At 37.0% G+C, this 144,179-nt stretch overlaps 1 protein-coding gene across 1 annotated transcript; it reads left to right on the plus strand.

The window, feature by feature from the left end:
• The first annotated feature begins 46,021 nt into the window (after window positions 1-46,021).
• On the plus strand, window positions 46,022-111,798 carry SDHAF3 (succinate dehydrogenase complex assembly factor 3). Its single transcript, XM_019443396.2, has 2 exons — window positions 46,022-46,315; window positions 109,589-111,798. The coding sequence occupies exons 1-2, from the start codon at window positions 46,142-46,144 to the stop codon at window positions 109,790-109,792; spliced, it is 378 nt and encodes a 125-aa protein (XP_019298941.1). The 5' UTR covers window positions 46,022-46,141; the 3' UTR covers window positions 109,793-111,798.
• The last annotated feature ends 32,381 nt before the right edge of the window (window positions 111,799-144,179 follow it).

The raw sequence follows: 144,179 nt of genomic DNA on the forward strand, positions 1-144,179 counted from the left end.
ACTTAAGTAGAGGCAGTTGGGTGCTTGCAGAAGTGTCAGAAGGGCTAGAGGAAGAGTCTAGGCCGGGCATCCAAGGATGACTCCTGGAGCACCATGGAGGCTGCTACCAAATAGATTTAATTCGCAAACACGTTGGAGCAATCCAGGAAGGATCAGAAGCTTCTGCCATCACTGCTACTGTAGTTGCCTCTCACCCAAAGAATCTGGAGAAAAAAGAAACACTAGAATGTGATTGAGGTTAAAAACAAAACCCCAAATTCATTTTCATACCCGGTAGCTAGCAGAAAGAGCTAAAAGTATGAAAATGCCTTCTCCTTCACTTCTGCCTTCTACATGTAATATAGTGCCTATCATTGCAGTCAGAATTCTAATTGCAAAGAAATCTTGGTGTACATGAAAGCAACTAGAAAGAAGGTAAATGGAGGTTGAGAGAGCCAGTCCATGGTTTTAATACCTGTCCTTGTTCACCTCTCCTATATATATCATATAGGATGTATATATATGTATGTGGCATAACACCAGGGCCTGCCCTCTTCCTTATCCACCAAAATTTACCCATTGTAAGGCTGAGTTCAAATGTCTCCTTCTCTAGGAAATAGCAAGCAGTGTCATTGGTAGATTTTTATACTTCCTAATTATCCTTAACTGACATTGCAGAGATGGTAAACATGTAGTTCACACAGCCATATCCTGCCTCCTTACACTGTCCCACTTGAAGAGTGAGATTAAAACACAAGATTTGCTCAGCTTGGCATTGGCTTCAGAATCCTTCTTACCCCAGTACTCAAGTCAGCCTCAGTAAACTGATAGTGATGCTTCAGATGAAACTTGCATGCTATCTCTGATGTCTATACTGCAGGCAGCTGCACAGCTTTTGATTTCATTAGATTTAATTCTGACGTGATTGTTCCCTAATCTCAAAGTATGATGGTCTGTAGTAAGATACCTGTGGATGTGTTGGGAAAACTAAGTAGTCCCTGAGTCATAGATTTCTGATCCGGAAAGTGCTAAAAAAATTACTCGGTATAGCTCTTTGTTTGTAAGTAGGAAACGAATTATATCTGGGTTTAAAAGTGAGTAAAACTTTTTTTTTTTTTTTTTTTACCGAGGCCCAGAGAAACTAAGTACATTTCTAAGATTATACAGATAAGTTATAGAGTTTTTTTATGATATCGAAACATTATACTTCAAGATGGAATTGTAAATGAATCACACCTCCCAACTTTTATACTTTTAAAATTATTGATAATTCCCATGCATAAGATATAACCTTAGTTACTGAGGCTTTTCCTTTTTTGCATTTTTTTTTCTGCCAGAAAATAATCGCAAATAGCAGAAATAACACGTAGCATAAGATTGGAGGCTACAGAGTTGTGTTGTTGTTGTTGTTTTGCAATTTCTAACCTTGAGAAAAAAATTTGCAAAATAGGTGCAACTTATCTAACTGACCGCCTGTCTTTAAGTGCCCCTATTTTTCTTTCCTTTGGATTTCCAGGTTACCTAAGGTTTCCCATAGGCTTTGCCTGTCTGGGGAATTGCCCTATACTCTAGAGCTTTTTCATTTGCCATCTTTTTCATTGATTGGCACACTAGTTACCTCTATAGTGCTATCAACCTGAAACTGCTACTGACTAAAACTTACTGACTTAGTGACTATACCTTACTTGCCTTACTTGACCCAGGTGAGAAGATTCCTCCAGCGAACTCATAGATTCGCAAGAAATAATACAGTGATTTTAAGCCACTAAATTTTGGGGTGTTTTGTTATGCAGCAGGAGATAACTGATACACCTATAGAAAAAATAATATGCCCTATTGTATCTTTTCTTTTTGTCACTGTATCACAATAACCTTATTGTCTTACTGTTCGGCTCTTTCCTTCTTTAACCATCTTGTAACTGCATGCCTCTTTCTTTACCCTTCAGTCCTGGGGATCAAAATCAGTGGTATTTGACACCAAATAATTCCCTGATTTTATTTTCAGGGATAAAATTCCATTGCCTTGCTGCAACCCTCAGTACTTCTTAGCCCTCCTCAGTCACTGTGGTAGCTGCCACCCTGCAGCTCTTCTGAGAGTAGCTTCCCCAGCTGAGGCCAGGGATGTGGGTTGCTGGGGTGACCTCCTCTGTGTGCTCTGCTCTGTCCCAGTCCCCCTAGTCCTGTCTCTGGAGGGAGTTTTCTTGACAGTGTTTATCTCTGCCCTTAGTTGGAGTGTCTTTTCAATGATCCCAGTGCAACCTGGAGTCATCTGTCCTCCCCATAGCTGCTACTCTAAAGCCTTTGAAAGGAGGCCTACACTTTTAGTCTTTTAGCTTTAATTACCAAGAAAGCTGGAAGGAGAAGGAAAGGCTGGGCACAATGGAATATTTTCAGCTTTAAAAAAGAATGAAATTCTGACACTGGCTACAACATGGATGAACCCTGAAGACATTACACTGAATGAATTAGGCCAGACACAGAAGAACAAAAATTGTGTGATTCCATTTATATGAAGTACCCAGAACAATCAAATGCATAAAGACAGAATGTAGAACAGTGTTTATCAAGGGTCAGGAGAAGAGGGGGATGGAAGGTTATTCTCTGATGGGTATAGAGTTTCAGTATGGCATGGCTCTGGAGATGGATAGTAGTGATGGTCACATAACAATGTGGATGTATGTAATACCACTTAACTCTACACCTGAAAATGCGTAAAATGGTAAAGTTTATGATATGTATACTTTACTAAATAAAAATCCTAAAATGAAAAAACCACACAGTGAGATACCACTTTGTGTGCGCTAAGATGGCTATCCTGCTTTTTCTTTTTTAGTGAAGAAGAAGAAAAAAAAAAGAAGGTCCCTGTGCAACTTTCAAACTGGCCAAAACTTGGCATAGTCTCCAAGCTCTTTCCAGATCCCTTGAGACTTTATTTTCCTTCTGGGCTTGAAAGTCTTACTGTGTTCTGATGCAGTTCCTCAGCCCCAAAGCCATTTTCTTGTTTGGATACTTTCCCGTCTCCTCTCTGTTGAGTCAAACCCCTCCCATCCTAGGGTCCAGGTCAAATCCCATTAGCTGTATGAAATCCTCCCTGACCACTGCTCTGATCTTCCTTGAGCTCCCCTTGACCTTATTGTGTGTACAGTTATTATCCCTTTTCATAAACTGTTTCACATTATTAAAAACATTCTAGTCAGTTCTTGGCATATTCAAATATTCATGTTCACATCAGTGTCTGTTTACCGTGTGCTAGAGTCTCATCCACCTAATCTATACACACCTTTTAAAAAAGGAATAAAATTTTGTATCTCTTCGGTTCTCTTACAATAGCTAAAGTAGAACATTGTGTATATTGTTGCTCAATAATTGTAGGTCAGTCATTTGATTCTGTGTTGTTCCTGCTAACATAATCATGACAGAGCTTTTCTGAGGAAAATGCCTGAATCCAATGTTTCTCAACCTGTTTTTCGTGATTATACCCTACTCTCTCCAGGAGCCTTTACAGACATGTTTTCCTAATCTCCCTCCCCCTGATATTTTAACACCACAGATAAACAGTATGTCCCTTTATGAAATATCTGTGTATCCATACATAAAGAATAAGATCGTTTTCTCCTTCTTGGGGGTGATATCCTACCACTGAGAATGTATGCCTTAGCCCAAGAGGACATGGACTCTTAATGTTCTACAGCAAGGCAGTGTGGGTGGCTAAGCTAGTATTTCAGATTCTTCAAAGCAGAGCATCATGGAGAAGTTCTCCTCCTCCAGTCCCAGAGTTCCTAAACAGCTCAGCTCTTTTTTGCCTATGTGATTATTACCTTGGTGTTTGTTTCCTGCATTTACAGGTGAGGACAGAGACTGAAAATACTTCTTCAAAATGTGCCGATTTCTCTAAATCTCATTGTTGTTCACTTATTAACTTATTAACGCGTTTTCAAGGGAAATGAGCCCTTGACACAAGGAAATATACAAGGTTGCCTCTTCTCTTAAAATGCGTGAGGCCAGTTAGGAAGTTGACAGCCCTGCAGTGCCTTGTGTGAATTAAAGCTAGGGGACCTTCCTTCAGGTCCTGTAGCCCTGGCCAGTGCTCAGCCTTTTCTCAGCTGAGCACCCTTGTCTTTCTGGACGGAGCTAACCGCACACCCTGAAGCAGCAACACCTGAAAGGATAAATGGATGTAAATGCAGAAATTAAAATATATAAATATATTTTAAATGCTCTGAAACAGTTTATGAAATGCCTTGTGTAGCCACAAACTCCTCCTTCTCTCTTACTGACTGTGCAGGGTTTGGGATTGGGAAAGCCAAGCCAAACTCTTGATTTCACATCCCTTCTCTTTGCTTGGATGTGGTGTGCAACTGGCACAGGTCCAGCCCTGGAGTGTGGGAGCATCCGGAGTGAAAGCATTTCCAAAGAGAGCTCCAGACAAGTCACCATGTAGAACACATCTCTCCTGGGACACTTTGCCCAGAGTTTTAATTACATTCCGCCGCTCCCCCCGCCCCTCTGTTCTGGGCTTTCCATCTAAACTATTAAATTTTAATTCAGATTAAAACATTCCATCAATGTCACTACTGATAACAGATTGTTAATTTGCAAAGACATTTTAACATAACCAAACACAAACTTATTTTTCAAGTTACCAGTGATGAAAAAGTTTTTTCTGTTTCTTTAAGCTTAAACCTACTATTTCTGCCAAATGTCTGATTTTCTATTGTTACCACAGTTGACCTCAAATGGAAATAACCAACTATGTTGCAAATGTTATTGCATCATATAAATTAGGAAAAATTTTCATGGCTTCTGGTGGAATAGAGGAATACCAGTAGTTTCCCTTTGGTTGCTTCAAGTGGCCTACAAATGAATTAACATACTCCCCAAAGTATTATTACCATGATTCCTAATGGAAAATATGTAAACTTATTTTTTGGGTAAATATTTTACCTTATAAAATATAGATTCCACAATATACGTTTTCTTTTCCAGATTGATTAAGATTTCTGGATTATTGCTACAGAAAATTTAATGAAGGTAACTGTGAGCTTAATTTGAGGTTTACAGATATCTGATTTATATATACTTCATGATAAACAGAACAATCCTATTTTTCCTTCAGTATCAAAAGATTTTTTTTTTAAAGTTATCCATATTGTTTCAATGCTTCATTTTATTTGAAATGTTTCTTGTATTTTATATCTCAGTTTTTGCCTGCAAAAAGAATATGTGTTAACCAATGTGTGAAAATCTGAATATAGCAACACAAGAACTCATCACAGTTTATAGTGTTTTAAAGAAGTATGTTTCTAGGGTGCTTGGGTGGTTCAGTCGGTTAAGTGTCCAAGTACAGCTCAGGTCATGATCTCGTGGTTTGTGGGTTCGAGCCCTGCATTGGGCTCCATGTTAACAGCTTGGAGCCTGCTTCCAGTTCTGTGTCTCCCTCTCTCTCCGCCCCTCTCCCTCTTGCGCTCTGTCTCTCTCTCTCTCTCTCAAAGATGAATAAACATTAAAAAAAAAAAGAAGTATGTTTCTGTGGGGCATTTAACATAAGGATTGATGTACTTTTTCACATTTTCTTGGTACATAAAGAGAGGTAGTTTTCTTGTTATTCAATTCCGCATTGCATAGATGCTGCCCAAGGAATTTGTCAGCCCGAATCTGTCCTTTGTGGTGAGTTAGATTAAGTGGAAAGAGAAGAAAGTTTTCTTTGGAAGGGGTGGGGGAGGAGAAAGAACATCTTTCTTTGTAAATGCAGCACCCTGGGAAAGCTGGCTGCTTGCACACTGCTGGACCAGCACGTCGTGGGATGTGCTGGGACCTTGAAGGGCCTTGCTACCAGAACGTTCAGAATTCTCTACATTGCCCTGAATCTGGAATGTCTGGTGGGCTGAAATCATCGTGTGAGATGAAGTAGAATGCATTGTAAGATGAGTCTCTTTGATTTTGTTCTCCTGGGGGTCCAGCTGTGGAAGTGACCAAGCAGTTCTCCAGAGATGGAGAGGCCTGGGAGAGAGGGGGCAGATAAAAGGTAATTTTTTCCTACAAGTCATAGAGATTTGACTGCATATGCCTCCAAAAATTCCTGAAAAAGATTCAGGTTTGGAAGCATCAAAAATGTAAAAAAACACAAAACTTTCCAATTAAAAAAAATCTATATTCACTCTCATGAATTTGAAGAACAATTATGCATTTTTGTCTTTAATAACCTTAATCCAACAAAATGACATTTTGTGATAACCCTATCTTCAACCCTTTTATGGAGTAATTATCAGAGATAGAAACAGGAGCTAGAGTCACATGCTTTTGTTTTGCCCAAGAAAATGAGGTGGGAAAAAAGTCCAGATGCTTAACGTGTCAGGCGTATGAAATCTTTGCTTCCACTTTAGTGCATGTCTGGCTTCCCATCACCTTAATTTAAATAGTATTTTGGGGGAGCAAGAAAAAAACCCAAGAATTTGAGTTAAATACAATTCAGTTACCATAGGAAATGGTCATTAAATATTTCAGAAGTCATTTTATGTAGTACCTATTTAGAAAAAGTACATACATAGCTACTTAAAAGCCTTTATTGGGAACACAAAGGATATTGTTATAGGATGCTCTGTTCAGAACATAAGCTATAGCTAAACATCTTGAATAATTAGAATATCTAAAATATCTTCATTGGCTCAGTAATGAGGACTGTGTTTACACATGAGACAGTGCACTTTGAGCTTCCAAATTGTCACTGTATTAAAAACTCCATTATGACACAAGGAACTCTGGGGTTCTGCTGTAGCAATAGACCTCTGACCCATGTAAGTAAGTTGAACACTCCAAGTCAGATATTGGGTGAATAAAATGTTTTAAAATCACTTGAAAAAGAACTAAACCACTAAGTCAATCTGGCCGGTACACTGCTTAAGAAGTAACAGCCGGCCCTACATGCAGCACTGCTGAATGCCCAGTGCTAAAGAAGGGAGCTGTATTAAAAATAAGAATGCAAGAATTGGAGCCAGTTTATTTTAGAAATTATAATACGCTCTCAGACAGGTAGTCAGAATTTGCCTCTTGGGAAGAGATTGGATGTGAAGGAGAGCTAAGTTAGGAAACATTTTGACTGTAAATATTATGGATTTAAAATTTTTTCTCTTGCCTTGAAAACTTAATTTTAAGCCCACTGAATACTGTACTTCTAACCTTGAGGTAGGCTGGCAACAGTGACATCTAGTGGTCATATTGATTCCTCTTCTCTCTCCCTCTCTGTCTCTTCTCTTTATCTCTGTCTCCATCTCATGCGCCCCCACCCCCCAAAAGAAAGTGTTCAGCACTTCAAGTTGAATTCTCTATTAATATCCACACTTAAATGGTCTTTCTGGGTCTCTAAGGTGCTTCAAATACATGTGTTGATGGATTAAGACTGAAATGTTTCACTTTGACTGTTTCTTTGACTTGTATGAAAGTCACCTAGCGTATAGCAAAGGGAGAATAATTGGGCTCAAATATTTAAAAGGACAAGTTTGACAGCCCAAAGCGCTTAATGATGGATAGAACGCTCACAGGTGCTGCATTTGCTTTAGCACTGTCCCGCCCACTTCGTCCCATCCACACAGAAGGCTGCCACCAGACTAATCTTCCCAAATAGTAACTTTCATCAATCCTCAGTTGCCCACCACATTGAATTCATACGTGCCTGCTTGACTTTCAAACGGCCCGTAAAAATAGTCCACTTTAATAGTTTCTCACTGTTCCTCTGCTCATTCCTCCATCCCAGCCAAGTGAGTTTCTTCTCTGTCCTCTGAACCCATCATGGTAATTTCTCCTTTCCTGCCTTTGCTTCTCCTCTTCTCTCTCCCTTTCTTCTTTGCTGCCTATTTTTCAAGGCTCATTGTAAGCCCATCTCTTCCCTGAAGCCATTCTATTCTTTATTCTTAAAAAAAAATCTTTTTTAACGTTTATTTATCCTTGAGACAGAGAGAGAGACAGAGCATGAATGGGGGAGGGTCAGAGAGAGGGAGACACAGAATCTGAAACAGGCTCCGGGCTCTGAGCTGTCAGCACAGAGCCCGACGCGGGGCTCAAACTCACGGACCGTGAGATCATGACCTGAGCCGAAGTCGGCTGCTTAGCCGACTGAGCCACCCAGGCGCCCCTATTCTTTATTCTTTAAATCTATGCTGATCTCTCCATCCTCCAAATTATCATTTTACTTATACTTAGTACCACACAGTGAAGCATTAAACTGCTTTTTGAGTGTTTCATGCTTCTTTGTCTTGTCTCATCTTTTAGCGTTTAAACCACGCAAAAGCAAGGTTTGCCATTTACTCACTGTTTTCTTGTATGTGTTTTTTATATTTTCCTTAGGGTCTTTGGGGGTAGGGAGGAGGGTAGCAAATTATTTGAATGACAGTACAGACGAAAGAACTTAAGCTGATGTTTTGGTACAATCTTAGTTCTTTAATGCTATAAAACATGCAAAGCACATCTTATTTTTTTAATGTTTATTTATGTATTTTTGAAAAAGAGAAGAGAGAGCATGAGGTGGGGGGGGGGCAGAGAGAGAGAGGGAGACAGAGGATCCAAAGCAGGCTTGGTGCCCTCAGCGCAGAGCCCAATGTAGGGCTTGAACTCACAAACTGTAAGACCATGACCTGAGCCTAAGTTGGACACTTAACCAACTGAGACACCCAGGTGCCCCAAAGCGCATCTTCTTCTAAACCATTCCTTATTTTTTTTTCTCACATTTCAGTGGAAGAACTCTGTTTCCTTTTGTCCAATAAGCTCATGGATTATAGTTTTTGGTAACTACTAGTATAACATTAAGCTGTGATGCAAATCAATAAAATAAGCCTTAGATCAACTTGAATTGTTGTGAAAGTTTATTCCCAGGAGATTCTCAAGGCAACATAAACATAGAATAAATTCTTTTGCAAGTATCAGATCCTATACAACAGAGAAAAAAGACTTAGAATACTGTGGAAATCTTTCTCACTGTTTAAAAGCTCTATTTTCCTTTAGGAAGCTCATCTACTCTAAAAATGTTATCTTGTATCTCCAACTCAAGCTCTGTTCACTATTGTTTGACATCTCGCTACTTTTCAAATACCTGTGATATACTATCATGTGGACTATTAAAGAACTTTGAATGTCAAATGAAGATCCCTAGTTTCTATTATTTTTTAAATAAAAGAACATTCCGTACCAGAATCTGGATAAATAATATTTAAGATTCTATTACACATCTACTAAGCATTGGCCAGGTTAATACCATATTGGTTAAGATTCAACTGAAGGATTGAATTCTCTCCTGGGCACCACGTTTTGAAAGAGACAGACAAATTGGAGAGAGTTCAGAGGGGAAGAACAAAAATGATCAAAGGTTTGGAAAATCAGCCCTGTGAGGAAAGGTTAAGAGAATCAGGCCTGTTCTGCCTAGAGAAGAGAGGGCTGAAAAGGGCCATAATAACTCTCCAAAATACATAAAAGGATGTTTTCAGGAGGAAAGGGACCAATTATCCTCATTAGTCAACAAGAACAGGACCAGGAGTAATGGGACTTAAGCTACAGCAAAAGAAGAAAAAAAGATTAAATATTATGGAAACCTTCATTTCAAGGCTGGGCCTAATGCTTTTTCTGAGTTAGGGATAAAGAAATCAGTCCTGCTCTGATAGTAGGGAAATATCAGAAAATTACCAGAGAAAACCTTGACAACTCAATTCTAAGAGAAAAAAAAAGAGGGAATTTTGATATTACATTTCAGATTTACATTAATGTCCACCACACCAGCCCAATGAAGGAATGGTTTTCACCAAACGTCTTACAAAGATGCACAGAAACATAAATACAAAGGAGGAAAGACAATTACCCATTTCTATACCATCTTGGCTCATTCTTTCACAGCATTAACCCAAAAAATAAGTTTTCCCTTAAAACAATAAAACTAAAACTGTCAATGCCCTTTGTTCCTGGGTTAAATATGATAATTGTATTAAGTGACAACAGGACTGATAGACCTTTAGGTACAGATAAGTCCAGCGTGAATGCAATGATGACAGATTGGAAGAAAATATAATATATATGAAAATAATCAAAATTTGTATGTGATTTATTTTTATTGCTTGCTATTTACTCACTATTTTCTTAACCTCCTACTTCACTTAGAAGGTCAGAGTTATCAAACTTGAGTGCTTTATGTGCATTCTATTCTATGCCATTTGCGTCTAGATCCATTTCCTTTCTGCACAATTCTAGTTCTAAACCTCCATTTCTCCATTCCTCCCTTTTCTCAACATGTATGTATTGTTACCCACTATTTGACCAGGAACTAGGTTAGTGCTTTTAGCCAGTTTCACTCAATCACTCTCTCAATTGTTTATTTAACAAATATTTGTTAAATGCCTTCCATATCCTGGGCACTATGATAAACACTCTGGCTACAGCTGAAGACAGGACATAGTTTGTTCCTGCCTTCACGGAGCACACAGTGTTGACACAGACACACACACTGAATGTGTGATGTGTGTTGAGAAGGGAAGTAGAGAGTACTGTGGGGCAAATAGCTGGGGAATCTAAGCTAGTGTAGGGAAAACTGCCTTCCAAAGGAAGTGACATCTGAAATACAAATAAAAGTTAGCAGGTACATGTGGGGGGAGGAGATGAGGCAGATATTCCAGGTAGAGGGAATAACGTGTGCCAAATTTCAGAGAGGAGAATGAGAGAGCAGTTGTGTTTATGAATTTACATGTTTTAGGAAACTACCTTAACAGGCCTTTTTTTAAAAAGCAGGATTTGGGGCACCTGGGTGATTCATTCAGTTAAGTGTCCAACTATTGATTTCAGCTCAGGTCATGATCTCACGGTTTGTAAGTTCAAGCCCCTCATCAGGCTCTGTGCTGACTGTGGATCCTGCTTGGTATTCTCTCCCTCTCCCCCTCTCCCCCTCTCTGTGACCCTCCCCTGCTTGTGTGCTCACTTTCACACACATGCTCTCTCTCTCTCTCTCTCTCTCTCTCTCTCTCTCAAAAATAAACACTTAAAAAAATTTTTAAAGTGGGATTGGACAGGGGTGCCTAGGGGCTCAGTTGGTTAAGTGTGTGACTCTTGATTTCTGCTCAAGTCACGATCTTATGGTTTGGGAGATCAAGCCCTGCCTTGGGCTCTGAGTTGACCATGTGGATCCTGTTTAGGATTCTCTGTCTCCCTCTCTCTCTCTGCCCCTCCCCTTTCCCCAGCCACCCCATGTGTTCTCCCTCTCTCTCAAAATAAATAAATAAACTTAAAAACATAAAATAAAAATAAAAAATGGGATTGGACAGTGTTTCCACACAGCCCCTTACCATTTGTAACACTTGCCCCAGAGACACAGACTTCCACAGGAGAGAGATCTACATCTACAGAAAAAAACCTATTCATAGCTACATGCACCCCATAAGTGTTATCTACTTGTTTTTTTTTTACAAGCTTTTTATTATTATATTACATCGATACATGTAGAAAGATTGCTGTTATGAATTCATCACCTAGTTTCAGTGAGTATCAACATGTCTAATCTGTTTTATCTATGCACCCCAGTCCCCCTACCCCCCACCATGTCATAATTATTTGGAAGTAAATAAGTGGGTTTGTTTTTTTTAATTTGAAATAGTATTTTGTGAGCCTGTTCTGGAGTAGATGTTAAGAGATTATTCTGCATAATATATATTAGAAATATTGAGTTTAGGTTACAGATAAGAACTTGGGAGAGAGGATCTGCCCTCTTAGGCCTGAAAGAGGAAGAAAGTGGAAAAAGATGTATGCATCAAAGAGAAATACTCCAAAATATGGTGGAGTGTGGAGCCCAGGAAGAAAAAACTAACTTTGGGAAATTCTCTGAGGCTGGGTTGGGGAAGAATATTTAAGTTTTATAAAATTCCATTGAATGTTATTTATTATTTGGTGCTGATCTGTAATTTGTTTGATTTTCATCAAATTCTAGTAAAAATGTGAAGGCTCATAGAGTAAGTATGCAAGTAGCAAACAAAAACCTACTCTGGATAATTTAAACAGAAAAGGAAATTAATAAAAGGATATTGATGCCAGAGCTAAAAAGCCATGGCCTCCAAAAGGATGGGAGTTGGAATATATGTAGCAAGGATCAGTGGACAGTTCTCAAGGTCCCTGCCATAGGGTGAACAACTTGAATTTATTTTTGTCTTTGTGATTTGCTCAGGATTCAGATTCCAGCAAGAGAGTTTCAGATTGGGCTAGCTTGGATCACATGCTCATTGTTTTTGGGTTTTTTTTTTTTTTTAACGTTTATTTATTTTTGAGACAGAGAGAGACAGAGCATGAACAGGGGAGGGGCAGAGAGAGAGGGAGACACAGAATCTGAAACAGGCTCCAGGCTCTGAGATGTCAGCACAGAGCCCGACGCGGGGCTTGAACTCACGGACCGCGAGATCGTGACCTGAGCCGAAGTTGGCCGCTTAACCGACTGAGCCACCCAGGTGCCCCCACATGCTCATTGTTTTGATGTAAGTCCTGTCAAGACATATCCAATGGATGAGACTTGGTATCCCAAAGAAGAACAGTTAGTGGCTGCTGAGCTGGCAAAAACCACAGATGTGTGCTTCTCAAAAGCATTTTCTTTTACAAAAATATAAAATGCCACATAAGTAGCATTTCCGTTGTACCGTGCACAGTGATTCTTGAGCTTGAGATTTTGATTAAGATTCATGAACGTGAAGCTATGATCTTTATGGCTTTCCTTTTTAATGCATCAGAACCTAGTTCTAGATTCTAATTAATATGGCCTAGAATGCAGACACCAAAGACAAAGGCACTTCTGTATCAAACAATAGTCTTATATAAATGCAAGTCATATGCCTACCTTGAAAACCAAAATAAACCAACAGTTTTCTAGAGTCACATGCTAAAATCTTTTTTAAAAGATAAATCCCAGTTGTAGTCAAGTTACATATAGGGCTAAAAGAGGAAACAGTCATCTTTTTGGAACTTGGGGTCAGGCTTCAGAAGAAAGGAGGGGAGGGCAGAGGCAGTCTTGATATGAGATCATGTCTTTTTAGATTACGGTAGCGATGATGGAAATGAAGACAAATATGTGGACTCAAGAGATACTTTGGAAGTCGATTTGTATGATTCTACACATAAGTACTTTCAGAAGTGAGAGTCTGAAATGACTGTAATACTACTGCTGTTTGCTTTTCAAGTCCTCTTCCTTGGTAACCACAAAACGTCCCTCGGAAAGTGACATTATTATCATTCCAACTCTACAAATACAAAAAGAAGACCTGCACATGTTTAGTGATTTATCCAAGATGAAAAACGAATCCTGTCACTTTGTTGATTCCCAACTTGTTTTATATCACATTATGGCATATGTGGCATCTCATTTTTCTTAACTATAGGTTTTCAAGGCACTTCCAGGTACCTCGATATCTTCCAAATCAAGATATCTTCTATCTGTCTAAAAGGCCCCATTTTTTAATGTTGTTCATTTTGGAATGGATGACAACTGTGTGTGTGTTTTGAATAAGGAAACGGACAACATATCACAGAAATCAGGACCTTTTCAAAAACCTACTTGGAAATTCTACTCCTTTTATATCTATTTTGTCATATTTTGTTCACTCTGACAGTAGTTAAGATGATGACAATTTCCATGAAGAATGTTTGTTAGGGAAGAAACCAATCATGATTTCTTTTTACCACATCTACTATGTGGAGACTGTACAATTGCAAAAAGACAGATGGCAAAAACCATGTCTGCTCCACTGAAAACATGAGGTTTCTTAGCATTTGTTTAATTAAATACGGCTGCTTCCACAGCTTCTGAACTGATGTTTTGAAGAAATAAACTCTCTAAGAAGAAAAACTTATTCATTTCATTTTATTTGCGCAGTTCATGCCAAGTTTTCCAACCAACTCACTTTGCAGAGCTATAATAATATCCAGGAGAGCTCAGGAGAATATGTGAAAAACGGATTGACTCCAGAGTGTTTAGAGTAGGGATTTGGGGTCAGCTCTGGGTGCTCACTAGTTCATATTTAGCACTTACTGGCTGCATTTACAGTTTGCCTGGTTTCTAGCCATTGGAATGCACACCCAGAAAAATCCAGTTGCTGAGGTTATGATGCTTGTTGGAAGGATTTAGGGATTAGACTGGAGGAAACAGGATTCTGGTTTCTGGCTCTGCTCGTGATTGTCTCTGTGTGACTTCAGACCAGCTCCTCAGCTTCTTTGTGCATCCTGCCTCCCCTGCCCTGCGCCTTCCACTCCCCACCCCCCCAGCAATGAAAGGAGCAGTGAAACATAGAGGTGAAGACACTTCAGGGCCAACATAAGCAAATCTGAACTCATGCTTTATGATACTTGGTCTCTTTGTGATCAAAATGTGAGTGGAAAAGAGTATGATTAAGAAGATCTAGGGCACCTGGTTGGCCTAGTTGGTTAAGTATTTGATTCTTGATATCAGCTCAAGTCATGATCTCACGGTTGGTGAGATCGAGCCCCACATCAGACTCGGCACTGACAGCGTGGAGCTTGCTTGGGAGTCTCTCTCCTCTCTCTCTGCCCCTCCCCCTGCTCTCTCGTGCTCTCTTTCGCTCTCAAAATAAATAAATAAACTTAAAAAAAAAGACCAAATAAGTAAGAAGTAATCTATGTAATAGGGTTCTTTTGTTTACACTTTCAGAGAATCTGTTTTGTTTTTATTTTGACACACAATATTAAAAGTTCAGGTGTACAACACAGTGATTTGACATTATATACCTTGGGAAAAATGGGCACCACAATAAGTCTCGTTACCATCTGTTTCCATACAAAGTTGATACAATGCTAGTGACTACATCCCCATGACTTACTTCTTTTATAACTTAAAGTTTGTACTTCTTGAGCCCTTCACCATTTTGCTCCCTCCCTCAACCCCCCTCCACTCTGGCAACCACCAATCTGTTCTCTGTGTCTATGAGTCTGGATTTTGTTTTGTACTGTTCTTCTAGAGTACACATATAAGTTAAATCATTCGCTTTCTATGTCTTTCTCTGTCAGACTTATTTCATTTAGCATAATACCCCCAAGGTCCATCTATGTTGGTGCAAAAGGCAAGATTTTTTATGGCTGAGTAGTATTCCTTTGTCTATAGTGTCTGTGTGTGTGTGTGTGTGTGTGTGTGTGTGTGTGTATCACATCTTCTTTATACATTCATCCACTGATGGACACTGTGGTTGTTTCTATCTCTTGGGTATTGTAAATAATGCTGTAATGAAAATAGGGTTGCATATATCTTTTCACATTAGTATTTTTGTTTTCTTCAGATAGATACTCAAAAGTGGAGCTACTGGATCCTCTGATAGCTCTGTTATTAATTTTTTGAGGAACTTCCATGCTCTTTCCCAGAGTGGCTGCACCAAAGTACATTCCCACCAACAGTGCAGTAGGGTTCTCTTTTCTTCATATCCTTACCAACATTTGTTATTTCTTGTCATTTTGATAATTGCCATTCTGACAGGTTTAAGGTGATATCTCACTGTGGTTTTGATTTGCATTTTCCTGTTGATGTGTGATGTTGAGCATCCTTTCATATGCCTGTTGGCCACCTGTATGTCTTCTTTGGGAAAATGTCTATTCAGAACCACTGCCCATTTTTTAAATTGGATTGTTTGTTTCCTGGTTATTTAATTGTATGAGTTCTTGAATATTTTTTATATTCCTCTTATAGGATATATGATTTGCCCTCTCTCATTCAGTAGATTGCCTTTTCCTTTTGTTGATGGTTTCATTCATTTTTCAGAAACTTTTAATTTTGGTGTAGTCCCAATAGTTTATTTTTGCTTTTGTTTCCCTTGCCTTTGGAGTCAGGTCCAAAAAAATATCACTAAGACTAATATTAAGGAGCTTATCGCCTATGTTTTCTTCTAGGATTTTTATAGTTTCAGGTCTCACATTTAGGTCTTTAATCAATTTTGAGTTGATTTTTGTGTACAGTATAAGAAACTGGTTTAGTTTTATTTTTTAAAGTTTATTTATTTATTTATTTTTAATTATTATTAATAATTTTTACACCCAACTTGGGTGGGGCTTGACCTCACTAGCCTGAGATCAAGAGTCACGTGATGACTGAGCCAGCCAGGTGCCCTGGTCCAGTTTCATTCTTTTGCGTGTAGCTGTCCAGTGTTCCCAGCACATTTATTGAAGAGACGGTCCTTTCTCTATTGTATATCCTTGTATCCTTTGTTGTAAATTAATGGACCATATACACTTGGGTTTATTTCTGGTCTCTCTATTCTGTCCCATTGATTTATGTGTCTCTTTTTATACCAATACCATACTTTTTTGATTACTATATCTTTGTAGATAGTGTGAAACCGGGGAGTATGATACCATCAGCTTTGTTCTGTCTTTCTCAGAATTATTTTGGCTATTTGGAATCTTTTGTGGTTCCATATAAATTTTAGAATTATTTGTTCTAATTTTATGAAAAATGCCATTGGAATTTTGATAGGGATTGCATTAAATCTGTAGATTACTTTGGGTAGTATGGACATTTTAACAATATTAATTCTTCCAATCCATGAATATATATATTTTTTTAATTTGGGTCTTCAATTTTTTTCATCAATGTCTTACAGTTTTCAGAGTACAGGTCTTTAACCTTCTTGGTTAGTTAACTTTATTCCTAGGTATTTTGTATTCACAGAAGTCTTTCATTGTATACTTCCCTGCATCGTTGAAATTCTAGATTTCAAAATTCATTTCAATCAGCTTCTCATGTTTTGTATCTATCTGAACCTGACAAGCTGAAAATGTATCTCTAAAAAGATATACTTTTCCATTATTATTTTTTACAAAGGTTTTTATTGTTCTATTTCACTCTAGACAGATTTCACTCAGAGGAAAAGATAATAATGACTGATGTGTCAAGGGAAGGTTTGTTTAGATGTGCATTAAGGATACAACTTGATGTTTTCATAATATACTGTGTACAGTAGATCTAGCCCAATTCTTGCTTTTAGCAGATGCCTAGTTCTAAAAGGGAGCATTAGTTTTGTCTGTGGGAAGTTAAGTACTTGATAATTGATTATCTGCAAGTACATTCTGCCTTTTACAAATGATCACTTTGTGATTATTTATTCTTCAATTCACTTTAGCCCAGGAGAATTTACACCCAGTTGAAGCATGGTGATACACTAACACCATATGCCGTGATATGTCTAAAGTTAGGGACTGTGTAGTTTTCCCTGGTCTGACTCAGGGGCTTGTGCTGGGCAGTGGTATCTGTTGCTCCCAGCTCAACTGGGCTGGCTCCATCCCCTGGCGTCGTGGTTGGCACGTGACCTGGGCCTCACAAATGAAAGTCCTACTCTATCCCTTGCCTACAGTGACGGGTTCAGGATCATGTGTCTTATCCTGTCCAGGCCAGTGATAATTTGGGAAAGAGAAGTTATTTTGGCACTGCTATGTTGGTAGGATGTAAACCCAGAGCTATCTGGCCATCGTTGCCATCATAGCTTCTTCATTCTCATAGGAAGACATAAAGACAATTTGCTAAAAAGGTAGTAAAGGTGAGTAGTATTGGTCTTATTAGTAATCAAAGCAATGGAAATTAAAACAACGATTAGGCATGATTTACTTTTTGAATTGGAGGGTGATTCATTGACTAATTAGATGATAAATCAAAGTGTAAGAAGGGATGCTGTAAATGCTAAAGGTTGTAGGGGTAGAAATTTCTGTGATTTTTTTAGAAGCAATTTGAATGTGTATCAATATGAAGCTACTTAATATCTAAAGGTAGGAAAATGGTAAGTAAATTATAGCAGATATACTTGGGGTATTTTAAGGTCAAGTGAATCAAGCAGAGTACAAAATTGTAGGTTCATAGTCTTTTAACACCATCTATAATATAATTATAATTGATTTGTTATATATAATATGTTTTGTCTCTATGATATTTCCCTTTAAAATATGTATATTAACCAATCATTATTGAGCACTTTTAATATCTTTCCCCCTCTGCTCCAAGTACTATTGTATTCTCTCAGCTGGTAAGACCTAGTGAAGTCTCTTAGGCCAAATGCCACTAGCCTCACCTCTTCCACACTGAGTGTATCATGCAGCGGGTGCTATTGATTCTTCTAGGGTTTCTCTTCATATACTTTGTACTTCGTGAATAGTTTTGCCTCAAAACGGTTGACACAATGCATGCAAGTAGTAGTGGAATAACCATTTCCAAGCATCAGATGTTAAAACTCAACATTACTGGAAGTTTGAGGAGTCTTCAAGGAAATGGCAGAGGAAATAAAAAAATAAATAAAGTAAATAAAGAGGATCAGGAGATTAGCGATTGGTGGAAATCCTTCAACTTTCTGAAAACGTATGAACATCACTGCCAATCAGCAAACTTTTTCAGGACAGAATTCCTCTTTTTCTTTGTGGGAAAACAATTCTTTCTTACTACAAAATTTACAACACATAAGAAAAACATAATAAAAACTCTACATAATACATACATAATACTCAACATAATAAAAACTCTTTCTGCCTATGTAATTTGTAAGTCTCAGTGCAAAATAAAAATGTGGAGCCTTTGTTTAAAAGGCAGGGGAAAAATGAATAAAAAGCAAGGGGAAAAGTGCTGTTAAAGGTACACATAAAGCTTTTCCCTTTTTGCTGGGGTCTCTGTCTCGGCCTGATTATCAATGTTTTTTTCTTTGTTATTTAATGTCATTCTAAGTAAAGAAAAATTTGAAATTTCCCATTTATTTTTATATGATGCAATGCCAATTTTAAATGAAAATATCAGAACACAATATAAAAATGAAAGGGAAATGTTCTGCCTCCAGGGATCCAGTAGAGAAATATAAGCCCTAATCAGGCAGGGTGGAAGAAGTAAGAGAGGATCCCCCCACCCCAGGCAGGAGCAGGACATGCTTTTGGGGTGAGTGCAGACCCTCACAACTGTCCAAGGGCATGGGTGCTCATGTGCATGGGCCTGATGGTTACCAACTTCTGCTCCTGCCAATACTGAACCCAGGCAAGGAGCCTCAGCATTGGGGCACCGGGGGAGATCTAGGTAAGTCCACAGTAGATGGCTGATCCCCAAGGTTCTTTAAACCTCAGGGCCAGATATGCTGACAATCTGGATGGGAAAAGGGAAGAGGCATGCCTCTGCCCAGACGCAGCCTCTTGGCTGGCTGCCCAGCAGATGTGTGTGGTGCTTTCAGCCCAGGCTGGGTGCTGACCACCACTCATCCCTTTCCTCTGCTTACACCCATGCTTCTGCCAGCAGTGGAAGATGGAAGCTGTCATGGGGCAAAGGAGAGGGAGAATGGCTTGTGTGCCGTGCCTAGGAGTAGAGAAGCAAGCCACTGAGAGCCCATGCATCCTGTGGGGAGATGGGAGGAGGCGGGATCTCACCAAGCTGAGGCTCCAAGATCCTGGTGCATGCTCCATCGTCCCATTGGACTTCACTCACAAAATTCAAATCCAAACATAACATTATTAAGAATTTCAGGACAGTGACCACAGAGCACAAAACCCCAGTACGGGGCCCTTCTGAGCACCTGGCCCCATGTGACTGCCCTGGTCTCACCTCATAGCCCTATATGAAGGACACACCTAGACTTGCTGTCATCTCCCAGTTTCAGGATATGTGACTCCAGTCTAGGTCACATTTCTTTCTCTGTGTGTGCTTATTGAGCTTAAGATTATGTAACTGAATTCAGTGCTTATTTAAAAAAAAATTACCCAAATAAAACCACTGGACACTAATTAATCCCTTAGTGTGACAAGACTGGTGTGAACCTTACTTATTTTCTTACATGAGGGTTCTGTCTCCCCAGATGATTTGTGAAAACCCTAGAGGGCAGAGACCCTGTCTGCACCTCTTGAATCCCTTTGCCCACCATCATCACCCCCTCATTGCCTAACATGCAACTTGAGTCTTCTATTTATGATGGTGATAACTTGGCGTGTTAAGTTTGCTCTCTCCAAATGAAGTAATTACCTTGTTTAGAAAATAAACACGTGCCTAGTCCTAGGTACTGTTCTATAAGTGTTTGCAAATTCATTAAGAAAGCATATTGAATCATCTGATCTTAAAGCTGGAAGGAAGAAGGCGTTCACCAGTGGGCTTGCACTCCTGGTCTAAAGTCACACAGCTCATTACTGACAAACCTGGGACTAGAAACCACGTCACCAATTTTTCAGTTCAAATGCTTTTTGTAATACATGGTACTCCTGCTAAAATTTTAATTAGCAACATACATTTTTTAAATGTTTGTTTTATTTTTGAGAGAGAGAGAGAGCACAAGTGATCACAAACCATGAAATCATGACTTAAGCCGAAGTCAGAGGCTCAACCCATGGAGCCACCCAGGCGCCCCATAAGCAACATATTTGAATACCGATGGGGTGCCTGGGTGGCTCCATTGGTTAAGCCTCTGATCTTAACCAATGACCGGTTCAGGTCATGATCTCACAGTTCGTGAGTTTGAGCCCCACGTCGGACTCTGTGCTGACACCTCGGAGCCTGGAGCCTGCTTTGGAATCTGGGTCTCCCTCTGTTTCCCTTCCCCTCCCTCACTCATTTTCTCTCTCTCTCTCTCTCTGAAAAATAAATAAACATTAAAAAAATTTGAATACTGGGAGCCCACTGCATTACACACAATGGAGAGATGGCTTGTATCTGACAATAAGAACAAATTGTGAGAATTGTGAGAATAATTCTCATTCTCAACTTGAGAAGAATGATGAGAAAAAAGGAACAGCTTATTCACATGATTTAAAAAATTCTACTGTTTGTATTTTCCTGTTAGGTCTCTATTGCCTCCACGTAGTTTATTTATTCTCTACCACCATCTTTGTGGTGGAGAAATGGAAAATACAAACTCCAGACCAGCTCCCCAATCATTCTGCACTTAGCTCACAGCCTTTCTTCACTGTACACAGCACCAATATTAACCTTAATCTGCTGTTCCTCAAAAGACACATCAGTTGATTTCCTGCAGTTATTCAGTGCATTTAACTCAACACATTTTTGCTGAAAGTCTATGCTGTGTTAGAGAACTGCAGAGGTTATAAAGGTAATTAAATAAACAATAAAACAAACCGATCCTATCTTCAAGGAGCTCAGAAACAAGGAAGGGAGACACCAGTTTTCTTTGCTATTTTGTTTAATCCAAGTCGCTGCTACCTGTTATTATGACTAATCAAAAGTTGAGGTGTATTAGAAAAAACAAACACCAGATGGGGAAGCTGGAGGCCTTGAATCTAGTTCTTACTCAGCTTTTAATTAGCTGTGTGACTTTGGGCAGGTCACTTAATCACACTGGATCTCCATTTTTGTTGTTTCATCTCTAAAATGAGAGGTTTAGATGGGAAATAATTTCAAAGCTCCCTTCGAAGTCTAAAATCCCAATTTATGATTACAATATATTTATGCGAACTAGCAATCACGTAATTTATTCCAGATTATGCCAAAATTAACTTATAATTAACTGATGTTACCCTCACTTTAATTCAGAGTACTGAATAAAACTGAAGTTACAAATTGAAATCAAAATGAAACAAAGCTTTTTAGTGTTGGTGATGTTGGCAAAGAAGGCAGTAGTGAAGGTTTAAATGGCTATATTCTTTTTGTTTAGCTTTTGCCTAATTCAGAGTTGCTGGTGGGAAAGCCCTACTGTGTCTTGTCTTTTTATTTTAAGGTTCAAAGCGTGCGTGCGTACACACACACACACACACACACACACACACACACACACACACACATCTTATTGAAGTGCAAAGGAAGGTGAAAGAAGGTATTTTGGCTCAGGGCTTACAATTCACCTATTCTTTGCGCCAAAGGGGGGTTTCCTCTTTCAGCTGTGGTTAGTCTTGATTTCTGTGTGAAGCATTGGGCAGACTGGTACATACGCATATACAACTTTGCCACAGATCATGCCCAGAAGTCCTGACAGTTAAAAACTGTACATTGGTGGTCCTGACCCTTAAGACCCTAGTTTGACAGGGTGCAGTATAGAACTCACATTCTTGTAAGTGTCCTCAAGGTTGGCTTTTTTTTTTCTTAACATTTCAGCATATCTTTGCTTTCCTTTGATTCTTCTGAGGTTTAAGGGTGGTCACTGGCAGAATTACACAAATAGAGTGTTCACAGCTCAGCAGCCCTTGGATCCACATTTGGAGTTCTACGTGGGTGGCATAGGAATAAATGCCAATAAGAATCCAGGACAGATCTTTTAACAGAAATTAAATCACTCAGGATACAGCTCTGAAAGCTTCCACTAAAAGGCCTGCAACACTTAAAAATTATAACAGTAGAAAAAAAGCCAAATTAAAAATTGCTAATAGTGTGAATTTACTGACCTTTTACAAATATCTCTTTTCATATGTCTACCGATTAGTAGTTTTAATAGTTTTAAAATTAAGAGGCCAGGTAGCCTTTAGAATTGAGTTTAGCTTCACATTAGATTCTTAAAAATTGAAGCTAGCAACAAAATTTCTTTGTGTTTCTACTCTGGCAAAAAAATAGGGTTATGGAAACAGATTGGAAGACGAGGAAAATATCTCCTAAAGTATAGCCTATTTTTCTACGTTTATATCTCCTATAGGATGTCATCAGTTATTCTGATGCAATCAAAATCAATTTCACTGAATTCAATATTAACTAATTATACTTCCAAAATTCTAATAACTGTAATATCAATGATATGTGCTCATCTTTCTTTTTTAAGATTAATGATCTTATTACTATTAATGACTAGCATGCTCAAGATTTTCGCTCAAAAATTACTATGATTGAGCAATTCATATTGCATATATGTAAAAGTATAGACATATTTTTTTTTCCAGAACACAATCTCAATTTTAGCTTTTAGGGTAGCAGCTATTTCAGGTTCTGGTTTTGTTTGTTTAGAGGCGGGACCAATATCTGAATACACAGTGAAATAATTAACTTTCATTATTTTCCTTTAACTATTGAACATTAGAAGTAACCTAGGTTAAGAACTGTCCCTGTAATTCCTTCCTGCCTGGTTGTGGGCCACCCATGCTGAGCAGCCGCAGAGCCTGATTTTTGCATCAGAGCAATATTTTCCTCCAGTAGTCACTATACTGTGCTAGGACTGGCATTAAATAATGGCCTCAGACAAGGCTTTCCTGGGACACAGTTATATGTTCTTCCCTGCCTCATTGCCAGGGCGGTTATTCTCAGGGAAAAGGTATTTCCAAAGAAGATTATGAAAGACTGCTGGCTGCCAAGCGAGGAATTTTGAAAAGAGCTGTGGGGTTGGAAGAAATGATTGTGATTGCATATGTTCCCTGGGATTTCACAGAGAGCAAAGCTTGTAAAAGGAGAAGACTACTGCTTCTACCAACCTGAAAAGCAAAGGGGCCTGCCCCTGTGGAGTTGTAAAATAGAGATATAGGATTGGAAGCAGCATTCCCCTCTACCGTTATGGAAGGGCTAGTGCCTTTATTCTGTAATATAACAACAGTTACCAGAAGGTAACTGACATTTAATTTGAGCCAGTTGACTCTATTGAGTCTGTTAGAGTTGCAGAGGAGGAAAGTCTATCCACCAAATTGTTGCCGATTTCATCCAGCTTTGGCTTCTTATAAGACTTTCATGAAGATGAATGGGCAGGAGGAAATCAAACCCCAGGTAACATTTCTTGAATGCTTTCCTTGGGAGGATTGTTCCTATGGTCTCCTGTTGACCCTTATACTCTTGTAAGAGCCACATAGGCTCTTGGTAGATGTGGAATCTGAAAAACTCAAGTGAATTACTTAGTTATTGTTTATAAGCAAGTGGGAGCAAAGAATAAAGACCAAGACTCTTGAATCCAAACTGTGTGGTCTCTATGCCAAAAATCTCAGGCTGCAAGGGTTCTGGTCAGCAATACTGTTTTTTCCTCACAGCTGCAGAAAAATTGGGTCGTGAGTTCTATACTTTTGGTGACTATTGTAGTTATTGATGCTGTGTAACAAACTATCCCAAAACTAGTGGCTTAAAACACCGACATATTTTATAATAGTCATCTTTTTTATGGGATAGCAATTTAAGAAGGGCTCAGCTGGGTAGTTCTGGCTCAGAATTGCTCATCTGATTGTTGTCAGACAGTAGTTGGAGCTGGAATAGCAGATGGCCAGAACATCTGAAACCTAGCCAGTCATCTCTCTCTTTATATCGTATCTGAGGCCTCTCCCCATGGACTCTCTGTGTAGCTTTAGTTTGGGCTTTCTCACAACATGGCAGCCTCAGAGTAGGACTTCTTAACATGGGATCTCAGGGCTCTAGCACAAGTGCTTCAGCAAACTGGGTGGAATTATATCTGCGATTGAGAGTGAAGAGATAAGCAGCTATGCATATGCAGATATGCAGGCTTCTGTGATTGGAACTCTCCTTCTTGGACCCAAATTTTTTTTTCATTTTTTAAAATTTTTATTTAATTCATTTTTTAAATTTACATCCAAGTTAGTTAGCATATAGTACAACAATGACTTCAGGAGTAGATTCCCTAATGCCCCTTACCCATTTAGCCCATCCCCCCTTCCACAACCCCTCCAGTAACTCTTTGTTTGTTCTCCATATTTGAGTCTCTTATGTTTTTGTCCCCCTCCATGCTTTTATATTATTTTTGCTTTCCTTCCCTTATGTTCATCTGTTTTGTATCTTAAAGTCCTCATATGAGTGAAGTCATATGATATTTGTCTTTCTTCGACTGACTAACTTTGCTTAGCATAATACCCTCTAGTTCCATCCATGTAGTTACAGATGGCAAGATTTCATTCTTCTTGATCTCTGAGTAATACTCCATTGTATGTATGTATATATATATATGTGTATATACATATGTATATATATACCACATCTTCTTTATCCATTCATCCATCGATGGACATTTGGGCTCTTTCCATAATTTGGCTATTGTTGATAGTGCTGCTACAAATTGGACCCCAGTTTTTAAGACATTATGTGTTCCTACAGAATATGCTATATGGTAGAGTTCTTCCTTGAACTACTAGGGCATTAGTGAAAAAATCAAATGTGTGCATTCATGTAGCAAAAAGTGATACTTAAGTCTGTGTTTGGCAAAAGAAAGACAAAATGAGAGAAGGCCAAAATTTGGTGGACTCATCCTATAGAAACCACACTCTAACTCAAATAAAGCAATAGCTGGTGAAGGTGATGCGCCATGTCTATATTATTATGACATCCTTAAATGGCTTTGTATATTGAAATAAATCCAGACAGAAGCATGGAGCCTGTGCATAAGCTTCTGGAAAGTAAAGTATATGGCATAGTCAAGGGACAGAGGTTGATCTTAACAAGCCTTATTTATCTGGAAAATATCCATATTAATTAGGGTAAAGGCTAAGTGATTCTCATAAAGAGATTTGAAAATGCCATGGTTCAAATGAGATAGAATGTTCTATTTCCTTTATATATCAGTCCAGAATTAATTGGCAACTTAGGGTATGTAGGTGGTTCTGTTTCATGAAGCAATTCAGGGACTCAGGGTTCCTTCTCTCTTGTTGTTATGCCATCCTTTAGGTGTTGTTATCTTCAAACTTGGCTCATTAGCTTTATGCTGTGCACTTGAGCCTGGACAAGGGGAAGGAGTGATAAATTAGATAGAAAAGAATTCACACATTACTTTTGTTCACACCCCACCAGGTGGCATTTAGTCCTATGCCTTTGCCTAGACACAAGGAAGACTAGACAATATGATGTCAGCTTGGCAGCCATGTGTTCAGTTAAAATGTGAGCTTTCCGTCTTGAGAAGGGAGTAGTAAGGATAGTAACAGGGGGCAGTGAACAGTCTTTGCCACAAAATTCTCATGGAATTATAGAGCCTGCATGGAACTGCTGGTAGAAAAGATAGTTATGCTGAAGACATTATTCTCTCTTTATTCTCACTTTATTCATCTGAGCCACTGCAACCATATCTAGTTTGAGTACTGCTGGAGAATACTCAGTCTGTAAGAGGGATCTGGCTGAGGGTCCAAAAGGAATGGAGCCAGAGAACTGATCAGCTCCAGATTACAAAGCAAGTTTTTTACTTGTGGCATTTCTATGGAGCCACTTTGTCACTGATAGTGTGGAATAAGAAACCAAGAAACAGATATCTGTGGAGCACCTACTATGTGCAAAGTGTTGTTTTGGGAGCTCTGTTAGATAAAAGGAGTATGAGATGATCCTTGCCTCTACAGAGCACGTCTACTTGGGTAGACACAGTCTTGAAAAGTTGAAGAGCAATGAGATCATAAAATAATGGTTTAATATTTATTTGATTACTCATTGTGTGTTCTATAACCCAAAAGGACCCTATGGCCCATTGAAGATCCATCTAACTTCTCTGTTAGGTACGCTGTCTTATGAAGGCAGGAGACAAGCAAAGCAAAAACAACAACAGTACTGAATTGTAAGGAGCTATAGAGAGAAGATACTCTAAGAGTGTGTGGACTGGGGACTGACAGTCCCACTCACTCCAAACCACCTAGCCCCTTATGTCCACTCATGGCCTAGTGTGTTCTATAGAGAGAAGCACAATGGAGTCCAAGGATAAAGGGCATTCTGGGGGTTAAAGTCCTCTTAGGGAATTTCCTGAAGAAGTAAATGTCATCTTTCATTGGGAATGGATAAAATGGAGAAAAGAAAGGGAGGTTTGGGGATAAAGAGACAAAAATTAAAAAGTGTGAGGCATGTTCTGGAACTATCTAGTTGTGCCAATTGCCTAGAGTGGAAGGTACAGAAACAGATTGGGGAGGAACTGGAGCTGGGATCAGTTTATGAAGGACTTTAAATGCCTAGTCAAGAAATCTTTTTAATGTGCTGTCTTTTGTGGAAAGCAACAGGGTGGGCTTGGCAGCAGATGTTTTTAAATAACACGCTACACCTAGACAGTGAAGGAACATGACTTAGCTACATTAGAATTTAAATGTTAGCTGGAAGTTGCTAATCACAGTGGTTTCTTCTGGAACCTGGGGCAAACACAAAAGTTCCATTTTGGAGATCTATATTTAACTAGCTAAGCATCTTTTACAGACTTTGGTCTTCGGGTGTTTAATCAGTTTTTGTTTATTGTGTTTAATGAGCCTGGTCTCAGACAGCCTCCTTTGGGGCTTCCTAAATATGAGTGTCTTCAGGAGGGAGAGGAGCAGGGGTTCACTGAGGCCTCTCCAGGTTTGCCTGTCCCTCAGAGGAGTATGAAGGCTTCAATAGCATTACTGGTTCTTGGCACACAGCCATGAAAAGATGGACGTGAGACTATATATTTGTGCTTTCATGGCTGAAGGCAGGTACTCCTGTAACATCAGGTGACATCACTGTAAAGATCAAAACAAAGTGATAAAAAAGCTTGCTTGGAGTAATTTTACTCTCACTGACAATAAGGAAATGAAAATAAAGAGAAATTTAGTAGAGGAGCCTGCATTTCTAGCACCCTTCCATAGGACAATGGAGAGCATTTGGTTAGATATTTGTTTGATGAAAACACGTAATGTATGTATGTTAGCACATTCCCAATGCCAAGCACAGTGCCTGGTACCTAGGAGATTTTTAATCAGTTATGTTGAATGATGGAATTAAGTAATCATGTAAAATAGTTGTGGAACAAGTACCAACAAGAAAAATTGTTAATTATGCATCTGCTTGTAGGATAGCCTTTTTGTTTGTTTTGTTTTAAAAGGCTCAGAAATTATGGGGGGAAGGAGAAGTAAAGCACAAAGAAAGTAATGAAAAATCACTTCTCGTTTCACTTTACCAAGATAATCACTTTAACATTTAGGTGTATTTCTTACATTGTTCTTTCTTTGTATGTCTTTGTTCATATATAAAATTTAGTTTATTTAAACCAAGTACATAACCTGGAAAACAGAAGCATAGATTAAAGAATACTATGTGTACTTAGGTCTTTTTCTCTGCTGTTGTAAGACATGAAAAAGATATGCAGATATATACCTATATCTTATATGAGTCATCATTGGTTTTTTTTTTTGTGAAACAAATCTTACTTAACATATCAGCAAATCACTTAAACATTAATTAATATTAAAACAATGATTGAGATCCTTATACCCTTTTTAATTTTATTGTGTTAAATCTTGGCTATCTGATGTGTACAGCTGACCCTTGAACAACATGGGTTTGAACTGTGTGGATCCACTTAAACACAGATTCTTTTTGATGAACACAGTCCAGAACTGTAAACGTGTTTTCTCTTCCTTATGATTTTCTTTAGAACATTTTCTTTTCTCTAGCTTTACTTTACTGTAAGAATACAGATACAATACATATAACATGCAGAATAGGTGTTAACCAACTGTTTATTTTATTGGGATGGTCAACAGTAGGCTACAAGTAGTTAACTTTGTGGGGGGCAAAAGTTATACATGAATTTTTGACTGTGCAGGGGTTTGGCACCCCCACTCCTGTGTTGTTCAAGGGTCAACTGTATTTTACACTTAATTCAGACCTGCCACATTTCAAGCGCTCCAAAGCCATGTGTGTCACCATTAGCTTAATCACACATGTTTGGAGCCTGCTGTATTTAATACACATACTTCATATTATGCATATGTTCCTTTTTGCTCTAGATTTTTAGCAGCATTCAACTGAGGTCTAATTGATATTAAACTAAAAGAAAACAAAATTTAAAAAATAGACCAAAATTTGAAAGGTTTTGAAGTCACTCAGCTGTGTGTGTCCATTAGTCAGAACTTACCTTCTTTGCTGAGCCTTTAACAAAAGGAAAAGAGAAGTTAGAGGCATATTTATGATTGCCCCCATATTGGTTATTTTGCCAAGACATGATTGCAGCCTCTAAAACTGGCTTCTAGAGGAGCCTCCAGTCAAGAGATCTATGGTGAAGATAGCACTTAGGCCAGGGAAATATTTTAATATATTGGTATTATATAATTGGATACTATCCTTGTTTTCCATAAGCCCTGAAAGGCTATCCACATACTTGAAGTTTAATGTTTTGAGTATCCTCTACTGTATCAGTATGCCAGAAAATAATGGGCTTTTCTTAAGTAGAGTAGAAGGGGGCTTCTATGGAAGGCATTTATTGTGCAGTTGGGATGTTTTCCCCTCCTTTTTTCTTCTGCTTTCGTATTTAGCTGCACAGGAGGTACGATTAGGCGCCTGGGAGGGGCAAGGAGAGGCTGGTATGTGCTCTCCCAAACCTTTACCACAAACCCGGCTGCCTAAGCTGAAGCAGCCACACAGAGAGCTAAGGAAACTTTAAAAAGTTAATTAAGGGAAAAAAAGCAAACAAAATAATACTATAGTGGATTTACTGAGTGCTGTAGCCTTGCCAGGGAAACCGCAGAGCCTGCATTTATATGTTTCTTATATAAGACATATCTAATTAAAACAGGAGACGAGACAACAAGCTTTCTTCTAAGTTCATTTAAATACATGTTTATGTTTGTGTTTAAATTCCCTGTGGGTTAATGTAACGCTGATCCAAAGGCATAAAAGCAATTTGATTAGGCAACTGTAGGCCTTCGTGAATACTTTTAGCCTTGAGTACTTAAGACCTAATCCCTCCCATACCCCATACAAAAGCTATCTACTGAGGCTGGGCAAGCCCCAAACCTGAAGATAGTACTTCCCCGTTTGGACTGATTCACCTTCACCTTCATAGTATCCTTTCTCTCCTGCCATGGCCTTATTAATTCAAAGATTATTATACTTGAGCCTTATTTTTGCTCTTCTCTGTTCTTGATTATTTATGCTATCCTTTCAGATGATATTTGACTCTTTTTACATATCATACCACTTATTTTTTTAAGCAATGAAAATACTTTAAATTGGACTTCAATTTGGAAAAATTGTAGATAGTTGCAAGTTATCCAAAATATCCACATATACATATCTGAGTAAGAAGATGCAGTTTGGGGAAGTAAAATGTCATTCTCTATTAGCTGATGATACAGATTATGTGTTAGCACCTCATTTCTTCAAGCGTGGCTCATGGTCCAGCAACATCAACATCACCTGGGAGCTTGTTAGAGCTACAGACTCTCAGGGCCCTCACCAGACCAACTGGATCAGAATCTGCTTCTCAGCAAGATACCCAGATGATTAGTGAGAAGCACCAGTGTAGGATAAATGTTCTTTCTGGACAATTCATTCTTCCCTCAGGCTCATCTTCTTGAGACATTATATAGTTTTCTCCAGTAGGAGGATTTTGGAAAACGTTGTGTGTGCTCAGGTCAGAGTCATCCTTAGGCCATCTTGAGTGGCCTTTTATGGACCCATGAGGAGTCTGTTAAGTAGAGTAAAAATGAAAAATTACTGCATAAGATTTTAAGCCTCCCCTTTAATTATGTCTGAATTTAATTTTTAATGGTGTTGGACTATAATTATTTTAAAAACTGATTTGTTTTACATTTGTGAACACATTTAAATTGGGTACTTTTGAGCAAAATTTTTTCTTTATTTTTAAATTTTTCTTTATTTTTTTAAATTTCTTTTCAAAGATTGTAGTTTTAAGTAATCTCTACACCCAGTGTGGGACTTGAACGTACAGTCCCGAGATCAAGAGTTCTATACTCTACTGACTGAATCAGCCAGGTGCCCTCCCCAAATTTTCTTTAATATCATGCACCTATACATGGCAAAATAAGTTCTCTGTAAAATGTTTCTTCTCTGCTTGAGAAAGTCTGTAATTCCATCATATATCCATAAAAGAAGATTGAACTTATGTTCTTTTTAAAAATTTTGTTAATAATGACCCTATTCGATCTAACTTTGAAATGTGTGTTTCATAACCGGTTGCATATGTTGTGACATTCTTGAGAAAGGCTATAATTCCATGATATATCTATTTTAAAATAATCTCCTCTGCTTAAGAATATTATTGTACTATCCAAAAGGCCAGTTGAGGTCCAATTAAATAAAGCAATAAAACAAATTATGATTTGTTCTACAGTTGAGCCTAATTCTTAGACATCTGTGATATTTGCTATTATATTTTTAAAGAAATCCTGTAAACATTCACTGCCAAAGTCTTATTTTGTGAAGGAAGAACAAATGTTACTTTGCTTAAGCACTCTTAATGAAACCTTGAAAAGAATTTCTAAGAAGTTACTGGTTCAGAATAATGTAGTCTCCAGAATTATCCAGCCCCTACTCTTCATTCTGTAGATAAATGATCCTCCATCATCATGACTATAGAATGGTAGGTAGAGACTAACCACTAATTTTCACCTAATTTGTCATTCTCAGCCAGCATGAATAGTAGCAATTCAAGTGAATTCACAACACAAGTCCAAGACTAAAACGTTCTGTTCCTATCATTGATGCTGAGAGTCTGTCAGATATTGCAGTATTTATCTTGAATCAGTAAACTCAGTGCAGATTTATAAGAGATTATCTCTTCAAGAGCAACCATCCTTGTTTCTCAATGGAAGGTCATTGGGAAATAACCTTGCGTATGGTAGGCGCTCACGTGTAAACTCTGGTTTAAGAATTTAGGTCATCACCTACATTGCATTATCTTATTTCAGTTAATTTAAGTTTTATACATCTAAGATGTTATGTCTAAAGTGGGAAAAGTTAAAAAAGACTTCTTAAAATAAGAAGTGCAGCTTCTATTGGCTATCAATTTACATCACCATCATCAGTGCTAACACTAATCAGCACTTCCTATGCGCTGAGATCCTTTTTACATATTAAATCATTAAAACATGCAAGAGGCTTTGAGGTACAAAATATCACTCTCATCTTTAGAGGAGAAAACTGAGACCCAGAGAGCTTCAACGTTAGTCCAGGATCATGTAATTAACAAATGGCAGAGCAGGAATCTAAGCTAAATATAAACATGATTTAGTCACCTTGAATTTGTGAGGATGAAGAACACATATTGTGAACTTACTCTAATGTGGTGGTTGAGGGAAAAGAAATGACTTCCCTTTTCAGACAATTATTTTTTGCATTTGTTTATATACTTAATTATTTTGCTTTCTGTAGGTTAAAAGCATAATGGCATTATGAAATGGAAATATTTGAATTTATCATTTAGAATTTTCCCCTTCAATTTTAAGAAAATTGTACAATATATAATTGTACATTATAATGTTTAATATAATAAAAAATATATTTTATATTATCATAAAAATACTTTTATACGTATATAATGAGAAAGTAGATTAATAATAGCTCAGCTGCAAGTTTGCCTTTGGTTTCAGTGTGATTTAAAATTTTTTTTAATGTTCAGTGTGATTTAAAATTTTCTTTATTTTTGAGAGAGTGAGAGAGACAGAGTGCAAGCAGGGAAGGGGAAGAGAGAGAGGGAGACACAGAATCCAAAGTAGGCTCCAGGCTTTGAGCTGTCAGCACAGAGCCCGACTCGGGGCTCGAACTCACAAACCGTGAAATCATGACCGGAGCTGAAGTAGGACCCTTAAGTGACTGAGCCACCCAGGTGCCCCTCAGTGTGATTTTTTAATCTACTTTTATATTCTGCAGGCACAGACTTTTACCTTGAAGACAATGGGAAAGGTTTGAAGGCTTTGAAGGAAGGAAATCCAGTTAGATCCAATTGTGTAATCATTTAAATGAGGGTAAGAGTCTAGGCAGGTGGGTCAATAATGTAGGGGGAAAAGTTATTGATTTACAAAAGAAGTCTCAACAAAAATTCCTCAATTACAAGATAGATGAGGAGAGTGAAAGATGTTACGGGTGTCTCTTGAGTCTAGGTAAACTGAAGAATGGTAGAGAAAGAGGTCTTTGGAGAAAAATGTTGAGTTTAGTTTGGGACATAGACTCTAAGGAGATGAAGGGAGATCTAATTTGAACTTAACCCATGGTTAGATAGGAGGGCTGAAGCTATAGAGAGGTCACAGATGTGTGTGATTTGATAAGGTATCCTGGCACTTTTCCAGGTAAGGGTACAGCGAGAGCTTCCAGAGTGGTTACAATGGGCTTGGCCAGGTGGGGGCAGCAGAGCATCACCAATTGCTGGAGACAGCTGGACATAACAAGGGCACTCAAGTAAAGGTGATGTTTGACTGAGCCTTTGGATGTGTTCACATTTGGGGATGGGAAGAAGAACTGCAGGTAGTTAAGGACGCACAGGAAATAGGGCCCTAGAGGTGGGATCACCTGGACGGTACAAATGTATGGCAGTCAAAAGATTTGATTTTGAGAAAGATTTCTAGAAGGTCAAGAGAGAGTAGCTATAAAAACTGAAGGCAAATGACTAGTGACTTTGAAGAAAGTGATCTTAGAAGAGTAATGGAGCCAGGAATAGATTAAAAGGGATTAAGTGGGGGATAGGAATGGAGACAGAGAAATATGTAATTTTTTTCAAGTTTGCCAATGAAGGAAGCAGAGGTAATTTGAGGGTGAGGTAGAATAGATGGGGAGGTTTATTTTCTTCTTCTTCTTCTTTTTTTAATGTGAAGTATTCTTGTAAATGTTTATGAGCTGAATGGGACAATCTCATGAAGAGAATAATTGAAGATGTCAGTGAGAGAAAGAATGAGTGGATAATTATGAAGCCACATCTCAGAAGGATTAGGATATAGTCAAGAATACTGGTGGAAGTCTTGGGTTGGAGGAGAGTAGGAAGGAAGAAGATACAGTTAATGGAGATTTTGTGGATCTTTATTAACAGTGCCAACTTTGTATAAGTAAGCTGTGTTCTTTTTCTTTCTTTTTTTAAGTTTATTTATTTATTTGTTTATTTATAGCACACCTGCACATGTGGCAGCAGGAGAAGGGCAGAGAAAGGGAGAGACAGAATCCCAAGCAGACTCTAAGCTGCCAGCATAGAGCCTGACTCTGGGCTTGAACTCACAAACTCTGAGATCATGACCTGAGCCGAGATCAAGAGTCAGACATTTAACTGACTGAGTCACGGTGCCCCAAGTAAGTTGTGTTCTGAATGTTCATTAGTTGCTTGGAAAACTTACACCATGTCCTGAGAGAAACATTCTGGTATCGTGGATGTGGCAAATGGGAAGGGGGACAATTCTGGAATGAGCTCTTTGGGCAGCCCTGAGGTTATAAATCACCTCCTGCTGTATAATTGTGGATGCAACCTAGAGTTATATCACTCTCCTTTCACTCTTACATCCTCTTCCTCAAAGACAATTTTTGCTTTCATGGTTTAGAATATTGTTAGCTATATAAAGTCTCTATTCCCATGATTGCAGAAACTCCTTAGTATTGAAGTACAGGATATTTAGTAACCAGTTTTTAACAGTGTCTTAATATCTTAGGCACTTTTCCCAGAACTTAAGTGTCTCCAAGTTGGAAATTTAGACCATTGGTTCTTAAGCCTGCCTGCACATTAGAATCAATGGAGGAGGTTTTAAGCAATATCAATGCCTCATCCCACTCTCAGAGATTCTGATTCAGGTGGTTTGGAGTGGGCTTGATTATTAGTATCTTTTTTATACTGGTTTCCCAAGTAATTGTAATATACAGCCAAAGCTGCGAACCATTGACACAGACCAATAGTAAATTCTACTGATACTATTAGCATCTTTTCAGTGCATCCTGTAGCATAGGCTGTCCCTTCAAACTCAACGTGACTAAAGTACAGTGTATTTCCAAAAGTAGTTTTCCCTCCTGACTTTTCTGTCTTTATCAGTTGTATTACCGAAGGGAAATCAGGGATACTCTTTCATTCAGGCAATTGTCCCATTTCCCCCATCTGGTTTGCCCCTAAATCAAGTGTCATTCAGAGTCCCATGACTACTCCTACTCCTACCTCAGGCCATCAACTCCTGGCAATCTCAAGCACAGACTCATGTGTAGACAGTTGAGTTCATCATATTCTTCTGTAAGTGGCACATTGTAGTCATGGGTTCAATACAAGGCCTTTTTTTTTCATCTGAATGAAACTCTTTCTTTCTTTCTTTCTTTCTTTCTTTCTTTCTTTCTTTCTTTCTTTCCCTTCCTTCCTTCCTTTTTTTTCTTTCTTTCTCTCTTTCTCTCTCTCTTTCTTTCTTTCTTTCTTTCTTTCCCTTCCTTCCTTCCTTCCTTTTTTCTTTCTTTCTTTCTTTCTTTCTTTCTTTCTTTCTTTCTTTCTCTTTAGACATTTGCTTATTTTGAGAGAAAGAGAGCAAGCATGCACGAGCAGAGGAAGGACAGAGAGAGAGAGTCCCAAGAAGGCTCCCTGCTATCAGCACAGACCCTGACGCAGGGCTCCATCCCATGAACTGTGAGATCATGACCTGGGCTGAAATGAAGAGTCAGACGCTTAACCAACTGAGCCACCTGGGCACCCCTCATTTATTATTTTAGCAGACTATTTTGCACATGGCTGCCAGCTTTTCCTTTTTTAAGCACTGCTCTCACCATGTCCTCCTGGCTCAAAATTTCTAGTAACTTTTTATTTCTTACCCTCTAAATGGTGAACTGTGGGGGCAGCTGGCTGGCTCAGTTGGTAGAGCACTTGACTCTTGATCTCAGGTTTGGGGTTCAAGCCCCACTTTGGACACTGAGCTTACTTTAAAAAAATGGTGCATGTGTTGTATGCCTTTTAAGGCTATCCATATTCTAATCATTTTATTTTTTTTTTAATTTTTTTAACTTTACTTATTTTTGAAGGAGAGAGAGACAGAGCGTGAGTGGGGGAGGGGCAGAGAGAGAGGGAGACACAGAATCCGAGGCAGGCTCCAGGCTCTGAGCTGTCAGCACAGAGCCCGATGTCGGGCTCCAGGTCACAGCCATGAGATCATGACCTAAGCTGAAGTTGGACGCTCAATCAATGAGCCAGGGGTCCCTCTCTGTATTCTAAATCTATTCAATTGTAGAGTCACTTCTTTGGTCCCAGTTTCACCAATTGTTTAAAATGAGACATTAAGAAATACATATGTATAACTATATATATAATTATAATTATGTATAAAATATATGTATAAAATACAGGTATTATAGGTATATATTAAAACATATGGATATTCTTTAAGCTCCACATGTTTTATTTTTTAAGACAATTTTCTTCTACCATCCAGATAATTCACAATTCTAATCAGCTTGGTTTCTTCACTGTTTTTATGACACAAGTTCAATGCTGCTACTCATGTTGTTTTTCTCTTTCAAAGAGCACTCCATCTTTCCTTAACCCTTCCATATTGTATCTGTCATTCCAGGCCCAGCTTAAATTCCACTCATCTATAATCTCTTCTTAGAAGAGCAACTGAGTATATGCATCATGAAAATGATACATGCAAAATGAAATGCATGTTGTTTCATGTCCTTCCCAGTCCTTCAGTGCCTCTTCTTGATATTTTTTAAATACTCTGTTACGTTCCTTTTCTTTGCTCTAACATTTACATGAGAGAATATTTTGAAACTTCCAAATGGTTGTATTTTTCTCATGTAAACTTTTGTTATGATTTTCTAATTTCATGTGTGGTGTGGTCAGAGAATAAGGTCTGTGAATTTCCTGCTGTTTAAAAAATTCTTTGGAGGAGCGCCTGGGTGGCGCAGTCGGTTAAGCGTCCGACTTCAGCCAGGTCACGATCTCGCGGTCCGTGAGTTTGAGCCCCGCGTCAGGCTCTGGGCTAATGGCTCGGAGCCTGGAGCCTGTTTCCGATTCTGTGTCTCCCTCTCTCTCTGCCCCTCCCCCGTTCATGCTCTGTCTCTCTCTGTCCCAAAAATAAATAAAAAAAAAAAAACGTTGAAAAAAAAAAATTATAAAAAATTCTTTGGAGATTTTCTTTATGATATGATCTAGTTTTTGATCAGTTTTTGTAGAGATTTCATGCAAACTTGAAAATAATATAAACTCTCTTTTCAACTGCTTTTATTATTTATTATTATTTTTTAAAGTTTAGCAGAGCGAGAGAGTGAGTGCACACACAGGGGAGGGGGCAGAAAGACAGAAAGGGAGAGAGAGAATCCCAAGCAGAGTCTGCACTGTCAGTGCAGAGCCTGATGTGGGGCTCTATTCCACAACCACGAGATCAAACCACCTGAGCCAAAATCAAGAGTCAGACGTTCAAATGACCAAGCCACTCAGGTGCCTCTCAACAGCTTTTAAAACAGTAATGTAAAATGTATTTTTTATATAAAAGAGATAGAACTTGTTCAAAATTGGAAAGTACATCAATAATCCCACCAGAAACAACAGCACTGTTAATATTTTAAATATTAATTTCTAGGTTTCCTTTTAGCTAAAAAAATTACTATCTTATCTATATATGTATCTACCCATCAATCTAGTCTCCTGCTTTTGATTCCTAACAACAATTAAGATGTACTTTCTCACACTAAATATCATCATGGGCACTGTTTTTAAAAGCATATTAAACATTCCATTGTGTAAATATATCATAATTTACTTAATCAGTTTCCTGATGTCGGACATTTAGATTTGATTCCGTTTTTTTACAATTATAAATAATGCTTTGTACTTCAAATGTTAAGATAAAGACCAGAAAAACAGTATAGTCATTTGTTCCTGTTAATCCTTAGAAATGTGATAAAAGATATATTTTAAAAAGCTTCGAGGGGAGGGTGGGTGATGGGCATTGAGGAGGGCACCTGTTGGAATGAGCACTGGGTGTTGTATGGAAACCAATTTGACAATAAATTTCATATTTTTTTAAAAAATCTGCAACTGGATTAGAAAAATAAAGGGATGCATGATGTTCTAGAAACTGTGAGGAATCCCTGAGAAAAGGAGAGTAGCTGGAATCTCCTTTAAAAAGAAAATTCAGCCCAAAAGGTATGCAGAAGAGTAGTGCCAGCAACAGATGAGAGTGATTCCACGAACGGCCACTCCTGGGGAGATACAAGGCATGCAGGGAGGGTCCCAGCAGCTAAGAGGGTGATTAGTTAGGATGCTACAGCAGGAACAGCCAGGTGTCTATCTGCAGGTGAGGGCAGTGAGTATGAGAGCTTGGATCACAGAGAGAGGTGAGTGCCCTTCTGTGGCTTGACAAGGACCCGAGGAGAAAGGAATTTCTACAAGTTGAAGACTGCCCACTGAGATACACAAACTGGCATGACAGCCTAGTGGCACATCCTTTCCACGCGCCTACTCCTACCGAAAATAGGTGGGCATTCACTACTTAGTAGCTTATCTGGCTTTTCCCTTGAATAAAGCAGAAGGAATAGAAACACTAATAAGGCACCTGAATATTAAAGTAAATCCCCAGTCAGAATCATCCACATTTGAGGAGAACCAACATCAGGAAAGATAATGAACTTTAACTGAAGGACCTACACCTCAGGAAACAGTTAACAGACAAGCAGAACAGAGCTTTAGAATAAGTAGACTTTTGGATAGGAGTATTCAAGAAGAGAAGAGAGGATAGTGCATCATTAACCAAGAATAGTGAATGGGACAAAAAACTTAATGAATGAGCTGAAGGCAGATGAACACATCGGGAAAGTGAAGAAATTCTAGAACAGAGAACCAGGGGCTATAAATATGGAAAGTAGAGATAAGTAACATTTTGGCATCCATCCAGTATAAATTCCAGAAGGCAATAGTGGAGATAAGAGAGGGGAGGTAAATTTTAAAGAAAAACAATAGTGTAGACTGTCCCAGAGTTAAAAAAAGTCATGTGCCCTCATTTTGAAATGAATCAAAATTAAACCAAAGCAAATCAAGTAAACCCAAACTACCAAAAGCTTATTCCCAGATCCTGAAAGGAACTGAGGAAGAAGAAATGAAGTACAAAAGTGGTGGTGAGGCAAGAAACTAATAAAAATTAATGTTAAATTTAAATATGTATTGATTGTTAAGAAAAAGTACTTTTAAGAGTACTTTTAATTGAACCCACAATTCCAGCTGATAACAACAGAGGACTTTGCAGAAGGTAGCCAGGGAGAGAAATAGAATCATGCCGATGTTCTGATCTTATTTAGAGGAGGACATAGCTACTGATTAACTTTACATATTGTTGGAACAATGTAACATTATGGGTATGGGTTAAAAATGCAAGAGTTATAACCAGAAACACAGATATAGAATGTAAATCTTTCCAGTTAGTAGTTCAATAAAAGGAAACACAGTAGAAATAATCTGGAAATTGTGGTAAGTAGAAAAAAAATATGACAGCAGGGACTAGTTCAAAAAGGACCATTAAACACAATCAATATGAATAGGCTAAACTCATCTACTGAGAGTGGATTATAAACGTAAAATCTAGCTACAAATAATGAAGAGGGAACAAAAGAAAATGACAGATGATGGTTGACAATAAAAAGGTACCTGAAGCAAATGGTAACAAAAGGAAAGCAATTGTAACTATACATTAATATCAGACAAAATAGAATTAAGACAAAAATATTTAAAGGGTCCAGAGGAACTCATTTCTAAAAGGTACAAGAAGATATAACAATCATAAATCTTAGTATGTCAGACATAACTGACTTTAAAACTAACTTTTTTTAAAAGTTTATTTGTTTATTTTGAGAGAGAGCAAGGACAGGGGAGTGGCAGAGAGAGAGAGGGAGAGAGTGAATCCCAAGCAGGCTCTGTGCTGCCAGTGCAGAGTCCAACACGGGGCACGATCCCATGAACCCTGAGATCGTGACCTGAGCCGAAATCAAGAGTTGGACAGTTAATCAACTGAGCCACCCAGGTGCCCCTCAAACTAACTGTTATATGTAATCTAACATTTAAAATATAGAAAGCAAAACCAGATATAACCAGATAGACAAACCAACAAATCCACAATCATACTGGGCAACTCTGATGCTCTGCTTTTTGAAACTGAAAGATAAAGTAGGCAAAAACTTAAAAAATAGAGAATTCAAATAATGTAATTAAGCTTGTTCTGAAATATATTTCACATATACATTTTGTACCTGCAAAATAGAAACAACATATTCTTTTTTCAATTTACTTTTTATTTTTTTATTAAGTTTTTAATTTTACTTCCAGTATAGTTAACATACAGTGTTATATCAGGTTCAGGAGTACAATACAGTGATTCAGCGATTCTGTATATTTCTCAGTGCTCATCATGATAAGTGTACTCTTTAGTTCTCTTCACCTATTTCACTCATCCCACACTCCGCTCCCACTTCTGGTAACCACCCATTTATTCTCTTTAGTTAAGAGTCTGTCTCTTGGTTTGTCTCTCTTTTCTTTTCCTTTGCTCATTTTTTTCCCCTTAAATTCCACATATGAGTGAAATCATATGGTATTTGTCTTTCTCTGATTGTCTTATTTTGCTTTGAATTTTACTCTCCAGGTTCATCTGTTGCAAAGTTTCATTCTTTTTTTTTTTTTAAGTTTATTTATTTATTTTGAGTGAGTGAAAGAGAGAAAGAGAGAGAGAGAGAATTCACTGTCAGTGCAGAACCTGATGCCAGGCTTGAACTCACGAACTGTGAGATCATGACTTGAACAAAACCAAGAGCTGGACATTCAATTGACTGAGCCATCCGGGTGCCCCAAGATTTCATTCTTTTTTAATGGCTAGGTAATATTCCAGTGTGTGTGTGTGTACCACATCTTCTTTATTAATCTATTGATAGACACCGGGGCTGCTTCCATAATTTGGCTCTTATTAAACAAGACTGCAATAAACAGGGCTGTGCATATCCCTTTGAATTAGTGTTTTTGTATTCTTTGGGTGGATACCCAGTAGTGGGACTACTGAATTATAGGGTAGATCGATTTTTAACTTTTTGAGGAACCTCCATACTGTTTTCCACAGTGGCTGCATCAGTTTGCATTCCCACCAACAGTGCATGAGAGTTCTTTATCTCCACATCCTCACCACTTATTATTTCTTGTGAAAACAACATATTGTTTTAAGCATACTCAGAACCTCAAAAAATTGTGTGGAAGGCCCCCAGGAAATTTGAAGAAATTCCTTTTCTCTATAAGTTGATAAATTACAACTGATTCATTGACTATAATGCAGTAAAATTAGACAACAATTATGAAAGAGAGGCAAAAATCAATTTTTACATCAACTAAATAACTTTTGGTAAAGGAGGAAATATGTGTAAGTGATGAACTATTGCATATGAAACTCACAATGTATGGCCAAAGCAGCAATCATTCTTAAGGTTTGCTTTCTATATTAGCATTAGCTTTTAAAAATTTTCATGTGGGGCACCTGGGTGGCTTAGTCGGTTAAGCGTCCGACTTCGGCGGAGGTCATGGTCTCACAGTTTGTGGGTTCAAGCCCTGCATGAGGCTCTGTGCTGGCAGCTCAGAGCCTGGGGCCTGCTTTGGATTCTGTGTTTCCCTCTCTCTCTGCCCCTTCCTTGCTCATGCTCTGTGTCTCTCTCAAAAGTAAATAAACTCAAAAGTTTACTCAAAAGTAAATAAATGTTAAAAAAAATAAAAAGTTTATTATTTTTTTTCTGTGTAAGATATTTTCACTGCTCAAAACGATAGCAAAGTATAAACTTAGGAACATGTCACTTCCATTCCTATCTCTCTGCCTGCTCCTCACCCAAACTCATCCCTGTAGGTAACTTAAAAAAAAAAATCAGTCTTTGGTTTATCTTTTTGCACGATGAGGGAAATATTATATATGTTCTTTTTCCATTCTCTTTTATGCAAAAATCTTGCCTACTGTGTCAGATTGTTTTCCTATTAGCTAAGGTATTGGATTTTGTGTTGAGAAATCCATTGATTTCTTTTTTTATTATTATTTTAAAATCAGAAATGGGTGTTGAATTTGTCAAATATTTTCCAGTTTTTTTCCAGCTTCTGTGGCAATGGTCAGTTTTTTTCTCCTTAGAAAAAATTAGTATCGTTAGTACCTTAAATTATTATACATGACAATTTATCTCAACTTTGGTTGATTTTCCATCCTTATTTATCAATAATTGTAAACCTTTTTTTTTTTTTTTTTTTTTTTAATTTTTTTCAACGTTTTTTATTTATTTTTGGGACAGAGAGAGACAGAGCATGAACGGGGGAGGGGCAGAGAGAGAGGGAGACACAGAATCGGAAACAGGCTCCAGGCTCTGAGCTGTCAGCCCAGAGCCCGACGCGGGGCTCGAACTCACGGACCGCGAGATCGTGACCTGGCTGAAGTCGGACGCTTAACCGACTGCGCCACCCAGGCGCCCCAATAATTGTAAACCTTTAAAACATTCCTTATAGTTAGATCTTTCTCTCCAGGTATAAACACATTTAGTTCCTCTTTGATATTTCTTGTGCAACATATTTCAGAAACTTAGAAATATACCAAATGAAGACTAATATGTTTTCCAAAGTGACTTTCAAAGAATAGACTTTCCATGAATTTATTTGCTTCTCTCATTCCTGAACTGTTATGTTTAAGTTTGAAAGTTTGGCTTTCAAGATGATCTGCTTCGTTACCATTGCATTTCAGTAGTTAGAGATACTCAGCTACCAAGTAAAAATGTTTAAAGAAGTCTTTCCTCTTACATTTTCTCCTCCACGTAGTGATGTTCCTATTAGGGACTCGAAGGTAAAGTAGAAAATGAGAGAACATTTCTGATGTTGTTTGGGGGACTATAGGTAATCACCACTGTTAAATCTAGCTTGTTCGTCTCTCCAGGCCTCTAGGCATATGAAAGTTGTTTGGATCAAAGATATATCTTGTTCCAGGCATTTAACTTTTCATTATTTTTGAAGATTGAAAATTTGGCATTTAGTAGCCATAAATTAAAAACTGAGCCACATGTGCAACCAAATCCAAGCCTGAGGTCGTGTTTCCATACCTAATGGCATAAAGCAGTTTCCAAATCTTTTCTCACCAGCCTCTCCGATTCACCAACCCTTTCTCATTCTGCTGTAGAGGAAAAGGGTTTAACATTATTTGCAAGTAAGAATTATTTTCAACATGTCAAGGTAAAGACTGGGGCACACTACAAAGTAATAATGCAGTATACTCCTCACAGGTGTTTTCTTTCTCCTTCTTTCAGTTAATTTTTTCTTATTCATTGATTTTTCCTTACCTCCTTTGTCCTCACAGTTGTCTGTTTGTCAAAAAACTTCTCTAGCAGCTTCTTCTATCTTTTTTTGTGTAGGAGTTCTGTACAAATTCCACACTGCATACTTCAATTGCTGGGTATACTGTGGTTGTTATAGTCTGTGTACCCTGGAAGGCTTAGGGGATGTGTTCCACATAGAGTTTTGAGGAGTTTCCCCTTTCTCTTAAAAGTCTTTTCAAAGCAATTATTCCAGAATGGATACGTGTCTGCTTCTACCTGCACAAAAAAATTTTGAAGGGAATCCGGGAGAAATCATGATTAGGTCATAGATTTGGAAAGTACTGAAAATTGCCTAACCCAGCATTTGACATGTAAGAAAATCCAGGCACAGAGTGGTTGTGTGACTTGCTTAAAAACACACAGGAAATGGGGCGCCTGGGTGGCTCAGGTCACGATCTCGCGGTCCGTGAGTTTGAGCCCCGTGTCGGGCTCTGTGCTGACAGCCTGGAGCCTGTTTCCAATTCTGTGTCTCCCTCTCTCTGACCCTCCCCCGTTCATGCTCTGTCTCTCTCTGTCTCAAAAATAAATAAACGTTAAAAAAAAATTAAAAAAAAAAAACACACAGGAAAAAGAAACACATGGAGAAAGGATAAAGGAAAGGCCTGCATGTGTTCTGATCTGGATTAGTGACCAGGAATATAACTCAGATCTTACTTTCAATTCATGGCTATTTTGACCACAAGAGGAAAACTGGTCAGCCTAAATTGGAAGGTCAAGGAAACAGAGAAAGTTTTGTCCTCAAAACATACCTCACTGTCCAGCTCTTTGTAGAAAAAAAATAATAATAAAAAAAAGGTCCTCTATCATTATAGATGTTATTGCTTGATTCCTCTTCCCAAGGCCTAACCACTATGTCTTGGCTTCTTTTTCACCCATCATTTGCCATTTCTGAGTATTGATTGCCCAATGTTCTGTGGACCTTTTCCGTTCCCTTTAGGCTGAATTAAATCTTTTATTGTTATTTTTTATTAATTCATTGGCAGAATGTTTTTTCCACACTTTAATAAGAGCTTTGGCTCTGAAAGAAGTATTTATTATACATGTAATTTAGCCCCAAAGGAAACCAGAAAAAAAGCAAACTGGAACAAGAAATTAATTTTCAATTTATAGGGATATTAACAGATGAAGTATGGTTAAAAAAAATTCCTGAAGTAAAATAACCACACTGCCATTCAATCCTTGCCATTAATGTGGTTTGTCATAATACCAAATTAAATCCATTTTTTCAAAATGTTCTGTGCTCTTTTAAACAAATATTTTTTTCTAAATTTTAAGCAGAAGGAAAACGTCCATTCAAGGTAATCAATATTAGAGTACTTACTATTCGTCAGGCACTGTGGTCAGCCCTGAAAAGGATTCTAAAATGAGTAAGTCCTTGCCCTTGTTAGCCTGTGCGTGTCTTCTTTGTCTTTCAAAACGTCTTTGCACAGAAGAAAGTCTGTGAGGGAATCACACAAATTCCTACACTGCCCCTTCATCACTAGGTCATATGAGTCCCTTGACACCCTCAAAATCAGAAAATGCCTGCCCTCATGGAATTTGTATTCTGGGGTATGTGTAGGGGGGAAAAGACAATAAGCGAATAAGCAAAATTTGTGTTTTAGGCCTTTCCTTTATCCTTTCTCCATGTGTTTCTTTTTCCTGTGTGTTTTTTTTTTTTATTTTTTTTTTAAACGTTTATTTATTTTTGAGACAGAGAGAGACAGAGCATGAACGGGGGAGGGTCAGAGAGAGGGAGACACAGAATCGGAAATAGGCTCCAGGCTGTCAGCACAGAGCCCGACACGGGGCTCGAACTCACGGACCGCGAGATCATGACCTGAGCCGAAGTCGGCCGCTCAACCGACTGAGCCACCCAGGCGCCCCATTTCCTGTGTGTTTTTAAGCAAGTCCCACAACCACTCTGTGCCTGGATTTTCTTACAGAGAGGGGGCTTAGGGAGTTCTTGGCATGGTGATGTTGCAATTTCAAATACAGATGCCAGGGAGGGTCTTAGAAGGGGACCTGAAGTAATGAGCTGAGTGAAATGAAGATGTTAGACAAGAAGACATCTATAGGGGAGAGCATTTCTGGCACAGGAAACACCAAGTGCCAAGGCCCTCAGTTAGGCATGTGCCTGGCCTGTTCAAAGATGAACTAGGAGGTAAATGACCAGTATGGCTGGAACTGGCCAACTAGGGAGAGAGCAGTAGGAGAAAATTTAGAGAGCTAAGAAGTGGAGAGACTTTGGGTTTTTCTGGAGTATTTTGTTGAGCAGAGGAGTAACATGATCTAATTTATAGTTTAGGTGGATCATGACCAAAGTTGATAATGGCCAGAAGCAGGAATACAAGAAGCTACCACAATATCAGGAGGTATTGACTGGAGAGAGAGAGACGGTTGTCATGGAGAGTATTGTGAGAAATGGTCGAATTTGGCATACATTTTGTTGGTGGAATTACCAGGATTTGCTGAAGAATCAAAGGTGTGATGGGTCTGAATGAGGCCAAGTTGCTGCCAGCTTTGGAAACCACACTCTCAGTATCATCTTTGCAAAAGGTGGAGATTTTTAAACGTCCTGATTTTATGTTTTCATCTCAGACTATCTATTCAGCATCTCCAGGATCGTGGCCCTGGAAATAATACACTTAAATGTTTTTCTGTGATTTTTCAGCCAATTTGACTGGAGCTAATGAAACCTGCTGGTTTAGGGCTCACTTGAAAGAGGCTACATTCAGGGCACAAATTGCGAGCACATTGCTGTGCAAAGTATGTGGTAGGTGGTCTTGTGAATGTACATATTAATCCTAGTCCCTCTCTGATCCCTCTCGAAGAGAAACACTCAACACTCGAAGACACCTGAAGTGGGTCGATCCAACCAAGGAAGGCTTCCTGGAGGGGCCCGACTTTGAAAAAAGCTTTCCCAGGCCTGTATCCGAGGATAAGAAGACTAGAAAGGAGAGTGTGGCGTGACTGAGGGGTAACAAAAGGCCCACGCCAGAACTCTGGTCGGCTGCCATTCTCCCGGGAACAAATTGGGCTTCAGTAACCGCGCCAAAGGTGTATCTCCACTAAGGCCACGCCTCCTCCAGGCAAGGACCCGCCCATTTCCCCGTCCGCCACTGCGGCTCAGGTTTCCGGAAGGTCCTGATTTTAGAGCGGACCAAACCGGATGAAGGTCGCGCGCCCTCTTCCGCCCGTGTGCCGGTTCACAAAGACCCCTCTTCTAAGTGGGGTGGTACGCGTCGTCCTTTTGCGCAGGCGCGCGGTGTGAGGTCCACGCTCGCCTGTATGCCGGCAGGGCACGTCTCGCGGGTCCGCGCCTTGTATCGGCGCATCTTGCTGCTGCACCGGGGTCTGCCCCCAGACCTTAAAGCCCTTGGTGACCAGTACGTGAAGGACGAGTTTAGGAGGCATAAGACCGTTGGTTCTGACGAGGCCCAGCGTTTCTTGCAGGAATGGGAGGCAAGTGAATGCCACCTTTTCTTTGCCCCAGACCCTCAAAGGTGTCCCGGTTCGTCCCCGTGAGAGACCTCCTGTCCCTGCTGGTTTCCCGCGGGCTCCACGCAGGATCGAACAGCGGCAGCCTGTTGCGTTTGAATTAAACAGCGCAAAGCTGTTCAAACAGTACTTCCCAAAGTTACATCCCCTGCGGGTCTATTTCTGCCACCGGTTCCTGGCAGGAGCAGATCCCGTTACATCAGCGTCTCCAAAACAATTCGTCTTGAGCTCATTCCCATGCCAGGCTCTGGAGGAATGAGGATGGGAGGTTACAAAATTGAATAAATCACCATCAAGCAGCTTGTTGCCTCTCCAGTACCTTGCACGTAGCAAGTGCCTATTAATAAATTAATGGTTTTCTCGTAACGTAGTTTTCAGACTTAGAGGCTTGTTTCCATACTGTTTTCTAAATGTCCGTGCCCTTTCTCGGGTGTTAATAATGTTCTCAGTTGACTGATAATAGATACCGGATACAACTGCAAGCAGTGGAGGAGAAAAATGCTCAGAGTTAAGTCAGGTGAAAGTTGATTTCTCGGGAATTTCAAGTTTCGTTACTTTGTTGCATGCTGTTCTGTACCATTGCATTAAATCTCAGACACGTGCATTGGGGATTAGCCCTTTGACTTCCCATCCCTTTTTTAGAGTGAGGCTATTTAAAATATTTCGTGGGGTTAGGGGCCTAGCATAATTGCCTTAGTTATGATTTGTAAATATCAATAAATGAATGGATTGGGAGTTAGAGCGTCATCTCAGATATTTGAAAGCATGAAACAGTGTTAGTAAAAGAACAGAGGTAAGTGATTCTTTGAAAGCTTAAAAAGTTGATGGCCAAATTGATGTCGGGTTTTTTTTTTAATTATAAAGATTATGGTTTGAGTGAACACAGAAGGTTTTCACTGAATCTCAATTCTTGATTGTAGTGTGCAAGATGGTTATTTAGACAATGGTGAAATTTAGAACTTTTATAAAAATCATGTGTGTTGGAGGTAATTAGACTGCATGGAGCCAGGGAAGTTGAATCTTAAATGCAAATTGCTTTCTTTTAATATGGTAACTTGGTCTTGGAGCCAGAACTGGATTCAGATTCAGGTTCTGGAATTTATTAAATTTCACATCGCTTAATTTTTCCTAGTCTTATTTTCTTATCTGTAAAATAATAACAGTATTTATGCGCCTCTAAATTAATGTCTGTAAAGTTATTTATAAGCACTTTTTAAATTGCTAATTGCAGTGAATCTGTAAGAAATTAGGGTGTTTAAGTGACATTTTTAAAGCTAAGTCAGTTTGTGACAGGACAGAAAGGAGAATCTAGCACTGTGCTGAGAAGATACAAGGGCACTTTGAGAGGTCCTAAAGTGTAAGAACTTGGAAGTTTTTTAGCAAGAGTAAAAACTCAGAATAAATTGATAATAGGCTGGAGGAGAGAGGCATAAAAATAGAAACAACCAGGTAAATAAAAAATGTGTTGATCAACCTAGGAGGCTTGGTATCAGGAATTCAGCTTTAAAAAAAAAAAAAAAACAAAACAAAACAAAAAAAAAAACAAAAAACCTGTCGAAATAATCTTAGGCTTACAGAAGAGTTTCAGAGACAGTACTGAGTTCCCATATATTCTATATCCAGCTTCCCCTTACATTAAATTAACATTGTACATAACCATGGTGCAGTTATCAAAAATAAGAATGTAACGTTAAAAAAATAAGGAAATTAACATTGCCACAGTGATGTTAACTACAGGCCTTATTCACATTTTGCCAGTATATCCCCTAATGCTCTTGTTCTGTTGCAGGATCCAATCCAGGATCCCACGTTGCATTTAGTCATCCTGTCTCCTTAATTTTCTCTCGTCTGTGACAGTTCTTCAATCTTTTATCTTTCATGTGTTTGACACTTTTTTGAAAAATGTTGGTAAGTTGTTTTGTAGAATATCTCTCAGTCTGGGTTTGCCCGATTTTTTTCCCCCTCATGATTAGATTGATGCTGTGCGTTAGTGGGAGGGTGATACCGTAAGAGTGATGAGTTTTCCTCAACACATCATATCAGAGGGCACGTCATACCAACATGACTTATTGTTTGTGATGTTAACTGTGGTCGCTTGGTTAAAGTGATTATCTGCCAAGTTTCTCCACTGTAAAGTTATTATTTTCCCTTTTGAAATTACTGTATCTATTGGGGGATACTCTGAAGATATACAAATATTTTGTTTCTCCTTAAAGTTTGCCAGTTAGTTTAGCATTCATCGATGGATCTTGCCGTTGAGTTCTCGTTGTGATTTTCTATTGCCCTCATTCCCTCTGAATTTATTTCTTGGAATGTTTCTGTGGGTAAGCCTTGTCCCTTCTTCCCCATTATTGATCTAGCATTTTCATTTATTTTTTTGGAATGAAGAAAAGTGTATTTTAATGTGGCTAGGGCCCTGTAATTAATGAGTTCGCAGCTGGGTAAAGATTAGTTTAAACCTAGTGATCTAACTATTTGGGTAAAGTAATAATTCTCACAGTTTCAAGGCAGCTCAGTCTTTCTCAAGTCTGGGAGTTAGAAGGGGGGTAGGGTGGATTCTGCCAAGAGAGCTAGTTTTTCTGTTCCAAGGATGAAGACTAGAGAAGATTCTAATGACTTGGAGGGGAATAGAACTTGGCTAGCACAGTGATACCAACAAGTGATATCCTTCAGCCTTCTGGGCTTTTTTTCTCTCCTATGTGTTCTTCAAAATACCTGATTTATGCTTATGTTATATATGATGCTACTATTTATGGCATGGGTTTCTGTTATTTTGGTTAATGATGATTACATATTTGGCACGCATAAGTATTACTAGCTTGATGCTTATGTTTATGTCAAGCTAATTAAAAGTAACACAGTTGTAGACTTACTGTTCTTTGTGGACTTTGGATTTTGATATTCTCTCATATATTTCCAAAATTACTTAAGAACTTGAATGTATTCTGAATTTGCTTTACTTTAAAGGGTAAATTTGGGTATGGGTACCACTGGGGAAAAGAGAAAGGAAGGATCAGGCATATTAGAGGTCCCAGCATTAGGAGGAAAGTTCTCTGTTCCTTTCATTTGTAATCATGGAAAACTGGCAAATGATAGAGCGAATTCAGCTGGGGAACTTTCTGTTCAAGGACCACTTAGGGGAAGGTAGGAGGAAAGTATTTCATGTTTTCTAAGGATAAAAATGTATATGCTTACATACAGAGAAAATAGTGAATTTATATAATATCTTACCATAAGAGAAAAAAAAATGTAGGTTCAGGAAGAGTTGTTGGGAATCTGTTAGGGAGAATGTGTGTTGTAATCTTAACTCAGATCTTTTAGGAGGCAACTCTTAGCAGTGGAATTGGGGCTGGGTAGATGAGGGGTCTTATTATTGCATTTTTAAAGTTCTAACTGCTCAGTTTTGAAGAATAACTGATTTAGGTAATACTTTCCTTTTTTTTCCCCCCTCTCTGTCTGCCCTGTTGTGGCGAGAAGGACTATTCGCCACTTGTTTTCTGGGAAATCAGAATAAACGTTGAAGATTAAATAGCAAGTAAAACATGGTTGTTATAGAATGTGAGATGAAGAGTGATAAACAGCTGTCAGGACTCACTCTGAACAGACTCTGTGTGTTTAATTTTTCCTTTTCTGCCCCATTTGTTTATGTCCATTGTTTTCTTGTCAGGTTTCTTTGTTTTTCCTAAGTAGCTGTTTTGCTCTGAGTCTGTTGGGATATGTTTATAGTAGAGGTTATTTCTGGAAAGAAGTTGTTTCTTTTTGCTTACACATTCTATAAGTAGTTATCGATCACATTATCGATCACAATATCAATCTTATTATTGCCAGGCAAAGTGCTAGGCATTGTGGCACACAAAAATGAATAATAATTGTCTTTTATTTTCATGGTGTCCAAAATTTAGTAGTGTACATTAGACAATTGTAATACAGTAGAGGGGCGCCTCAGTGGCTCAGTCGGTTGAGCATCCGACTTTAGCTCAGGTCACAATTTCATGGTTTGGTTCATGAGTTCGAGCCCTGCATCAGGCTCACTGCTGTAAGCACAGAATGTGCTTCAGATCCTCTGTCTCCCCCTTCTCTGCCCCTCCCCTGCTCACTCTGTCACTCAAAAATAAATAAACATTAAAAAAATTCTAATACAGTATGAAAGTGTTAAATGCGATGGGAGCAAGTAGGGAGTGGAGACGGTTGAGGGCCACATATAATGTCTAGTTGAGTCTTGAGCAAGTCAAAGTTACCATGTCAAGAAAAAGATTTTCTCAAAAGTGGGAATAACATATACAGAGGTATTGAGGTAAGAAACAGTATGACTTTTTCTAGGATTTGCAGCGATGTATTTAGAATTTAGTGTCGTATATGAGAGATTAGGAAGAGATAAAGTTAGAGAGGTAGCAAGACCCAGGATATTCTCCTAAGGATTTTAGGAATCCCTGAATTTTAGGATTATTTGGAATTCCTGAAAGATTTTAAGCAGTGGTGAAATGATTCGAATTGTATTCTAGAAAGATCACTTTAGCAGCAATATAAAGGAATGATGAAGGATGAGTCAGATTGAAGGTAGGGAGTATTATTAGGAGAGATGTTGTAATCCCAAATATATATGTGCCTGAACAAAGACAGGTGTTGAGAATGGGGAGTATGGATTTAAGTGTTATCCTTTATAATGTAGAATGGGACTTGACTTGGTGACTGATGGAGGATTAATGAAAGAAGAGGAAATAGAATGGATAACTCTCAGGTTTTCGAACATGATACCAGTAACCAGAGTAGGTCTGTAGAAAGGGCAGATGAAGAATGAGTACAGTATGGTACATTTTGTGTTAAGCATTTTGGTGGGACAGTCAGGTGGAAATGTTCTGAGGTATAAGTCTCATACTTAGGAGACAGGTTGTGGCTGGAGATAGAGAATTGGAATTCATTATCTGTAGTTAGCTGGTCGTTCAAAGGTATGGTTGAAAGTGCCCAGGTTGGGTAAAACCTGGGCAAAGGTTGGCAGAAATAGACCACTAACATTTAGGAGTTAAGAGAAAGAAGGTAGTAGTATAGTGCTGGAACTGTTTAGTTCTTTTCTTCTGCAGTTGGTTGGTTCTGGCCTCTTCTGCACAGGAATGTACTTTTGTCCTTATGTTTAATTGTGTAGATTTGTGTGATGGTCTAGATATTATGTAACATTTGCTTTTTTGTTTTATTTTGTTGTATTTGAGAAGAGGATGTGCTTCAGAGTTCATGTAACCATCCATTTGTAACTCACAATATCCTTGTCTTAAGACTTTGAAGTAGATCATCAGATAAAAAATGTATGATTAAGTTGCATGTCACCTATATTTAGAGTTTCCCTAACTTAGGATAATTAGGCTTGAATGGGTATTTTGCAGTTTTTATAATTGTATGCCTTTCTTACCTGATTTGGGGACCTCATTTTGTCGCTTATTAACATCCCGATTTGTGGTTTGTGTTTGAGCTTGCAGAAGAAAAGGAATCCTCTGTTCCATAGATGGATGGTAGATGTTGGGGGATGCATCTACAAAGTAGGAGGGAGTCATTTGTGAACTTCTAAGTTGTGCTGTTTATTCAGCAAGTTCCTCAATATAGTGTTTTTGTGATGGTTTATTGGATGGTGATGGTTTATTGAACGGTGATGTATGTTTTCTTCATTAAGCTTTACCTTTTAAAAATTTTTAGCCATATTGCGATCCTTATCTAATGTGGAACAGGGGATAAAGGAGAGGATATGAAACTGTCTATCTTTGGAACATAAAATTTTTTCCCCTTTCTGAGGTATTTGGCTTTGTAGTGATGCTTTTAAGATGTTGTTTTTATTTAGGAATATTTAACTTTTATTGATGTCACGAGATGTGTTATAACAATGCTTGTGTTATAAATAGCTAAAGGTATTTTTAAAATCCCAATTTGATCAATATTGCATGTATTCACATTACTGAAACATGGAGGTATATTTCTTTTATTTAAATTATTTAAAATTTATTTGATTTTTCAGGCTTAAAATAATGATGGTAGTATAATAATATTAATATGCTAGTGGTTATGGTTCTAAAATACATCTCTACACCCAATGTGGAGCTTGAGCTCACGACCCCAAGATCAAGAGTCAGGTGTTTTACTGGGTGAGCCAGTCAGGCACCCTAAAAAAATAAAGAAAAGAAAATAGGTCTGTATGTGTGTGTGTATACATAACACACAGTCTTAAAAATTTGAAATAAATGTTTGCACAGAATTTAAGAAGATAAAGGATTGTATATGCATAGGTTTACTGGTTTAACATACTACTTTTTTTGAAATGTATTTTACAGTTGCTTAAGAAGAATAAATGTCTGAAATTTTACATAGAGAGTATTAGAATTGACTGAAAGGGAGCTTCGGATTGCTAAAATAAATTCATTTTTTATTTTCAGTTAATGCACTTAAAAAAAGTCAAGGTAACATACGCACATGGTTAAAAATTAGTATAGTACGGTTATAATAAAAAGCAATATTTTTTATTCCTTATTTATCTCTGTTTTTCATTTTATTTCATTATTATGTCTCAAATGCCTTGTGAATTTTGGTCATCTGTCCTTATTTACAAATAAAGCAGTAAGAAACAGAATTCTGCATACAGATAGGCTTGTTGATTGGAAACTTACTTTCAGGGTTAGAGTTTCAATTAATCTCCCTTAGATTTGCTTCTCACTCCTAGTTTCTTTACCTACCTGTATTTGTGTTCAGTTGGTTCTGGTGGTTTGGCTTCATCTTCAGCTATATTCTCTGTTCTGTATTCTAAGCTTTGGCTCCCTGTATCTGCACTGTTTTATGAGCTATACTCTGCTACCTGCTTTCTGTCATGAGAAATGTATTGAAATCTCTTGGCTGGTAATGGCTCCATTGTTCTTTAGTCATTATGGATTACTCCTTCTAGAAATTCTTTACTATCAGATTAAGGAGGTTTTGAAGGGGAGGAAATAAGAAATACGCTGCTGCTGCTGCTGCTGCTAGGATTTCTCCAGTCTGCCATCTTAAACTGGAACGTCTATTCTTTCATTTTTAAAGATAAAGTAACTAAGGCTTACAGAAGTAAAATGACCTATTCGGTATCACACAGCTACATAGGACAAAAATCTTGTGCTCTTACCTCATGAAATTAATGTTTCGAAAAAATATTAAACTTTTGCAATATAAAATGTTTATTGGTGTTTTTCCTTTGAATTTTGCTTGTTTGCTTGCAACAGTTTATTTGTATATTTGATTCTTCCTCCAGTTTTTGTATTTTTCCTAAGGGAAAGAGAAGCTTCTTAATCATATTTTTATCTTCTACACCTGTAGCATAATAAATAAAAGTTTAATTATTATTTACATAATGATTTATTTTTAAGTTTATTAGCCCAAGATGCTAGTTGCCACACATTTCTTTCTCAAATTTTTTTTCAGTAATGAAATGAGAATGGAAGTTGCTACGATACATCTGTTAAAGTTGGGCACATACATTTTTCTGTAATTTTTGGAAGGTTTATTTAGGCCTCAGTAGTCTCAGTAAGAATAGTATTTTATCCTTGAAGATAGGGATGGACCAATACATTTCTTTACCTCTAAGATATGCTTATATTAGATGAGTTAAAACTGTATCAAATTGGCTTACCTTATTTACACTTTTATGGTAATACTGATTTTTCTGTCTAATCTTTTCTGTTGGTTTTAGGGTAATATGTTTTTATAGTAATAGAATGGGTAAGAAAAAAACAAAACAAAAACATTGTATTTGTTTTTTTTAAGATTTAATGTATTTAATTTTTTAAAATTATTTTTTAATTTACATCCAAGTTAGTTAACATATAGTGCAACAGTGATTTCGGGAGTAGATTCCTTAATGCTCCTTACCCATTTAGCCCATCCCCCCTCCTCCAACCCCTCCAGCAATCTTCTGTTTGTTCCCTATATTTAAGAGTCTCTTATGTTTTGTCCTCCTCCCTGTTTTTATATTATTTTTGCTTCCCTTCCCTTATGTTCATCTGTTTTGTATCTTAAATTCCTCAGATGAGTGAAGTCATATGATACTTGTCTTTCTCTGACTAATTTTGTTTAGCATAATACCCTCTAGTTCCATCCATGTAGTTGCAAATGGCACATTTTGTTTTTGTAATACAGTTAAAATTAATATAAAATTAAGAACTTCTCAGTTTTAGAAAGTTAAAAAGGCAAATGGAATATATTTTGAATTAATGTGATATATGATTAACAGCATTAATATAAAACACTTATTAGCTTGGATAGTGAAAACACTAACAGCTTTAATAAAATAATGGGTAAAAGGGACTCTAATATGAGATCATTCTATGATTTATATACAAGGATGTTAATTGTGCTGCATGTGTATGGTAATAATGAAAAATCTAAAGCAGTGTAGATATTCAATGATGGAGGAAGAATGAAATGATAGCATAGCCATATGATGGATGGGTTAGTATGCAGCTAGCAATAGCATTTCAGAAGCATTAACGGCATGGAAACCTGTTCATGATATAATTAAACAGAAACAGTGTTTATCTTTTGGTGTCATGGTTAAGGATGATTATACTTTTCTTCCTTGAACCTCATATTTTCCAGATTCCAGATCCAGTTTTGTAAATGCAATGAAAAAAACTATTCAACATTGTAAATGGCCAATGAAATAAGATAGAAGAAATAAAAGGTATCTGGATTGGAAAAAAGGAAGAAAACTGTGTTTATTCACAGACAATATGATTATGTAGAAAGTCTGATGGAATCTGCAAAAAATTCTAGAATTAGTAAGTCAGTTTAACAAGGTTGTATGATAACACGATCAATACACAAAAATTAACTGTATTTTTATATACTAGCAATGCAAACTTGGAAATTAAGATTTAAAAATACTGCTTACCATAAAAAATATTAAATACTCAGAGATAATTCAGACAAAGGATATACAAACCTGTACACTGAAAACTATCAAGTATTGTAAAAAAAAAAAATGTGTAGGCTCAAAATTAAACTTTATCTAGTTACTAACCACTAGAAGACCTATTTTAGAATTGTTAGTGCTCTAAACTGAGATCAGAAAAGAATCATCAGGGCCATTTTCTGGCATAAAGTTTTTTTTTTTTAAAACAACATGAAGAATCTTCTGCTTAATTTCCTAGAGATCATACTTAACTATTCATTGATTCTCCAGTAACTTAATTTGATCAAAATTCAGTTGCTACTTGATAACTGTTAAAAATCTATTGTATTTTAATTGTTCACATTTTCTTTTTTCCAAGTATTGTAGAAGTTGTACCAGGCTGACAGGACTGAGAGGAGAGATTGGTTAACTGTTGGTTTGTCTGCTAGTAGGTCAGTCAGAGAGGATGAAGACTGGTGAGTGGGCTAACTTGGTGGCTTGGAAGCCAGTAGGTTTAGGACAGAGATTCCAGGTAGGAATGTGCCCCCCAAGATTGTGATTATAATTCCTGGTGATTGATCTTGTAGGTCTGGAATTGGACTTTATGTACCAACATACCAATATACCCAGAGACGATCAGAGATGTTGGCATCAGACTCATACTAACTAAATTTATAAATATTGAAGTATGAATCAGAATGATGATTGAAGTATAAACCAGAATATTCATTTCTGTGGGCGGGGGAATGGGGACTGGTGAAAGGGGCTCTTCTTTTCCAGGAGTCAGAATATTTATATTTAGACCCAGGGATTTCTTTTACAGAGATCTCAGAATTCAGAATTTTTTAGATTTTTAGAAAGGTAATAAGGAGTATGACTGAATTTTATGAAACACTCGAGTGGAATCTGGGATCGTACCTGTAATCAAATATGTTAATATTTCTGTAGTAAAATATTTGACAGTTAATATTAAATAGAATAAATAAAGGGCTCATGTCCATTTAGGTTAAGATTTGTTGCCAGATAAGTTCTGAAAAAGCTTTTGTTTTTTTGAAACTTTTTTGACATCAGAATTGTAAGTGCGGGATTGTGGACCTCTATTAAGCTTTCTGGGAAACTGAATTAGTATTTAGAAGGTTGCCTGGTAAACATGGAATTAAAATAATGGGAAGTGGGTAGGCATGAGAGATTTTTCATCAGGCCTCTGCTGTTTTCTGCAGCAGAAAACATCGTGGGTTCTATTGCTTCACTGCTTTTTTTTTTTCCTGGATAGTGCTGAACGCATATCAAACGCAAGTTTGCCCCCTCTGAATAGTTTGTTATTTTATTATTTTCATTGTAAGCACTTTATTTCTGTCAAAGCTTTATTATTATTATTGTTATTAATGTGCTAATAGATTCAGCTACCTAATTTGTCATCTGGGCCTGAGAGAATTCAGATATTTCCCATTGTGTGTTGATTTAATTAGCTTGATTCCCAAGGGAGGATCATATTTATCTTATTTACAAGTTTTTGCTCTTCTCAACTTGTAAATCACTAGAGCTTGGAAGCATTTCCAAAATAAACTGCATTTTGACTTCTGTGCTCTCAAAAAATAAGTATTTATGCTTTATTTGAATAGAATTTAAATACACACATAAGTGTTTTATTTTCCTTCAAAAAGATTTCATTATTATAAACAAATAAAAATAGAATATTACATACTGTATGTTTAAGTAGCAAAGGTTTCTGGACTTTGATGCAGTGACTCTTCATTTGGCTGAAGGTGAGGAGACCTACAGCTTGTTTAAAAACTATCCCATTGAATAAAAAATACATACCCTTCTCATAGAGACTTTCCCCCTTCCAAACTAAGACTGGCAGTAGATGGCATGGCAAATACGTATATACATTTACCCCCAAACAACCACAACAACATCAGCATGTAGCATCGGTGGGCCTAGTTTCATAGCACACATTCTAAACCATGACTCCTCCAAAAGGCATCTTGTTCACTGCCTCACACTTCCCAGCATGGGCCGTGATAGTTTGTGTATGTTACTTAGCCATTTCATAAGCAATGGATACATACATTGATAGCTCAGGATTCCTAGCCAATGACCCCAGTTAATATTGCTTATAAAAAATACCATGAACGTCTTTAAATGCCTTTACAAAGCTAAGAGTAAGATGTGCAGAGTGAGAAAAACTTATTTTAAAAAATTTGGAAACGTATAACTTTGATAATAGTGTCTGAGTGCTCTAAAACCCTTGGCTGCTTCATTCATGTAAATCACTTAATACTTCCAGGATGCTTTTAGAAAGTGCAGTATGATTCTGTTCTAATTTTGTAATTAAATCTAATGAGGGTAGAGACAGAGAGGTCTATACCACGTTTTCTTCACTCTGGAATTCATGTGGAGATATTCAGTTTTCTCTATCCTCCGCTCATCCTCAAACCCCTCCATCTCCCCTCCATCTCCCCTCCTCCTGTCATCCTCTTCACTATCTTCCTCTTCCTCTTTTTTTCTTTTTTAGGCAACAAGCTATCTCCTTTGTACCATCAAGTTTTCCCTACTGGCTAAATTCTTTTTCTTTTTTTTAGCCTCACTACCTTATTGTGAGGCTGTTTTTTTGTTGTTGTTGTTTTTTGTTTTTTGTTTTGTTTTGTTTTGCTGTCAGATTACTCCACATCTGTTTGGTCTTCAGTGGAGATGCTAGGGTTTTTGGCTTTGATCTTAGGGTGCACTCTGAACAGAACAGAAGAAATTAGCCAGTAATGGCCATTTGGGGGCGTTAGGATCTTTCCTGCTTCCCCAAGTTGGTCCAAAATGCTCCATTTTTGGATCATCAAATTTGGATTTCCTTTCCCTAGATATTGTCTTCTATATCTCAGGGCACTTAGAACACTGCAAAGGAAAACAAAGCAAAAACTACGATGCTTATTGGGATCTCTGGATTTTTCTTCTTTTGTACAGATGCCGCTTTACCTGCATAAAGAAGGCAGCTGGACTGTTTGCTCTGGGCCACCTTTAGCCATATTAACTATGCCAGCCTCTGCATATAGTTTTAAAGAAGAATCTGGTAGTTTAATGATTATTATTAGGATAGTTACAAAAGTATATAATTAAGAACTATTTAAAAATATATATTTCTATGCCATTTACAGCTATTGTATTTAATCTGTCAGTTTCACCTTCTAGATTTGTCAAGCTTTGGGGACAAAGATTGTAGTGATAGAAGTTTCTGAAGCTTGATACTTTTGTAACTACTTTTATACTATATTTTTGAAAAGTTGTTGATAAATCGATTTTTTTTTTTTAATGTAACTATACTTTAAATATACTGGCAAACTTACTATTAAGTAAGGGAATTCTTTGTGAATCCTTTTGTGGTGAATAATCAGCCCATAATTTGTTTCTTTGTGTAAACCTGCATTTGCATACATCAAATTTGTTTTAAATAGGGTGTGTCTACACATGTCGATGGCGTGTGTCTAAAAAGAATAAAATTTAATTTCTGTTTGATGTGAAGAACAAATTCAGATTTGGCACTTTTGATGAGTGAGACACACCAGATTATTTTAGTTCTATTCTTTTCAACTAAATGCTATCAAAATGTGCTCTACACCCTGAATTAAGGAGGTGGCAGTGTTCATATAGTAAGATTGAACTACAGTACATTTTTAAGCTATATTTTCTTAAATATTCACTGGGCTAGTGTGAAGTTATCCAAAGTTTAAAAAGTTGTTTAGTTTTTTTCTATCTTAAAAGCAAACTGTATCCCAAATCTTAATGTTTTGTTTTTCTTTTTGTTTTATCTTTGTAGTCATAGAAGTAGATGTATACGTTGCTTTTTAGTTATGTTTGTTAGCTTTCTACTCTCTGTAGTTTGATTCCCAGTAGTTTATTGCTCTGCTTAATACTTGGAAGATACTAATGATAATGTGTCCTCCTTTTGTGGATTTTAAAATGGTGTTAACCAGAATTAGCCATAAACATCTCTTTAGTCCATAATACAGCATAAACATGGTATATTTATAGTGAAAACATAAAATGTGTTTGCTGTTGTGTAATATTCTAACTGCTCTGTGGTTAAATAGACTTTTTCTGCAAGGCTGTCTGAGAGCCTAACCACTATTTGTTACATTGTTTCTCTGGGAAAGTTATACACAAATCAAAGCTGAGAGTGTTGGGAACTTGGCTGTATCTTTTAGATCCTTTGCACAGCCTACTGGATAGTCAGTCAAAGGAAAATCCTCTCTCGATTGAACATGGGTACTGTTGGGTCCCTTGGAAAGTAAAGCCTTTCCTTGACAACTGGAGGAGTAGTCAGTCGGTTAGGGAACCTTTGGAAATGTCCTGGGATTTAGGAGAAAAGCCTTTTGTACAAAAATAGAGCCAAACATTTGTTTTTCTATGGTCTTTACAAATTGAGTGTATTGAGGGATAGTCCAGAGGACATTATTAAGGTCAAAAACTGGAAGGGAAGTAAAGAATCAGAAATTGTTCCAAATATGGGCCTTGAATTGCGTGAGGATGTTGGTCACACAATGTCAGGGAGGACTAGATGGAAACAGCCCATCCGAGTTTATTGGTTCACTCATTCATCCAATGCCTACTCATTTTCAAGGGATTCAGAGATTAATACATGGTCAGTATCTTTAGGGACTTTATTAAGTTGGCTACAAGACTGTGTAAGATAGTATGAGACACATTGTACCTTAAAGAATAGCAGCTGGAAACGTTGGTCTTTGGGCAGTAGGGCAAAAACCTGTATGAGTACAGGAGGAAAACTCCTTCAGCCAATTGCATCAATGATTAGGCAGTTTTCTACTCAGTGTATCTACCTTGTCTCTTGATGTTCCTTCATAGGGATCCATTCTGTTGTATTCTAAAGATCTTTTTATCTTTGAGTTTCTTTTACCCCGGGGCACCTGGGTGGTTCAGTAGGTTAAGTGTCTGACTTTGCTCAGGTCACAATCTGGTGGTCGGTGAGTTGGAGCCCTGTGTTGCTCTCTGTGCTGACAGTTCAGAGCCTGATGTCTGCTTTGGGTTCTGTGTCTCCCTCTCTCTGCCCTTCCCCTGCTCGCTCTGTCTCTCTCTCACAAACATTAAAAATCTCTCTGTGGGAGATTCCATTGTAAACTGTTATCAGTAACACTTTAATGATTATCTGACATTGACTAGTCCAGTCACATACCCTGTGACCTTGGATAATTTGATTAACCACTCCAAGCCTGTTTCCTCATCAGTAAAATGGGAATACCAGCAGTAGTTACCTCTGAGGTTAAGGAGTCAGTAAGATAATATATTCACAATGGTTGCCTTGAGCCATAATTAGTTCTCAATACATGCTAGCTACTTAACCTCTGGTGTGGGGTAGGAAGGAGGCAAGATTTGTTGACGGTGCTAAAAACAAATTTTGTGATTTCATTTTTCTTAGTTCTTCTTTCTCTCTTATCTTCTATATCCAATTAGTTGCTAAATTCTGTTGATTTTGTTTCCTATTACCATATCAGAACCCTGACCTATTTGCATTCTCATTCCCTCTAGATGTTTATAGCAGTATCATAAATAATCTTGCCTCATCTCTTTTAATTGTCAGCTTATAAAACACAACTTTGACCATATCATTGCTTTTGTCAGAAATCATCATTGTTTTCCCATTGGCCTCTCTTTAACCTAGAGTTTGAAACTCTGCAAAATCTGGCTTGAATATATTTTTCCTTCCATCTCAATATTCTCTACCACGTAGCCTACGATCCAGTCACATTTGACTGAGTGTTGTTCTCTAAATGTGACTTGAAGTTGTTTTGACTTTCACTATTCGTTTGGTCTAAATGTTTTCCTTTTGCCATATGGCCAAATCCTAAAATACCTTTTGCAACAGCTTCAGTACTTTCATATCTACTCTTTCTTGATTAATTCTTCATTATATAGCAAAACTCTATCTTCTAATTTCCTAACACATTCTTTTTTTGGCATTTTTGTTTTGATAATGTTTCAACATTGTAGTATAGTTATTTATGCACGTTCTTTTGGCACTAGTAGATGGTAAATCCCTTGAGGACAAAAATTCTGTTTTACCTATCTTTGTGTACTTTAAAGCTCCTGGGACAGTGTTTTGCTTATAAAAGATGTTCAGTAAATCTTGTCTTTTTTTTCCCAAAAGAAAATTTGTGTGATTATATTTCAGATGAAGACCAAACATACTAATAGCCATAGTTAGACTAAAAAATTAATCAGTTGAATGTGTGTAGCCTTTATAAAGATTAAGAGTTATGCAAAGTCTTTTACCCTGATACTAGAATTCTTAAATTGTATTTCATAAATACACAAGAATTCAGTGTTAAATTTCATAGGGTACTAGGCTTAGTCCAAGCAGTTTAATTCACGTTTTTGTCTAGATATATTGATAAGTCACTAGGCATATGAATGTAGGTACAGTTTATAATTGTGTTGTTGTTGTTGCTGTGTAGCTGTTCCTAAGCTTTTGGTCTTTATAAAATTTATTTATTTATTTATTTTTATTTTTTTTTTTAATTTTTTTTTTAACGTTTATTTATTTTTGAGACAGAGAGAGACAGAGCATGAATGGGGGAGGGGCAGAGAGAGAGGGAGACACAGAATCGGAAGCAGGCTCCAGGCTCTGAGCCATCAGCCCAGAGCCCGACGCGGGGCTCGAACTCACGGACCGTGAGACCGTGACCTGAGCCGAAGTCGGACGCTTAACCGACTGAGCCACCCAGGCGCCCCTGGTCTTTAAAAAATTTATAACCAACATCTGTGGTTCTTAATTACTCAGGACAAGTTAAAGTAGTTTTATATTCCTGTTTCCTTTTCCATTGAAGATAGTTTTTAAAGTGCCTAAAGTGGGGAAGATAGTTTTTAAAGTGCCTAAAGTGTTCCTCCTAAAGTGTGAGGAACAAATATTTGAGGAATTTAAGATCATGAACTGCAAGAGACCTAGGATAGCCATAATTGCTAAGAATCTTGGAAACAAAAAAGAGGTTGTCCATCATGCGGTTTCCTTAAGCTGCAGTCAACACCATCTTCTCTCAGGAAGAAGAGAGGAGCTAAGAGCAACTGTGCATAATCATTTTCACTAAATTCTTCTAAGAATATGTATCTTGTTTATAACTGGATTCTAATATTGGGAAACAAATCCTCTACCGAGACACTGGAATTTTCCAGTATCAGAAGAGATACTGGTATTTTTTGTGAAGTGTAATTTCAGAAGTTTCCACACGATGGCAGAAGATCCTTATATCTGGAAAGGCTGTTGAATGAATTTCAGAAAAGTTTGTTTCAATTTTATCAGAAATAGGGGCGCCTGGGTGGCTCAGTCAGTTAAGCATCCGACTTGGGCTCAGGTCATGATCTCATGGCTCCTGAGTTCAAGCCCCGTGTCGGTGTGTTGGGCTGTGTCGGGTTCTGTGCTGACAGCTCAGAGCCGGGAGCCTGCTTCAGATTCTGTGTCTCCCTCTCTCTCTGCCCCTGCCCTGCTCACACACTGTCTCTGTCTCTCAAAAAGTGAATAAACGTTAAAAAAATATATATTAAAAAAACTAAAAAAAAAAAATTTTATCTGAAATAGTGTTTTGTCTTTTCATGTTGCAGCTAGTAGTTTTCCTGTTTGTATTGTCTCATATAAATATGTATATCTATATCAAATGTTCTTGCCATTTAAAGTATTTTAAATGGTTTCACTAATTTTAAAGTAGAACTTTTTTTTCTATTTTCTTGTATACAGGTTTAATCCATTTTTGAAGGTTTCATGGGTTTCCCTTGAATAGTGTTTAAAATAATTGTTTTGGTAAGTGTATTTTTTCTTGATTAATCAGTTTAGGGGAAATTTAGTTTGGTTGTTTACTATTTATAAATGTATCAAACCCAGTATGTGGACTTTTATTTGACTTTATTTTAGAAATTAAGGAATTGATGCAACATACATTCTTTTATGTTAACTTGCTTAGAATTTTGAATGGCTGTCTCAGGCTTCCTGCTCTGTTTACTGTTTTCGCTATCATTGTCAGATCTTCTGTGAAAGTGCCCTTGTCTTAATTTAAGAAATTCATTTCATTCTGTAAATATTAATGCTTGCCATGTTTCATATACCACTGTAGACACTGATAATTCATAATCATAAAAAATTTCACCAGGTATAATCTTTGTTTTCTAGAGTTGACAATCTTTCAAGGCAGATAGCTACCAAAATACATTATTGTTTTTGAGTTAATATTTGTGATTCTTACTAAAACAGTATACTTTTAATAAAAATTTAAAGACCATGCAATTTTTACATAGGTACAGCAGATTAATTGTAAAATTATGAATTATTCAAATGATGACCTGAAAAAGATAAAAGTAAAAATTTGGAAATTTTGTGGAAATTTTGTTTTGAACATTAGATGATTATCTAGTTTGAAAAAAGGGAATGGCATGGTATTTTTTACCTGTGGCTAGAAACATTATGGCCTTTTTCAATGTGCAAGTGTTTTTTTGTATTGTATAATTTGTCAAAAGTGGGACACCTGGGTGTAAAGCATTAAAGTAAAATTGTACAACACACATACACATATATAAAAGGTATATTTATTGACCTACAAATTTGGCTTTTATTGATAGACCTATACAATAGTTCTTTATGAAAACTTTCCAAAAATAAATTTTCAAAATATAAAAATTATATGTATCTGTTTACTTTAAGGCACCTCCCCCCCGTATAGTGATTATATGAACAATACAAAAAGAACATAAATAGGATAATAACTCGTGGGATATAGTAATATCCTTTCTTTTTAGCTGTTTCTGTCTATAATACTGTGTCACTTTTTTCCTGAAGAACACAACTTTGGCAGTATTGTTTTGTTATTTAAAATTTTTCCTTAAAATTGCCTGCAAGCCTTTTCAAAGTTACATTTTATCATTAACAGCTTTGAATTGTTGACTTCTTTGAGAAAAACATCTTTCTGTAGGTACTGAGATATCAAAGGAGCTAAAGGTAATTCTGCTCAATGGAGGATTTCTCAAATTAACCTTTTTTTTTTTTTTTTTTTTTTTTTTTGTACTTCAAGGTATCACTATTTAAGCCCAAATATTTTAACAGGTACTATCTTTTAATCTCCATTTAGAGTAACTTTCTTTGACAAATATTTTTACAAGACAGACCTTGTCAGATAAGTTGTCTTTATGATTATTTTGAATGTTTTGCCAAATTTAGATGCTCGAAAATCATAGGCGTTTTCAATTTTTATCCATTTTAGTGTGAGTATAAATATATCCATTTATAAATAGCTCCTTTAAAAGATGGCTGTCAAAAGTTGTAATAGATATGTAATGATGGAATTTCAGAATTAAATCTTATATGCTGTTTGTGCTTTTAAAATTTAGTGTTTCTTTTAGTAGCAACAAATTTCAGTCTTCTTGTTTATAAACTTTGTTTTTTAAAAATGCCATTTGGGGGCGCCTGGGTGGCTTAGTCGGTTGAGCTTCTGACTTCAGCTCAGGTCATGATCTCACGGTCTGTGAGTTCGAGCCCCGCGTCAGGCTCTGTGCTGACAGCTCAGAGCCTGGAGCCTGTTTCAGATTCTGTGTCTCCCTCTCTCTCTGCCCCTCCCCTGTTCACGCTCTGTCTCTCTCTGTCTCAAAAATAAATAAACGTTAAAAAAAAAAAAAATTTTTTTTTAAAATAAAAATGCCATTTGTTGTAAGTTAAAAGCTTAAACTTTTTGCTTCTTTGTCTCATAAAGAATTCCTACTGATTTGAACAAAATGCAACCAGAATTTAAAAACTTGTTTACAAAAATGTTCAATATTATTGTAGAACTCTTAGGTTGATGTACAAGTTAGTTTTTTTAAAGCTCCAATATTTTTTAAATTTTTAATGTTTATTTCTGAGAGAGACAGAGTGTGAACAGGGGAGGGACAGAGAGAGAGGGAGACAGAATCCAAAGCACACTCCAGGCTCTGAGTTGTCAGCACAGAGCCCAACGCGGGGCTCAAACTCAGGGACCCCGAGATCATGACCGAGCTGAAGTCGGACGCTTAGCCGACTGTGCCACCCAGGCACGCCTTTACATCTGTAGATAATAGGCAGCACAAACAGAAAGTTGATACAACTGTGCTGAAGCATTGCATTCAGTGTCAGCCTTGTTACAGAATTTTGTGGATTACTTTACTGTGAAACTACAGATTCGTAAGAAGTGTTAGTTTTAACAACAGGTACTGTTCTGATTAGAATATCACAGTTTGGGCACAATTATAAATTACATATGCACCACAACTAATTACAAATACCGTACCTTCCTTCTCTGAGAGTCTCTAAATTTAATAATCTCTGTTTCTTTGGCAGTACACCAAAACATATTTGTATTATCACTGTAAAAATGATGTTGAGCTTTTTAACAGAATTTGAATAGCACTGACAATAATGTCAGATATTTTATCTCCAAGAGAGTGAATTTCGGTCTACTCTGGACCAGGAAGTTATGAATCTGGAGCGTTTGTGTCTGAGTGCACTTGCTTATCAGTCAGGCCATGCATGCCGTCTTCAAAAAGAATATGTTACTTATACTGCATCAGGAAAGGGTTAGGCAAGAGTTGTGAATTATTAATAGTCGTCTTCCAGATTTAACCACTTAAACTGAGAGCTTGTCTTTGTTGCATCTCTGTCACTACTAGACTCGACTGGCTGACGTCGGAAGTACAAAATGGAGGTATGCCAATAACACCCCAGCTGTCTTAATGCAACTGCTAATATTTTGGTAAAAAGTGACAAAATTCAGGACACATTTTAAACTGGATGAAATGTGAGAACAGTGGTAATAAACCAGGATGATCCTCTAACCAACCAGAATGTGTGGTTGTTATACTTTTATCCACTTAAAGTTTATCAGGTGATAGTTTTGGTAAGGAAGTGGTATACTGTAGTTTTATGAATAAAGTACTGAATTTAGTCAAGATTTTTTAGTTTTGGACTCTGTCCACTGATTTGTTCTATCACCTTTGTTACGTTTCATAGTTTATTCTTTACTTTCTCCGTCTTCCAAATAAAAAGACTATTTGCTTTAGACCCATTTTGCTAGAAAGTACAAATTAGACCTGGCAAGATATTTGGATCTTATAGAAATAAATCTAAACCTAAAAGAATTATTGGCCACATAACGTGAAAAGTTAAGGCTGCCAACAGCACTCCTAAGAAATACCAATGAAAATGTTCCCCTAAGCTTAAGTAACAGCTTAGATCCAGACCTTGCTGGAGGGGGCACAGCTATAACTCACTGGATGACAGAGAAGTTGCCGTGGTGCCGTGCTGGCAGACCTTGCTAGAAATCTGTCATTTGGAACTTGCCGGAAATTAGCACCCAAGCTGTATACAGGGAGATGCCTCACCGAAGAGGGGAGCTGTTGGCTACTGGTGGTTTGGCCACCAGGCACTGTGTGAGCTGAGAGTTCTGGAGGCGCCCTGCTAGATCAAGCGCCAGGAGGCAGAGCCCTTTACCCAGGCAGTGTCTCCCCTGTGCCCTCTACTGACAAAGTGTAGCACTGTGCCAGCAGGCAGAAGGAAAGTATTTAAAGGGCCCAGATCCATTTCACAAAGTAGCCTTTTGGTGAATTTGGAGCAGAGCGGCTATAAATTAATAATTGGCACAAAACCAAACAGCTTTCTCATTTTGCTCTGCTCTAGTAAATTACATTTTCCATTCATCATGAAATTTGTAATAGCTTCTTCCAGTTCTTCTGGCTTTTGGATCTATTCAATTCTGTATAATTCTGCATTAATATGTCTTTCTTTTAAATTTAAAGTTGTCCATACTAGAGTTTTAAGCTGAAACAAATGTAATTATATATAATTTTTAAAAGAGGTATTTTGACTTAATTACCAATCGATAGTTATACTGTAAGTCATGCTGTCTTGCATCAAGTATTCTAATGTGCATGGCATTAGAGATCACTTGAACTGAATCGGTCTGTGGACACTAACTAGATTAGCTGTGTGCCTGTGTGTAGTGCTACAAGTAATGCTTGCACTTTCCTCCCCTAGTACAACACAGTAATATCTTACACAATGCAGTTGTTAAAGTAAAATGTTTCCTATCAAAACAAGAAGTTTGTGTTTACTGGGAAAATATTTTATGCTGGTTCAGGTTTTTTTTTTTTTTAACTTTATTTTGAATTCGTTATAGATTTATAAGAAGTTGCAAAGATACGTGGGGGGGGGGGGGTGTTAAGCTACCTTTGCCCAGTGTTAACATTTGTGTAACTGTAGTACATTATCAGATCTAATTGACATTGTTTATACCCCAGATGGTTTATTTTTATTTCTGCAGTTATAAATGCACTTGTGGCTGTGTATGTTGATCTATGCAATTTTATATGGGAAGTTTGTGTAAGCACCACCACAATGATGATACAGATCTGTACTATCATCACAAGGCTTGGGCCACCCCTTTGTAGCCACACTCGCCCCATCCCTTCCCCATCCCTAATCCCTGGGGACTAATCTCTTCTCCACCTGTGTAATTTTGCTATTCAGGAACGTCGTATAAATAATCATAAAGTGTGGAACTTTTTGAGATTTGCTTTTTCACATAGCATAATTCCCTTGAGGTTCATCCAAATTGCTTTGTGTATCAATAGTTTGTTCTTTTTAATTGCTGAGTAGTATTCTGTGGTACACATGGTTCCACAGATGGCTTAACCATTGTGAAACCATTGTCCATTGAAGGACATTTGCATAATTTGCATTTCTTGGCTATTACGAATAAAACTGTTGTGAACGTTTGCATATAAGCTCCTGTATGAAAATGTTGTAATTTTTCTGGGAGGAATCCCCAAGAGAGCAGTTGCTGGACTTACAGTGCAAACCCATTCGAAAGGAATTGTCAAACTATATTCCAGAGTGACTGTACCATTTTTATACCTACCTGTAATGTATAATTGGCTAGTTTGTGTGTGTGGCCATTTTGATTGTTGTGTAGTGATCTCTCATTGTGTTTTAATTTGCATTTTTCTAGTGACTTACGATGGTGAACATCTTTTCAAGGGCTTATTTGCCACCTGTATATTGTCCTTGAAATGTCTGTGCATGCCTTTTGCCCATTTTCTAATTGGATTTTTTTTGTGTTATGTTTTGAGAATTCTTTATATGTATTCTAGATACCAGTCTTTTGTCAGATATGTGGTTTGCAAAAATTTCCTCTAGTCTGTAATTTGTTGTTCATTCTTGTAACAGTCTTTTTCAGAGCAGAGATTGTTTTTTGTTTTTTAATTTTTTATAACATTTATTTTTGAGAGAGAGAGAGAGAGAGACAGTATGCGTGCATGTGAGTTAGGGAGGGGAGGAGAGAGGGAGACAAACGATCTGAAGCAGGCCCTGGAGCTGTAAGCACAGAGCCAGATGTGGGGCTCAAACTCACAAACCTGTGAGATCATGACCTCAGCCGAAGTCAAGAGTTGGCCGCTTAACTAACTGAGCCATCCAGGTGCCCCCAGAGCAGAGGTTTTAAATTTTGAAGTCTAGTTTATCATTTTTTCCTTTTATGGACTGTATTTTTCGAGTCAAGTCAAAAAGTCTTCACCTACTCCTAGGTCCTGAAGATTTGCTCCTATGTTTGTTTGTTTGTTTGTTTGTTTTCTGGAAGTTTTATAGTTATGTTTAACATTTAAGCCAGTGATCCATCTTGAATTATACATGCACTGCAAAGTTTAGCTCAGGGTTCATATTTTTTTTGGCCTATGGATGTCCAATTGCTTCAGCACCATTTGTTGAAAAGACTATTTCTCTTCCATTGAATTGCTTTTGCACCTTGTTAAAAAATCATTTAGGCATGTTTGGGTGAGTCTGTTCCTTGGTTTTCTAATTGGTTCCTTGGTTCCTTGGTTCCTTGGTTCCTCTGGTTCTCTAATTTGTTCCATTGATCTGTATGGCTGTCCCTCCATCACACTGTCTTGTTTGCTGTAGCGATATAGTAAGTCCTAACACCAAGAAGGGTGACTCCTCCCATTTTATTTTTCTTTTCCAAAATTGTTTTAACTATTCTAAGACCCTTTTTTCCATATATACATTTTAGGATAAGCTTGTCTATGCCTACAAAAAGCATTTCTGGGATTTTGATAGGAATTGTGTTAAACTTGGAGAATTGATCTCTTTACTGTGTTGAACTGCTTCAGTCTTAAATGAAATAAAATTAAGAATTCAGGTTCTCAGTAGTCCTATTTCAAGCGTTCAATACTCCTGTTGGCTTATGGCTATACTCTTGGACAACATAGCTCTAGACTTCTGTACATGCTCGTCCCTCTTTCTGGGACAACTTCCTCCTATTTAGCTGACCACCTTCTTATCCCTTGAGTGTCAGCTTAGATGGCACCTTGTTCCAGGCACATTCTCTGCCTCATGTCTCATTTCGCAGCCCAAGTGCTCCCATTGAACTCTGTATTCATTTCTATTTTTGGCAGGTGTTTTCTTACTGTTTTTTATTATTACATTGTGTGCTAATTACCTTTTCACTTGTCTGTTTGATCACTAAATTATAAGCTGCTTTGAATCAAATTGTATGATTATCCTTGTATCTCTAGCACCTGATGTTTAATGTGTACTCAATAAATAATTGGTGATGGATTAACCGTTGTATCACATCTAATTAATCTACTCATAATTTTCTAGAATTGTGGTTTTTATGCTTTTGGGGCAGAGATTTATATATACTTACTGTTTTATAAATTCTGAGTATGTCTTACCATTAGCTAACATTTAAATCACAATATGCATTTAAGGCAAAGTGTTCATCATTAACAGTAGTGAGTGTAAATTTGTATTTCAAGTAGTCTTGTTGCTTTTGAAAATTTTGGGCTGAGTTTTTTAGACTTGATTATATTGCCATTTTTCAAAATGTATGGCGTATTTGTCACACCCAAAGAACCAGTATTGTTACACTGTTACTAACAAAGTTCATCCTGTATTCATATTTGCCTAATTTTTACCTAATGACCTTTTTCTGTTTCAAGATTCCACCTAGGAGACCACATTGCATTTAGTTGTCATGTTTCCTTAGCCTCTTCTAGGCTAGGAAAGTTTCTCCGATTTTCTCAGTTTTTGATGACCTTAACAGTTTTGAGGGGTGCAAGTTGCATATTTTGTAGAATGTCTTCCAACTTGGACTTGTCTGATGTTTTCCTCATGAATAAACTGGGGTTATCAGTTTTGGGGAGGAAGACCACAGAAGCAAATTCGATTCTCATCACTTATCAAGGGTACATTTTTACCATAATTTTTACTTCATTAATCTGGTCGAGATGTACTATTTGCATGATGTACTGGCATGATTACAGCACGGCAATCCCCCAGGGTAAGGCAAGAAGATAGAATTTCTATAAGGTTCTCATTGAAAAAATAAGGGACATTTTGTTCTGTTGGTATTTAAATTACAGGTTGTCACTGGCATCCTCCTAACTGTGTGACAGGATCTTGTAGGATTCACTCAGTAAATGAGGTTAGTTCTCCAGTACTTCCCTATAACCTCTACATCTGCTGCTGGTGTATGGTGTTTGGAGTATATGTTTGGTATATGGTATAGCAGGAGGAAAAGTGTCTCTTCTCTGTTATTTTCTTTGCTGGTGCGTGTGTTATTAATACTGTGTTCAACCAGAAGATTCTTTATAGGCATCTTTTAAAGCCACCTGTCCATTTTATGGATGAGTTTAATTAAACTTGATAATATAAATGGAAAACCTATTTAATTGGCTTACCAAGCTAACACATCCAAATAGCAAATAAGATATTTTCCAAATAAGGAAAAGAAATTCATGATAGTTTTAAATATGGCATATGGCAACATGCTCAAGGAAGTTAGTATTTTATGTGTATATGATATTTTTTGAGATGCAGTTTCTGAAATTTTTTCTGTGTATTTTTGGAGCATTTTATAAAACTGTTGTTAATTTTTTTGTTAAAAATATGAATTCAAGATGAATACAGGTTTGGGGCTTTGGTCATTCCAGGTAAACCGTGCACAATTGCATGTTTTTCATTTGTTTCTTTGCCGTCCACAGCTTCAAGTGATTCTCTTATTATTCACAGCTATTCTTTGTCATATATTTCTCATCTGAAGCATTATTCAGAAGAATAATTGCATTGATTTGAATACAATTTGAATAGATTTGTATTGACTCTATTACTTTTCATTTTTAGCTTGAAAGTAGTTCGTAGTTGTTATTTTCAGTTCTTGGTCCCAGATGTTAATGCTAAAATTCTCTGAATGTGATGAAACTCACCTTATAAGATAGATGTATTCTAGCAAAGTTAAATTTGAGTGTATGTTATTCCATTTACATAACAATATGTTTTATGTAATTTAAGATATGGTGGGGGGGTAGCTGCCATGCGTTTACAGAAGAATACGCCTATATACACATAGGAAAGCAGCCTGTTTTTACGTTTTTCTTGTTAATGTTTTTGTTAGTAATTCAGCAATATAAAGAAAATATATTTGTTGAGAGCCAAAGTGAACAGAACGTAGTATAAAAAGTCACTCACTTTTCTTTAAGCAAATTCTTCACTTTACAGCAAAATAACACACATGTCTTCTGGGTTCCTTAGATTCTAGGTCTGTATTATTCATATAATTAATGCCAATTTCTGTAACAAATAATCCCAAAGTCTCAGTGGCTTACGATAAAAATTTATGTCTTGCTCTTGAAAAGTGTGTGTGGATGTACCTGTTCAGGCAGCCCTCCCCCAGGGCTCTCCTCTAAGCAGTGGCACAGAATCTAAACTTCTTCAACATTTTAGATATATGGCCCTGCATGTGACCTTTTAAATTCCCAGAAATATGTGGGTGCTTTTTAAAACCTTTACTTTGCAAAGCATCTCATTCATTAGCCTTTATTCCAGGTTTTTTGGTTAGTCTGTTGTTTGTTTTAACTGTTATCTCTTGCCCCAGGCATCAATAACCTGCCTTACAGGTTTTTGACAAATGTCCCTGGGTGGTCCCCTAGCACTGGGGGCGTTCTGAGAGGAGGAATTAAAGCAACGCCTTTGAGCTGCTCCTGTAAGGAGTCACCAAACAGATCTCAACAACAACAACAAAAAATCCCAATTGTTTCAGAATAAGGTCTGTTCTGTTCCCTCTGATACTGGATACCTGTATTGGGAACATGAACTTTTGTCCTCAACCACTGCCCAGTTGGAGAACATGGGACAGGGCCAGAATGAGTTAAGATACCACAGAGCTCTCTGACCAAGATTTGACTGTTTTTCTTGGCTAACCATTTACTTGATTGCTACAAGCTTTCCATTAATTTCCAGAGTTCTGAAAAAGTTGGTTTTGACCATTTTTGCTAGGAAATTGATTGCTTTTGTGGGGGGATGAACTGTTGGAGTTTCCTACTCTGCCATGTTTGGTGAGATCTCTTTGTATGATTTATAATGTTTGTGAATGGTTCGATTCTGAGGACGTTGGGAAAGACAAGGAATGCTGATGGAAAAGTATCAAATGGAGATGAGCTCTAGGCAGTTGTAAATACAGGATTATAGTGAAAGGCAGAGGTGTCAAGGTTTGAGATTAGATTTTGGATTTGGTAATGTTGAACCTCTGGAATTCAGAAGTGAATTTGTAGAAAAAATAGCCAAGGGCTGCTGAGGCTTTTGTTTTGGAGAACTGTACACAGTCATTGTATAAAAGGAAACCTGTGTAACTGGTATAGTAGAACTTTTTTTTGAATGGGAAAATTATTTTTGGAATTTGGTATAAACTAACACCGTTTGTCATCTTTATTATTTATTTTTGAAATTTATTTATTTATTGAAATACCATTTATTCATTATCCTATTAGTTTCAGGTTTAACATCCCAATGATTCAATATGTTTATACATTATGAAATCCCCACAATAAGTATAGTTACCATCTGTAACCATACATAGTTATTACAATATTATTGACTGTATTTCCTATGCTTTACATTACATCCCCATGACTTATTTATTTTATACCTGGAAGTTTATCTCTTTAACCCCCTTCAACTGATTTAACCTTCCCAACCTCTCCCTGCTCTGGTAACCAATAGTTTGTCTCCTGGATCTTGGAGTATGTTTCTATTTTGTTTGGTTGGTTTTTTTTTTAGATTCCACATCAAAGTGAAATCATATAACGTGTTTTTGTCTGACTTATTTCACTTAGCACGGTACTCTCTAGGTGGATTCATGTTGTCATAAATGGCAGGATTTCATTATTTTTTAATGGCTGAGTAATATTTCATTATCATCCCCCCTCCCCCCACTTCTTTATCCATTTGTCTGTCATTGGACACTTAAGCTGCTTCCACCTCTTGGCTACTGTAAACAATGCTGCAGTGAATGTAGGGCCTTTGTCATCTCTTAAAAGAATAACTAGAGTGTGGTCTCCAGTTAATAATTAGCTGCTGTTGGTTGGGATTGGAAGAAGGAATGATTACAATAGCAGTGTTTCTCTGCTTAGTTTTTAATCAGAGGATCACTAATTTGTACTAAATAAGAAAGACCTAAATAGTGCCTTTATTTTTGTTACCTTTTTTTCACTTTGCCAAATCCCTTCTTCCTTCCAAAATTCAGGTAGCTTATTTCTAGTTACTATTGATACAAGGGTTTTTAAATCTCTGCTGAATCTACTTTGAACAACCAATTTAACAAATACTTTCTACCATCCTGTCTTTCAAGTAATCAAACTGATCTTACCCTGTTTTTTTCTTCTCCCTCCCCTTTTCTCATATTTAACACTGTTACAAGCCTGCAGGCATTTAAGAAAAGGCAATGAGACGAAATCTGTCAAAAATTCCAATATACTTTGCCAATTTCCAGGGTGGAATAAATACCAGAGGTTTTAATTATTTGGAGCTGCCAAAAAAAAAACCCATTAAATTTCAAAAGTGTAGTTCATAAATATAATATTGACTGAATCATAGCCTCTTGGGAATTTCAAAATAATTTCTCTCTAGTGACTTGTAGGTTATTTGTCTTTTAAAAATCAATCCATAATTAGACTGGAAAGGGAAGAATCTATCATGAAAGTTTTAATTGCTCCCTTAGTGTATTTTACCAAAGTAGTAACATTTTTTTTTTTTTAATTGGGAAAGGAGGACAGTATACTATAGACTGTGTTATTGAAAGTAGAAACATCGGGGCGCCTGGGTGGCTCAGTCGGTTAAGCGGCCAACTTCAGCTCAGGTCATGATCTCGCGGTCTGTGAGTTCAAGCCCCGTGTTGGGCTCTGTGCTGACAGTTCAGAGCCTGGAGCCTGTTTCAGATTCTGTGTCTTCCTCTCTCTGGCCCTCCCCCGTTCATGCTCTGTCTCTCTCTGTCTCAAAAATAAATAAACGTTAAAAAAAAAAATTAAAAAAAAAGAAAGTAGAAACATCAAAAGCATTTTCCCTAGCATAATGGTTTAGATAACAATTTGTGTATCTACCATTGAAATGTAGAGATTTTTAGGAGATTCTGTTTAGGGTTGAATGTTCAATTTTGTGAAAATGTATTCTTTAAAATATTCTTGCTCTATCATTGTATGAATTTAGCGTAAAAACTTATTTTTGTACATTGGAGATTATGTACACGCTTTGGAAGCTGGTCTCATTATAAGGCCAGGGCCTAGCTCTGTGAAATGAGGAAACTTGTTAAGAGAGATAGGAGCATAAATCCCATGGAGTGCAGCATCTCCATTTCTTTGCATTTTCTGACTGTTTGAATATGACCTTACCAGACTGGGAATCGAGAAAGGTGAGAAGTAGAGCATGCTGGCCGAGTTCCCCTTTACTCAGTAGGCAGTGTGGGAGAAGGGTCCAACGTACTCAGTCACTGTCTCATTCCTGGAAACCTGCAGTGATTAAGGTTCTTAGTAACTGCAGTGTCTGATACCCTCTTGTTTAAAACTATAGTCAGGCAGGTCACAGTGTTTTTGGAAAAATTGTCTAAAGTCCAGTTCAGCTGAGTGGAGTATATACATCAAATTTAACCATGTGTGACTTGTATTATCTTCATTATTTTATCTCTTCACTCTTATGACTGTTAAGACTATTTGTTATGGGAATTAATAATTTTTTTCATTTTATTGATTTTGTGGTTGTATTTAAGAGCCTTTTAAAAATTGACTCCTATTTCTGTTTGAGGAGTTATTTTATTTAAAAAGAGTGGGTAAGATTGTATTTGAAATGATAAATTTGTTTTGTAAAAGAGAATTATTTTTCTTAAGGTGATTCTACTATAGTATGGTGTAACATTGAGAAATAAACCAGAGTTTACAGTTGGACTTACTACAATAGGTATAATATATAAGAGAAATATGCCAGAGCTTAGAGTTGGACATACTGTGTAGCCAGATGCATTATAAGTGATCAGAAATTATATCTTCATAGTTTGCATTTTGAGTCATTTTAGGGATTGGCCATCATAGAAATGTGTCTAAGTTTTCTTTATTTTGATTAAAGTCTAGAATTCTTAAGGTGAAATTATTTGCCATATGTAACACAATATGGATCTCTTGTCTCTGGTAAATACAGGATTAACATGTTTAGGTAGATGAAATTTCCCAGAAACTTTACTTTGCTAACTATGTGATATGTATAAAACTGTTTTGTTTTGTTTTGTTTTTTTGCATAATATTTTCTTAAGTTAATCAATTGTAGGTCTGTTATTTTCATCCTGAGATCAAACTGAATACAGTAAATTTCCATTTTAATATAATGAATAAAGGTTTTATTGAGGAAAGTAACCCTCCTCCAGGCTCATACAACCTGCATATATTATTTGTGTTTATTTAAAAGTGCTTGAAGTTTAAGATATACCAAAGTAGAATAAAATAACAAAAAATCTTGCTAAGACTCTGACCTTTATAGTCACTTTAATTTTAATACTGATTAATTTTTACAGAAACTAAAACTAGCTACAAATTATGATTGCTTCCTTTGAAATTTACTTTGGTACTAAGCTAAGCTCCATTTAACCATATTACTTTGTTCTCTAACAGACATTCAGTTGATTTCAGTTTTGTTCTAGGGTCCATGTTAGCTTTTCATCATTAGAATCACAATAACAATTGCGATTTATATATTGCTATGAAGAATTGAACACACTATATAACATTACAAAATACTAGTACTTTTATTTGAATCCTTTATTAAATCTTAAGCTGTCTTCCTGGCTACTAAAAATTGTTCAAAATTTAATTTAAAAATAGTCCTTAGAAGCTTTGTTTGGTTTATTAGCATTTATGGACATGTGCTATAGAACACATTCTGTGGTTTTGATTAAGAATTAAGAGAGGATGAGTCAAAGTGGTAAAAAGTGTGATATTGTAGAGTACCTTTTTTTTTAAAGTTACTTATTTTGAGAGGGAGGAAGGGAGAGAGAGAGGGAGAGCATGAGTGGGGAAGGGGCAGAGATGGAGAGAGAGAATCCCAAGCCAGCTCCATGCTGTCAGCGCAGAGCCCCACTGGGGCTTGATATTATCAACTGTGAGATCATGACCTGAGCCAAAGTCAGGAGTCAGATGTTCAGCTGACTGAGCCACCCAATACATCTTTCTTTTTTTAATGTTATAGTATTTATTTTGTTGTAATTTATAGTTAAGAAAGAGACTTTTATTTGGTGAAAAGGTCTTCAGGGCATCTCTTCCATACTATTTCCTTTCATTAACACTTAAAACATTTCAAATTTGTTATTAAACATCTATCATATCAGCTTCTGGATATTAGAGGGCCAAATAAAAAGCAGTGTTTATGATAATTGTTCCCTATTCCCTGGATGTTTATGTTAAGTAGAACCAATTTTTTGCATGGGCTGTGTGTGTGTGTGTGTATACACATATATATATACATATATATGTATATACACATATATATACATATATACATATATATGTACATATATGTGCGTATATACATATATATGTATATATGTATATATTTGTATGGAAATTGATAGGATGAAGACTTTGTTAAGGAAGGAGTCAGGAAAAGAGAATGTTAAACCATTAATAGTAGTGGTTCTCAAACTTCAGGGAACATAAGAATCATCTGGAGGGCTTCTTAAAACACAGATTGTTGGATCCTACTTGAAGTTTCTAATTCTGTAGATCTAGGATGAGACTAGAAATTTACATATTTAACAAGTTTCAGATGATGCTAATGCTGACTCTTTCTGTTTTAGAGATTTAAGACAAATGAGGCTGACCGAAAAATCAGAAGAAAGACTTCGCTTTAGGAAATGAAGGCAGGTTGGAAATCTAAGAAGCAATTAGGGTATAGGGTCATGGAAAAACTGGATCTAGTTAAGCAACACCTACATCACCTGCCAAAAGAACATAATCATCATTCTTTTTATTTTTTCAAAGCTGTAAGTTTACACAGTTTCAAAATTCAAGTAGCACCAAAACATTTATAATAAAAACATTACTGCCCTATCCCATTTCTCCCCATTCTTGCTTTTTTTTTTGCTTCCTACAGGTGATTTTTTTTTTTTTTTTTTTTTTTTTTTGGAGGGGGAGGGTAGGGGCAGAGAAAGAGGGAGAGAGAATCCCAAGCAGGCTCCATGCTGTCAGAGTGGAGCCCAGAGCTGATGTGGGGCTTGATCTCACTATCGTGAGATCGTGATCTGAGCCAAAATCAAGAGTTGGATGCTTAATGGACTGAGCCACCCAGGTGCCCCAGGGCAATCACTTATTCTTAAGTCACGTGATTTGATGTGCAACTGATCTCACACAAACATGCCTTTTTAGTGTATGCATTTTACCTATACAAGACAAATTTATATGCATCTACTTGAAGTACAGAAAAGGGAAAGCATAAACATTTCTAATGTGCAAATAAGTAGAATTGAGTAAATTATATTGATATGTAAAATATCATTGATACTGACTTTACTCAGTCTGCTGTAATTTTTTTTTATGCAAATCTTAAGCTATAAAGAGCTTCTATAGCTATAGTTTCAATGTTGGTCTACCTATTTTCCCTGCAAGGTTTTAAACTGATAAATGAGAAAAGGGAGGGCATTTCAAATGGTAAGAATAGCTGTAGTAGAAGTTTAGAAGCAGGAAAAAGTGGACTTAGAAATGGATCTAATGAGAAAGGTGATTTGATATTTATTTTCTTAATTAATCTTTCATTGTCTCTTATAGAATAAAACATCTTCGTTCCAAATAGCTTTAGATCTAGTGGTTGTGATAGATATATAAATAAGAAATTTAAAAAACTGGTACATGCCGGTGTAGAGTTGGAGATATATATATGTGTGTATAGATAGATAGGCACATATACATACACAGTAGGATATACCTACTAGGAGTAGGGAGTACCTATTTAAGTTGAAAATAATTTGGTTGGTTGATAGAATTTAAATTTGATCCAGTGAGAAATAGGACACCAATGTGGTTTCTAATGTAAGAGAATGACTGTATTTAATGTCATTGTTTCTGAATGTATAGTGGCAAGGTGATAATTATCCCCAAACTAAAGGTGTGCTGATTCATGGTTCTTTTATATAGCTGTGACAGTTATGCTGGTAGTCCTTTTGATGAATTGTTTGAATTAACTAAGAGTGAAGTTTTGGAGTAAAACCAGTCTACCAGTTTGGGGATGGAGGGAGGACAGACTAACATAATTTCTCATAATTTCTGCACACTGAAGCCATATACTATTGTCATATAAAGCAATTGTGTAGTGAACTTAAACTACAATAAGAGTGGCAAAATAAATATATTAGGAACATAGTTGAAATGTTACATTGGCTATGAGGAAGCTCTAATGGAAAACAGTAGCTTGGAGTTCTTTGATCAGTGAAGGAGTAACTCACTTTTTAAAAGATGAAACTGTAGCTGTTTGAAAAGCAAAGAGATGGTATCTCAATGAGAATCATCCTCTGAAAACTGTTTTTTGTTAAGCAGGTTTAAAATCTATCATCATTTGAGAAAGTTTATACATATATAATGGCTACATTTTAGCCTTTAAATAAAAATTAAAAGCTAAAGTATTTACTGAGTATTTACTGAGTATTATGTGAGTATTTACTGAGACTATTATGTTTAGTGATGCAGGTTTTACATGGAGGAGGGAAGAGAGGAAGGCATAGACATCCTTGGAACTGCTTTGAAGTTTAGTTTTAAGAAACCAGGTTATACTTGTATTTATATACTGGTAAAATAAATTTCTTGACTTAAGATTAGCATATCTGAAATAAATTTTCCTGTTTTTGTTTTGTTGCTTTTCTTCATTTTTGTTACTATTTAGTATTTCTTTATATGGTTTTTAAAGTATTTTGTTTACTTAAAAATTAACATTTGACTCAAATATAGGATTAAAGAGACTTTCCTGCCTTTTACTATTTTTTTTTTTAATTAAAAAAACTACAAAAAATCTTAGAGGAGATTTTGTGAAACACAATAAAGGAGAAATGAAAACCACCCCCAGATAATCACATTTTTATTAATACTGAGTATCTTCATTTCATTGGGACAAATCAGGATCTGAATTCTGGTACTTAGATTTGCAAGTTCATCCATTCAAATTTGTCAAGTTGTGTGTTTTGTGAAATGTAAGAGGTAATATACAGACTGTAATGCTAAATTAGTGATTTCCCTTGTGAGACAAAATTTGTCAGGTGAATTGAGAACGTGGGTTTTAGTTGGCCAGCACATTTTATTCCTTTTCCCTGCTTGTTTTCTTTAATAAACATATATTAAAACTTTGTAATGCTGGACTCTGGAGGCGTGAGTGTCTAGGCCTGCTCCTTTGCCTCCAGGTCTTTGCCTTCGAAGTCTTACATGAAGAACATAACATAAATAACCTGCTGTAAGATGTGTGCTCTAAAGAATGTATGCAGAGTGTCAGGGGAGCACCAGAGGCAAATGGGGTATGGGTACAGATGTAATGGAGAAGAAAGTGACACATGAGCTGAATCTTGAAGTCTTATGCCAAATGAGTAAGGACATTCCAAATAGAGGCAATATATGCCTGCTGTTGATGCAGGAATGAGAATGGGATGTATTTGGGAACTATAGGGAGTTTGTAATGAGGCTGGTGACATAAGCGGGGGCCAGATGATGAAGGATCTTGTAGAATAGTAGAAATAATAGTCACCATCCTTGGAATTTGAAGAAATGGCAAGTCCAAAAATAATTACACATACTGAGTGACGTATATGGGCTTTTATAACTAAGTTTTTGTAATGGTAGAACTTTCTCCACCATAACGTCACACTTAGGGGATCAAAATACTCATTTGATCCAGTTACTCTGTCACTTGAAAATGCTTGATAACATTTTATAAAATGTAGTGCTGTTTTTCATGCCAAGGCATTTAAAGAGGAGTGTTAAGGATGGTTGTACACTTCAGCTTTGTGTTTTCCTCATGCCTTTTAGTTTTTTATTGTGTTGTTTTATAAACAAATTTTTGTTTTCTTTTCCTGTTATTTCTTTTTGAACCTACCAGTAAATATCCTAAGTTCATTTTTTTTAATTTATTTTTTTAACATTTATTTATTTTTGAGACAGAGAGAGACAGAGCATGAACGGGGGAGGGTCAGAGAAAGAGAGGGAGACACAGAATCTGAAACAGGCTCCAGGCTCTGAGCTGTCAGCACAGAGCCCGATGCAGGGCTTGAACTCATGAACCGCGAGATCATGACCTGAGCCAAAGTCGGATGCTCAACCGACTGAGCCACCCAGGCGCCCCCTAAGTTCATTTTTTATACACTTAATCATACAGTCTCTTTTAGTGATTATTTGTTTTTTGGGTTTTTTTTTGGTTATAGATAAGTGGTTTCTGGGTAGTTCATATAATATCATTGTGACAATGATAATGCTACACTTTCTTACTTGGTTCATTAGAATAATGTTTAGGGGTGCTTGGGTGGCTCAGTTGGTTGAGTATCTGACTTCAGCTCAGGTCATGATCTCATGGTTCGTGAGTTTGAGCCCCACATCAGACTCTGTGCTGACATCTCAGAGCCTGGAACCTGCTTCAGATTCTGTGTATCCCTCTCTCTCTGCCCCTCTCCTGCTCACCCTCTGTCCCTCTCTCTTTCAAAAATAAACATTAGAAAAAATTAAAAAAATAAAAGTGCAACTAATGGTTCAGAACTAGTGATGGGTAAAATTAATGGCACTTGGGCACAAATTGAGGCCAGGGCACAGGTAAAAGGCTTTGCACTTGCAGTTTTCTTTTCCTCACTTAAAAAAAAATTTTTTTCTGAGAGAGAGAGCAAGCAAGCAAGCAGGGGAGGGACAGAGAGGGAGGGAGAGAGAGAGAGAATCCCAGACAGTCTCTGCACTGTCAAAGAAGAGCCTGACACAGGGCTTGAGCTTAAGAACCAAACAATGAGATCATGACCTGAGCTGAAATCAAGAGTGGGACATTTAACCCACTAAGCCACCCAGGCGCCCTGCAGGGTTTTTTTTTTTAATTTTTAAAAAATGTTTATTTATTTTTCAGAGAGAGAGAGAGCATGGTGAGGGAAGAGCAGAGAGAGAGGGAGACACAAAGCAGGGTCCAGACTCTGAGCTGTCAGCACAGATCCCGATGCAGGGCTCGAACCCATGAACCGTGACATCATGACCTGAGCCAAAGTCGGACACTTAACCGACTGAGCCACACAGGGTCCCCTGCAGTTTTCTTTTTTTATTGAAGTATATAGTTAATAATGTCATATTGGTTTCCAGTGTACAGCACTGATTTGACAGTTATATACATTACTTAGTGCTTACCACAATAGTGTAGTCACCATCTGTCACCGTGCAACATTATTACAATATTATTGACTATATTCCCTATGCTGTACTTTTAATCTCCATGACTTACTTATTTCATAACTAAGTTTGTACCTCTTAATCCCCTTGATCAGTTCACCCATTTCTATCCCTCCCCACCCTACCCCAATCTCCCATTTGGCAACTATAAGTTCTTTGTATTTAAGAAGTTTTTTTTCCCTTTGTTCATTTTGTTCTCTAGATTCCAAATAAAAGTGAAATCATATGGGATTTGTCTTTCCCCATATGACTTATTTCACTTAGCGTAATACCCCCTCTGTCCATTCATGTAGTTGAAAATGGCAAGACCTCATTCTTTTTCGGGGCCCAGAAATATTACATTGTGTGTGTATATGTGTGTGTGTGTGTGTGTGTTTACATTTGCGTGTGTGTATGTGTATCTTGTCTCCATTCTTTCATCTATCAGTGGACACTTGAGTTGCTTTTGTACCTTGGGTGTTGTAAATATTGGGTTATGTATGTTTTTGAATTAAAGTTTTTGTTTTCTTTGCATAAATACCCAGTAGTGGAATTACTGGATCACATGGTATTTCTATTTTTAATTTTTTTAGGAACCTCCATACTGTTTTGCACACTGGTTGCACCAGTTTACATTCCCACCAACAGTGCATAAGTATTCCCTTTCTCCACGTCTTTTTTTTTTTTTTTTTTTTTTGCTACTAGCCATTCTGACTGATGTGAGGTGATATTTCACTGTGATTTTGGTTTGCATTTCCCTGATGATTAGTGATGTTGAGCAGTTTTTCATGTGCCTGATGGCCATCTGTATGTCTTCTTTGGAGAAATGTCTGTTCAGGTCCTCTGCCCATTTTTGAATTGGATTGTTTGTTTGTTTATTTGTTTAGTGTTGAGTTGTAGGGGTTTTTTAATATATTTTGGATATTAGACCCTAATCAGGTATATCATTTGCAAATATGACTTCTTCCATTCACTGGATTGCTTTTTTGCTTTGTTGATGGTTTCCTTTCCTGTGCAAGAACATTTTATTGTGGTGTAGTTCCAGTGGCTTATTTTTTGCTTTATTTCCCTTGCCCAAGGAGACCTCTCCATAAATACATTGTTAGGGGTAATGTCCAAGAGATTACTGCCTATGTTTTCTTTAGGAGTTTTAGGATTTCAGGTTTCACATTTAGGTTTTTAATCAATTTTGAGTTTATTTTTGTATATGGTATAAGAAAGGGGTTTGGTTTCATTGTTTTTTCCATATAGCTGTCCAGTTTTCCCAGCACCATTTATTGAAAATACTGTTGGGGCGCATGGGTGGTTCAGTCAGCTTAGTGTCCGACTTCGGCTTGGGTCATGATCTCACAGTCCATAGGTTCGAGCCCCATGTCAGTCTCTGTGCTGTCAGTTCAAAGCCTGGAGCCTGCCTCAGATTCTGTGTCTCCCTCTCTCTCTGCCTCTCCCCCGCTTGTGCTCTCTCCCTCTCAAAAAATGAATAAATGTTAAAAAAATATCTTTTTTCCACTGTATAGTCTTGACTCTTTTGTCATAGATTAATTGATGATATAGCCATGGATTTATTTCTGGGCTCTCTCTACTGCTCTGTTGACCTATATGTCTTTTTTTTTTTTTTTTTTGTCAGTAACATACTGTTTTGATTACTGTAGTTTGTAGTATATCATGAAATCTTGCGTTGTTATATCCCCAGTTTTGTTTTCCTCTTTCAAAATTACTGTGGCTATTCAGGGTCTTCTGTGGTTCCATACAAGTTTTAGTATTATTTGATCCAGTTCTGTGAAGAACATTGGTATTTTGAAAACATTGGTATTTTTATAGGGATTACATTGAATGTGTAGATTGCTTTGGGTAGTTTGGACATTTTAACAATATTCTTCCAGTCTATGAACATGGTATACATTTCCTTTTGTCATCTTCAATTTCTTTTATAAATGTCTTGCAAATTTCAGAGTATAGGTCTTTAACCTCCTCAGTTAAATTTATTTCTAGTTATGTTCTTTTTGGTGCAGTTGTAATTAGGATTGTTTTGTTTTTTTTTTTATTTTCTCTTTCTGCTACTTCATTATTACTTTATAGAAATGCAACTGGTTTCTGTATGTTAATTTTGTATCTTGCAACTTTACTGAATTCATTCATTCTAATAACTATATAGTATGTCATCTGCAAATAGTGACAGTTTTGCTCCTTCCTAACCAATTTGGATGCCTTTTATTTCTTTTTCTTATTTGCTGATTGCTATAGCCAGGACTTCCAGTACTATGTTAAATATAAGTGGTGAGAGTGGACATCCTTGCCTTGTTTCTGATCTTAGAGGAAAAGCTTTCTGTTTTTCACCATTGAGTATGATGTTAGCTGTGAGTTATTCATATATGACTTTTATTATGTTGAGGTATGTTCCCTTTAAATCCACTTTGCTCAGGGCTTTTATCATGAATGGATGGTTGTGCTTTTTCTGTTGTCACATGCTTTTTCTGCATCTATTGAGATGATCGTATGGTTTTATACTTGTGATTTTGGTGTATCACACTGATTGTGAATATTAAACCACCCTTGCATCCCTGGAATAAATCCTACTTGATCATAGTGAATGGTATTTTAAATGTATTTTTGAATTTGGTTTGTTTAGTTGAGGATTTCTGCATCTACACACACCAGGGGTATTGGCCTACGGTTTTCTTTTTATAGTGTCTTTGTTGGGTTTTGGTACAGGGTAATGCTGGTCTTGTAGAAGTTTTCCTTTTCCTTTTTCTTTTTTATTTTTCTATTTAAAAAATTTTTAATGTTTTTATTTATTTTTGAGAGAGAGAGAGAGAGATTGTAAGCAGGAGGGGGAAGAGAGAGAGGGAACACAGTATCTGAAGTGGGCTCCAGGTTCCGAGCTGTCAGCACAGAGCCCGACATGAGGCTCAAACTCACGAACTGTGAGATCATGACCTGAACCAAAGTTGGACACTTAATTGACTGAACCACCCAGGTGCCCCTTTTTATTTTTTGGAATAGTTTGAGAAGAGTAGGTATTAACTCTTCTTTAAATATTTGGTAGAATTCATCTGTGAAGTCATCTGGTCCTGGACTTTTGTTTGGAGTTTCGTGATTTGTGATTCAGTTTTGTTACTAGCAATTGATTTGTTCAGATTTTATTTTTTTCCTCATTTAGTTTTTGAAGGATGTATATTTCTAGGAATTTACCCATTTCTCCTAAATTGTCCAATTTGTTGGCATATTCATTTTCATAATATTTTCTTATAGTTCTTTGTATTTCTATGGTGTCAATTATTATTTCTCTTTCTTCATTTCTGATTTTGAGTCCTCTTTTTCTTGATGAGTCTGGCTAAAGGTTTATCAATTTTATCTTTTCAGAGAACCAGCTCTTGGTTTCATTAATCTTTTCGTGTGTGTGTGTGTGTGTGTGTGTGTGTGTGTGTGTTGTGTATTAGTCTCTTTCATTTATTTATGCTTTAATCTCTTTTATAATTTCCTTTCTTCTACTAGTTTAGTCTTTGTTTTATTCTTTTTCTTTAAGATTTTTTATTTTGTTGAGGTGGTCTGTATTGCTATGAACTGTTTTTGCTGTGTCCCAAAAATTTTGGATTGTGTGTTTTCATTTTTACTTGTCTCCATGTATTTTTTTATTTCTTCCTTGCTTTCTTGGTTAACCCATTCATTATTTAGTAGCATGTTGCTTACCCTCTATGCATTTGTGTCCTTTCTAGATTTTTTTAAACTTCTAATTTTATATCATTGTGGTTGGAAAAGATGCATGACATTTCAATCTTCTTAACTCTACTTTCCCCTCTACGTTTTATGTATATGACTTCGTATTTTATATCTTTTTGTGTCTCTTGAGTAATTTATTGAGAGTTATTTTGTGGCCTAACATATGTTCTATCCTGGAGAATAGTCCATTTGCACTTGAAAATAATGTATATTCTGCTGTTTTGGGATGGAATGTTCTATATATCTGGTTCATCTGGTCTGTTGTGTTGTTCAGAGCCATTGTTTCCTTTTGACTTTCTGTCTGATCTATTTATTGATGTAAGTGGATGTTAAAATTCCCTACTATTGTTATATTGTTGTCAATTTCTCCATGTTAATGGTTGCTTTATCTATCTACATGTTGCAGTGTTGGGTGCTTATTGACACTTGTTATGTCTTTTTGTTTGATAGTTCCCTCTATTGCATAGTACACTTTGTCGACTTTTTATAGTCTGTTTTAAAATCTGTTTTGTCTGGGGTGCCTGGGTGGCTCAGTTGGTTAAGCGTCTGACTTCAGCTCAGGTCATAATCTCGTGGTTCATGAGTTTGAGCCCCACGTTGGGCTCTGTGCTGACAGCTCGGAGCCTGGAGCCTGCTTCAGATTCTGTGTCTCCCTCTTTGCCCCTTCCCCACTTGAGCTCTCTCTCTCTCTCTCAAAAATAAATAAACATTAAAAAAATAATAAAATAAAATGTATTTTGTCTGATATAATTATTGCTACCAAGTTTTGTTTTTGTTTTTTTTTTTTCATTTGCATGATCTATGTTTTCCATTTTTTTCCCCCTTTTAACCTGTATGTATCTTCAGGTCTGAAGCAAGTCTCTTATAGACAGCATATAGATGGATCTTTTTTTTTTTTTTTTTTTTTTTAAATCTATTCAGTCGCATATGTCTTATTAGTGGAGCATTTAGTCCATTTACACTTAAAGTAATTTTTGTTAGGTATGTACTTATTGCCATTTTGTTAACTGTTTTCTGGTTGTTTTTATAGTTCTTTTGGTTCCTCTTTTTTTGCTCTCTTTGCCTGTGTTTGATGGCTTTGTTTGTGTGTATAATAGGTTTTTTATTTGTTGTTACATTGGAGTGGTATACATGTGTATATCTGTCTATATTAAGTTGATGGTCACTTAAGTTCAAATACATTCTAAAAGTGCTCCATTTTTACCTCCCCTCCATATTTTGTGTATATGATTGCATATTTTACATCTTTTTATTTAGTGTCTCTTGACTAATTTTATCGACATAATTCATTTTACTACTTTTGTATTTTAATCTCCATACCAGCTTTATAAGTGATTAATCTACTACATTTCCTTTACTATATATTTGCTTTTATAATTTCCTTTTGGTTATAGACTTTTCACTTTAAGCCCCTCTAACATTTCTTAGGCTGGTTTAGTGGTGATGAACTCCTTTAACTCTTGTTTGTCTGGGAAACTCTTTATTTTTCATTCTATTCTTAGTGATAACTTTGCTGGGTAGAGTATTCTTTGTTGCAGGTTTTTTTCCTCTTAGGAATTTGAATATACCAGCAAAGTTTCTGCTGATAAATCAGCTGACAGTCTTATGATAATCTTATGAAGTTTCTTTGTAACTCTTCTATATACCTCTTTTATTTTCTCTTGCTGCTTTTAGAATTTTTTATCATTACTTTTTGCCATCTCAATTATTATATGTCTTGGTGTGGACCTCCTGGGGTTAATCTTGGTTTAGGGGATTTCTGTGCTTCCTGAATCTGGTTGTCTGTTTTCTTCCCCAAATTGGGGAAGTTTTCAGCTATTATTTCTTCAAACACATTTCTGTCCCCTTCTTTCTCAGTTCTCTTTTAGGAATCCCTATAATACAAATATTATTACACTTGATAGTGGCACTGAATTCCCTTAACCTATTCTTATTTTTTATTACTATTTTTTTCTTTTTGCTGTTCATCTTAGTTGCTTTCCATTATCCTATCTTCCAAATTGCTGATCCATTCTTCTGCATCCTCTAATCTGTGGATTTCCTCTAGTGTATTTTTTTCATTTCTTGAATTATTCAGCTCTATGGATTTTTTATATTCTCTGAGTTCTCAGTTCTTAACACTCCTTTCTCAAGTCCAGTGGGTATCTATGATTATTACTTTGCATTATTTATCAGACATTTTGCTTGTCTCCATTTTATTTCATCCATTTTTTTTTTGTCATTTTGTCCTCTTTTTTTCATTTAGGACATATTCCTCTGTCTCCTGATTTTGTCTAACTCTTGTGTTTGTTCCTATGTATTAGAGAAGTCGGTTCCATCTCCTGGTCTTGACAGTAGAGGCTTTGTGTACAGAAGATCCTGTGGTGCCCTGGAGCCCAGTCCCCTTTGGTCATCAGAACCAGGTGCTCCAGGGTATCTTCTGTGTGGACTGCATGCACCCTACTGTTGTGACTGTGTTTGGTTTCAGCCCAGCCACCTGCAATGACCTGCTTAGCTTGCTATGGGTGTACCTGGCCAGGTTTGGTCCCTGTGCTATTGAGAGGCTTCTCTGGGCCACCACAAGCCTGCAGGTGGGTGGGGCCAGCAGTCAGACTAGGTACCTGCAGTTAACCCCTCAGCCACACTTGCAGGTGCATTGAAAGGCAGGGCTTTCTCCCTGTGCAACCAGACCAGCTGAGAGGCCCAGCTACACAAGAACTGCGGGCATGCTGGTGTGTATGGTTACCTACCCCTCTCCTCAGAGCAGTAGTCACTTTGGAGCGATGGTCCCTGCTGAGGCTGCTTGCAGGGTGTGGTGGGGCTGGAGCTGCTTTGGACAGAAGTCCGCCAAGGCAGGCAGGCTGGATGGGTGGGTCCTCAGGGAAATGTAGGGGCCAGGCATATGGTACTAGCAAGGTAGATGCTGTTAGTGCTGGCTTCCACAAATGTCTGGCTATCTAGGTTGGGACCTGCTACCACTTTGTTTTTGGAGAAACTTCCTGAAGATCCCTGCCCTTTCAGCACAGGTTCTGAGATTAGTAAATAAACTTCATTCACATATTTCCTAGGCACTTTTCAAAGTGCTGCTTCTGTGCTGTGTCTCCAGCCCAGTTTATTATCATGCTGACTCTTTAAGGTCAGGGACTCAGTTTCCTATCAATGTTGACTTTCCGTGGTATTAAGCCCAATGAATTCTAAAGTGCCTGGAATTAAGTCCCACTTATTTGAAAAGCTCCTGAAGTTAAGCCTCACTTGTTTTCAAAGCCAGGTGTTATGGGGACTGATCTTCTCAATGTGGTCACCATTGCCAGTGTGTGTCTGATCTTCTGACTTTTCTGTGCTTGGGGTGTCCTCCCATTTATATTTAGTCTTGCTGGAGTCTCCACCCCTCCTATCTTTTCAGTGTGGGCTCCTATCTCTGATTACTTGCAGAAGGTCTCTTCTGCTAGTCTTCAGGTCATTTTCAGAGCTAGCTGTGTACATGTAGCTGATATCTTGTTGCGTCTGGGATGAAGGGAGCTCAGGATCCTCTTCTGGATCTTCCCTGAAATCCTTTGCATTTTTTTAAAAGCGAATTTTGTTTAAGAATGTGCCTAACGAAACAGTAAATGTTACTTTATTAAACCTTTACCTTTGAGTACATGTCCTTTTAATATTCTGTGTGAAGAAACAGGAAGTACTCATGAAACAGTTTGGCTTCATACCAAAGTATAATGATTGTCTTGAGTCAAAGCACTGATAAAGATATTTGAGTTGCAAGTTAAATTACTCATTTTTTAAATTGTATACAATTTTTACCTAAAAGAACTGGCAGGTAATCATTATTTGGACTTGGGTATTTGCAGACATTTTTTCAAAAGTTAGTGGAGTGAGCCTATTACTTCATGGAAAATTACTGATATTGATTGCCAAAGATAAAATTTGACCTTTTAGGTAAAAAATTAGGATTTTGGAAAACTTGTATCTAGCACTGTAAGCTTGACAGTTCCCAAGACAAAGATTTTTCTCATTTTATCAGTGGTGATATTAATAAATGTAATTTAAAAATATTGTGTAGTAAAATGTCAGCATTTGGGAGATTGGCATAACTTAGCACTATTTTACAAATGACCAGTGCATGGTATTACAGAATCACGTTGGGATAAAAACTTCATTCAAAGGGTGAAATGGAATGATGAATTTTAATGTAATAGAGTAGGAAAAATTCATTGATATATGGTATATTACAACCTTTCAGAAACTACCATTTGTTTAGTTTTGGTGTAGTCTCAATATTATCCACAATTATCAGAAAAAGTACTAAAAATGGATCCTTTTTCCAACTATTAATCAATGTGAGGTTAGATTTTCTTCATATACTTCAATCCAAATTACATAGTACAACAGAAAAGAGACTGTAGCTGCCTTTTGAGTAAACCAGTCATCAGATTTGCAGAAATATAAAACGGCATCACTCTTTTTTTTTTTTTTTTTTAATATTTATTTATTTTTGAGACAGAGAGAGAGCATGAACAGGGGAGGGTCAGAGAAAGAGGGAGACACAGAATCCGAAACAGGCTCCAGGCTCTGAGCTGTCAGCACAGAGCCCGACGCGGGGCACGAACCCACAGACCGCGAGATCATGGCCTGAGCCGAAGTCAGACGCTCAACCGAATGAGCCACCCAGGCGCCCCAGCATCACTCTTCTAAGAGGTTTTGTTTTTGAAAAGTTATTTTTCATAAAAATGTGCTGTTACATTGAGTTTATTGATAATACATTTTAATGAATAATTTAAAAATGTTTTAATTTCTAGTATGGTGAATATTGGTAGATATAATCTACTTAAGCAAAAACTTTTACCTTGTATTTAAGAGTATAAAGTTCTGAGACCAAAATGTTTAACAACCATTGAGCAAAGATAACCTTTGAAAATGTCATCAGTGAGAAATAAGATATTGGGGTGTGTATGGATGTTTCCATACACTGAAGATATCAAATCTTAAGTTATGAATCTTTAAGAAAAACTAGATAAAGTAGGTGTATTTGAAGACTAGGCATTAACTTTGTATCTCTAATACCCTGAAAGAGCAGTTTCTGGTAGATATTTGGACAACATTCATTATTTATCATTAATATGGTAATGACTGAGCACTTTCTTTGATATAGGCACCGTGTTAGATGAAGGGAATATAGTGAAAAAAATAAGTGTGTCCCTGTTTTCATGGACTTCTCATTCTAGTGGGGGAAATGAAAAGATCAGATTAGGATCAGTACTGAGCAGGAAATGTACGGTACCAAGGAAAAGAGTGCCAGGGTTATATAGGAAGGGGTCAGGAAGGCCTTTCTGAGGAAGAGACATTTATGGTGTGACTTGAGGGTAAGAAGCTGGCTGTGAGAACATTCTAGGCAAGAGTGTTCACAAAGACACGTAACCAACAAAGAGAATTCTGCAGTATTTTATACACTGAATACAAATGCCTTTTAAAAATATTAACTGTTAATCATTTAATTCTCACAATAATCCTGTACTATACATATTTGGTACTTCTGATTAATAGAGATGTCCAGGTTATTAGCTTGATAATAGTTTTTATCATTTTAAAATTTCCTGTGTTAATGGATCATAGTATTATACATTTAATTCTATATCTAGAACATAATAAAGTATTATAAAACTTACCAAAGCAAATCATGGTATGAAAGAATAAAGTTCCTAAATAAAGCATAAAAGGTACAAACAATACTTTTACCTTTATAGTTTTTTTTTCCTCAAATTTTCTTTTAACATGGAGGTTGATCTCACAAACCATGAGATCATAACCTGAGCCTAAGTCCAGAGTTAGATGCTCAATCAACTGAGCCCCTTACCTTCATAGTTTTAAAAAATGATCAGGGTAATATATTTTTTGAAATATTATGTGTATGTTTTTAGGCAGTAAAGAGTTGCCTTTTAAGTAAGGTACCTTGTGTAAAAATATTCATCTTAAGTACGATGCTAGTATTAAGCTTCCAGGAACTTTTGAATGAAACATAAACAGAAATGTATTTAGTTTTTACTGACTTCTCATTTCTGCTATTGTGAAATATTTGATTTGTATGTGTCTAATGTCAAAGACATACAGAATTCATTGTAAACAAGTATAAAGAACATTTGTGAACCAGACCTTCTCTACGTTTCCTTACTACATCCTTAGCCAGGAAGGAACCTTCCATGTTAATGTGTTTAGTGTCTCTCTCTCTCTTTTTGCTGTGCTGTGAGTAGCAGCTACCACCTTTTTTTTTTTTTTTGCTAATCCCTGGAGTCACAAGTGAATCCTGAGTTTATTTCCCTTCACTGGGCAGAGGAACCTGGGGAACTTGATTCCAGAGGGGCCCAGCTTCATGGACACCTGAGAAATAGTTATTCATGACACTGATGCTACTTTCTTTTCTTGTTGTTTGCATTCTGTGAATCAGTGTGATGATTATAACTATTTGGGTGTTAGGAAATAACACAGGTGGTATTTCATATGTTTTGTGCCATAAAAATGATCTGTCATCACTGACATGAAAATAATAAAATCTGTCAGAGAACCAAAAAATCAAATTTATTACTGACAACATAGATTCCTTTTTTCTGTAATATTAAATATTCTGTATTAATGACTTGGGCAGCTGTGCTTCAAATCTCTAAGGTGTCTTTGAATTATTGTAATTCAGGTAACTTTCAGGTTCTTATGGGGGGGGTGTTTTTGTTGTTTTTGTTCCTTCAGGAGGTATGGCATTTTTAATCAGTTCTCCGGGGAAAGCTTGACTAAATGTTCTAAACTTTTTTGGTTTGATGTTGCTGAATAAAGCTTTACAGTAATTAAATAATTTTTGGGAGGGATCTAGTAGGTGTCTTTCTCTTTTGGAGTTTACATTGAAGGAGTACAAATAATTTAATTTAGCAAAACTCTGAAAAATTACTTATTTTAGCTTTCCAGGAAATTGTGGGCATGGCAACACCATATATGCCTACCTTATAAGGGGAATTAATAATATATATAATATGTAGTTCAAAAGAAAGATAGGCTTCTTAAACCACTTGTTATCACTTTTAGAAGGGGCCTATGAAAAATGCTTTTCTAAATTTAGCTTTTCTAAAACTGTTCTGTGAAACAGTTATTTTTTTTTTAATTTAGAGTTTGACAATTTGGATTATCATATTATGATTTCTTACAGAATTAAAACATTTCTGACTGTCTTTTGGGTTGTTCAGTTGCAATTTTGTTTTAAACAACAAGGGCCAAGTAGTAAATCTGTGATTAAACAAAATGTGAGAATTTGAGTTTTCGTTAATGTTTATGGCAAATTGATTTGGTTTCTGCTGTTAGGGCAAATCATGAAAAACCAGAGCTGTAACTTCCTCCACTCCAGAATGTCTCCTATAAAGCTTCTGTTTTGTTTTCCTTCCATTTAATTGTTTTATAATATATATTAAATAATATTTAAAGATCAAAACATTACAGAGGTGAAATGTTCAGAACAAAATATGAAAGACCACCCCTCAAACTTTTGTGGGCATCCTTTCAGTTTCATTTTCATGTATAAATATATAAATATTCTATTACATATATAAATTTGTACATATTTAAAAACATACACAAATGACATTTACATAATATTCTGCAAGTTGCTTTTTTCACATGTTTTGGGGAGCTTTTTTGTTGTTGTTGAGTTAGAGAGAGAGAGAGAGAGCACGTGTGCAGGGGAGGAACAGAGAGGAGAGAGAGAATCCCAAGTGGGCTCCATGCTGTCAGCATAGAGCCCAGCGTGGGGCTCAGTCCCAGGAACAGTGAGATCATGATCTTAACCCATACCAAGAGTCAGACTCCTAACCAGCTGAGCCACCCAGGTGCTCCTTGGGGGGCTTTTTTTAAACTGTTGCATGCTATAGTACAGGTGTAGCATATTTAATTTGACCAACCCTTATATCTCTCTATATACATATAAGACTTTTTAAAGATATGAATGGGTCTAATAGCTCTTCTGTCCTGGTATTCCTATCACTCACAATAGTCTCTGCTGTCAACAGTCCATAGATTTTTGTACTTGATTCCTGGCTTTCTGTGACTCTATCACTGTCCTGTGTTCAAATGTTACTCTCTTACTAACAGTGTTTGTTATTGGCATCTTAAAAAATTATGGCCCAGGTTTGTTCATAAGAACCAACCAGTCTTAATTTTTTTATGCCAGGTGTAAAAGGAATCGTATTCCACTTTGATGCTAGTTTGTGGGGCAGGTGGTGCAAATCCAGTGATTCACATTATGAATACAAGTCGTAATTTAATGGTACACTAAGTGAATTTAATCAGGGTTCACTAGCACATGCTAAAGTATCAAGATGAAATCCTATTCTTTTGGTAAGGAAACTGTGAAACCTATTTAAAAATTATTTTGGTATGTTATGCTTAGATTTAAAAAAATATGTATGGCTTAAAAATTATTGTAATGGTAAGGTATTTAAGAAATATTTCCAGAAACAGAGAGAAGAAAAACTGCTGATAAATGTAGGCTTTTTTTTTTTCCATTAAAGAACCTTAGTGTGTTCTCTAATGAACACTTACTATTGAGGAAGGAGAAACTTAAAGAAATGGTTAATTGGCAATAGGAGAGAGTGAGGATAAAACAACATGAATTAACAATAGGAACTAAAAGGGAGAAAACTTTGTTACCTAGGCAATCATCATGACCTCATTAGAAATAAAGATCTCAGGATTAGGAAAGGACAGTGTCAAAGCAAACTAGTTTTCTTCTTTGAATGCTGATGACTCTTATGAGGAAAAAAAAAGTTTATTTTAGAAGTTGACATGGCAAAGAACAGATAATATTGAAATTAATTTAAATTTGGCATTAAAGACACAATGTCCCTCATTCATTGAAAGAAAAAGAATTGTGAGCTATGGTTTTTGGGTAGAGAAGTTAAAGCAATATGAGAGGAGACTCTAGAGTCACAGGCTTGTGCTTAGATTAGGCTGAAGGTAGCTTTCCAGTGCTTGGGAAGCTTTGTAGCCAAGTTGAACTTCAAATGCATAATTGAAATTTAGGAGTGATTTAAATAGTTTTAGTTGAATGGTATTTATATATGGCTAATTCTGTTTATTTAAATTTGCCTCTGATTTTATTTTAAGTTATATGTATATATGTATATATATATACACACATTTTTTTTAGTTAATGGAAAAAATTTCAAACATACACATGTAGAGAGGATATAACAAACTACCATGTGTCTTTCAGCATTTATCAACTATGGCCAATCTTGTTTCATTTGTACCTTCATCGACTTTCTTCCCTCATCCTCAGATTATTTTAAAGCAAATCACAAGCATATAATTTTATTCACAAGTATTTTAACATTTATCTCTAAAAGAAACTCTAAAATTGTGATAATACCATTATTATACCTCCAAAATTAGCAGTAATTCTTAATATCCTCAAACATCCAATCAGGTGTTAAAATTTCCTAGTCATCTCTGTTAGTGTTTTTATTTGAATAAGAATCCAAATAAATTGATACATTGTAATTGATATATCTGTTAAATCTCCCTTTTTTTGAAATTAAAAAAAAACTTAACTTTTGGAGTTAACTTGGGAGACTTGGGAGTGGCAAAAATAGTACAGCTTCCCTACATGTTAACATCTAGCATAATTATAGTGTAATTATAAGAACTAAGAAATTAATATTGGTATAATATCATTAACTACTTAGTATATTCTGCTTCACCAGTTTTTATACTAATGTTTGTTTTTTTTTTTTTCTATTCCTGGGCCTAATCCAGTACTCCACAGTGCATTTGGCTATCATGTTGCCATGGTTTCCTCTGGTCTATGACAGTTTTTAGTCTTTGCCTTCATGACATTAAAACATTTGAAAACTACCGGTATTTTGTGACAAGTCCCTTAATTGTGCTTTGTCTGATGCTTTCTTACGATTATATTGAGGTTGTACGTTAATAGGAGAAATACTACAGAGGGTAGTATACCCTTCTCAGGGCAGTATTATCAGGTGGTACCAAGCTGTCAATATCACATATTACTGGTGATGTTAACCTTGATCATTTGATTAAGGTGGTGTCTTCTTGGTTTCTCTCTTTAAAATTAATTTCCCTTTATTAGCTCTTAGATTCGGGTGCGTTTTGTAGTTTTTTGTTGTTTGGATTTTGCCGATTGAATTTCCATAGTGATGTTTAACACATTATTCTGTAAGTTGGGTTAGATGTATAGGCTTATTAGGTATAGGTTGATTTTTGGTATAGGTGATAAGTATTTCCATTAAGGGGTACATCTTGTGGTTTCTCTTCTTAGGTTATCCTTTTAGTTTTATTAATTTCCAAAGCTGATAAAAAATCTCATACATTTCACTTTTATTCTTTAAAACAAAAAAAACAAAAAACCCTGTGCAATAGAAGTCAGTTTACTAATACTTTAGAGATAATTGTATTAAACTGACAATGTGTTTTTATCTTTTATATACATTAAAGTCATAATCTAACAGATTCTATTCACTTTGTTGCCAGTATTTAGTGGTATCAGCTGGATTCATGTTTAATACACAGGTAGAGAGGTAGAAAGTATAGTGAAAGCAGAACTAGTCTCAGAAAATTTTATCACTGATAAACTGGTACTGTAGGTCCTTTGCTTTTTCAGAAACTCTAGTGAGAAATGGAATTAGCAAACTGCACCGAATTTTCCTTTTGGTTATACCCTAAGTTGTTATCATAGCATGAAGGGTAGTTTTTTTCTGTAGAAGACTTTTCCCAACGTGTTTCAGTAGTTTACTGCTGTATTAGTTTCCTGGGGCTGCTGTAACAGCACAACATGATGGCTTAACACCCTGAGGAAACACAGTGCATTTTTTTTCTTTCCTTTTTCTTTTCTTTTCATTCCTTTTCCTCTTTTCTTTCATCGACAGACCATAAGTCTTCTAATTTAAGGAAAATTCTGGGATAGCTTTATTTTTAGAGGCTAGCGTGACCAAACTTGAAACCAAGGAATGCTGTAGCTCATGTGGTGTATTTTTCTATTGAGTTTCTTCCCTCCCTGGAGGTAGATTTCCTTGGCAGGGGACCTAGTTAGAAAATTCTTATTTTATTGCTGCTTCTTCCTGTATCTGGATACCCCATATTATTGTCCCAAAGTTGATATGTCTATATCTGTATATTTTTTACTTTCTTCTTGTATCCTGCCAGTAAAGGAATGTTGAAAATACATGGGGCAGACTAGTAAGCAATGCTGGGAGAAGGGGTGTTCTTTTTTCTGTTTGTGATAGTCTTTCCACCCAAAATGTGTATTGATCATTCCTCAGGTTTTTTTTTTTTTTTTCATTTCACTAAACAAACATGAGTTTGAGTCATCAGATTTTTTAAAAAAGGAGATATTGACATATAATATTGTGTTAGTTTCATATGTACAACAGATTTGAATACGTAGTACTTTTTCTTTATCCATTTATCTGTCCATTGACAAATAGGTTATTTCCATGTCTTGACTACTGTAAATAGTGTTTCAATGCACTTGGGAGTACAGATATCTTTTCAAGTTAGTGTTTTCTTGACCTTTGAATAAACATCTAGTAGTGAAATTGCTGGATCATATGGTAGTTCTATTTTTAATTTTTTGAAGAAACTTGATACTGTTTTCCACAGTGGCCGCACCACTTTACATTCCCACCAACAGTGCAGTAGAGTTCCCTTTTCTCTCTACATCCTCCCCGACACTGATCTTTTCATTGTCAGCTGTTCTATCAGGTATGAGGTGAAGATCTCACTGTAGTTTTGTTTTGCATTTCCCTGATGATTAGTGATGCTGAGTACCTTTTCATGAACCGGTTGATCACTTGTATGTCTTATTTGAAACAATGTCTATTTAGGCCCTCTGCCCATTTTTAATCAGATTTTTTTTTTTTATTGAGTTGTATTCCTTTATATTGGATAAAGGATTTTGGATATTAACCCCTGAGCAGATATGATTTGTAAATATTTTCTTTTTCCATAGGTGGCCTTTTTGTTTGGTTGATGGTTCCCTTTACTATGCAGAAGATTGTTTTGCTACAGTCCCACTTGTGTATTTTTGCTTTTGTTGCCTTTGCTTTTGGTATCAAATTCAAAAAATCATTGCCATGACTGATGTCAAGGAGTTATCCCCTATTTTCTTCTAGGAGTTTTATGGTTTCTGATCTTACATTCAAGTCTTTAATCCATTTTGAGTTGATTTTTGTGTGTATGGAGTAAGGTAGGGGTACGGTTTTTTCAGCGCCACTTATTGAAGAGACTGTCCTTGCTCCATTGTATGGTCTTGGCTCCCTTGTTGTAAGTTGACCATAAAGGCATGGTTTTATTTCTGGGCTCTCTATTTTGTTCTTTTGATCTATGTGTCTTTTTTTTTTTTTTTTTTTAACACTGTACTGTTTTGATTACTATAGCTCTGCAGTATAGTTTGAAATCAGGAAGTGTAATGCCTCCTGCTTTGTTGTTTTTTCTCAAGTTTATTTGAGCTATTTGGGATACTTTGTGGTTCTATACACATCTTCTCTGAAAGTACCACAGAAATTTTGGTAGGGATTGCATTGAAAAACGTAGATTTCTTTGGGTAGTATGAACATACTACCTAATATTAATTAGCAATATTAATTCTTGTCCATGAGCATGGAATACCTTTCCATTTATTTGTGTCTTTGGTTTCTATCACCAGGGTCTTATTGTTGTCAGTATACAGGTCTTTCACATCTTTGGTTAAATTTATTCCTGAGAATTTTATTCCTTTTGATGCATTTGTAAATAGGATTGTCTTCTTACTTTCTCTGATAGTTCATTATTAGTGTATAGAAATACAACTAATTTTTGTATATTGATTTTGTATCCTGCAATTTTACTGTATTAGTACTAACAGTTTCTGCTGGAGTCTTCATTATATTTATTATAATGTTATGTCATCTGCCAGTAGAGACAGTTTTACTTCTTTTTTTCCTATTTAGATGCCTTTTATTTTTCCTGCCTGATTGCTCTGTCTAGGACTGTCAGTAGTGTTGAATAAAAGTGGTGAGAATGGGCATCCTTGTTTTGTTTCTTGTTCTTAGTGGAAAAGATTTCAGGTTTTTATCAATGAGTCTGATGTTAGCTGTGGGTTTGTTCTTTATGGGCTTTATTAGGGTGAGGTACATTCCTTCTATGCTCAGTTTGAGAGTTTTTATCATAAATGGATATTGAATTTTGTCAAATGCTTTTTCTGTATCTACTGACATGATATGATTTTTATCCCTTGTTAATGTGATTTATCACACTGATTTGTGGATATTGAACCATACTATGTCCCAGGGATAAATCCCACTTGATTATGGTGTATGATCCTTTTAATGTATTGTTGAATTGGGCTTTGTAATATTTTGTTGAGGATTTTTGCAGCTGTGTTCATCAGCGATATTGACCTCTAATTTTCTGGTGGTGCAGTGTCTTTGTCTGGTTTTGGTATCAGGGTAATGCTGTTTTGTAAAATAAGTAAAACAGGAAATATTCTCTCTTCTATTTTTTAGAAGAGTTTGAGTTAGATTGGTGTTTTTAAATGTTTGGTTGAATTTACCAGTGAGGCCATTGGGTCCTGGACTTTACTGATTCTGTTTCTTACTAGTAATTGGTCTGTTCACATTTTCTATTCATGATTCAGTCTTCGTAAGTTGTATGTTTCTAAAAAATTATCCATATCTTGTAGGTTGTCCCAATTTGTTGGCATATAAGTGTTCATAGTAGTCTCTTTTATCTTTTGTATTTTCTGTGGTATTGGTTGTAATGTATTTTTTTTTTCTTGGCAAATCTAGCTAAATGTTTGTTTTGTTTATCTTTAAAAAAATGCAGCTCTTAGTTATGTTCAACTTTTCTATTGTCTTTTTTTGGTCTCTACTTCATTTATTTCTGCTCTGATCTTTATTTCCCTCTTTCTATGAAGTTTGGACCTAGTATTTTCTTTGGTTCCTTCAGGTGTAAAGTTAGGCTTATTTTTTTTATTTGAGGTGTTTCTTAATATAGTTGTTTATCACTGTGAACTTCCCTCTTAAAACTGGCCTTTCTGCATCCCGTAAGTTTTGGTGTGTTGTATTTCCTTTTTCTCAAGAGATTTTTTGAATTTATATTTTGATTTTTTTTAATGTTTTTTTATTTTTGAGAGAGACAATGCAAGCAGGGAAGGGACAGAGAGAGAAGGAGATAACAGAATCTGAAGCAGGCTCTAGGCTCTGAGCTGTCAGCACAGAGCCTTTTGTGGGGCTCGAACCCCTGGACTGTGAGATAGAGACCTGAGCCGAAGTCAGACGCTCAACCAACTGAGCCACCGAGGCGTCCCTAAATATGTAAAAGTTTTAACATTATCCCACATAACATTGATCTTAAATTTATTTAATGTTTTTTTTTTCTTTCAGATTGGATAACTTCTGATGTTTTTAAGTTCATTGAATCTTTCTTCTTTCAACTCCAATATGGAAAACCTTATGCTATTAAGCCCATTCAGTGAGGTTTTTGACATTTCAGATATTGCATTTTTGAGTTCTAGAGCTTTCATTTGGTTCTACTCATTCCTCATTTTGTTTTGAGATTTCTCATCTATGCATTTGTTATGACAAAATTTTTACTTACTTGCACATAGTCATAATAGCTGCTTTAAAATCCTTTTCCACTGGGTGTACCTAGCTGGCTCAGTCAGTAGAGCATGCAACTCTTGATGTTAGTGTTGTGAGTTGGAGCCCCACATTGGGTGTGGAGAAAAAAAAATCCTTTTCCAATAATGTCTGAATCATTTCAGACATTGTCTTTTCTCTCAATTATGGATCACATTTTTCTGTTTCTTCATGGTTCTAGTAATCTTGGATTTTTTTTTTTTTTTTTCTGGACACTGAATGACAGATACATTGTAGAGACATTATTCCACTATTTTTTTCAAAAGTGTATTGATTTTATTAAGCAGTTACCTGGCAGAACTCAGATTCTAAGCTCTGTGTCTTCTTTGACAAGAAGCTGCTGAAATTTCTATTCCTTTCTTTTTATGCCTTAACTGGGCTGTTTGAGTCTTGTCTTGAGCATTCATGGTTAAGGGATTAGCCAGAGATTTTGGCAGTTTATTTGCAGGGTTCCCTTTCAGTAGCTCTTTTTTCCTGAGATTTCCCCTTATAATTTTCCAATTGCTGTGCTTATCCCACAGTGTCCTCTGATTGTTCAGTTACCTCTCAGTACCAACTGGGATCTTAGACAAAAAGTCATAAAAATGGGAGCCTAATCCAGTATTCTCTGTCATTTTCTGGAGTCAACTCTTTCTTATTTTCTGTGTGGCTTTGGTTGTTCTCCAGTGTCTTGGGTTTGTTGTTTGATTATCTGTCCAGAGTTTACAAGTTTATCTTGTGGGGTTGTTCTGATAGACGCTACCTCACCATTAATTGAAGCAGAACTTCTTGCATAACCTTTTTTTAAATGTGATAAAAAATATAGAACATAAAATTTGCCATTTCAACCTTTTTTGCACATATAATTCATGAACATTAATTGCATTTACAGTGTTGTGCATCGTTTACCACTATCTGTACCCAAAACCTTTTTTACCCAAGCAGAAACACTATGCATGTTAAGCAATAAATCCCGTTTTCCCAACCCATGGTAACCTCTATTCTGTTTTCTGTCTCTCTATTTGCTTATACTACATATTTCATGTAAGTGGAATCCTATAATATTCTTTTGTGTCTTGCTTATTTCACTTACCGTAATGTTTTCAAGGTTTGTCCATGTTATAGAATTACCACAACTTCATTCCTTTTTAAGGATAAATATTATTTCATTGTATATATAGATCAGGTTTTGTTTATCCATTCATCTCATAATGGACACTTGGGTTGTTTCCACATATTACCTATTGTGAATAATGCTACTATCAACAGAGGTGTAGAAGTATCTGAATTCATGCTTTTATTTATTTTGAGTATATATGTATGAGTTGAATTGCTGATCATGTGGTAATTCTTTAACCTTGTGAGGATCTGTCGTATTGTTTTCCACAGTGGCTATACCATTTTGTGTTCCCATTAGCAATGTCCAAGGGTTCCATTTTCTTTAGGTTCTTGCCAACACAACAGGGCTTTGATTTGCATTTCCCTAATGATGTTTAGTATCTTTGAATGTGCTTGTTGACCATTTATATATCATCATTGGAGAAATGTCTGCTTAAGTCTTTGCCCACTTTTTAAATTGGGTTGTTGTCTTTTTGTTGTTGAGTTGTATGAATTTTTTATATAGTCTTGACATTTTTATCAACTATATAGTTTGTGAATATTTTTTCCTATTCTGTAGTTTTTCACTTTCTTAATATTTTCTGGTGCACAGAAGCTTTTAATTTTGTAGAAGCCCAGTTTATTTTTTCTTTTGTTGCTTATGTTTAGGGGTCATATTTAAAAGTCCATTTCCAGGGCACCTGGGTGGCTCAGTTGGTTAAGCTTCCAACTTCGGCTCAGGTCATGATCCCACTTTGTGGGTTCGGGCCCCATGTCGGGCTCTGTGCTGACAGCTCAGAGCCTAGAGCCTGCTTCAGATTCTGTGTGTCTGTCTCTGTCCTTGCCTGCTCATGGTCTATCTCTCTCAAAAATAAAAATAAAACAATTTTATTTTTAGGTCTGAAATTTCATGGATTTTGTGTTAATTTTTGTATATGATGGAAGGGTACAAATCTAGTTTTCCCAGAAGTATCTTTTTTTTTTTAATGTTTTATTTCTTTTTGAGACAGAGAGAGACAGCGCGAACAGGGTAGGGGCAGAGAGAGAGTGAGATACAGAATCCAAAGCAGGGTCCAGGCTCTGAGCTGTCAGCACAGAGCCTGACGCAGGGCTCGAACTCATGGACTGTGAAATCATTACCTGAGCTGAAGTCAGACACTTAACTGAGCCACCCAGGTGCCCCCAGAAGTATCTCTTAAAAAGACTATTCTTTCCCCCCATTGAACTTGACACCCTTGTTGAAAATCAGTTGGCCGTATGTCTAAGGCTTATTCCTGCACTCTCACTTCTCTTCTTTTGGTTTATATGTTTATCCTAAACCCAGTACCACACTGTTTTGATTATTTAATGTAGCTTTGTCAGTTTTGAAGCTGAATGCTGTGAATGTTCCAAATTTATTTTTTTTATGATTGTTTTGGCTGTTCATGGCCTCTAACATTTCCATGTGAATTTGAGTGTCAGTTTTCCTATTTCTACAAATGAATAACTTTCTAAAATCCACTTTTAAGATTCTGTTGTGGACATCCATTCATGCTAATACATACACATTTAGTTCATTTACTGTTAATGGGTTATAAAGTAGTATCTGAAATTCCAGTCCAAGATGGTGAGACACTAAGACCTTGCTGCCAACATAGACATACCAAATCTACAACTATTTATAGACCAATTCCTCCTGGAAAAAAAAAAAAAGAAAGAGGGATGACGGAACAGTTTCTGTACAATTTCCATCTCTCTTGCTGTTCTCTATGTGGTAGCAAAGGGAACCCCTGCCTCCAGCCACTGCAAACTATACTGGGGAGGTATAGTACTGAGGGACAGTAAGCAGATATGCTTTCTCTAGGCCCCAGAAAAAAAAGTTGTGGTTTAAAAGGGCAACTAGAGGGGCGCTTGGGTGGCTCAGTCAGTTGAGCGTCTGGCTTCTACTCAGGTCATGATCTTGCAGTTCACGAGTTCGAGCCCTGCATTGGGCTCTGTGCTGACAGCTCAGAGCCTGGAGCCTGCTTCAGATTCTGTCTCCCTCTCTCTCAGAAATAAACATTAAGATGATTAAAAATAAATAAAATAAAAGAGCAACTAGAATGTAAAGGAATGAGCCCTAGAACTCTGCCAAATGGCAGCAGAGTTGTTGGTGAGAACCAGACTTTATGCTTTCTCTACATTTTGAAGTACAGATCAGAGGCTGGGTACCCTGACAGGACTGCTGCCTCAAGGGGCTGCAAGCCATCTAGCATACACCAGTGCCAGCTGCCCTGAGGCACAGTAAAAAAGGCTGCCATTTAAAAGAGCAAGTAGAAGAAAACCAAAACTGGAGAGATCACAATTCCAGACTTCAAATTATATTACAAAGTGGGTGTAATTAAAGCAATATGGTATTGACATAAAAATAGAAACATAGATCAATGGAACAGGAAACCCAGAAATGAACTCATGATTATATGGTTAATTAATTGTTGACAAAGGAGGAATGAGTGTGCGATAGGAAATTTCTTCAACACATGGCGTCAGGAAAACTGGATAGCCACATGCAAAAGAATGGAACTTGGACCACTTTCTATGACCATACACAAAAATGAACTGAAGATGTATTAAAGACCTAAATATAGGATCTGAAACCATAAAACTCCTTGAAGATAACACAGTAATTTCTCTAACAGTGGCGGTAGCAACATTTTTCTAGATACGTCTCCTGAGGCAAAGGAAATAAAAGAAAAAATAAACTATTGGGACTATAGCAAAATAAAAAGCTTTTACACAGTAAAGGAAACAATCCACAAAACAAAAAAGCAACCTACTGAATAGAAGAAGATATTGCAAATAATATACCCGATAAAAGACTTGTATCCAAAATATATAAAGAACTGATAAAACTCAACTCCCAAATAATCAAAAAATGGGCAGAACACATGAACAGACATTCCTCCAAGGAGGACATCCAGATGGTCAATAGACACATGAACAGATGCTCAACATCACTCATCATCAGGGAAATGCATATCAAAACTACAATGAGATATGAAGTCACGCCAGAATAGCTAAAATAAAAAACACAAGAAATAACAAGTGTTGGCAAGTATCTGAAGAAAAAGGAACACTCTTGCACTGTTGGTAGGAATGCAAACCGGTGTAGCTATTGTGCAAAACAGTATGGAGTTTTCTCAAAAAGTTAAAAATAGAACTACCCTGCAGTCCCACTATTGGGTATTTTCCCCAGAAATACAAAAACACTAATTCAAAGGAATATATGCACCCCTATATTTATTGAAACATTATTTATAATAGCCAAACTATGGAAGCAACCCAAGGGTCCTTTGATATATGAATGGATTGAGTATGGTATGTATATACAATGGAATATTACTCAGCCAAAAAAGGGAAAATCTCTCCTTTTGCAACAATGTGGATAGAACTAGAGAAGATAATGCTGTGTGAAATAAGTTAGAGAAAGACAAATACCATATTATTTCACTCATGTTTGGAATTTAAGAAACAAAACAAATGAGCAAATGGAGGGAACACAGACAAACCAGGAAATAGACTCAACTATAGAGAACTGATGGTTACCAGAAGGGAGGTAGGTAGGAGAATGGTGAAATAGATGAAGAAGATTAAAGAGTATACTTATCATGATGGAAAAACTATAATATAAAGGATCCAAACAAGAAGGGAACTGCTGGGAGAGGCTGGCAAGAGCTATGGTTATGTTTTCCTTCCACCTTGATACCATGGACAGGAGAAAGGTCTGGGTGCCCTAGCTGATCTATCACCCTAGTGAGCCCCGGGACCCTAGCCTACACCAGCCCTAGCCATCCCATCAACACAGCCTCAGAGCGACATAACCCAGGATGCTCATGGTCAGTACTTACTGCAGTTACAGACATTGCGCCAAGGTGACACAGGTGGAAAGCACCCTGGAACACTCTAGGCCTATACCACTTTGGTTCCAGAGGGCTTGCTAGGGCACCTATAGCTGAGAGTGCTTCTGGAACTCCCAGGTCCTACCTGCACTGAGCACCCTGGGACCCTCCCAGTGTGTGCCCCACCTTGGCTCCAGCCACCCACTACATGGCCATCCCCTACCCCACCAGGGCACCCTCTGCATTTAGTACCCCAGGACACTCCAGTTTTCCCTCACTTTACCTTTAGCTGTCCTGCCAGGGTGCCCTGTGCACAGAGAGCTTTGGGACTCCCAGCCCACGACAGCTGTAGCTCCAGCCAGCCAAAGTCACCAGGCATACATAGCTTCCAGTTGGGATGACCATACAAAAGACCTTTCCTTCAAGTTTAGGAGAATTCTAATTCATATAAGCAAACAACAAATGTTAAGCCAAATGAGACAGAAGAATATGCTCCAAATGGAGATAAGCCATATGTCTGATAGAGTTTAAAGTAATGATCATAAAGATGGACTGGAGGAAAGAGTGGAATAACTCAGTAAGAACTTCAACAAAGAGATAGAAAATACCAAAAAGAACCAATCAGAGTTGAATACAATAACTGAAATGAAAAATACACTAGAGGGAATCAACAGATTAATGGATGCAGAAGAACTGATGCAGAAGATAAGGTAATGGAAAGCACCCAAGCTGAACAGCAAAAAGAACTTTAAAAAATGAGATCAAAGGATGTCTTGGACAATATTAAGTGGACATTCACATTATAGAGATCCCAGAAGGGAAGGAGAGAGGGGAAGAAAATAGACATCCAGATTGAGCAATCACAGAGAATTCCAAACAAGATGAACCCAGAGAGGTCCACATACTTGACACATAATAACTGAAATGTCAAGGGTTAAAGATAGAGAATTATAAAGCAGCAATAGAGAAGCAAAAAGTATATACAAGTGAAACCCCATAAAGCCTCTGCTTATTTTTCAGCAGAAACTTTGAATGTATAATGTCATGCCCTTTGGGTCTGCAAAGAGCTGAAAGGAAAAAATCCTACAAGCAAGAATATTCTATCTGGCAAGGAGAGAGAGAGTTTCCCAAAGAAAAGTTAAACTAAACTAACCTTAAATGTTAAAGGGGCTACTTTAAGTGGAAAAAAAAAAAAAAAAAAAAGGCCCTAATTGCAAGTAAGGAAATTTTATGAAGAAAAAGATGTAAAATATAACAACATTTACATGACCTGGGGAGGTGGGAGTAAAAAAATTCTTTTAGAATTTTTTTGAACCTAAGTGGCCACCATTTTAATATAGATTGCTTTATAATTGGGATGTTATATGTAAACCTCATGGGAACCACAAACTAAAAATTGATAAGAGATATACATAGAAAATAAAGAGAAAAGAAGCCAAGCATAACACCACAGAAAGTCACCAATCGCAAGGGAAAAGAGCAAGAGAGGAAATGAACAGAGAACTACAAAAGCAACCAGAAAACAGTTTAACAAAATGACAATAAGTACATACCTATCAATCATTACTTCAAATGTGAATGGTCTAAATGCTCCAATTAAGACATTAGATGACTGAATGGATAAAAAAACAAGACCCATTTATATGCTGTCTACAAGAGACTCACTTCAGAGCTGAAGACACACATAGGATGAACGTGAAAGAATGGAAAAAGACATTCCATGTAAAAGGGACAAAAAACAAAACAAACTGGGGTAGCAATACTCATATCAGATAAAATAGATTTTAAAACAAAGACTAGAACAAGAGACAAAGAAGGGCCCATGTAATGATAGAAGGATCATCCAATGAAAGAATATAGCAATTATAAATATACACTCAACATTGGAGACCTAAATACAATAAAGCTAATAATAACAGATATAAAGAGAGAAATTGAGAGTAATACAATAATAGTAGGGGACTTTAGCACCCCACTTATATCAATGGACGGATCATTCAGGCAAAAAATTAATAAGGAAACAGTAGCTTTGCATTCAAGACCAGAGAGACTTTTATATTCAACATTCTATCCAGAAGAATATATATTCTTTTCAAGTGGACATGGAATATTCTCCAGGATAGTTTACATGTTAGGCCATAAAACACGTGTCAAAAAATTTCAGAAGATTGAAATCATGCATCTTTTCTGACCATAAGGGCATAAAACTATAAATCACAAGAAGAAACTGGAAGAAACACAAACACATAGAGACAAAACAACATGCTACTAAACAACCAGTGAGTCAACAAAGAAATCAAGAGGAATTTAAAAAAAATACATGGAGACAAATGAAAATGAGAGCACAACAGTCCAAAATCTTTGAGAAGCAGTAAAAGCAATTTAAGAGGGAAATTTATAATCATACGGGCCTACCTCAAGAAACCAGAAAAATCTAAAGGAACCTAACCTTATGCCTATAGAAGCAAGAAAAAGAACAAAGCCCAAATCTAGTAGAAGGAAGGAAGTAAATCAGAGCAGAAATAGATGAAATAGAGGCTTAAAAAAACAATGGAAAAGATAAATGAAACCAAGAGCTGGTTCTCGAAAAGATAAGTATCTTGAACAAACCTTAGTGTATTTGTCTTTTCTCTTACTGAAAAGTACAATGAGATTGTTTCCAATTTTTGCTTTAACAAGTAATACCACACTTCTTGTGCTACTCATTCACATGTTTGAAAGTTTCTTTAGGACCATAGTTCTCAACCTGGGTCAGTTTTGCCTTCCAGGGAACATTTGGTAATGTTTGGAGACATTTTTGATTATAAAGACTGAGAGGAGGTATGCTACTGGAAACTAGTGGGTAGAGACTAGAGATACTGCTAAAACATCTTACCTACAATGCAAGAACAGACTTCCATTTACCCCACTACAAAGTATTGTCCAAATTATCCAATTTGTTAATACTGTGAGGGTTGAGAAACACTGTTCTGGGGCATATACTTAAAGGTGGGATTGATAAAGCTTGGGGTATGTGCAAGTTTTTTTCAGTTACATGAAATAGAGTTGTGTAAAACATGAAGAAAATATTTTCAATACAGGTTAAGTTTTGGAGTGTATTGAAGTTTCTGTGGTGATGATGACAATCCAGCAATTATAATCAATTTAATTATCTTAAACCAGATAGAGTTAGTGGCATTATATAGAGTTAACTAATTTATCTACTTACCCAGAAGGTGCATATGATCTTTTAACTTTATGAACTAAAATACATTGTTACTTACTGTCTGATTAAAAGATTACTGAGTGAGAGTGTGCTTTAAAAAAGTATCATTTGTGCAAGACAATAGTAGCTGGACTATTTAGGCTGAAGATGCTAATTGAATGAGAGAAAAATTAGAGCATGAAAAATGTAGAATTTTTTCCTGACAAAGATTATTATTAAATACAAGAGAAGTTAAAGGTTTGAAAGCTTTCTCTCTAGTGTGATTTAAATTCTTTTTTAATGTTTATTTTTGAGGGAGAGAGAGAGAGGGAGACAGAGTGTGAGTGGGGGGAGGGGGGGGCGTTGCAGAGAGAGAGGGAGACAGAATCAGAAGCAGGCTCCAGGCTCCTACCTGTCAGCACAGGGCTCGAACTCACCAACCGTGAGATCATGACCCAAGCAGAAGTTGGACACTCAGCCGGCTGAGCCACCCAGGTACCCCTACCTCTAGTGTGATTTAAGTTAATATTTTGGGATGCCTGGGTAGTTCAGCAGGTTCAGCATCTGACTATTGATTTTGTCTCAGGTCATAATCTCATGGTTCGTGAGTTTGAGCCTTGCACCAGGCTCTGCATTGATGGTGCTGGAGACTGCATGGGATTCTCTCTCCCTCTTCCTCTTTGTCACTACCCCCTCTTAAAAATAAATAAACATTTTTAAATTTAAGTCTATGAGACCCACCTTTGAAAATTTGATAGCCCCAGATTTGAAAGCTATAACTCTGAAAAACTATAGCCCAAGAACTATCTGCAATGCTTGTGTGCATACAATTTAGTATCTGACTTTTGGGTGGTTTATGCATGTTCTTGAAGTCTGTCTGCGGGCCACTCCCAGTCCCCAGATTTCCAGGTTAAGAACTTTGCTAAAAATCTATGAAAACTCTTAAAGTGCTAAAAATAAGATACATTTGAAATTATCACTGAGTAGTAAAGACACATCTATATTGTTTGCATCTTCAGTGATGGAGAAAAATAGGTGACTTGGAATTAGAATTTTTCAGGTCCTCTAACATTGAAGGAGTGAATATGTATCTTAACTTTATAACCTTCATTTTTCTTTGTCTTCTGTTAGGTGTATGCAGCAGTGCTATGGCAACAAACTAATGAAAACAGACAAAATTCAACAGAAAGAGTGTGTTTTGGAGTTGCCCTACCAGAAGAAAAACTTAATGACTTTCGTGATGAACAGATTGGACAGTTGCAGGAGCTGATGCAAGAAGCTACTAAACCTAACAGACAATTTAGTATTCCTGAATCTAGGAAACCAGAATTTTAGTCTATACAATAAAGCTTACACATTTTAAGTTCAGAACCCCTTACTGGGTTTCTAAAAATGTATTTCTTCAGCTTTTAGGCTTTGTGAATGCCTTGTGTTCATGAAATATTCTTTAATTTGGGATTGTTATTAATGTTGCCTACAATATGTAGATCAATATGGCTAGTAAACAAAGCTTTATATGATTGAAGTAACAGTACTTGCTGGATGGGATTTGATTTTTTAAGTACATAAGAAGGAATGACTTTAAAATGGACAAAGTTGTGGAATTTTGCCAAAAGGTTTTTTTGTATGTAAATTTAATGCTGTTCTTGTTCAAGCATTAGCCTCATGGCTTTAGCTTCAACAGACAAGTATGTTATGATAATGACAGATGTGGAGTTCCAACAAGGTTATTATTTACATAGATGGATTGTGATCCTGAAAGTTTCTTCCTTTCTCTTTTAATAATACACGTATGATTATTCATGTAAATATGCCTTCTTCCTGAGTCACTATTTATATACAATGAAAGATTAAAAAGAAGCTTAAAGAGTCAGTATTATACACTGTATAATCTATCATGCAAATGATAGTATGTTTGTACAGTGTTTGGTAGTAACAAATGACCCCTTAAATTATGTAATTTATAGTTACCTTGAGAATCTCATTTATTGCCTCATCATTGGGGAGATAAAAACACTTTCATAAATTTGTCATGTTATAAACTGAAATAATCAAGTGGTAATCCCATTCATGTGTTTAAAATGTTTAATTTTTTAAAAATTACACACTTGTGGGGTGCCTGGGTGGGTCAGTCAGTTAAGTGTCCAACTTTGGCTCAGGTTATGATTTCACGGTTCATGGGTTCGGGCCCTGTGTCACACTCTGTGCTGACAGCTCGGAGCCTGGATTGTGTCTCCCTCTTTCTCTGCCTCCCCACCCCTTGCTCACACTCTATCTCTGTCTCTCATAAATAAGTGTTTTAAAAAGTAAATAAAAATTACACACTTATAACTTTAGTTTTGTATGTCTACTTTGAGATTCTGAAATGATCATTTTTCAGATGCTATTGCATTTATTCAACTATTTAAAAATTGACTCATACTTACTCTCTTTTGCTGGATTGGGCTTTTTCTTTGTGTATGACTGCCAGACTACTCAGTCCTTTTTAATATTCCTCATTGAATCAGTCTGGAAGTTGATGCTTGTCTTTTTTCATTGAAAGATAGGTGGTCAATCAGTAATGAATCTAGGCTCTACATTGTAGGCTCTAGGAATAAGAAATGAATAAGATAAAAGCTCTTGCCCTCCAGGAGTTTAAAATCTAGCTGTGCTAGAACCACAGCTTAGGAACCATTTCATCATGAACAAATATATCACATCCTCAAACTCTTTCAATCTTTTTTTGTCTTCCTAGCTTATAGAATCTAATACCCATAAGGACACTGCTTCTCTGTGTTTTGTGAAGTGGGGGTTATGGGTCATTTTACATTCACTGTAATGTATAATCCCCTCCTAATGTCTCTTTCAACCCATCACTGGGCTACCCTCACATAAGAATTCTTTTTCATTTGTAGTGTTTTCTTTCTGGTTATACTTCCCTATTCATTTTCTTTGGCAACTGGCTCATACTTCTCCATCTCAAGTTTTGCTATCATTTTGGTGACCTTAACACTATAATCCGTATGGCTGACATATCTAGTACCTAATTGGTCTCTGATGGTTCATTATTCACCACCCATAAAAAATTTTTGGGAAATCACAGCCATATTTATTGGCCATCACACAAATTACTACCTTGAGGTATTTCACAGTTTTACTACTATATTGCAACATTCTTTTGGGTGACATATATTTGAGAAGCTGTGCTCTTAGTGATTGCTGTGGTAAAATTATCACAAACTAGTAAAATGCTCAATATGAGTACAAAGTTTGAAAAGCTGTGTTGTGTCTAGTAGGTGCTAAATTTTTAGGGCATAAAACCTAAGTTGTTTGGACTATGTAATAAATGAAACTGCAGTGTTTTTTGTTTGTTTCTGTTAGTTTTTGCTGTATGTATGCTGTGTAAATACTAAAACACTAAGAGTGTGTAAATTGAGAAAGTCTGGGAAGTGGTGCAAAAAGCAGTGTTAACTGTGAACTCATTAGTGTTTTGACCATTCAGTTTGTTCAATGTTCTTTTACTTCATTTCTATCTCAGTCTGACCTCGTTTCTGTGATCTTTCACTTCCTTCAACCATTTAGCAGTACCCTCAATGTCATTGTCTCCTTTTTCTTTAACCTCATCTACTGCTCTCACCAATGTAACCACTCACTTGCTAAAATAAATAGGATACTAATCAGTATAAGACAGATGTATTATCCTGAGTCTTGATAGTGTTAACTATTCCCTACTGCTTTTAAATCACTCCTGCTTGGATGACATGATACTGTATATAGAAAACACTAAAGACTCCACCAAAAAACTATTAGAGCTGATAAGTGAATTCAGTAAAGTTGCAGAGTATAAAATCAATGTACAGAAATCTGTTGCATTTCTATATTCTAATAATGAAGCAGTAGAAAGAGAAATTAAGCAATCCCTATCAAAATAACACCAGCATTTTTCACAGAGCTAGAACAAACAATCCTAAAATTTGTATGGAGGCAGAAAAGACCCTGAACAGCCAAAGCAATCTTGAAAAAGAAAACCAAAGCTGGAGGCATCACAATCCCAAACTTCAAGCTGTGTTGTGAAGCTGTAATCATCAAGAAAGCATGGTACTGGCACAAAAACAGACACTCAGATCAATGGAACAGAATAGAGAACCCAGAAATGGAACCACAAAGGTATGGCCAACTCATCTTTGACAAAGCAGGAAAGAATATCCAGTGGAATAAAGACAGTCTCTTCAGCAAATGGTGCTGGGAAAACTGGACAGTGACATGCAGAAAAATGAACCTGGACTACTTTCTTATACCATATGCAGAAATAAACTTAAAATGGATGAAAGACCTAAACATGAGACAGGAAGCCATCAAACTCCTAGAGGAGAAAGCAGGCAAAAACTCTTTGACCTCAGCCACAGCAACTTCTTAACACGTCTCCAGAGGCAAGGGAAACAAAAGCAAAAATGAACTATTAGAATCTCATCAAAATAAAAATCTGTTGCACAGCAAAGGAAACAATCAGCAAAACTAAAAGGCAGCCGACAGAATGGGAGAAGATATGTGCAAATGACATATCAGGTAAGGGTTAGTATCCAAAATCTATAAAGAACTTACCAAATGCAACATCCAAAAAACAAATAATCCAGTGAAGAAATAGGCAAAAGACATAAATAGATACTTCTCCAAAGAAGACATCCAGATGGCCAACCAACACATGAAAAAATGCTCAAGATCACTCACTCATCATCAGGGAAATACAGATCAAAACCACAACGAGATACAACCTCACACCTGTCAGAATGGCTAACATTAACAACTCAGGCAACAACAGATGTTGGCAAGGATGCGGAGAAAGAGGATCTCTTTTGCACTGCTAGTGGTAATGCAAACTGGTGCAGCCACTCTGGAAAAAAGGATGGAGGTTCCTCAAAAAATTAAAAATAGAACTATCTTACGACCCAGCAATTGCACTACTAGGTATTTATCCAAGGGATACAGGTGTGCTGTTTTGAAGGGGCATATTCACCCCAATGTTTATAGCTGCACTATTGATAATAGCCAAACTATGGAAAGGGCACAAATGTCCATCAACAGATGAATGGATAAAGAATATGTGGGGTGTGTGTGTGTGTGTGTACACAAGTATTACTTGGCAACCAAAAAGGATGAAATCTTGCCATTTGCAAGTGGATGGCACTATGTGGATGGAACTAGAGGGTATTCTAAGCGAAATTAAAGACAAGTATCATGTGACTTCACTCATTCCTCCACTCATGAGGAATTTAAGCTACAAAACAGATGAACATAAGGAAAGAGAAGCAAAAATAATTTAAAAACAGGGAGGCGGACAAAACATAAGAGACTTTTAAGTATAGAGAACAGAGGGTTGCTGGAGGGGTTGTAGGAGGCGGGATGGGCTGAATGAGTAAGGGGCATTAAGGAATCTACTCCTGAAATTATTGTTGCACTATATGCTAACTTGGATGTAAATTAAAAAAATAAATTATTAAAAAAAGAAAGCAATCCCACTTACAGCTACACCAAAAATGATAAAATACTTAGGAATAAACCTAAACAAAGAGGTGAAAGATGTGTACTCTGAAAACTATAAAATACTGATAAAAGAAACTGAAGATGACACAAAGACATGCAAAGACACTCCATGCTTGGATTGGAGGAATATTGTTAAAATGTTCATACTACTCAAAGCAAGCTATAGATTGAATGCAATCTCTGTCAAAATATGAACAGCATTTTTTGTAGAACTAAAAATATCCTAAAATTGGTATGGTAACATAGAAGACCCTGAATAGTCAAAGCAATCTTGAAAAACAAAACTATAGGTACCACAATTCTAGAATTCAAGTTGTATTATGTAATTATACAATCAAAACAGTATGGTACTGGCACAAAAATAGACACAGATCAATGGAACAGAAAACCCAGAAAAAAACCCATGATCATATGGGCAATTAATATATAACAAAGGAGTAAAGAATATTCAATGGAAAAAAGATAATCTCTTCAACAAATGGTGGGGAGAAACTACAGCTACATGCAAAAGACAGGTATGTGAAACTGGACCACTTTCTTACTCCATACACAACAATAAACAAAGTGGATTGAAGACCTAAATGTAAGACCTGAAACCATAAAAATCCTTAAGGAGAGCACAGGCAGTAATTTCTCTGGCATTGGCTATAGCAACATTTTCCTAGATGTAACTCTTGAGGTAAGGGAAGCAAAGGCAAAAATAAACAATTGAGACTACCTTTAAAAAAAAAAAAAAAGCTGCACAGTGAAGGAAATAACAAAACTAAAAAGCAACCTACTGAATGGGGGAAGATATTTGCAAATGACATCTGATAAAGAGCTAGTATCTAAAATCTATAAAGAACTGATAAAACTCAACACCCCCAAAATGAATAATCCAATTATAAAATGGACAGAAGACATGAACAGACATTCCTTCAAAGATGACATCCAGATGGCCAACAGACACATGAAAAGATGCTTAACATCACTTGTCATCAGGAAAATCAGAACTACAATGAGATATGATCCTCACACCTGTCAGAATGACTAAAATAAAAAATGCAAAAACCAACAAGTATTGGCAAGGATGTGGAGTAAAAGGAATGTTCTTGCACTGTTGGTGGGAATGCAAAGTAGTCCAGCCACTGTGGAAAACAGTATGGAGTTTCCTCAAAAAGTAAAAAATAGAACTATCCTACGATACAGTAATCCCAATACTGAGTATCCCCCCACCCCAATACAAAAACACTAATTCAAAGGGATACATGTACCCCTATGTTTATTGCAGCACTGTTTACAACAGCCAAAGTGGAAGCAGCCAAAGTGCCTATTGATAGATGAATGGATAAAGATGTGGTTGTTAATACACACACAGGAATATTATTCAGCCATAAAAAGGAATGAAATCTTGCCTCTTGCAACAACATAGATGGAGCTAGAGAGTGATGAGGGAGCATAAGACAAGCTGGCAGGTTACAGCTCCCCCCACCCCCCACCAGGTGGGATATGTGTGATATTCCTCAGACACTCCTGGCTGCCCAAGAACAAAGAAAAGAGGAAAAACAAATGGTTAACTGATAGAGTTCATAGTCCTGCAGGACCTCTCTATCATCCCTCCATAGTGATGCGGGAAACAAAGGCAGAAGGAAATGGCAGAACTAAATTTCCTTATAACTTGCCACCTATTGACAAACATTTGAGGCTGGCAGAGTAAAACGTTTCTCCAGGAACTCCCTAATGTCTTAATACTAATGCTTTGCTAGAGGAAAAAACAATGCTAGCTTGACAATAGCTAGGCCTCCAGTATCCTGTGAGTCTTTAGTATATAAAAGTCTCACTGGAAACTTCCCCTGGACTTTACCTCCCCCCAACACCACAGTATAAAACCAGTCTTTCCTCATGGTCTCCAGGCACCTCTTCCTACCCAGGGGTCCTGTCCCCGTGCTTCAATAAAATCACCTTTTCGCACCAAAGATGTCTTCAAGAATTCTTTGTTGGTCATTGACTCTGGACCTCACAAACCCCACTGTCACCACCCCCCAAAAACCTCATCAGAGAGTACAGTGCTACGCAAAAGTAAGTCAAGGAAGACAAATACCCATATGATTTCACTCATTTGTGGAATTTAAGAAAGAAAAGAGCAAAGAAAAGACAAACCAGACTCTTAACTATGGAGAACAAACTGTTACTAGAGGAGAAGTGGGTGTGGTGATGGGTAAAATAAATGATGGGGATTAAAGAGTACACTTATGATGAGCACAGAGTAATGTATAGAGTTGTTGAATCACTATATTGTACACCTGAAACTAATAACATTACATGTTAACTATACTGAAATGTAAAAACTTAATAAGCCACTACTGCTTGGTTTGTATACTGCCTAACTCTCCTTTATGGTTGTAATTTTTCTTTCATTTTTTCTTTTCTAATAATGATGTTCTCTGAGATTTCATCTTTAGGACTCTTCACACATCCATTGCTACAAATACTAGCTGTACTCTTAAATCTATAACACCAACCTAAATCTCATTTTTGAACTTCAGATCTGTATTTGAAATTCTATTTGGCATTTCCAACTCATTTAAAGACGAACTTACTTTCAGGAAGTCTGGGTGGCTCAGTAGGTTTAGTGTCCAGCTCTTGGTTTCAGCTCGGGTCATGATCTCATGCTTCATGAGATCAAGCCCCACATTGGACTCTGCACTGACAGTGCAGAGCCTGCTTGGGATTTCTGCCCAACCCCTCCCAATCTGCCCCCGTCCTTTCCCTGCTCACATGCTCTCTCAAAAATAAATAAAAATTTAAAAGAAAACAAACTTCCTTCCCTTATCAGTAAATGAATATTAATAAATAAAAAGTTTACCACTTCAAAATTCTGTAATTCAGACTAGATTTCACCATTTCTCTAGTGACCTCCTTCTCATTATACAGCAATTCTGACAGCTTCATATAGTGGATTGCAAAATGGCCATAGTTCTCTACTGCCTGGTACCCATGCCCTTTGCAATGTGACTTTGCAGTTCCTCCCATTAAGATTTCCATCTACTTTCCAATGCTTCAAACCTGGACTGGCTTTATTTCTTGATTTGCTCAAAAGAGTGTGGATAGTGACATCTTACAGTCTGGGACTCAGAGCCCTGTACACTCTACCTGCATTATTGGTAATCTACCCATCTACCATGTGAATAAGCTTGGATTGGCCTGCTAGAGATTGAGAGATCAAGTGGAGGAGGTGAACCACTCTAACTGAAGCAATCCTATATCAGCCAGCTCTTAGCCAACTGCAGATACATGAATAAGTCTAGCCAAAAACCAGAAAAAACTGCCCAGCAAATTCCAGCCCAAATTGTCAGTGATTATCTAAACAAATGGTAGTTCTTTAAAATCATTATGTTTTTTGGTGGCTTGTTGTATAATTAAAGGTGATACACTCTACCCAAAACCATTCCCTTTTCTCCACTTATTAGTCTGATATTTTACACTTAGAATTTTTTATTGCCCCTGTAGTAACCTATGTGCAGTTTCCTTCCTATATGTGTCATGTCTTTGGCATGTATTAAGAACTTTAAAAATTATACCTTTTGGACCCATTATCTCTATTTCTAGGATTCTATCAAAAAAAAATTTCAGAAATGTGGGCAAAATTTTTGATATAAACATGTTATTAGAATTGGTTTTTAAGAGTGAAAACTTAAGAACAGAAAAATTCCATAAACATCAGAAAGATTAAAGTGATTTGTGATAATATGTATAGCTCAGAAATTTAAATTTAGGTTTACAAAGAATTTTTAATGACATGAGAAATGTCCTGATATTGATAACTGAGAAAACAATGCTACACAATATACCAACACTTTTACAAAGATGTTAGGTTGCCTTTTCTGTAATGTGGCATAGTATATTAATCTGAGCAATTCTCTCACTGAAAACAAAAACTTAGAATACAAAACAAAAAATTTTTGAGAAGCATCTAGAAATTGGCAATGTCCTATGAGATTAAATAATTCCAAGGTTAATAACTAAGTGAAATTGCTGAAGACTCTTTGGCCTGTGGGTGAATTTCAGCTCTGGTTTTAATGGTCCTTTGGAACCCAGTGTGCAGCAAACAAAGCAGAGAGCCCGCCTGAAGTGAAGAAAGCCAGCCCTTAAGAATTATAGTCTTAGAGTAAGAATGAGCCAGAAACAAACCTGCCCCAATATTTGTGCAAAGTTGCAGGCTACCCCAAATTCAAGCCATCTGAGTGGTAAAACACATAAGTGAATACAAGTGAATTTAGTAGCTCCAGAATGAATACCTGGTTGATGTAAAATCATTGGGGAATGCTACAGTCACAAATTTTTTTCCTTGAACATCTCAAGCTTAAATAAACGAACTCCACCAGTAAGACTAACACTGTGAATGGAAAGTCAACAAAGACCATCAGAAAACAACTTTGGAATTAGTACATGTATAATATCAGACATCTATGTTTATATTAGTTTTTTAAAATTAAAAGTTTGAAGATATCTACAGAAAACATGGCAACATAAAAAAACTCACTAGTGTATTTGAAAAAGAAGTTCTAGAAATGGAGAATAGGATGACTAAAATTAAAAATCAGTGGGAGGCTTAACAGAAGATAGGATGGGCCTGAAAAGAGAATGACTGCAAAATAGGACAGAATAACAATTCAGAATGTAGCATAGAAAAGGAGCTTGAAAATATGAAAGAGTGGAGGATCAACCAGAAGGATCTAATGTATAGCTAATAATAGTTTCAAATAGATAACAGAGCAGAAGCAATATTTGAAGTGAAATTTGCTGAGATTTTTTTCAAATCAATGAAAAATACCAGTCTACAGATTTATCCCTAGCAGGATAATATAAAATCCTTATTTGGATAAACCATCGTGAAGCCATGGACTACTAAAGACAGAAATGTATCAAAGCAGCCAAAACAAAAGTCACAGTTAACCTAGACTTTTCTTTCGCTGATTTCTCAACATTAATAACGGAAGTCAGAAACCTGTTGAATGACTATCACTGATGTGTGAGAGAAAATAACTTCCAACATAAAATTCTATACTCAGCAAATATGTTTCAAAAATCATGGTGGAATAAAGACAGTTTCAGGCAACAGAATGTGAGCAAGGTTCCCACCTGCAGGTTTTTACTAAAGGAAATTCTAAGGGTGTGCTTTATATAGTAGGAAAGTGATAAAAGAGAGTATAAGAAAAACCAAGATGGTTGTAAATATGAATTCACATCACAATAGTGATCTTTCATAGGGTTAAAAAAATGAGAGATTTAAAATACCCAAGAATAAGTTGGTAGGTTAGTGATTGCTATATGTGCTCTAAGTGTGGGTGGTCTGATGGAGAGAGGGGAAGATGGCAGAGAGGAGGATCCTGAGCTCACATCTTCCCACAGGCACACTGAGGCAACTACATGTAATTCAACTCCTGGAAAATGACCTGACACTAGCAGAACAGATCTTCCACAGCTAAAGGCATAAAGAGAGAGGTACATCAGGAAGAGCAGGCAGGGAAAACACAAGGTATGGAACCAAACTTCTGGTGCAGCGGTGACCCATGAAAGAGAGGAATATCGTAGGTGTAGATGAGTGAAGGGGTCAAGCTTTAAATTGGACACCCCTGGCCCTGGGGACCTGCACCAAGAAGATGAGCCCCCATAATGTCTGACTTTGAAACGCAGTGGGGCTTAACTCTGGGAGAATCAGAGGGCCACAGGAGTATATCACTTGGCCTGAAACCTAGCATTAAAGCAGCAATTTGAAAAGCACCTGGGGTATACATGAAGATTTATTGACTAATTTTAGGACATGTGCTGGAGAGGTAGGGACCTTTAAGAGCTTTCTCCAGGAATGAAGGTGTTAGCTGGCACCATATTCCTTGCCCTCCTTTGGCTAGCTAGCCACATGTTTGCGGAACCCAATTCTAATACTGTCTATCTACCTTGTTAGCACCACTTGCCCCACACCAGCAATTCACTGAGGGTCCACCACACCCAACCCACCAGGCCTGGCAGTTACCTCTCCTGCCACACGCAGTGGGCAGCCTGCAGTGTTCTCCCAGAGCAACTGCCATGCTGCCACACCTGGCAGGCAGCCCCATTTGGGATAAGCACTGCTCTAAAGCGACTCCTGCTCCAGGGAGGGGAGAGCTAGCCCCACAATCTGCACATGCAGTAGGTATAACTGGACCTCTCACTGAGCTGTGCCAGGAGTGAGCCTAACCCCCACCAGCAAGCCTGAAGTTGCTGCAGTTGAGCCTCTCAGGCAGCCATGCCAGGGCAAGCCCTGCCCACAAGTATACCAGCAGTAGTCATAGCTTGTTACTAACAGCTGGGCTGAAGGCCAGCCTTGCCCACTGACCACCTGCAGCAGCCTAGGCCCAGCCACAACAGGAAGGCACATACAGCCTATGCAGAGGACACCCTCGGAATGCTTGGTTCTAGTGAACGGGGTGAGACTGCAATCCTGGACACCACAGGATGGTTTCTACATAAGATTACTGATTTCAAGACCAGGAGATGAGGCTGACCTACCTAAAACGTAGTGACAAACGCAGAAAGTCAGACACAATTAGCATAAAGAGGAATGTAACCCAAACAAAATAGCAAGACAAAACTCTAGAAAGAGAGCTAATGAAATGGAAATAAGTCTACCTGATTAAGAGTTCAAAGGAATGGTCATAAAGATACTCATTGAACTTAAGAGTAGATGAACTCTATGAGAACTTCAACAGAGAGAACATATTAAAATGACCAAGTCAGAGTTTAAATATACAATAACTGGGGTGCCTGGGTGGCTCAGTTGGTTAAACGTCTGGCTTCAGCTCAGGTCATGATCTCACAGCTTGGGAGTTTGAGCCTTGTGTTGGGCTCTGTGCTGACAGCTCAGAGCCTGGAGACTCCTTTGGATTCTGTGTCTCCCTCTCTCTCTGCCCCTCCCCCACTTGCTTATGCTCTCTCTCTCTCTCTCAAAAGTAAATAAACATTAAAAAAATTAAAAATAAAAAAAATACAATAACTGAAATAAAGAAGATGCTAGAGGGAATCAACAGCAAATTAGAGGACGAAGCATTGATCACTCATCTGTAAAACAAGATAGTGCAAAGCAACCAAACTGAGCAGCAAAATAACAAGTAAGTAAATAAGTAACTAAATGGCACTTACATACATACATACACACACACATACATACATACAAATGAGGGTAGGTTAAGGAACCTCTACAATAACATCAATTGTAATAACATTTGCATTACAGGCACTGCAGAAGGAGAAGAGAGAGAGAAAGGGACAGAAAACTTATTTGAAGAAATAATAGTCAAAAAAGCTTCCCTAACCTGAGAAAGGAAATAGATAATTTACGTGCAGGGAGCAAAGAGAGTCGCAAGCTAGATGAGCCCATGGTGGTCCACACCAAGACACATAACAATTAAAATGGCAAAATTAAAGATAAAGAGAGAATCTTAAAAGCAGCAAGAGAAAAGCAAACAGTTAAATACAAGGGGAACCCCATTTTTCAGTAGAAACTTTGCAGACCAGAAGGGCTGAAAGAAAAAAGCCTGTAATAAAGAATACTCCACCCAGTAAGATTAGCATTAAGAATTGAAGAAGAGAGAGAGTTTCCCAGACAAGCAAAAGTTTAAGAAGTTCATCACCACTAAACTGGCTTTACAAGAAATGTTAAAGCACCCTCTTTAAGGGGAAAATAAAAGGCCGTAACGAGAAGAAAATTAAAAAAAGGAAAAAGTTTTTACTGTATAATTAAACTTACAGTAAATGTAGTAGATCAATCACTTATAAAGCTAGTCTGAAAGTTAAAACAGAAAAATAGAAAACCCATTTCATCTATAAAAATCAGTCAAGGAATATACAAAATAAAAAGATGTAATACATGACATCATATGCATAAAAAGTAGAGGGGGGAGTAAAAATGTAGTGCTTTCAGAATGTGTTCCAACTTAAGCACCATCAACTTAATATAGACTGCTATATATGTGGGAGGTTTTACATAAACTTTCTGGTAACAGACTAAAAATCTATAATTGATACACAAAAAACAAAGAGAAAGGAAGACAAGCATAACACTAAATAAAATCATCGAATCACAAGGGAAGAGAGCAAAAGAAGAAGAGAGAAAAACTACAAAAACAACCAGAAAACTGTTAACAAAATGGCAAACACCTGTTAGAAATTAAAATGTAAATGGTCTAAATGCACCAAAAGACATAGGATGATTGAATGGTTAAAAAAACAAGACCTGTCTATATGCTGCCTAAAAAAGACTCACTTCAGAGCTGAAGACACATAAGGTGAAAGTGAAAGTGAAAGTGAAAGTGAAAGGATAAAAAAAGATATTTCACACAAAAGCAAACAAAAACAAAAGTCTGGGGTAGCAATAATTATATTAGACGAAATAGACTTTAAAGCTGAGGCTGTAACAAGAGACAAGGGTTACAACAATATGATGTAACAATCATCCAACAACAGGATCTAACCATCATAAATATGCACACAAAATAAGAGCACCTAAATACATAAAGCAAATATTGAAAGACATCAAGGGACAAATTGAGAATAATACAATTACAGTAGAGGACTTTAACACTGTACTTACATCAACGAATAGGTCATCCAGACAGAAGTCATTAAGAAAACAATGGCTTTGAATGACACATTACACTAGATGGACTTAACCAATATACACAGAACATTCCACCCCCAAGCCAGCAGAATACAGTTTTTCAAGGGCCCATGGAACATTTTGCAGGATACATCACATGTTAGGCCACAAAACAAGTCTCAACAAATTTTAGAAGACTAAAATCATATGCATTTTTTTCCTATCACCCTGGTATATAACTAAAAATAAATTTCAAGAAGGAAACTGCAAAAACCACAAATACATGGAGGCTAAACAGCATGCTATAAAACAACCAATGGTCAATAAAGAAAACAAGGAGAATATAAAAAATAACTGTAGACAAACGGAAATGGAAACACAATAGTCCAAAATGTTTTGGACACAACAAAAGTGTTTTTAGAGGGAAGTTTATAGGAATGGGCCTACCTCAAGAAAGAAAAATCTCAAATAAACAATGTAACCTTACATCTAAAGGAACTAGAAAAAGAAAATCAAAGCCCAAAGTTAGAAGTTAGGAAATTATAAAGATTGTAGTGGTTATCAATATGAGACTAAAAAAAATCAACAGAAAGGATCAACAAAATGAAGAGCTGACTTTTTGAAAAGATCAACAAAATTGATAAACCTTCACTAGACTCATTAGGAAAAAAGAGAAGACTCAAAGAAAATCAAAATGAAATGGAGGTTACAACAGAAACCACAAAAATACAAATGAGTATAAGAGACTACTACTACAAAACAAACAAACAAACAAAAACAATATGCCAACAAATTGAACAATTTAGAAGAAATGGATAAATTTCTAAAAACATACAGTCTTCCAAAAATGAATCAGGAAAAAATAACAAACCCTAATAGATCAATTACTGATAACAAAATGGAATCAATCAACTCCCAACAAACAAAAGTCCAGGACCTAAAAGCATTACTGCTGAATGTTACCTTAAAGAAGAGTTAATACATATCCTCAACTTATTCCGAAAATAGAAGTGATAGGAATGCTTCCAAATCATTCTAAGAGGTCAGGATTACCCTGACACCAAAGCCAGATAAAAATACTACCAAAAAAAAAAAAAAAAAAAGAAAAGAAAAAGAAAAAGAATTACAGACTAATATCCCAGATGAACACAGCTGCAATAATCTTCAACAAAATGTTAGCAAACCAAATTTAAAAATATATTAAGAGGATCATTCACCCTGATGAAGTGAGATTTATTTCAGGAATACAGGATGGTTGAATATCTGTAAATCAATCAACATAATATATCACTTGGACAAAAGGAAGGATAAAAATCATATGATCATTTCAATAGATGCAGAAAAAGCATGTGACAAAATCCAATGTTTATTCATGATAAAATTCTCAACTAAGTGGGTTGAGAGGGAACCTACCTCAACATAATAAAGGCCATGTATAAAAAACCCATAGCTAATAGCATACGCAATGGTCAAAAAAAAAACAAAAAAAAAAAACAAAAAAACAGCTGAAAGTTGTTTTTTCTGAGAGCAGGATCAAAATAAGGATGTCTATTCTCACCACTTTTATTTAACACAGAACTAAAAGTCCCAGACGGGACTTTTCAGGCAAGAAAAAAAATAAGAAAAGGCATCCAAAGTGATAATGAGGAAGCAAAACCATCTCTATTTGCAGATGACTTAATTTTATATACACAAAACCCTAAAGAGGCCAACAAAAACTATTAGAACCAATAAATGAATCCAGTAAAGTTGCAGTATACAAAATTTATAGACAGAAATCTCTTGCATTTTTATAAACTAAAATTGAGCTGGCAGAAAGTGAAATTAAGAAACCGATCCCATTTACAATCATGTGAGAAAAAACAAAATACCTAGAAATAAATTTAACCAAGGAGATGAAAGACCTGTACTCTGAAAACTACAAGACATTGACTAAATAAACTAAAAACAACACAAATAAATGAAATAAATGGAAAGATACATACTACCCAAAGTAATCTACAGATTCAATGTAATCCCTATCAACATATCAATAGTATTTTTCACAGAACTAGAACAAATAATATAAATATATATAATGGAATATTACTCAGCCATAAAAAGAATGAAATTTTGCCATTTGCAATGAAGTGGATGGAGCTAGAATGTATTATGTTAAGTGAAATAAGTCAACCAGAGAAAGACAAATACCGTATGATTTCACTCATACGTGAAATTTGAGAAACAAAACAGATCAACATATGGGAAGGGGGGGAAACAGAGAAAAGAGGGAAACAAAACATAAGAGTCTCCTAACAATAGAGAACAAACTGAAGGTTTACAGAGGGATGCTGGTGGGGGATGAGCTAGATGGGTGATGGGCATTAAGGAGGGCACTTGTTATGATGAGCACCGGGTGTTGAATGGAAGTGATGACTCCCTGAAGTCTACTCCTGAAACCAATATTGCACCGTATGTTAACTAACTACAATTTAAATAAATGAATAAATAAATAAATAAATAAATAAATAAATAAAAGAAATTCTAATGGATCTTAAAATATATGTGGAACTGAACACTAGTGAAATACTTGATAAAACTATAGTCTGTAGTAGAAACAGTGGCTGGAGGAAAGTGATAGCTTTAAATGTGTCTAGCAGAAAGAAAGACTGAATATTAATGAGAAGCATCTAGCATCTATTTTAGGAAGTTAGAAAAACAGCACAAAATAATCTCAAAGGATATAAAGATCAGAGTGGAAAGTAATAAAAAAAATCAAGTTTATTCTTTGAGAAAAACTTTCTTCAGTGACAGGTCTCTGGCAAAGTGGATCGAGAAAGAAAGAGGAGTGATACCAGGTGTGTAAAAGAGGACATAACCATTTCTTTTGTGACATTAAATAGATGTGGCATTCTGAACCCAAAGCAAATAAATTAGTAACATAGAAGAAATGGGTTAATTTTTAGAAATATATCGTTACCAAAATAGACAAAAAAAAAAAGTGGTTCTATAGCTCTTAAATTAATTGTATCAATATTCATTGAAAGAAAATTCCAGCCCGGAACACCTTCTTTGGTGAGTATAGACAAATATTTGAGAAATAAATAATTCTTTGGTGAGTACTGCCAAATATTCAAGGACCTAAACAAGCTTTTCCAGAGAAGAGAAAGAGAGGGATAGCTTGTAATTCATGAGACCAGCAAATATCTGACACCAGATGATGGCATGAGAAAGGGAATTACAGGCCACTTTCATTTATGATACAGATGCACAATTCTAAGCTAAGTATTAGTAAAACAAATACAGCAAAGGATGACGCAGCATGATTTGGTCAGATTTATCTTAGAAATACAAAGTTTTTTTTACATTAAAAAATCAATTACTATGATCCACCACATAATTAAATTTAAGGAGATTTTATTGTGATCATCTCATTAGATGTATAAAAAAAATTTGCAGGGTGCCTGGATGGCTCTGTCAGTTAAGCGTCCAATTCTTGATTTTGGCTCAGGTCATTTTTTTTCAGTCTGGAAGTTCAAGCCCTGCATCAGGCTCTAGGCCGAAGTGCAGAGTCTGTCTGGGATTCTTTCCCCCTCTCGGCCCTTTCTCTGTTCCCTCCCTCTCTCTCTCTCAAAATAAATAAACTTAAAAAAAAAAAAAAACAGCATTTGCCAAGCATTCAACATCTATTCATGATAAAGATGCTCTTAACAAACTAGATATGAAGGGCACTTTATCAATCTAATTAAAGGGTTTCTACCAAACATCTGCAGCAAACATAAATGATGAATCCTTGAAAGCTTTCTCTTTGAGATTAGGAAAAAGACAAGAATGTCTGTCATCACTGCTTTTCAAGTCAAAACTTAGTCTGAGATAATATTAATGTATATGTTGAACATCCAAAAGAAACTACAAATAATTAAAATGAGTAAGAGTTTAACAAGTTTGTTGGATGCCAAAATTGCTATTCAAAAATCAATTGCATTTCTATATAGCGGCAACAGAATGTGAAAAATTATGAAAATATTATCAAAATAATACCAACAAATATTAAACATTTACAAAGCCATTTCACAGAAGATGTTCAAAACTCTCTAGAGAAAATTCTGAAATTTAACTTAAAGACACTGAAGATGTGGACCTCTCTTGTGGTATTCTCTTGTTCACTTGGTTATATTTGTATAAAGTTCCGATTGCCAGGTTCTCAGGTAACAAGTGACAAGGCAGAATTCTTTAAAACATTGAAGTTCCTTTTCCTAAGGCTAAATCTTGAATACATTATTGAATTCATTAATAAATATCCTGATGGGTAGCATATCAACATCTTCACATCGGCATACTTCATTACTTCTTTTAAAATTTCTCATTGCAGATTTAGAAATATACAGTAAATTTTGTAAACTTGTATCATGTTTATGAATAAAGAACTATTAAAAAAGTGGGACTCCATGCTCAAAGATTGGCAGATTTTTGAATTGTATCATAATTATTCCCAAATGCTTTATAGTTTCAATGCAATCTTCATCCAAATTCCAAATTTTTTTTTAAGGTTTACTTATTTTCAGAGAGAGAGAGAAAGTGAGCGAGAATGGGGGAGGGACAGAGAGAGAAGGAGAGAAAGAATCCTAAGCAGGGTCCACATTGGCAGAACAAAGCCCCACGTGGGTCACGATCCCACCAACCATGAGATCGTGACCTGAGCCAAAACCAAGAGTCGGATGCTTAACTGACTAAGCCACCCAGATACCCCGAAATGGTTTTTTAATTGAAAAGCATATTTTAAAATTTATATGGAAGTGCAAACAATAGCCAATGCACTAAGAAGAATGTAATAGAACTCACCCTGCCTGCCAAATATTGAAATACATTATAACTACAGTTATGAAGATAATGCAGCATTTTATTACATGGCTTATATACATTAGCTTATGACAATGGTGGTACCATCCTACAGGGCAGAAAGGACTACTTTTCAACAAATGGCTCTGGGACATTTAGCGGGAAAAGAATCTTGGGTACCTAGAATTGGTTGTATGTTTCTTCAAGATCAAAATGTTGAAGACAAAATTATAGCACTATAAGAACACAATATAAAGAATATCTTCAAAATATTGGAGATGATTTTTTAAAGACACAACCAGCTCTGGCTATAAAGGAAAACTGTGAATATATCTAAATACATTAACAAGTTACTTTTTCCATCAAAAGCAATAAAGAGTGCAAATGCAAACCTCAGAGTATGAAGAGACAGTTCCATCACGGACAATGCTCAAAAAAATAGTATACAGAACATCTAAAGAACTCCATATAGCAATAAGAAAGATGTAAAATACAATAGAAAATGGGGGAAAACCTGAACGAGAAATTCACAAATAAGGAAATTCACATGGTCAGTAAACAAAACTAAAAGATCCTTTGCTTCATTTGTAAGAGAGAAATGCAAGTATAAATCACAGTGAGGTTGCATCACACAAGTTTCAGATTGACTAACATAAGGAAGCTGACAATAACAGGTGTTGCAAAAGATAGGAAGTAATGGAAACTCTCTCATTCTGCTAATGAGAGTGTTACTTAGTATAACTTCTTTGGAAAACAGTTTGACCTTCTCTAACAACTTTGAAGATGTTTCTACTGTATAAATACTATTGCATTATGACGTAGTGCTGCCAAGTACATGGATTGGAATCCCATCTTTTTACTTCTATGACCTGGAGTATACAACTTCACAAATAAAAAGAGTAAGATGTTTTTCTGTCTTACCCTTAACTCCTGCCCCAAGAGCTAAATTTTGCCCTCATGGGATTTATTTTGTGAGGATTACATGAGTTAATCTATCTGAAATGCTCAGAACAGTATCTGGAATGTAATAAATAATATAAAGTGTTTTTTATCATTGTTATTGCTATTACTGTTAGTAATATTATTTTACAACCCACAAAATGCTCCAATGTATGTACATTAGGTAATCTTGTGCGTTTGTAGATTGGGTTTCTATACAAGACTGCTCATATAAGAATTATTTTAGCAGCCCCAAACCAGAAACAATCCCAATGTCCCTCAAACTGTAGAATGTATAAAAAGGTATCGTATAATCATACAGCAAAGAAACTGAGTGAACTATAGTTCTTCATAACTATAATACCAATGGAAAGAAATAAGTCAAATCCAAACATGGGCAGTATGAATCCATTGGCACCAAGTTCAAAACTAGGCAAAGTGAAACAATATTATAAGGAATGCTGATATTAGTGGTAAAACTATAAAGAAAATCAAGAAAATAATAGTTACAAAAATTAGGAGGATGGTTATGTCTAGGGGAGCAGAAAAGTTAGGATTGGGAATGGATACGTGAGGTCTTCAGGGATCCTGGGTGGCAAGATTGTATATTTTGATTGGGTAAGGTTTATATGAATGTATAGCATCATTCTTGACCTCTCCGCCCCCAACATATGGTTTATTGGGCCTTGTTTAAAAAAAAAAAAAAGGTCATTTCACTTTTAAGTATGTTGTTGGATTTTAAAAAATACAACAGGTGCCCACTCTAAATATTCAATAAAGTAAGAAAATAATAATTTTATTTTATTAAGGATCAACCACAGGTTTTCTTTCATTTAATATAAGTAGCTCCCCTCTTTCAGTGTAATCCAACTCTCTACAGTTTTGATTTATTCATAACATTTCTATGAATGTGTTCAATATGTAACAGAGGAACACACTGGTTTGAGATGGAAAATAAAGAGAAGGGCTATGTTTGTATTTGCACTTGTTGCTTTTATTTTTTATAAAGCTCTTTACATTCTAGACCTTGGCACTATTTTATGTTGATGTGTTTCAAATAAACTTTGTTTTGCAGTGAACACTTGAGGACTGTTTGCATTTTCTCTTTGGTCTTTAATTTACTCTTTAGCAAGAGACCTAATAGAGAAAAGGCTATAGGACCTTTGTAATGTCAATTAGATTCATACAAAACTATTGAATTTGAAGACGTTGATAAGTTTAGCTAGTCTAACCCTAGTTAGACTAGTCTAGTTTTACCCTTTCATTTTTAGAATTTCTTTGATCAAGAAATGCATTCTAACTCTCAAGATTAGTGAATTTGAAACACAAATTTACTTATTCCAACTAGTTTTGTGCTTTGGATATCTCTAATTCTCATAGAAACATGTAGAAATGCTGGTTCAATTAGCAATTATTATTAGCTCTAATAAATGTATAATTTCTATACAAACTTTAAGACTGTGCTATTTTAGCAAAGAAGTAATGGAGTTGAATGCTAAATACCTGAAATAGTACACCCTTTTCAGGGTTTCAAAACATCTCAGTGCAAAAGCTGATAGGAGCTGAATGTTAAATAATTGTTGCTAGGCAACTTTAAAATAATAACTATGCGCAGAGTAACAGCATATCTACTGAATGCTGCCCCTCACACTAGAGGACTAAAAAGAGAAGCGAGCACCAGGAAAAAAAATGGTTAAATTGTAAGTTTAAAATGTATGTTACAATGAACTTGTAAGACAAGCTCACTCAAAATAATGTGATTTTTAAATGGTTAAAAAAAGATTATGGTAAAAACACTTGAATGAACTGGATTTGTACTAGTTGGTATTTTACACCAACTTTTCTAAAGTAGGGAGGAGATGTGAATTTGATCTCCAAGCTTCATGAAACACGTGAGGGTTATCTTCTGCCTTCTAGAGACAAGGAGACGTCTCACATCATTTAACTGTTGCTCCAATCTGTCTTCCTATAGAGAATGCAAATTCCTTAAGTGCAGGAATTTCATCTTATGTATTGCTGTTTCATCAGGACTTATTATCTATTATTAATTTTTTTAATGTTTATTTAATTTTGAGAGAGAGAGAAAGACAGAATGGAAGCAGGGAGGAGGGCAGAGAGGGAGACACAGAATCTGAAGCAGGCTCCACGCTCCGAGCTGGCAGCACAGAACCCAACCTGAGTCTTGAATCCACCAACCATGAGATCATGACCTGAGCTGAAGTTGGATGCTCAACCGACTGAGCCAACCAGGCGCTCCATGTTTCATCAATATTTAGAACAGCGCCAAGCACACAGCAAGAATTCAATACATATGTGTTGAATAAAATAATGACATCTAAAAATAGTGCATCAGTCAAGATCTATTCTGGAAACCAAAATCACCATTACTTTGAATGTAGAAGGTTTAATGTAAAAAAGTATTAAATATAATCAAGAAGCAACTAAAAAGATCTAAGGAAGACTCTAAAGGAAACACTAGGGCTGATGGAGAATATCCAAGGAAGGACACAGTTGGAATGGGGGGCCCTCCCCAAGGCTAGGATTCAGAACTCACTGGAGAAAGTATGGTTGTAGCTGATGGGACAGCAGAGATATTTGTTGTTTTTCCCAGGCTAGAAGTAGTCTATATTTGCTGGGCAAGCAGGAAGCTACCCTCTGGTGGGTGTGCTGGGGCTGGGAGGTAGGCTTGCAGAGAAAGTGGGGTATCTGCATACTGTTCATTGGCAGGGCAGTGTGCGGCCTGGGGTATGCACTTTTCATATCTGGAGTTGCTGGGGAAACAACATAGGGAGTGCAGGAGGGCTGAGGCTGGCAGCAGGCACACAGAGTGAGTCAGGGCATCAAAAGCCTATTTGTGGGCAAGGTGCCATGAGGCCTGGGATGCCCAGAGTCTATGTCAGGAGGGCCATGTGAAGTGTGCACCAGCTCAGGCCAGGCTGCAAGCTTGATAAGAGGCTATATATCCTGGGTGTGCAGCTGGGGCAAAGTATCTCTGGATATCTCAAACTCTGTCTCGCTGACATCTATGCAGCAGGAGCAAGAAGCAAAAATGGCACACTGCAATCAGGGAGAGAAGCCTGGTTACCTCTTGCAGTAACCCTCCATTGACAAAGCTTAATACTATGCTCACTGCAAAGAAGAATTATTTAAATCTCCATTAGCACAGAGCTGGTATTGAGGATGACTTTGGAAAGGAGAGGCAATAAACTGATTTCTAGCACATACAGCTAACACAAAATGTTTATTTTATGCCGAGCACTGAGCTTTACGTGGATTCTCTCATTTAAATGCCAACTCTTCTGTAATTTGGGTTGCTATTATTTTCTATATTTTATAGATGAATCATCTGAAATTCAAGAAATGAAATAACTCTCTTGAGGTCAGATAGCTGCTAAGCGCAAGGACTGGGATCATATATTTTAGTTTGCTAGCACCTGTGACTTTAACCACCATACTGTTACACTTCCTCCCAAAGGGAAATGTAATTGAGCTGGTAAAGGTGACAGACGGGTCCCCTGTTGGGTCAGCACTTATTGGTCATGTCCTCATCCAGTGACACTTCACTCACTTGCTTTTCAGTGGTCTTACTCTCTCAGAGGGTCTTATTTTGCTCACAAAGTTCTCAGCATGCTTTGAGGCACCTCTGCATCAATTCCTCTGGGATGAGCGCCCCACGCTGGCCAACTAGTAGTCATGCCAGCAAATAGGGCCGTCCTCACTAGAGTCCCCGATGCCAGGAGACACTGATGGCGTGGCAGTAAACACTAGATGATAGCAGCTATCTCAAAAGGAGGAGACTGTGTGGCAAATTTCTGAGGTCCAGGGGTCACACAAATGGGCCCTAAATCTGAACAGAGTTGTTAGTATCTTTCAAATTCAGGAATGGAGAGAAATACACCTGTTTACTCTGAGAACCACATGAAACATCTTCATATTCATTAAGATTTTAGCCTTAGATGTATTTTCACTCCATTTTCTCTCTGGGTACTCCATCAACTCCTTTGGCTCTCTGTACTGTGTATTTTGCTAATTCCCAAATCTCTCTGTTTCTCTTGATCTCCAGATCTGTGAATCTAACTACTAGATGTCGGAAGGCCCAAAGACCACAATTCAAAACTAAATTCATTTGATTGCATTAAACCTGATTAACCCTCAGTGTTTGAGCTTCTTTTCTATGAATAAAATTACCCAGCTGTCATTACCAGAGACTATCAACCTTGCTGACTTCCTCATTGTCACTTCTTTTCTTTTTATTGTTATTGTTTTTTAAATTTGCATTCAAGTTAGCATATAATGCAACAATGATTTCAGGAGTAGATTCCTTAATGCCCCTTACCCATTTAGCCCATCCCCCCTCCCACAGTCCTTCCAGTAACCCTCCGTTTGTTCTCCATATTTAAGAGTCTCTTATGTTTCATCCCTCTCCCTGTTTTTATATTATTGTTGCTTCCCTTACCTTATATTCATCTCTTTTGTCTCTTAAAGTCCTCATATGAGTGAAGTCATATATTTGTCTTTCTCTAATTTTGCTTAGCATAATAACCTCTAGTTCCATCCACATAATTGTGATTGCCGAGTAATACTCCATTGTATGTATGTATGTATGTATGTATATATGTGTATGATATATATATATATATATATATATATATATATATATATATATATATCTCATCCTCTTTATCCATTCATCCATCGATGGACATTTGGGCTCTCTCCATACTCTGGCTATTGTTGATAGTGCTGCTATAAACATTGGGGTGCATGTGCCCTTTCAAAACAGCACACCTATATCCTTTGGTTAAATACCTAGTAGTGCATTTACTGGGTTATAGGGTAGTTCTTTTTTTAATTTTTTGAGAAACCTCCATCCTTTTTTCCAGAGTGGCTGCACTAGTTTGCATTCCCACCAGCAGTGCAAAAGAGATCCTCTTTCTCTGCATCCTCGACAACATCTCTTGTTGCCTGAGTTGTTCATGTTAGCCATTGTGACAGGTGTGAGGTGGTATCTCATTGTGGTTTTGATTTGTATTTCCCTGATGATGAGTGATGTGGAGCATTTTTTCATGTGTCAGTTGGCCATCGGGATGTCTTCTTTGGAGAAGTGTCTATTTATGTCTTTTGCCCATTTCTTCACTGGACTATTTGTTTTTCTGGTGTTGAGTTTGATAAGTTCTTGGTAGATTTTGGATACTAACCCTTTATCTGACATGTCGTTTGCAAATATCTTCTCCCATTCCGTCATTGCCTTTTAGTTTTGCTGGTTGTTACCTTCTCTGTGCAGAAGCTTTTTATTTTGACCTTTGTCACTTCCAAATGAAATAAACTTCTTGCCCTCCTTCCCTACCTTTATCCAATCCAACACCAAGTTCTGTTGGTCCTAACTGTTTAATAGCTACTACTTCATTTTTTTAAAGAATTTTAATTTATTTTATTATTTATTATTTTTTAATATGAAAATTATTTTCAAATTGGTTTCTGTATGACACCCAGTGCTCATCCCTAAAGGTGCCCTTCTCAATGCCCGTCACCCACTTTCCCCTCCCCCCAACCCCTATCAACTCTCAGTTTATTCTCAGTATTTAAGAGTCTCTTATGGTTTGCCTCCTTCCCTCTCTGTAACATTCCCCCCCCCCCCCCCCCCCGCCTTCTCCTCCCTCCTGGTCTTCTGTTGAGTTTCTCAGGATCCACATATGAGTGAAAACATATGGTATCTGTCTTTCTCTGCTTGACTTATTTCACTTAGCATAACATTCTACAGTTCCATCCACATTGCTACAAAAGGCCAGATTTCATTCTTTCTCATTGCCACGTAGTATTCCATTGTATATATAAACCACAACTTCTTATCCATTCATCAGTTGATGGACATTTAGGCTCTTTCCATAATTTGGCTATTGTTGAAAGTGCTGCTATAAACATTGGGATGCAAGTGCCCCTATGCATCAGCACTCCTGTATCCCTTGGGTAAGTTCCTAGCAGTGCTATTGCTGGGTCATAGGGTAGATTTATTTTTAATTTTTTGAGGAACCTCCACACTGTTATTCAGAGCGGCCACACCAGTTTGCATGCCCACCAACAGTGCAAGAGGGTTCCTGCTTCTCCATATCCTCACCAGCACCAATAGTCTCCTGATTTGTTCATTTTAGCCACTCTGACCAGTGTGAGGTGATATCTCAGTGTGGTTTTGATTTGTATCTCCCTGATGAGGAATGACGTTGAACATCGTTACATGTGCCTGTTGGCCATCTGGATGTCTTCTTTAGAGAAGTGTCTATTCATGTTTTCTGCCCATTTCGTCATTGTATTATTTGTTTTTTGGGTGTGGAGTTTGGTGAGTTCTTTACAGATTTTGGATAGTAGCCCTGTGTCTGATATGCTATTTGCAAATATCTTTTCCCATTCCTTGGGTTGCCTTTTACTTTGGTGATTGTTTCCTTTGCAGTGCAGAAGCTTTTTATCGTCATGAGGTCCCAATCATTCATTTTTGCTTTTAATTCCCTTGCCTTTGGAGATGTGTCAAGTAAGAAATTGCTGTGGCTGAGGTCAGAGAGGTTTTTTTCCTGCTTTCTATTCAAGAGTTTTGATGGTTTCCTGTCTCACACTCAGGTCCTTCATCCATTTTGAGTTTATCTTTGTGAATGGTGTAAGAGAGTGGTCTAGTTTCATCCTTCTGCATGTTGCTGTCCAGTTCTCCCAGCACCATTTGTTAAAGAGACTGTCTTTTTTCCACTGGATATTCTTTCCTGCTTTGTCAAAGATTAGTTGGCCATACGTTTGTGGGTCCAATTCTGGAGTCTCTATTCTATTCCATTGGTCTATGTGTTTTTGTGCCAATACCATGCTGTCTTGATGATTACAGCTTTGTAGTAGAGGCTAAAGTCTGGGATTGTGACGCCTCCTGCTTTGGTCTTCCTCTTCAAAATTACTTTGGCTATTCGGGGCCTTTTGTGGTTCCGTATGAATTTTAGGATTGCTTGTTCTAGTTTCAAGAAGAATGCTGGTGCAATTTTGATTGGGATTGCATTGAATGTGTAGATAGCTTTGGGTAGTATTGACATTTTGACAATAATTATTTTTCCAACCCATGAGCATGGAATGTTTTTCCATTTCTTTATATCTTCTTCAATTTCCTTCATAAGCTTTCTATAGTTTTCAGCATACAGATCTTGTACATCTTTAGATTTATTCCTAGCTATTTTATGCATCTTGGTGTAATTGTGAATGGGATTAGTTTCTTTATTTGTCTTTCTGTTGCTTCATTATTGGTGTATAAGAATGCAACTGATTTGTGTACATTGATTTTGTATCCTGCAACTTTGCTGAATTCATGTATCAGTTCTAGCAGACTTTTGGTGGAGTCTATCAGGTTTTCCCTGTATAGTATCATGTCATCTGCAAAAACTGAAAGCTTGACTTCATCTTTGCCAATTTTGATACCTTTAATTTCCTTTTGTTGTGATTGCTGATGCTAGCACTTCCAACACTATGTTAACAATGGTAAGAGTGGACATCCCTGTCATGTTCCTTATCTCAGGGTGAAAGCTCTCAGTTTTTCCCCATTGAGGATGATATTAGCTGTGGGCTTTTCATAAATGGCTTTTATGATGTTTAAGTATGTTCCTTCTATCCCGACTTTCTTGAGGGTTTTTATTAAGAAAGGATGCTGAATTTTGTCAAATGCTTTTTCTGCATCAATTGACAGGATCATATGGTTCTTATCTTTTCTTTTATTAATTTGATGTATCACATTGATTGATTTGTGAATGTTGAACCAGCCCTGCAACCCAGGAATGAATCCCACTTGATCATCCATTCTTTTTATATGTTGTTGAATTTGATTTGCTAGTATCTTGTTGAGAATTTTTGCATCCATAGTCATCGGAGATATTGGCCTGTAGTTCTCTTTTTTTACTGGGTCTCTGTCTGCTTTGGGAATCAAAGTAATGCTGGCTTCATAGAATGAGTCTGGAAGTTTTCCATCCCTTTCTATTTTTTGGAACAGCTTGAGAAGGATAGGTATTATCTCTGCTTTAAATGTCTGGTAGAATTCCCCTGGGAAGCCATCTGGTCCTGGACTCTTATTTGTTGGGAGATTTTTGATAACTGATTCAATTTATTTGCTGTTTATGGGTCTGTTCAAGTTTTCCATTTCTTCCTGTTTGAGTTTTGGAAGTGTGTGGGAGCTAACGAATTTGTCCATTTCTTCCAGGTTGTCCAGTTTGTTGACTCATAATTTTTCATAGTATTCCCTGATAAGTGCTTGTATCTCTGAGGGATTGGTTGTAATAATTCCATTTTCATTCATGATTTTATCTATTTGGGTCATCTCCCTTTTCTTTTTGAGAAGCCTGGCTAGAGGTTTATCAATTTTATTTTTTCAAAAAACCAACTCTTGGTTTCGTTGATCTGCTCTACAGTTTAGATTCTATATTGTTTATTTCTGCTCTAATCTTTATTATTTCTCTTCTTCTGCTGGGTGTGGGGTGTCTTTGCTGTTCTGCTTCTAGTTCCTTTAGGTGTGCTGTTAGATTTTGTATTTGGGATTTTTCTTCTTTCTTGAGATAGGCCTAGATTGAAATGTATTTTCCTCGCAGGACTGCCTTTGCTGCATCCCAAAGTGTTTGGATTGTTGTATTTTCATTTTCATTTGTTTCCATATATTTTTTAATTTTTTCTCTAATTGCCTGGTTGACCCATTCATTCTTTAGTAGGGTGTTCTTTCACCTCCATGCTTTTGGAGGCTTTCCAGACTTTTTCCTATGGTTGATTTCAAGCTTCATAGCATTGTGGTCTGAAAGTATGCATGGTATGATCTCAATTCTTGTATACTTATGAAGGGCTGTTTTGTGACCCAGTATGTGATCTATCTTGGAGAACGTTCCATGTGCACTCAAGAAGAAAATATATTCTGTTGCTTTAGGATGCAGAGTTCTAAATATATCTGCCAAGTCCATCTGATCCAATATATCATTCAGGGCCCTTGTTTCTCTATTTATTCTCTGTCTAGACGTTCTATCCACTGTTGTAAGTGGAGTATTAAAGTCTCCTGCAATGACCACATTCTTATCAATAAGGTTGCTTATGTTTGTGATTGTTTTATATATTTGGGGCCTCCAAATTCGGCGCATAGGCATTTATAATTGTTAGCTCTTCCTGATGGACAGACCCTGTAATTATTATATAATGCCCTTCTTCATTTCTTGTTACAGCCTTTAATTTAAAGTCTAGTTTGTCTGATATAAGTATGGCTACTCCAGCTTTCTGTTGACTCCCAGTAGCATGATAGATAGTTCTCCATCCCCTCACTTTCAATCTGAAGTTGTTCTCAGGTCTAAAATCAATCTCTTGTAGGCACAAAATAGATGGGTCTTGTTTTTTTTTTTTTTTTTAATCCATTCTGATACCCTATGTCTTTTGGTTGGAGCATTTAGTCCATTTACATTCAATGTTGTTATTGAAAGATATATGTTTAGAGTCATTGTGGTATTTGTAGGTTTCGTGCTTGTAGTGGTGTCTCTGTTACTCTGTGGTCCTTGCAACATTTCACTCACAGAATCCCCCTTAGGATCTCTTGTAGGGCTGGTTTAGTGGTGACGAATTCCTTCAGTTTTTGTTTGTTTGGGAAAACTTTTATCTCTCCTTCTACTCTGAATGACAGACTTGCTGGGTAAAGGATTCTTGGCTGCATATTTTTTCTGTTTATCACATTGAAGATTTCCTGCCATTCCTTTCTGGACTGTCAAATTTCAGTAGATAGGTCTGCTCCTACCCTTATGTGTCTACCTTCGTATGTTAGGGCCTGTTTATCCCTAGCTGCTTTCAGAATTCTCTCTTTATCTTTGTATTTTGCCAGTTTCACTATGATATGTTGTGTAGAAGATCGATTCATGTTACATCTGAAGGGAGTTCTCTGTGCCTCTTGGATTTCAATGCCTGTTTCCTTCCCCAGATCAGGAAGTTCTCAGCTATGATTTGTTCAAGTACACCTTCAGTCCCTTTCCTCTCTCTTTTTCTTCTGGAATTCCTATGATACGAATATTGTTCCCTTTGATTGCCTCACTTAGTTCTCTAATTCTCCCTTCATACTCCTGGATTTTTTTATCTCTCTTTTCTTAGCTTCCTCTTTTTCCATAATTTTATCTTCTAATTCACCTATTCTTTCCTCTGCCTCTTCAATCTGAGCTGTTGTTGTCTCCATTTTATTTTGCACCTCATTTATAACATTTTTAATTCCTCATGACTATTTTTTAGTCCCTTGATCTCTGTAGCAATCGATTTTCTGCTGTCCTCTATGCTTTTTTCAAGCCCAGCGATTAATTTTATGACTATTATTCTAAATTCTTGTTCCACTGTATTGCTTAAATCAGTTTTGATCAACTCGATAGCTGTCGCTACTTCCTGGAATTTCTTTTGAGGAGTAATTCTTCTGTCTCATCATTTTGGCTATTTTTCTGTCCCTTATGCATTTTAAAAGCTTGTTTGCTCTGCACCTGCGAGCACTGCTATATTAAAGGAGGGTCATACACTGTCCAGGGCCTGGCCCTTCAGGAGGTGTTTTTGGGGGGATTGTTACTTTCTCTCTGTTGTTGTGACTTTGGTTATTTTGTTACCTTACTTGTAGTAATATTTTAGACCCTCCATCAGATGTGCTTTGATTTCCTTGTGTGTGTACTTCCTTGGGGTAGCCCTGTAAAGGAAAACAGATAGACAAACAGGAGACAAAAACACGCAAACACACAAATAACACAAACAAGTAAACAAAAACAAAAACCTAAAGACTAAAAACAAAAAAAAAACCCAAACAACAACTACAAGTAAAGAAGAGGGTAGAGGTGGTGCTGATGGAAGAGCACATACAAAGAGAGAAATGACAGGAGTGTGTGTGTGGGGGGGGGGGGGGGGGAGATAAGCATTGATTAGGCAGAGAGACCAAAAGGCTTAATCCAGAGAGAGAGAAAGGAAAATAAAGAAGGAGGCAGGGAAAACGAAATGAAGATAACAGTGCCCAGACAGAGAAACTATATGGCTTGATTATTCCAGAGAGAGAGAAAGGAGTGTAAAGAAGGAGGTGTAGAACATGTATCAAGACAGTAGATTAAATATGTCTGTTTAGATATACCAATAACCAGAGTAAGCAGCCTAGGGGAGGGAAGAGGTTTTACCTCTTTACCCTTTAGAGTAAGGAGGAGAAATGGGGCGGGTGGGGGGGGGACGGATAATATATGTATATATCAAGAATTGACCTAGAGTTAATCTAGGCAATGCTGCATTGCTTGTCGGTAGTAGCTATCTGCAGGGTCTGTGCTGCTCTGGTGGAAACGCCGTTACCCAGTGCAAAGGGGCATGGTTTGGTGAAATCTGAACCCACCTCCACTATGGGCCCTGGGAGTGATCCCTGAAGCCCTGCCTTGGTGGTGGTGGTGCGGGGGAATGGTGATCCTCCAGTCTCTTCTCCACGGAGCCTGACCAGTGGACTCAGTTTGAGTCATCCTGTGCCCCGGGTGCAGACGGGGCGGTCCTTCTCTCTCCAACTCCCCTGACCCTGCGCTTGGCTAGGATTCAAAGTCCCGGTCCATGCGCTCTGGCCCTGAGGAAGCACCTCTCAGTGCCATGATATGTGGTCCTGGCTGGCTGGCTTTGTCTGTGCTGCAGCACTTCAGGGAGGACCGCCTTTTCCTACAGAGGACTGGGCCTCGACCCTCCACGCAAGCCTCCCCCGGGTGGTGGATGCAGGCAACCTTTGTCTTTTCCCACAGCATTCCAGGGAAATGGTGGCCTTATCCTCCCGCCGACTGAGCCCTTGGCCCAATCACTGGGCCCTGCGGTGGCGGACGCAGGCAGGTTCTGTACTATCGTGCAGCCCTCCAGGGAGGGAACCACTTTCTCCAGCTGCAGACTGAGCCTCTGACCTAACACTGCACCCAGGCCTGGCTCCCCTCCTCCCCAGGTGTGCGAATAGGTAGCTGGCCCCAGTCCAAAGAAAGCCCTGCAGTTAGAGATCGGATCCCTCTCAGTCTCAGTCTGCGGACTTTTTCCCATCCAGATAAGGTCCTGCACTTCCCTAGCCGCTCTTTCTCTTCCCTTCGTCTCTCTGCAGAAGGGGGTCCCTCCCCTCCGTGCCCATGTGGTCTTTTTTATCTCTCCCAGTTCGCAGTTACCCACCTATCTTTTTCCCAGCTTTCCCATTTTCTTCCTAGTAGATTCGGTCTCTTTTCCTCCCAGACTCTGGTGTTCAAAGTCATTGGGCTTCTACACTTCTTTGTGTGAGAGACGCAGGACGTATGGAATACTCCTATTTCTCTGCCATGTTGGCCGCCAGAGGAGTATGTGATTTTTTTAAAAACAAATAACTAAGAAAGATTACAAAGATGTTTCACTTTTAAAAATAACTAAGAAAGATCACAAAGATGCTTCACTTTACCACAAACTGATTCTGAAACTCTCTTTAATGTTGATTTTGCAATCAGAGTAGAGGCAGCTCAGAGCCAGTGCACCTCCCTGTGACAGGAGTCTCCGAAGGAGAAGAATGAGATCCCCTACTTCATTTTTAAAATCAATTTCACTTCTTCACTTCAAGCCACCATCTCATCTGGATTTCTGTGATCCCTTCCTAAATGCCTCTAGAATTGACCCCTCCAATGTATTCTCCAGAGTGCAGCCAGGGCACTTTTTCTCAAGTCCAAATCTGATTGCTACTTTCTTGGTTTAAAAATTCTTCAATGCCATTTTACTGAGAATAAGTCCAAACTTCTTAATGGGTATCGTAAGATGCTTTGTAATCCAGCCTGTGTGTGTGTGTGTGTGTGTGTATTTATGTATGTATGTATGTATGTATGTATGTATGTATGTATGTATTAGTCAGTGGCCATTCAGGGGACTGAAACTGCACCAGTCTTTGTTACTAAGAGAACTGAATATAAAGAATTGTTAACTAGTTATTGAAGAGCTGTCAAAGCAAAAAGAGAACGCTAAGATAGCGTAGAGCAAAGAATAAAGAAGTGGTTATTAATCCTAGGGCTGGAGGAATAAGGGAAGAAGTTGAATTGATTAAAGCTTAGAAGTTTAGAGGTGGTATCCTGAGCGGCTGAAGCTTAGACCTCTGCAGACACTGGTGCTGGTGTCTCTGAGATGGAGTAGGAGGACGCTAGTCTGCAATTGTTGGACATTGGGCTGCCACTTCTTGAGGGAAGAGGTGAGGCTGGGGTATCACTGACAGAAACAGAGCAAGTAAGAAGCAAACAGTAAGTAACAGGAAGGACCAGCCTCTTCTCCCGCCTATGTAGTTTTCTTGGCATTCCTATTGGCAGGATCTAACAAAGCCTTTTGGCAGAGCAGAAATGTGATTTGTAGAGCCCCAGCCTCAATGTCACAAACAGGGTAAAGAGGGGTGGGTTTTTTTATTTTTTATTTATTTTTTAATATGAAATTTATTGTCAAATTGGTTTCCATACAACACCCAGTGCTCATCCCAACAGGTGCCTCCTCAATGCCCATTACCCACTTTCCCCTCTCTCCCATTCCCCATCAACCCTCAGTTTATTCTCAGTTTTTAAGAGTCTCTTATGGTCTGGCTCCCTCTAGAGGGGTGGGTTTGAAGATAACCAACAGTAACTTAATAACTGGCAAAACCCATCCCTTTGGCTAGTTAGCACACACGCACACCCTTTCTATGCCTATTTGTATCTCAAACAACAAAAATAGCTCTCTTATTTCAACCAACAAGGTAACCATCCTTTTTTACAAATGAAGATGTTCTCATCCTTTTCTCAAAAGGAGAATCAAAATCTCAACAACAAATGCATCCAACTTCATTAGTAATCACACCTTTTATCTCTGAACTATAATACTTATTCCTCAATTTCAGTCACAATTCCACTCGAATATTTAATTGCCTAAAGACTAAATTGTAAACTTAACTGCCAACAAAACTTGTATAAATAAAAGAAATGTGAGAGAAAAATAAATTTGTATTTACAAATACACAAACATACATCCATTCCTATAATCAGCAAAGAAGAAAAAAATGTATGACCATTAGTCATTGTTTCTATAATGAGCCAAAGGACCATTGTTTATATTCTAACTTCCTTCTTCCTTCATACATCCCATGTTTCCTGTGCTTACAGCTATAACTTCAGAAGGTCAAAGTATTTTAATTGGTGGCTAAATCTTCATTCCTGATGGGTCTGCTTCTCCAAAGAACCTGCCTTTTTTGGGCAGACCAATCCCTGGATTTCACATATAGTCCTCCCTGTTTTAATGTATAGCAGCAGACCAGTTTCCTTCTAGTAATCAGGGATAATCATCTCAGCCAGGTGGATTAAACCCACCTTCACCTATTGACTCAGTAGTCCGAGGAGCTCTAAATGGTCAAGTTGTAGTCTCAATTTCTAATTCAACAGAACTGTCATTGTGTCTCCTAATAGAAATATTTCTCCCTTCTAAACTGGAAAACCTCAAAGTTGTAGGGACAGAAAGCAGAAATTCTGCATGTGGATTATTAATAGTGGGGGGAACCACATGCAATTCCATATGTTGATTTCTAGACCCATGTAGTCTAACTGTGGGAGAGACTGTTTTACTTATTGGTCACTGATTCCAATTATGAACTGCATCCTGTAAAATAGAATCCTGTCCTTTCAGGATATCATTTCCCAGACGGAACCAGAGCTGAGTCTTCAGTAGGGTATTTCCCCATTCTACTGGGTTAATTCTTTCTAGGTGATAGGTACTGGAAGACTCATGAGCTCCATTGGCATGAGCCCATTGTGCACCCCTTTTGCTCTGGAATGAACTCCCTGATTAGAAATGATATTTGCATAATACCGTGATGACAAATGAAGCATTTCAGAGGTTCACAAATTGTGGTGCTGGCAGGACATTATAAATAGGGATGTCAATCCATATCCAGAATATGTCTATTTGAATAAAGATAAATTCCTGTCTCTTCTGTGTAACCAATGTAATCAATCTGCCACTAGATATCTATCTTGTCCCTGTAGGGAATACTAGCAGACCAGGGGGCTTAATCTCTGGTGTTTGCAGATTAGACACTAACAACAGTGGTAGCGAAGTCAGCTTTGGTGAGGGGAAGTCAATGTTACTGAGCTCATTTATAGCCTCTGTTCCTGCCACCATGGCCACTTTGTACATGGGCCCATTGAGCAAGACCCGGGATGACTGGGGAGGGATTGACTGACATCTACATTCCATGTCATTTCACTTGATTACTGAGAACTTCCCCTGCAATAGATGTTTTCTGATGACCAATAGCATGGCATACAATTATGTTCACATTCTCTACCCATTCTGAATGGTTAATCCTCGTATTTCTTCCCCAGACCTCACTGTCAGGTGTCTTCCAATATTGTTCTTTCCAAGTCCTTGATCATCCAGATCAACTGTTAACAACTGCCCACAAATCAATGTAGATACATACATTGGCCCATCATCTGGTGCACAGTGAACAATCAAATAAACTTCCCACTGGGAAAATCTTCCCTTAAGCTACCCTTCATTGCCAGCGCTGAGAAGAATTGTGATGCTGCAGCCATTTACCTCTGGTTGGTGCTAGAATATTGTGCAGAAACACCTGGAAACCACGACTGAGTTTTTCTCTCTTCAACCTACTGTCATAGGAATTCCTATGGTGCTGTAAGTATGGACTAGGGGAAAATAGGTAATGCAACCAAAGTAGGTATCAAAGAAGTCTGAACCATCTACTCATGGAACGTGCTGATAGATGGCTGTTGTATACACTCAATTTATGGCTCAGTGAGTCAGCACCCAGGTTTGTATTGGCTGCTCAGTTCACATGGTCACTTGATA

This window comes from Panthera pardus, unplaced genomic scaffold, assembly GCF_024362965.1.
Source record: "Panthera pardus isolate Hobbes unplaced genomic scaffold, ASM2436296v1 HiC_scaffold_8, whole genome shotgun sequence".
NCBI classification, from domain to species: Eukaryota; Metazoa; Chordata; class Mammalia; order Carnivora; family Felidae; genus Panthera; species Panthera pardus.

Bases quoted from the DNA above. Each gene is read 5' to 3' on its own strand.
- SDHAF3 (XM_019443396.2), top strand. From the start codon at position 46,142: ATGCCGGCAGGGCACGTCTCGCGGGTCCGCGCCTTGTATCGGCGCATC. The intron at 46,316-109,588 runs GCAAGTGAATGC...GTCTTCTGTTAG, and splicing joins GTTTCTTGCAGGAATGGGAG to GTGTATGCAGCAGTGCTATG.